The sequence below is a fragment of the Dermacentor andersoni genome, chromosome 5 (genome assembly GCF_023375885.2).
Source record: "Dermacentor andersoni chromosome 5, qqDerAnde1_hic_scaffold, whole genome shotgun sequence".
NCBI lineage: Eukaryota > Metazoa > Arthropoda > Arachnida > Ixodida > Ixodidae > Dermacentor > Dermacentor andersoni.
The window spans coordinates 190,015,893-190,158,599 of record NC_092818.1 but is presented as its reverse complement, the minus strand read 5'-3'; the positions used below and the strand labels follow the sequence as shown (position 1 = coordinate 190,158,599).

General features: G+C 44.8%; 4 protein-coding genes and 1 long non-coding RNA gene across 6 annotated transcripts; 2 read left to right on the top strand and 3 right to left on the bottom strand.

The window, feature by feature from the left end:
* Positions 1 to 27,733: 27,733 nt before the first annotated feature.
* Positions 27,734 to 38,018, bottom strand: LOC129384843 (uncharacterized). Its single transcript, XR_008612468.2, has 2 exons — positions 37,580 to 38,018; positions 27,734 to 28,235 (listed from the first exon to the last, which is right to left on the bottom strand). It is a non-coding gene; the product is annotated as an uncharacterized lncRNA (long non-coding RNA).
* Positions 29,296 to 31,403, bottom strand: LOC140218427 (piggyBac transposable element-derived protein 4-like). The gene has a single exon (XM_072288132.1). The coding sequence runs from the start codon at positions 31,366 to 31,368 to the stop codon at positions 30,004 to 30,006; it is 1,365 nt and encodes a 454-aa protein (XP_072144233.1). The 5' UTR covers positions 31,369 to 31,403; the 3' UTR covers positions 29,296 to 30,003.
* Positions 38,019 to 40,385: 2,367 nt separating the features above from the next.
* On the top strand, positions 40,386 to 42,619 carry LOC129385180 (uncharacterized). The gene has a single exon (XM_055071430.2). It carries the CDS (start codon positions 40,788 to 40,790, stop codon positions 42,135 to 42,137), a length of 1,350 nt encoding a protein of 449 aa, XP_054927405.1. The 5' UTR covers positions 40,386 to 40,787; the 3' UTR covers positions 42,138 to 42,619.
* A 13,266-nt stretch (positions 42,620 to 55,885) lies between these two features.
* LOC129385179 (rhomboid-related protein 4-like) lies at positions 55,886 to 63,182 on the top strand. 2 transcript variants are annotated; one of them, XM_055071429.2, is made up of 2 exons: positions 55,886 to 57,163; positions 62,359 to 63,182. In XM_055071429.2, the coding sequence occupies exons 1-2, from the start codon at positions 56,074 to 56,076 to the stop codon at positions 62,568 to 62,570; spliced, it is 1,302 nt and encodes a 433-aa protein (XP_054927404.1). In that variant the 5' UTR covers positions 55,886 to 56,073; the 3' UTR covers positions 62,571 to 63,182. The 2 variants fall into 2 exon arrangements, 1 of the variants encoding a protein (XP_054927404.1); XR_008612770.2 differs by having other exon boundaries at positions 55,900 to 59,702.
* A 5,680-nt stretch (positions 63,183 to 68,862) lies between these two features.
* Positions 68,863 to 140,120, bottom strand: LOC126532321 (uncharacterized). Its single transcript, XM_050180014.2, has 13 exons — positions 139,671 to 140,120; positions 138,726 to 138,864; positions 133,530 to 133,681; positions 132,339 to 132,545; positions 126,627 to 126,848; positions 120,868 to 121,401; positions 115,719 to 116,074; positions 105,108 to 105,276; positions 97,584 to 97,708; positions 96,145 to 96,792; positions 86,268 to 86,580; positions 75,183 to 75,298; positions 68,863 to 69,640 (listed from the first exon to the last, which is right to left on the bottom strand). Exons 2-13 carry the CDS (start codon positions 138,841 to 138,843, stop codon positions 69,514 to 69,516), a joined length of 3,087 nt encoding a protein of 1,028 aa, XP_050035971.1. The 5' UTR covers positions 138,844 to 138,864; positions 139,671 to 140,120; the 3' UTR covers positions 68,863 to 69,513.
* Between the last annotated feature and the right edge of the window lie 2,587 nt (positions 140,121 to 142,707).

The window sequence follows — 142,707 nt, the reverse complement described above, 5'->3', positions numbered from 1 at the left end:
ATATATATATATATATATATATATATATATATATATATATATATATATATATATATATATATATATATATATATATATACATATACATATACATATACGTGTGTGTAAAAGATAGTGACCGGTGAGTGAGTGAATAAACTTTATTGTAGGTCCGGCGAGGACGCGAACTCGTCGCGCACCCGGCTAGTCCCACGTCGGGACCGGCAGGTCTAGCCCACCGGCCCGGTCGCGGGCACGCCGGACGGCCAGGATTTGCTTTTCTAGAGCGGGGCTACGCAAAAGCGAGTCCCACTCCTCCTTGATGAACTTGGGGTATGTCGACCCGCACTCCCAGAGCATGTGAGGTAGAGTGGAGGTCTGGCCGCAGGACGGGCAGGCGTCGTCGCGATACACGTCGGGGTAAGCCTCGTGGAGAGCGGACAGACACGGATATGTGCTGGTCTGTAGGAGCCTAAGTGAAACGGCTTGCGCCCTATTCAACTTGGGGTGAGGGGGTGGAAAGACCCTTCTGGACATGTAGAAATATTTAATAATCTCATTGTGAGTAGCGGGAGCGTCCCTGTGACCGTAGAGAGGAGGGGAGTCAGTGCTCCTTATAGAGGAAGCGCGGTCGGTCAGGTCACGCGCAGCCTCGTGGGCAGACTCATTGAGGTTCGGGGGAGCACCCTCGACCGATCCTACGTGAGCGGGAAACCAGTGAATTGAATGGTTTGTGAGAGCATGTGGACTCGAGCCGCTAAGAAGACGAACAGCTTCCTTGGCGATGCAACCCTTTTGAAAAGCCCTAACTGCCGTTTTGGAATCACTATAAATTTCGTACCCACGACCGTCTAGCAGGGCGAGGGCGATGGCGACTTGCTCGGCGACTCCGGGGTCTGAAGTGCGAATTGAGGCGCTATTGGAAATGTTGCCGCCCGAGTCGACCACAACGACGGCAAAGGTCTTCCCGTCACTGTACTCCGCAGCGTCGACGAAGCTTGCGCTAATGTCGTGTCGCTTGATCTGTTTGAGGATGGCGGCTGCTCTGGCCTTGCGTCTGCCCTCGTTGTGGACGGGATGGACGTTTCGGGGCACAGGGGCGACTTCGAACTTGTCTCGAATGCACCTAGGGATCGGGGTACTGACCATCGGGAATCCCACAGGGTGGTAACCCAGCTCTTCGAGGATGCGTTTACCTGCTGCTGTGGTGCCCAGGCGAGTGAGTTGCGCGCGTTCTTGGGCTTCAGCAATCTCCTCGGCGGTGTTATGTACCCCCAGCTTCAAGAGATCCTCGGTATGGGTCCTGATGGGTAGCCCGAGAGCCCTCTTGACTATTTTGCGGATAAGAACATTGAGCTTGTCTCGCTCCGCTCTGAGCCAGTTGTGCATAGAAATCGTGTACGTGAGGTGGCAGAGTACGAAGGCATTGATCAGCCTGAGAAGATTGCTTTCCTTCATGCCTCGATGCCGGTTTGCGATTCTGCGAACGAGGCGGAAAGCGTTGTCCGTCTTCGCGATAATCTTGCGGAGAGCAGTTCCGTTTCCGCCGTTGTATTCGACAAACATGCCCAGGACCCGAATAACGTCGACCCTGGGTATCACCCCCCCGTCACAAGTGCGAAGTCTGATGCTGCTTTCAGAGACTGGCTTCCAATCTTTGGGTCTGCCTCCCTTCTCTTTTCTGTAAAGTAGCAGCTCCGACTTGGCGGGGGAGCATCGAAGTCCGGTGGGGCGGAGATACTCCTCGATCACGTCAATCGCCTCCTGCATGGCTTCTTCGACTCTGCCCTCGCAGCCGCGGGAGCACCATATGGTGATGTCATCGGCGTAAATGGTGTGCTTGACGTTCTCGACGTGCGCCAACCTCTCGGAAAGACCAATCATACAGATGTTAAACAATGTTGGGGAGATGACGGCGCCCTGAGGAGTGCCCCGCCCTCCGAGGGGCACATCTTCGGAGCGGAAGTCTCCAATGCGAAGTTTGGCCTTCCTGTCAGTCAGAAAAGAGCTGACGTAGTTGTGGAATCTGGAAAGATAGTGACCGGTTTGATATCCGTCGCTGTTATCTTTTCTTGCCCTTTCATTTTTCCTTTTCCTCATTATTTCCAACATTTATGCAGCACGTATTGAGGAACAGAAAGCTGTATTGGGAGTTTTTCATGTCGAACGAAGATTGGACCGACATTGATTGGACCAAGATTTGAAATATACCCAAGAGCTCTAGAGAAATCGCACCGGCTGCATAGTAACCGTAGTCGTTATGTACTTGCGGCCAGCATTTTTTTTTCATAACGAATTATTACCTAATCAATTACTTTTAGTTAGTTTGTGAATTTTCTAATTATTGCTTGAATCCCAAACATTAATTACAAAGTTGTAGGGCACCTTAAATAACCTCCTAATCAAGCATTTATTTCGTGCTGAAGTGGTCCTGGTCGTTCTATTCCAAGAAAAAACAAAAGCCCGCGAAATACGAAATAGATGCGCACTCGCACGCCGCTACTCAAGCCACCTACAAACAACCATTGAAAGATATACGGCTACATTCTCTTATCGCCGCATCGTACAAGGCTCCGCAACGCTTATCAATGCGTCAGCGGTGTGTTATCTTGATGCTGCGACCATCACATAGCATGAAGCCCTGTATCGAGCTGCCGCCGCTAGTAAAGCCGTGTATCTGTGGCTATTCGCTTGGGAGCGCTTGAGTAGCGGCGCGCGAGCGCCTATCTATTTCGTATTTTGGATGTTTCGCGCGCGTTTGTTTTTGTTTTTTCTCGGAGAAACCAACGATACAAAGCTGAGCACTAAACAAATGCTTGATTCGGAGGTTATTTGAGGTGCCCAACAACTTTCTAATTGATATGTTTGCGATTCAAGCAATATCTATAACGTTCACTAATTCAATGCATTTAATTAAGTAATACTTCGTGATGAAAAAAAAATACTGGCCGTAAGTACATACGACTACGGCTACTCTGCAGTCGGTACGATTTCTCTAGAGCTCTTGGGTATTTTTAAAATCTTGGTCCAAGTTAGCTGGGACCAAGATTCTTGTATATATAAATGTTTCCTTCTACCACACACTATTCTTGACTTATTTTTTGTAGTGAGTATACCTTCTGTGAATTAGGATCATCATCAAAAATACCGCCAAAGCACAGAACCATACAGACATGCAGCGCAGTAGGGGTGAAAGCCATCACTCACCAAGCCTTGCATCGAAAAAGAACTACAAGAGTCGCCGTTGTGTCATGGTGTGCCTGGCATCGACCGGGCTGGGAGCCATCGTTGCTTCCGTGCTCACCTTCAGCGTCAAAGAGGAATTCCCATCGATACGGGTCTGCAAGAGCAAGGCCTGCATCGAGTATTCCGCGCGGCTGCGGCAATCGATCAACACATCAGTGCAACCGTGCCGCAGCTTTTACCGCTACGTCTGCGACGGCTGGAGCAAGACCGTGTACTCGGTTAGAGAGTACGCGTACCTGACAGCGCTCGACAGAGTTAGCGACCTTTTCTGGAGCGTCCAAGTGCCGACGACAAAGCAGACCCTGCAAGAGCGGATAGCTGCGCTGTACAGAAGCTGCGATGCAGTAGTCAAAGGCACGCGCAACGACTTGGCGAACGCCAAGCTGGCGCTGTCCGCAGCGGGCATCGTGTGGCCTCACCGCCCTGATAAGCCGGACGTGCTCCGTCTACTGCTGGAAACGTCGATGACCCTTGGCTGGGACGCTGTACTTCATGTGGAAGGTGGCGCGGAGAAGAATAAAATTGTACTGACCAGGGGAACCTCGTTCCCAGTTATATCTTCCAAGTATGAACGTCTCCACACGCACGTTCAGAAAAGAATCTACTTCAACGCCCTGCGCGACAAGTTCAGCGTGGCAGGCCGAGATACGGTCGTCGGCTTGGACGAAATGATGTCCGTGTCAGATGACATCACCAGCGCGTTAGCAAACATCACGGTGGGGCATAAAGCGGAGACGTCCATCTCACAGTCCTGGCTCTACGAAGCGCGCCTTAACATGTCTAAAGCCCGCTTCGCGGAAGCGATGAGAGCGTACAACGTGACTGTGGACGACGACGCCACAGTCATTATCTGGGATCCCGACTTCGTTTATGCTTTCGTCGAGCTTTGGCACCGGCACGGCGAAAGCATGGTTCACCTTTACGTGTCTTGGTGCACGGTTCAAGTCGCCGCGCTTTACGCGGACGCAGACCTTGTAGCCAACTATTATTCCAGCAGGTACCGAGCTCATCTGCAGCACGGCGCATTCTGCCTCGGAAGAGTTCAGCTGTTCGGGGGACACGCCACTTTCTCCCAGTATAACGCCCTGATTCTGAACGGAGGGACACGCGCCGATATCGAGAGAATTCTTCTAACCGTGCGCAGCACGTACCGCGGTCACCTTGACAAGTGGAATTTTCTCGACCCTGAGAAGCCAGTAGTCGCCAACTGGACATCGCTCAAGACAGTGCTGCCGAGCGCAGATCAGGACGAGCATGGTATTGAGGCTTCCGAGCTCGATGAATCCGCACCCCACATGACAGACTCTTTCGTCGACAACTGGAAAAAGGTCATGGCGCACGCGCGCTTTTCCGGTCGTGTCTTCGGCTCAAACACCGTCTACAGCACGAAGGTCTACTCTCTTCTTCCATCGCAGGCAGACTTCCACTTCATGCCGTTCGCATTTTCGTTTCCTTTGTACGACTACGACCTCCCCACCATGGTCAACTATGCCGGTCTCGGAGCGCAGGCGGCCGAGGCTATGGGAGAGCTTCTCATGAAGGAACACGTCACCAGCGATGTGATCTCTGCGGTCCTGCCTTGTCTTGCCAAGGCACCGTCAGCGCAGCAAAAGCCGGCATCGGTTACCGAAATCGTGTCTCTCGCCGTTTTGCTGGCTGCGTTCGAGAGCGACGCCGCTCATACCGTCAGACTCGTCGACTTTGAAGCCTACTCTCCCGCGCAGCTGCTCTTCATATCGTGGTGCTACATGAAATGCGGCGGCAAGTACAACTCACTCCCTTCCGTATGTGACGCTGCCCTGCAGCATATTAGCAATTTTTCTTATGAATTTGGATGCAGCCCTCGAGACCATTTAAACCCAATGCAGGAATGTGCACTTACGTAGTCGGCATCGTTACACTACGCAGAACGGTCACAATCTTCGTTGCCCCTTTCAGACCACAATGAACTTGTGTTTGTTGTGTCATGCGCTTTTGTACATTACTCTGTGTAAAGTAAGAATACAATGCTTTCCTTGCAGACTTTCTGAAATTTCGTTATTTTTATTGCTCTCAGGAGTGCACATCATTGCGAATTACCAAATGTGTAATGCCTGCATGTGCGCAACGGCAATAATTATACGGCTGAGATTGGCTACACACATAATGCCAGCGATGTTTCTTTTTCCCGGTCGATAAGCTGTTAGAAGGAAATCCTTCCACTTATGGGTTTGCGTTGTCACTGGGCACATGTACAGCGCGCGCACATACGAACGCACGCCCACTGTTATTACACTGAATGCAGGCAGATGATGCAGCTACAACAATAAAATAATTTTTGATTCGTTAATTCAAATGTATTTACTGAAAGTTGGCTTGAGCGCCTGTTGGGTAGATAGCATCAGGAGACGTGGTGTGTATTCGGAGCCACTTAAGTATGCGCGTGCCCTTAACGAAAGCCAAGCGCGAGTGCTAGATAAACCTGTTAGTCATCTGCCAATCGGGTCGCTGACGTAATCCATGCTTCATATTAGGACACTCACATTGTTCTGAGGTAACGGTCTCGGTGCGGAACGAGGCACTGGCACTTCCAGAAGAAGCGATGGGTCGACCACGTGGAAAGGCCAGTCCGGGGAGCTGTGCGATTCCGATGACACATCCTGGTCCGCGGATAGCCTGGGCTCTTGCAATGTAAGGAAGTCGGGAAAGGAGGAAGGAGAAGGTCGCCCTCGGAGTGGTTGCCACCGCTCGAGAACGTCCGGTGTGAACACGGAGCCGGAGCAAAGCCTGTGCAACAGCACTCGCCCCTGCCGGGGGAGTCCCCGGCAAACGCGGCACGACGGAGGACGGTCGGGCAGATATAAGCATTGAAACAGGGCATAGTGGCTTATGCCACCAAGCTCGTAATTTTCACCTTTCCTCTGCACCTATTGCGCGTCAGGAACGCATGCACAGAGCTCCCTCTTGTGCCAGATGACTGCCCCTCTCAGAGGTCTGTCTAGGTATGCGCTCTATAGTCTGGGTTGTACGGTGGTCCAGTTGGCATGCCGCCTGTGCTGGTGTTGAGGGATAGTGATGGATCACGGGAGACTATATGGGGCTAAATAGAAGCGCTGTGCGCAGGCTTTTAAAAAAGATGCGCTCTAAGTTGCGAACGTGTGAAACACGTGCACAGCATAGGCAGAAGGTAGCTGTGATACCTCACGTTCACCCGCTATCACACAACCTGAAAAAGTTGGCCCAGCGTTACGACGTGAAAGTCGTGTTCTCTGCCTCCCACAAGCTGTCAAAGCATAGCGGGTGGGTCGACCCGGCACCAACCCAGCAACGTGACTGCGGCACAAAGCACAGGCGGCCTTGTGTTGAATGCGCAGGAAGTGTAGTGCATCAAGTTCCTTTAAGGTGCTGAAAATTGTACGTTGGGCAAACTGGGAGATGTGTTAACGATAGATCAAGAGAGCACGAAAACATAAAAAAAATCATCAGCCATTCCACTCTGTGAAGGACAAGCAGCGAAGCTGTGGTGTTTTACCTCAATAGACGCATCTATGTGTTGTTGTTGTTGTTGTTGTTGTAAGGAGGTTTATTGGACGTGTCCAACAAACAGGCGGTAGCTCGGAACAGTAGGTCAGGAGAACAAGATGGTGGTGTTCGAGCACCGATCTCGCGCCCTCCACTCTTGATGATGATCGGGATGTCATTATCTTCCTTTCATTACAATAACCCCCGTCGAGAAAGGTGGACTCATCCTGGCGATCTAACAGGTGGGGACAAGAGGGTCGAAGTACGGCTTGAGGCGGTCTACGTGAACATCACGTCCACGTTGACGACGGTCGCCGTGCAGCGTAAGAGGTTCAATGACGTAGTTTACGGGCGAAGTACGCTCGACGACGCGGTAGGGACCATGATAATTTGGGAGTAGTTTGGACGACAAGCCAGGGACGCAGGGTGGTACAAGCAGCCACACAAGTGCTCCAGGAGCGAATGTTGCGGCAGGAGAGTGGTCATCATCGCGGGCGTTTTTCTGGCGTTGTTGGTCGGCTGTAGTAAAGCGCTTGGCTAGTTGTCGGCAATCTTCAGCGTAACGGGCGGCTTCCGACACGGGCGTGCACTCTGAGGCATCTGGTGCGTATGGCAGCAACGTGTCGATAGTGTGCGTCGGCTGGCGACCGTACAGAAGGAAGAAGGGGGAATACCCGGTTGTGACTTGCGTAGCGGTGTTGTACGTGTATGTCGCAAATGGAAGAACCAGGTCCCAGTTTGACTGATCAGGTGCAACGTGTCGCAGGCATGTCGCCCAGTGTCTGGTTAAACCGCTCAGTGAGACCGTTCGTCTGAGGGTGGTAGGCAGTACACGTCCGATGTACAATGTTGCACTGGTGGAGAAGTGCTTGGATTACATCAGAGAGAAATACGCGGCCACGGTCACTGAGGAGTTCCCGAGGAGGACCGTGTCGAAGCACGAAGCGCTTGAGGATGAAAGAGGCGACGTCCGGTGCTGTCGCCGTGGGAAGAGCAGCGGTTTCGGCGTATCGTGTAAGGTGGTCGACAGCAATGATAGCCCATCGGTTTCCCGCCGTGGTCAAAGGTAAAGGTCCATAAAGGTCAATTCCAACGCGGTCGAATGGGCAGTCTGGGCACGGAAGGGGCTGTAATGAACCTGCGGCAGGATGCGGTGGTTTTTTTCGTCGTTGACACTCGTGACAGCCGCGAGTGAACTTGCGGACAAAGCGAAACATTCCGCGCCAGTAGTACCTTTTGCATAAGCGTTCATAGGTCTTGAAGACACCGCCGTGAGCACACTGCAGGTCGGAGTGAAAGGGCGCGCAGATTGTAGAGCGCAGCGTTCTGGGGATAACTAGGAGCCACTTCCTACCATCTGGCGAGTAAGTTGCGCCGGTACAAGAGGCCATCACGGATGCTGAAGTGCGAAGCTTGGCGTCGCAGTGTTCGAGTGGTCGAAAGGGTGGGTGCCTCGGATAAAACGTCAAGAAGCGAAGCGATCCAGGAATCGTGGCGCTGTGCAGAGGAGACGGTGGCGACGTCAAAAGCTGACAATGGGTGGTCTACAATGGATATGGACGCAGTTTTGGTGGATAGTGGTGACCGCGACAGTGCATCAGCATCGGCATGCTTGCGTCCGGAACGATATATAACGCGGATGTCAAACTCTTGAAGTCGAAGAGCCCAGCGGGCAAGATGACCTGACGGATCCTTCAACGAAGACAACAAACATAATGCATGATGGTCAGTAACTACATCAAACGTGCGGCCATATAAGTAAGGGCGGAACTTGGCAAGCGGCCAGACTATTGCCAAGCATTCTTTCTCGGTGACGCTATAGTTTGACTCAGCCTTGGTGAGCGTTCTGCTGGCGTATGCGACGACATACTCTGCGAACCCAGGCTTTCGTTGTGCGAGAACAGCACCGAGGCCGACACCACTGGCGTCTGTGTGCACCTCAGTTGCGGCCGTAGGATCGTAGTGGCGCAGTATAGGTGGTGACGTCAGGAGACGGCGAAGGGTGGAGAAGGCTTGGTCACACTCAGAAGACCATGACGAAAGATTGGAGGCGCTGCTTAAAAGTTGGGTCAAAGGCGCAATTATAGAGGCGAAGTTGCGCACAAACCGACGAAAGTAGGAGCATAACCCTATGAAGCTTCGTAACTGCTTTAGAGTCGTCGGTTTGGGGAAGTCGGTCACGGCACGTAGTTTAGCCGGGTCCGGAAGCACACCGTCCTTTGACACGACGTGACCGAGAATTGTAAGTTTTCGAGCAGCAAAGCGGCACTTCTTGAGATTTAGTTGCAGCTGAGTGGTCTTCAGACACGTCAGGACATGGTTGAGGCGTTCCAGATGGGTTGCGAAATCTGGCGCAAAGACAACAATGTCGTCGAGGTAGCAGAGACACATGTGCCACTTCAAACCCCGCAGAACCGAGTCCATCATGCGCTCGAAGGTGGCAGGCGCATTGCAGAGGCTGAAGGGCATGACATTGAATTCATATAGACCGTCAGGCGTGACGAAGGCGGTCTTTGAACGGCCGGCCTCTGCTAAAGGCACCTGCCAATACCCGGAACGCAAATCTAACGATAAAAAAAACTCGGCACCTTGTAGGCAATCAAGGGCATCGTCAATTCTGGGTAACGGGTACACGTCTTTTCGAGTGACCTTGTTTAGGCGCCGGTAATCCACGCAGAAGCGAATTGATCCATCCTTTTTTTTTAACGAGAACCACAGGTGATGCCCACGGACTTTGTGAAGGGCGAATAACGTCGTGTTTAAGCATATCGTCAACCTGGTTGGTAATAACTTGACGTTCCGCGGTGGAGACACGGTAAGGGCGTTGTCACACTGGCGAGTTGGAGCTGGTGTCGATGTAGTGAACAATGGTAGAAGTTCGGCCAAGGGCCCGTTGGGCAACATCGAAAGAGTCGCGGAACTGGTAGAGCAGCTGGAGAAGAGCAGAGCGTTCAAATGGTGACAGTCCGTCTGCGATCGACGAATCGAATAGGTCGGCAGCTGGTACATCAGAAGGATTAAGAGCACTGACGACGTCGAAGTCGCGTCGAGCTGAATCTTGCTGCACGGAAAAAATTTGGCCGATATCAATGGGTTGCACGCATCCAAGGGATTCACGTTTAAGCAGTTTGATGGGATACGGAAGAGGATTTGTGAGGCAGAGAGTGCTTGTTCCATTCGAAATAGAGAGGGTCTAATAAGGCAGAAGTGGCTTCCGACTTCGAAGGAGGCGTGATGGTTCAAAGAATACAGCTTCATCACATATGCTGTAGCAGAACACGGGGAGCAAAACAGCTGCTGTCGGCGGGATTTCTGTATCTTCTGTTACGACTAGTTTGTGTGCGGCTTGATGAGCGGGGTTGTAGGACTGGTCACACAACGGGAAGAGCTCAAGTTCAGATCTGGCACAATCAATAACGGCGTGATTATACGATAAAAAGTCCCAGCCAAGTATGATGTCGTGTGAGCAGGATGAAAGGACGATAAATTCAACACTGTAGTGCTCTTTAGCAATAATAAGTCGAGCAGTGCAGGCAGCTATAGGCCGAACAGGGTCTCCATTCGCTGTACGGAAGGGCATCATCTCAAGAGGCGTGGTTACCATCCGAAGCTTGCGGCAAGGTGTGGCGTCTATAACAGAAACGGCAGCACCGGTAGCACAAGAGCATATACACGGGTGCCTTCTACAAAAACTTCGACAATATTCGACGGCAAAGTTCGAGGACTTGAGCATTTCGACAGCGCAGTTCCTGCCTCACGAACTGCGGGGGCTAGTTTCCCTCATTTTCAGGGGCTGGTCGACGACGCATGGGCGACAAGGATCGGCGACGGGGTGAAGGTGAGCGACGAGACGTGGGTTGCGGATAGTCACGTGAAGACGTGCTTGTTTGGGGACCCATACGTTCATAACGAGAGCGGGGACGATCCATGTAGTTCTGCGAACGGGCGTCTGAGTATCCTGGCGCGCGACGGCGGCAGAATCGGGCGATATGACCAGTGCCACCGCATTCAAACCGATCTGCCGGTTGTCGCGCGTTCGTCAGGGATTTGCAGTGATGGGAGCAGTCCATGTCACGGACGGCTGAATCCGGGCTGCAGCTTACGACAGGCCATGGGACGGTGAGGGCTGTTGAAGCTGCTGCCGCTTTACTACCTCAGCGTAACTAAGAGGCGCGGCGACAGGTTGCTGCTGAATGGGCACCGGCATGGCCTCGGAAATCTGTTTTTGGATGACGTGTCGAAGCACGGAGCCAACGGGATTGGTCGCTGCAGTTGCTGCTGCTGTGGGAGCTCCTGACGCTGAGCAAACGGCAGGAGAGACAACTGACGGGCCACCTCCTCACGCACAAATTCTTTCATTTGTGCGAGAAGGTATGACTGGTCAGGCTCGATGTCCAGTACAGCGAGTGGTTGACTGTACGTGTGAGATGAACGTCGGGTGAGAGCCCGCTGCCTCCTCAATTCGTCGTAGCTGTGGCACAGAGTTACCACTTCAGACACTGTGCCAGGAGACTTCGCAAGAAGCATTTGAAAGACATCGTCGTCGACACCCTTCATAATATGCTGTATTTTGGCACTTTCGCTCATTGAAGCATCGGCGCGCCTGCAGAGATCGATTATGTCCTCAATATAGGCGGTAAAAGTTTCGTTTGGTTCCTGTGCCCGTGTGCGCAGCCGTCGCTCGGCGCGTAACTTCCGCACGGCAGGGCGACCGAAAACGGCAGATGTTGCCTCCTTAAAAGCGGGCCAGTTCTCAAATTCCGATTCGTGGTTCGTATACCACAGCTTCGCCACGCCAGCCAGGTAAAAGTTCGCGGTACTCAGCTTAGCAGCGTTATCCCTCTTGTTGGGTCCACTAACTTTATCATCAAGTTACCATCAAGTTACCACTACCTCCATTATCAAGAAGATTAAAACGCTTGTGACGTGGGAAACCGCAGAGTCTGAACGAGACTCGGGAAGGGATGTGTCAGCGTGGCCTCCATCACGCTCTCAGACAAAAAGCTGGCATATTTACGCAGGCGCAGATGATAAGCCCTGGCTCGGATAGCACGTATATATTGTGAATCATTCACAGAGTTGTTGGAATTTCAGCGCTCGTCCTTTTCGTCTCGTCTCCGTCCATGTCTTCCTTTCTTTCTTCCTTTCTTTCTTTCTTTCTTTCTTTTTTGCTATGCTGCCTTTTTAAACCTTTAAAAGCTCTATATAATACGCCTTGTAGGGCCTGCAATGGCATCGCACAGTCGCCACTACGATGCCCGTAAGGAACCACGCCAGTAAAATGACATCACTTTCAGGTTTGAACACTGCTATCTTTTTGCGCTTTTAATACTTAATAATCTGATAACTTTTAAGATAAAAGCTGTGGATTCTGTTTTATTGCATTTCTTTCCGGGCTGCCTTTTTCAAAAATTCTGAGGAACAATTCAGTCGCGAACGCACGACCTCATTTGAGTAGCTTTGGCAGTTCAAAAGTATAGCATCTACACCTTCCGTATACGCCATAAATGTATGCGGAACCTCACAGCAACGCCGACTTCCAGACGTCCTTTATCGTGCAGATCGTTTTTGCGCCCGTTGCCTTCTGAGGCTATCAATCAGTTCGCGCTTCTCATCGTCAAATGCTTACACCAAGTTTGCTTAGCACGCGTGGTGCAGTTTTCGCCGGGCGAATGCCGAGCTGTCATGCAGTGCTCGCAAAAATGCGGAAAGAGGTCTGGTATCACTTCGTTTAGGAGAGAAGTTTCTCGAAGTGTGGAGTCGATCTGCTGTGATTTTTAAGGAGTCAGGAGGAGAGCTTTCTATTCATCTATGATGCATGCAATTAGGCTCTCCGACTCGACCGTGTTGCGCCATGTCGAATCGCGCACTTCTGTTTGTTTTCGTGTTAATGTTTCTTGATGTGGAATCCGCAGCAAGAACTGAGCTCTGTGCATTCGACTTCGGTCGTGGTACCGCAGGAACGGGGGTGGGGGAGGGCGTTTTGTTGTTCCCACTGTCTTGTATCAAACTCCATTGTTCGGAGGCAACGCGAAGGTCTCGTGGGCTCATTGCCCTGACAACCAAAAGCTCTCTAAACGCGGCCGCTCGCCGCGCTGAGCAACGGCCCCATGGTCTGGGTAAGACCATTGTTAAAGAAATATAGCCGCTCTCCCAGAGACCTGGTTTTCTCTGAAAAAAGATAAGCCGTTACTATATCAGTGCAGCCAGGTCCACTCACATCACTGGAAAATGATGGTTCGATCGACACTTCAGCTCGCAGGCACTAGCTGACGTCGATTCCCGCGATGAATAAATGGGTATACAAAGATTGGTTTTATACGCAGATTTAAAATTTTAAAAATGCTAAGCCCATAGCCCCTTACAATTTTCGTCCCGTCCAATCACTTCTCTCAAAAGCGCTTGTTCGGCGTATACATCACTCCCATTGCACTTGCTGATGCTATTTTCAAAGATGAGTCAACGAATATACGCGAATTGGCTTGGCCCGAAATAATAAAAAAAAATGTAAGTCTATAGTCATAAATCACTGCCCACGCGCGTGCCGACCCATATTTACGCATCTTTACATAAGCTCAGATTAATTTTATCTGAAAAACGGAAAAACGCCGACGAAAGTATAGTTTCAGCCAGGTTCAAAACGTTTTCTCTAAAGCGATTGTTCTTCACATGTATCACTCCCCACGGACGCGCGGTCACCGATTTATGCGATGAATAAACGAATAAGCTCAGAAAAATTTTCCCCGAAAAATGAAAAAAACGGTAAACCCACGAAAATAATGTTTCAGCCGGGTTCAATGAGTTCTCTCTAAAGCGCGGGTTCCTCGCATATATCGCTGCCCATGCATGTTCTGACGCCGATTTGCAAGAAAAATAAACGAATAAGCTCAGAATAATTTTCTCGGAAAAACGAAAAACAGTAAGCCGATAGCCCACGAAAATAATGTTTCAGCCAGGTTCAATAAGTTCTCTCTAAAGTGCTGGTTCCTCGCATATATCACTCTCTACGCATGTTCTGGCTCCGGTTCATAGGATAAATAAACGAATAAGCTCGGAATATTTTTTCTGTGAAATTGAAAGACGGTAAGCCTATAGCCCACGAAAATGTTGTTTCAGCCAGGTTCAGTAAGTTCTCTCTAAAAGGCTGGTTCCTCGCATATATCACTCTTCACGCATGTACTGGCTCCGGTATACACGATAAATAAACGAATGAGCTCAGAATATTTCCTTTTTTTCTGTGAAATAGTCGACGTGGTCACGAGAGACGTCCGAGGCATCTTGGCGCTGGACATCGCCAAGGCCTTCGACAGGGTCGAACACAAGCACCTCCTCGACTCTGTGACGAGACTGAACCTTGGCGAACGCTTTCACGCGTACGTGAGCTATTTCCTAAGAGATCGCAAGGCCACGATCAAGTTGGGCCAGATCAAGTCGGACGGATACACGCTGGGAGGCTGCGGCACGCCGCAGGGTGCGGTGTTATCTCCACTGCTCCTCAACATCGCCACGAGAGACCTATCAGTCCGACTCGACCGAATCGGGGCCGTCAATCTCAATCACGCTCTCTACGCGGTCGACATCACCGTCTGGTGCGGCGGTGGTTCGGACGCAGCGGTGGAGCGGGCCCTGCAAGAGGCCTTAATTGCACGTCACGGAAGAATTCCTCGAGGGCACGGGACTGGTCCTCTCGCCGACCAAGTCTGAACTCTTGCTGTATCAGCCCGACAGAAAAGGCCGCAAGTTCGACACGACGCTGGAACAAGTACCGATCGAACTCAGAACGAAGACGGGTCAGCGCATCCAGAGGGTGGATTCTCTCAGGGTGCTCCGACTGGTCCTCAATGCAAAGGGCAGCAACGCGCAAACGATCGCGCGCCTGAGCGCGAATACGGAGAACATGCTCAGACTCGTTTCGCGAGTGACGAGCAGGAAGGGGGGCATCAGCGAAGCCAACCTCATAAGGATCTACCACGCCTTCCTCACGAGCCATTTCAACTACGTGGCTTCTGCGCTAAGCTGTTCGCGGTCGGAGGAGAACAAGATCGACGCACTCATGAGGAAGAGCATTAAACGAGTCCTCGGCATCCCCGTGACGACCAGCACGGAGAAGTTGATGCAACTCGGGGTCCGCAACACCCTGAGCGAAGTGGTCGAAGCACACAAAATGGCACAGATCGTTCGCCTCTCTACCACCAAGGCCGGCCGTCGAATACTCGAAATGGTGGGTCTGGCAGCCATGGCCGAGGAGTCATGCGCAGTCCCGCTCTGCGAGGGTGAAAGGGATGCCTTTCGAGTCTCCCTTTTCCCGAGGAACGTTCATCCACAACACAACGAGGCCCGGCGCGCAGCCAGAGCCCGAGCACTCATCAAGACTGCCCTGCAGAACCCAGAGCTCGCGTCCTTTGTCGACGCGGTGCGGTATCCCGGATCAAATTCCTACGTGGCCACGGTGGTTGACCCCGAGGGCAAGATCCTGAATACGGCGTCTATCCAACGCTCGACGGCGTCCGTCGCAGAGAGAGAGAAGAAACTTTATTATAAAGTGAAAGGATTTATGTGGTTGGGGCCCTCAGTCCAGGGCCCCAATGGCTGTCGCTACCGCTCGTGCTCGTCGTATCAGAGAGCAAGTCGCAGTGGCGCTGGCTCTGTGCGAACCCGGGCGCACGCAGATCTTCACGGACTCCATGTCGGCGGCGATGGCCTTTCTTGCCGGCTCGGTCTCGGCCGAGGCTGCGGCAGAGCTGAGAACCCTCAAGACAGGCACGGCCCGTCACGTCATCACTTGGTTCCCGGCTCACATGGGCCGCAACGTCTCCCCCGGCTTGATCAACCTGAATGAGCTGGCCCACGACCAGGCGCGAGGTCTCATCAACCGCGCCGGTCCAAGGGGCCCTGCTTCACAGGAGATCGACCGAACGAAGAACCCGCGGCTTACTTTCCACGAGATAACTGCTCACTACCGGCTGGGACGAAGGCAGTTTACGGCTCCTCACCCGAAGTTAGGCAGACCCCAGGCCTCGGTGCTGAGAATGCTGCAGACGGGCTCTTTTCCGTCTCGCTCAAGCCTGAGCCACTACACTCCGGGTGTGGATCCCCACAGCCCAGACTGCGGCGAGGAACAGTCCACTTTGAACCACATGCTGTGGCAATGTTCTGCGTTGCGCCACTCGCCTTTCAACAGGCAAGAAGACTGGGAGGAAGCCGTGAAGAGCGACAACCTTCAAGTCCAGCTTCGGGCTGTCCAAAGGGCCTGCGACAAGGCTGAAGATCACGGTCTTCCGCCCCCCGAGCGGGTGCGGCCCGCTACTACAACAACGTAGTCCCTTAGGAGCAATTAAAGTTTCTTGTCTGTCTGTCTGTCTGTCTGTCTGTCTGTCTGTCTGTCTGTCTGTCTGTCTGTCTGTCTGTCTGTCTGTCTGTCTGTCTGTCTGTCTGTCTGAGAAATTAAAAAAACGGTAAGCCTATAACTTTTCTCTAAAAGGCTGGTTCTTCGCCTGTATCACTCCCCACGCATGTAATGGTTCCGGTATACACGATAAATAAACGAATAAGCTCAGAATATTTTTCTGTAAAATTAAAAAGCGGTAAGCCTATAGCCCACGAAAATATTGTTTCAGCCAGGTTCAATAAGTTCTCTCTAAAGTGCTGGTTCTTCGAATATATCGCTTCCCACGCATGTTCGGAGGCCGACTTGCAAGAAAAACAAGCGAATAAGCTCAGAATAATTTTCTCGGAAAAACGAAAAAACAGTAAGCCTATAGCCCACGAAAATAATGTTTCAGCCAGGTTCGGTAAGTTCTCTCTAAAGCTCTGGTTCTTCGCATATATCGCTCCCCACACATGTTCTGAGGCCGACTTGCAAGAAAAATAAACGAATAAGCTAGAATAACTTTCTCGGAAAAACGAAAAAACAGTAAGCCTATAGCCCACGAAAATAATGTTTCAGCCAGGTTCGGTAAGTTCTCTCTAAAGCACTGGTTCTTCGCATATATCGCTCCCCACGCATGTTCTGAGGCCGACTTGCACGAAAAATAAACGAATAAGCTCAGAATAATTTTCTCGGAAAAACGAAAAAACAGTAAGCCTATAGCCCACGAAAATAATGTTTCAGCCAGGTTCAATAAGTTCTCTCTAAAGTGCTGGTTCTTCGCATATATCGCTACCCACACATGTTCTGAGGCCGACTTGCAAGAAAAATAAACGAATAAGCTCAGAATAATTTTCTCGGAAAAACGAAAAAACAGTAAGCCTATAGCCCACGAAAATATTGTTTCAACCAGGTTCAATAAGTTCTCTCTAAAGCTCTGGTTCTTCGCATATATCGCTCCCCACGCATGTTCTGAGGCCGACTTGCAAGAAAAATGAACGAATAGGCTCAGAATAATTTTCTCGGAAAAACGAAAAAACAGTAAGCCTATAGCCCACGAAAATATTGTTTCAACCAGGTTCAATAAGTTCTCTCTAAAGCTCTGGTTCTTCGCATATATCGCTCCCCACGCATGTTCTGAGGCCGACTTGCAAGAAAAATGAACGAATAAGCTCAGAATAATTTTCTCGGAAAAACGAAAAAACAGTAAGCCTATAGCCCACGAAAATATTGTTTCAGCCAGGTTCAATAAGTTCTCTCTAAAGTGCTGGTTCTTCGCGTATATCGCTCCCCACGCATGTTCTGAGGCCGACTTGCAAAAAAAATGAACGAATAAGCTCAAATAATTTTATCGGAAAAACGAAAAAACAGTAAGCCTATAGCCCACGAAAATAATGTTTCAGCCAGGTTCAATAAGTTCTCTCTAAAGCACTGGTTCTTCGCATATATCGCTCCCCACACATGTTCTGAGGCCGACTTGCACGAAAAATAAACGAATAAGCTCAGAATAATTTTCTCGGAAAAACGAAAAAACAGTAAGCCTATAGCCCACGAAAATATTGTTTCAGCCAGGTTCAATAAGTTCTCTCTAAAGTGCTGGTTCTTCGCAAATGTCACTCCCCACGCATATTCTGAGGCCGACTTGCACGAAAAATAAGCGAATAAGCTCAGAATAATTTTCTCGGAAAAACGAAAAAACAGTAAGCCTATAGCCCACGAAAATATTGTTTCAGCCAGGTTCAATAAGTTCTCTCTAAAGCACTGGTTCTTCTCGTATATTGCTCCCCACGCATGTTCTGAGGCCGACTTCCAAGAAAAATAAACGAATAAGCTCAGAATAATTTTCTCGGAAAAACGAAAAAACAGTAAGCCTATAGCCCACGAAAATAATGTTTCAGCCAGGTTCAATAAGTTCTCTCTAAAGTGCTGGTTCTTCGCATATATCGCTCCCCACGCATGTTCTGAGGCCGACTTGCAAGAAAATAAACGAATAAGCTCAGAATAATTTTCTCGGAAAAACGAAAAAACAGTAAGCCTATAGCCCACGAAAATATTGTTTCAGCCAGGTTCAATAAGTTCTCTCTAAAGCACTGGTTCTTCTCGTATATTGCTCCCCACGCATGTTCTGAGGCCGACTTGCAAGAAAATAAACGAATAAGCTCAGAATAATTTTCTCGGAAAAACGAAAAAACAGTAAGCCTATAGCCCACGAAAATAATGTTTCAGCCAGGTTCGGTAAGTTCTCTCTAAAGCACTGGTTCTTCTCGTATATTGCTCCCCACGCATGTTCTGAGGCCGACTTGCAAGAAAAATAAACAAATAAGCTGAGAATAATTTTCTCGGAAAAACGAAAATACAGTAAGCCCATAGCCCACGAAAATAATGTTTCAGCCAGGTTCAATAAGTTCTCTCTAAAGTGCTGGTTCTTCACATATATCGCTCCCCATGCATGTTCTGAGGCCGACTTCCAAGAAAAATAAACGAATAAGCTCAGAATAATTTTCTCGGAAAAACGAAAAAACAGTAAGCCTATAGCCCACGAAAATAATGTTTCAGCCAGGTTCAATAAGTTATCTCTAAAGTGCTGGTTCTTTGCATATATCGCTTCCGACGCATGTTCGGAGGCCGACTTGCAAGAAAAATAAGCGAATAAGCTCAGAATAATTTTCTCGGAAAAACGAAAAAACAGTAAGCCTATAGCCCACGAAAATAATGTTTTAGCCAGGTTCAATAAGTTCTCTCTAAAGTGCTGGTTCTTCGCATATATCGCTCCCCACGCATGTTCGGAGGCCGACTTGCAAGAAAAATAAGCGAATAAGCTCAGAATAATTTTCTCGGAAAAACGAAAAAACAGTAAGCCTATAGCCCACGAAAATATTGTTTCAGCCAGGTTCAATAAGTTCTCTCTAAACCTCTGGTTCTTCTCGTATATTGCTCCCCACGCATGTTCTGAGGCCGACTTCCAAGAAAAATAAACGAATAAGCTCAGAATAATTTTCTCGGAAAAACGAAAAAACAGTAAGCCTATAGCCCACGAAAATAATGTTTCAGCCAGGTTCAATAAGTTCTCTCTAAAGTGCTGGTTCTTCGCACATATCGCTCCCCACGCATGTTCTGAGGCCGACTTGCAAGAAAAATAAACGAATAAGCTCAGAATAATTTTCTCGGAAAAACGAAAAAACAGTAAGCCTATAGCCCACGAAAATAATGTTTCAGCCAGGTTCAATAAGTTCTCTCTAAAGTGCTGGTTCTTCGCATATATCGCTCCCCACACATGTTCTGAGGCCGACTTGCAAGAAAAATAAACGAATAAGCTCAGAATAATTTTCTCGGAAAAACGAAAAAACAGTAAGCCTATAGCCCACGAAAATATTGTTTCAGCCAGGTTCAATAAGTTCTCTCTAAAGTGCTGGTTCTTAGCATATATCGTCCCCGCGCATGTTCTGAGGCCGACTTGCAAGAAAAATAAACGAATAAGCTCAGAATAATTTTCTCGGAAAAACGAAAAAACAGTAAGCCTATAGCCCACGAAAATATTGTTTCAGCCAGGTTCAGTAAGTTCTCTCTAAAGCACTGGTTCTTCTCGTATATTGCTCCCCACGCATGTTCTGAGGCCGACTTGCAAAAAAAATGAACGAATAAGCTCAAATAATTTTATCGGAAAAACGAAAAAACAGTAAGCCTATAGCCCACGAAAATAATGTTTCAGCCAGGTTCAATAAGTTCTCTCTAAAGCACTGGTTCTTCGCATATATCGCTCCCCACACATGTTCTGAGGCCGACTTGCACGAAAAATAAACGAATAAGCTCAGAATAATTTTCTCGGAAAAACGAAAAAACAGTAAGCCTATAGCCCACGAAAATATTGTTTCAGCCAGGTTCAATAAGTTCTCTCTAAAGTGCTGGTTCTTCGCAAATGTCACTCCCCACGCATATTCTGAGGCCGACTTGCACGAAAAATAAGCGAATAAGCTCAGAATAATTTTCTCGGAAAAACGAAAAAACAGTAAGCCTATAGCCCACGAAAATATTGTTTCAGCCAGGTTCAATAAGTTCTCTCTAAAGCACTGGTTCTTCTCGTATATTGCTCCCCACGCATGTTCTGAGGCCGACTTCCAAGAAAAATAAACGAATAAGCTCAGAATAATTTTCTCGGAAAAACGAAAAAACAGTAAGCCTATAGCCCACGAAAATAATGTTTCAGCCAGGTTCAATAAGTTCTCTCTAAAGTGCTGGTTCTTCGCATATATCGCTCCCCACGCATGTTCTGAGGCCGACTTGCAAGAAAATAAACGAATAAGCTCAGAATAATTTTCTCGGAAAAACGAAAAAACAGTAAGCCTATAGCCCACGAAAATATTGTTTCAGCCAGGTTCAATAAGTTCTCTCTAAAGCACTGGTTCTTCTCGTATATTGCTCCCCACGCATGTTCTGAGGCCGACTTGCAAGAAAATAAACGAATAAGCTCAGAATAATTTTCTCGGAAAAACGAAAAAACAGTAAGCCTATAGCCCACGAAAATAATGTTTCAGCCAGGTTCGGTAAGTTCTCTCTAAAGCACTGGTTCTTCTCGTATATTGCTCCCCACGCATGTTCTGAGGCCGACTTGCAAGAAAAATAAACAAATAAGCTGAGAATAATTTTCTCGGAAAAACGAAAATACAGTAAGCCCATAGCCCACGAAAATAATGTTTCAGCCAGGTTCAATAAGTTCTCTCTAAAGTGCTGGTTCTTCACATATATCGCTCCCCATGCATGTTCTGAGGCCGACTTCCAAGAAAAATAAACGAATAAGCTCAGAATAATTTTCTCGGAAAAACGAAAAAACAGTAAGCCTATAGCCCACGAAAATAATGTTTCAGCCAGGTTCAATAAGTTATCTCTAAAGTGCTGGTTCTTTGCATATATCGCTTCCGACGCATGTTCGGAGGCCGACTTGCAAGAAAAATAAGCGAATAAGCTCAGAATAATTTTCTCGGAAAAACGAAAAAACAGTAAGCCTATAGCCCACGAAAATAATGTTTTAGCCAGGTTCAATAAGTTCTCTCTAAAGTGCTGGTTCTTCGCATATATCGCTCCCCACGCATGTTCGGAGGCCGACTTGCAAGAAAAATAAGCGAATAAGCTCAGAATAATTTTCTCGGAAAAACGAAAAAACAGTAAGCCTATAGCCCACGAAAATATTGTTTCAGCCAGGTTCAATAAGTTCTCTCTAAACCTCTGGTTCTTCTCGTATATTGCTCCCCACGCATGTTCTGAGGCCGACTTCCAAGAAAAATAAACGAATAAGCTCAGAATAATTTTCTCGGAAAAACGAAAAAACAGTAAGCCTATAGCCCACGAAAATAATGTTTCAGCCAGGTTCAATAAGTTCTCTCTAAAGTGCTGGTTCTTCGCACATATCGCTCCCCACGCATGTTCTGAGGCCGACTTGCAAGAAAAATAAACGAATAAGCTCAGAATAATTTTCTCGGAAAAACGAAAAAACAGTAAGCCTATAGCCCACGAAAATAATGTTTCAGCCAGGTTCAGTAAGTTCTCTCTAAAGTGCTGGTTCTTAGCATGTATCGTCCCCACGCATGTTCTGAGGCCGACTTGCAAGAAAAATAAACGAATAAGCTCAGAATAATTTTCTGGGAAAAACGAAAAAACAGTAAGCCTATAGCCCACGAAAATATTGTTTCAGCCAGGTTCAATAAGTTCTCTCTAAAGCACTGGTTCTTCGCATATATCGCTCCCCACACATGTTCTGAGGCCGACTTGCAAGAATAATAAACGAATAAGCTCAGAATAATTTTCTCGGAAAAACGAAAAAACAGTAAGCCCACGAAAATATTGTTTCAGCCAGGTTCAATAAGTTCTCTCTAAAGCACTGGTTCTTCTTGTATATTGCTCCCCACGCATGTTCTGAGGCCGACTTCCAAGAAAAATAAAAGAATAAGCTCAGACTAATTTTCTCGGAAAAACGAAAAAACAGTAAGCCTATAGCCCACGAAAATATTGTTTCAGCCAGGTTCAATAAGTTCTCTCTAAAGCACTGGTTCTTCTCGTATATTGCTCCCCACGCATGTTCTGCGGCCGACTTCGAAGAAAAATAAACGAATAAGCTCAGAATAATTTTCTCGGAAAAACGAAAAAACAGTAAGCCTATACCCCACGAAAATATTGTTTCAGCCAGGTTCAATAAGTTCTCTCTAAAGCACTGGTTCTTCTCGTATATTGCTCCCCACGCATGTTCTGAGGCCGACTTGCAAGAAAATAAACGAATAAGCTCAGAATAATTTTCTCGGAAAAACGAAAAAACAGTAAGCCTATAGCCCACGAAAATATTGTTTCAGCCAGGTTCAATAAGTTCTCTCTAAAGCACTGGTTCTTCTCGTATATTGCTCCCCACGCATGTTCTGAGGCCGATTTGCAAAATAAATAAACGAGTAAGCTCAGAATAATCTTCTCGGAAAAACGAAAAAACAGTAAGCCTATAGCCCACGAAAATAATGTTTCAGCCAGGTTCAGTAAGTTCTCTCTAAAGTGCTGGTTCTTAGCATGTATCGCCCCACGCATGTTCTGAGGCCGACTTGCAAGAAAAATAAACGAATAAGCTCAGAATAATTTTCTCGGAAAAACGAAAAAACAGTAAGCCTATAGCCCACGAAAATATTGTTTCAGCCAGGTTCAATAAGTTCTCTCTAAAGCACTGGTTCTTCTCGTATATTGCTCCCCACGCATGTTCTGAGGCCGACTTCCAAGAAAAATAAACGAATAAGCTCAGAATAATTTTCTCGGAAAAACGAAAAAACAGTAAGCCTATAGCCCACGAAAATAATGTTTCAGCCAGGTTCATTAAGTTCTCTCTAAAGCACTGGTTCTTCGCATATATCGCTCCCCACGCATGTTCTGAGGCCGACTTGCACGAAAAATAAACGAATAAGCTCAGAATAATTTTCTCGGAAAAACGAAAAAACAGTAAGCCTATAGCCCACGAAAATAATGTTTCAGCCAGGTTCAATAAGTTCTCTCTAAAGTGCTGGTTCTTCGCAAATGTCACTCCCCACGCATGTTCTGAGGCCGATTTGCAAAAAAAATAAACGAGTAAGCTCAGAATAATCTTCTCGGAAAAACGAAAAAACAGTAAGCCTATAGCCCACGAAAATATTGTTTCAGCCAGGTTCAATAAGTTCTCTCTAAAGCACTGGTTCTTCTCGTATATTGCTCCCCACGCATGTTCTGAGGCCGACTTGCAAAATAAATAAACGAGTAAGCTCAGAATAATCTTCTCGGAAAAACGAAAAAACAGTAAGCCTATAGCCCACGAAAATAATGTTTCAGCCAGGTTCAATAAGTTCTCTCTAAAGTGCTGGTTCTTCTCGTATATTGCTCCCCACGCATGTTCTGAGGCCGACTTCCAAGAAAAATAAACGAATAAGCTCAGAATAATTTTCTCGGAAAAACGAAAAAACAGTAAGCCTATAGCCCACGAAAATAATGTTTCAGCCAGGTTCATTAAGTTCTCTCTAAAGCACTGGTTCTTCGCATATATCGCTCCCCACGCATGTTCTGAGGCCGACTTGCACGAAAAATAAACGAATAAGCTCAGAATAATTTTCTCGGAAAAACGAAAAAACAGTAAGCCTATAGCCCACGAAAATAATGTTTCAGCCAGGTTCAATAAGTTCTCTCTAAAGTGCTGGTTCTTCGCAAATGTCACTCCCCACGCATGTTCTGAGGCCGATTTGCAAAAAAAATAAACGAGTAAGCTCAGAATAATCTTCTCGGAAAAACGAAAAAACAGTAAGCCTATAGCCCACGAAAATAATGTTTCAGCCAGGTTCATTAAGTTCTCTCTAAAGCACTGGTTCTTCGCATATATCGCTCCCCACGCATGTTCTGAGGCCGAGTTGCACGAAAAATAAACGAATAAGCTCAGAATAATTTTCTCGGAAAAACGAAAAAACAGTAAGCCTATAGCCCACGAAAATAATGTTTCAGCCAGGTTCAATAAGTTCTCTCTAAAGTGCTGGTTCTTCGCAAATGTCACTCCCCACGCATGTTCTGAGGCCGATTTGCAAAAAAAATAAACGAGTAAGCTCAGAATAATCTTCTCGGAAAAACGAAAAAACAGTAAGCCTATAGCCCACGAAAATAATGTTTCAGCCAGGTTCATTAAGTTCTCTCTAAAGCACTGGTTCTTCGCATATATCGCTCCCTACGCATGTTCTGAGGCCGACTTGCACGAAAAATAAACGAATAAGCTCAGAATAATTTTCTCGGAAAAACGAAAAAACAGTAAGCCTATAGCCCACGAAAATAATGTTTCAGCCAGGTTCAATAAGTTCTCTCTAAAGTGCTGGTTCTTCGCAAATGTCACTCCCCACGCATGTTCTGAGGCCGATTTGCAAAAAAAATAAACGAGTAAGCTCAGAATAATCTTCTCGGAAAAACGAAAAAACAGTAAGCCTATAGCCCACGAAAATATTGTTTCAGCCAGGTTCAATAAGTTCTCTCTAAAGCACTGGTTCTTCGCATATATCGCTCCCCACGCATGTTCTGAGGTCGATTTGCAAGAAAAATAAACGAATAAGCTGAGAATAATTTTCTCGGAAAAACGAAAAAACAGTAAGCCTATAGCCCACGAAAATAATGTTTCAGCCAGGTTCAATAAGTTCTCTCTAAAGTGCTGGTTCTTCGAAAATGTCACTCCCCACGCATGTTCTGAGGCCGATTTGCAAAAAAAATAAACGAGTAAGCTCAGAATAATCTTCTCGGAAAAACGAAAAAACAGTAAGCCTATAGCCCACGAAAATAATGTTTCAGCCAGGTTCATTAAGTTCTCTCTAAAGCACTGGTTCTTCGCATATATCGCTCCCCACGCATGTTCTGAGGCCGACTTGCACGAAAAATAAACGAATAAGCTCAGAATAATTTTCTCGGAAAAACGAAAAAACAGTAAGCCTATAGCCCACGAAAATAATGTTTCAGCCAGGTTCAATAAGTTCTCTCTAAAGTGCTGGTTCTTCGCAAATGTCACTCCCCACGCATGTTCTGAGGCCGACTTCCAAGAAAAATAAACGAATAAGCTCAGAATAATCTTCTCGGAAAAACGAAAAAACAGTAAGCCTATAGCCCACGAAAATAATGTTTCAGCCAGGTTCATTAAGTTCTCTCTAAAGCACTGGTTCTTCGCATATATCGCTCCCCACGCATGTTCTGAGGCCGACTTGCACGAAAAATAAACGAATAAGCTCAGAATAATTTTCTCGGAAAAACGAAAAAACAGTAAGCCTATAGCCCACGAAAATAATGTTTCAGCCAGGTTCAATAAGTTCTCTCTAAAGTGCTGGTTCTTCGCAAATGTCACTCCCCACGCATGTTCTGAGGCCGATTTGCAAAAAAAATAAACGAGTAAGCTCAGAATAATCTTCTCGGAAAAACGAAAAAACAGTAAGCCCACGAAAATAATGTTTCAGCCAGGTTCATTAAGTTCTCTCTAAAGCACTGGTTCTTCGCATATATCGCTCCCCACGCATGTTCTGAGGCCGACTTGCAAGAAAAATAAGCGAATAAGCTCAGTATAATTTTCTCGGAAAAACGAAAAAACAGTAAGCCTATAGCCCACGAAAATATTGTTTCAGCCAGGTTCAATAAGTTCTCTCTAAAGCACTGGTTCTTCGCATATATCGCTCCCCACGCATGTTCTGAGGCCGACTTGCAAGAAAAATAAGCGAATAAGCTCAGTATAATTTTCTCGGAAAAACGAAAAAACAGTAAGCCTATAGCCCACGAAAATATTGTTTCAGCCAGGTTCAATAAGTTCTCTCTAAAGCACTGGTTCTTCGCATATATCGCTCCCCACGCATGTTCTGAGGTCGATTTGCAAGAAAAATAAACGAATAAGCTGAGAATAATTTTCTCGGAAAAACGAAAAAACAGTAAGCCTATAGCCCACGAAAATAATGTTTCAGCCAGGTTCAATAAGTTCTCTCTAAAGCACTGGTACTTCGCGTATATCGCTCCCGACGCATGTTCTGAGGCCGACTTGCACGAAAAATAAACGAATAAGCTCAGAATAATTTTCTCGGAAAAACGAAAAAACAGTAAGCCTATAGCCCACGAAAATAATGTTTCAGCCAGGTTCATTAAGTTCTCTCTAAAGCACTGGTTCTTCGCATATATCGCTCCCCACGCATGTTCTGAGGCCGACTTGCAAGAAAAATAAGCGAATAAGCTCAGTATAATTTTCTCGGAAAAACGAAAAAACAGTAAGCCTATAGCCCACGAAAATATTGTTTCAGCCAGGTTCAATAAGTTCTCTCTAAAGCACTGGTTCTTCGCATATATCGCTCCCCACGCATGTTCTGAGGTCGATTTGCAAGAAAAATAAACGAATAAGCTGAGAATAATTTTCTCGGAAAAACGAAAAAACAGTAAGCCTATAGCCCACGAAAATAATGTTTCAGCCAGGTTCAATAAGTTCTCTCTAAAGCACTGGTTCTTCGCATATATCGCTCCCCACGCATGTTCTGAGGCCGACTTGCAAGAAAAATAAGCGAATAAGCTCAGTATAATTTTCTCGGAAAAACGAAAAAACAGTAAGCCTATAGCCCACGAAAATATTGTTTCAGCCAGGTTCAATAAGTTCTCTCTAAAGCACTGGTTCTTCGCATATATCGCTCCCCACGCATGTTCTGAGGTCGATTTGCAAGAAAAATAAACGAATAAGCTGAGAATAATTTTCTCGGAAAAACGAAAAAACAGTAAGCCTATAGCCCACGAAAATAATGTTTCAGCCAGGTTCAATAAGTTCTCTCTAAAGCACTGGTTCTTCGCATATATCGCTCCCCACGCATGTTCTGAGGCCGACTTGCACGAAAAATAAACGAATAAGCTCAGAATAATTTTCTCGGAAAAACGAAAAAACAGTAAGCCTATAGCCCACGAAAATAATGTTTCAGCCAGGTTCAATAAGTTCTCTCTAAAGTGCTGGTTCCTCGCATATATATCACTCCCCACGCATGCACTGGCTCCAATTTACACGATAAATAAATGAATAAGCTCAGAATAATTTTTTTTTCTGTGAGATAAGAACGGTTAGCCTGTAGCCAACGAAAATATTGTTTCAGCCAGATTCAATAAGTCCTCTCTAACGCGCTGGTTCTTCGCATACGTCGCTCCCCACGCAAGTGCTGACGCCGATTTACGCGATAAATAAATCCTCTCTTTTTCAGAGAAGTGATTGGATCGGGTTTGGCCGACATTTGAACGGCCTATAGGCTTAGCTTTTTATTTCTCAAAAATAACCAATCTGCACATACCGGTAAATTCATTCTTTCAGCACATGCAATTGCCATGGGGGTCACGTTTGCGCCGAACTAGCGTTTTTCAGAGGTGTGAATGGATCTGGCAAGGCGAACATTTTAATGGGCTATAGACTTACGTCTTTTTTTTTCGTGGTAACTTACCAATCTGTATATGTGCTGAAGCGATGAATGTTCTAGAGAAAGAGGGGCTGGCCGATTGTTTGCTACTAACCAGTTTGTGAAGCTCCTATTCAGTCTGTCGCGTGATCAGTTGCAGACAATGGGTGTGTCCTTGTGGCTGGCTGACACGACACACTCTTTGCACTACATGGAGTTAGTAAGACGGTGAACAGGAATGAGATCTTTTATTTATTTCGGCAGAGCATTTGTAAGGTGCAGTTACAATCAGCACAACACACAACTGTGAAGTAAACAAAACTGAAAGGGACTCTATGCCGCATAACTGGACTTCATCTCCGTGCTGCTGACAGCAGCATACAGTACATTCAAGAACCTACATAGAATGACCATGCACACTTAGGCATTTGTATACATATACATATCAAATACATAGCGGAACTTACATTGCACACAAATTATATGAGCTTCAATATACTTTGACGCAAGAGATGCGAAACACACAGCACGGTTTTCGTGCAACACACCTAATGGATGGATGGAAACAACTTTGTAGAAAATCCAGCAATGTTAACGATCCGGGCTCAGGTCTCCCAGGAGGGGACTTCGAGGCCTTGCCTCGTCACCGCCTCTCGGGCCCGCTGGTCTGCCCAGTCTTGCGTCTTGAGGTTGGAGATGCGCAGAGCGGTGGCCCAGTTCGATGTAAGAGCCTGTATTGTAAGAGCGATGTAAGAGTGGACGCATGAGCAAATTCAAACACTACTCAAAGCAGGCGCATTCCAATGCATTCGAAGTGCAGTATAAGGACATTGGCACAACCGCATACAGAAAAAAGTACAAGATACACTCTGATAAACTAGTGGGTTCAACACAAAAATATAACTAGAGCGCACATCTTCTTGTGAAGATTTCTATGCGCGTGCACTTCACGTGTCTATAGACGTGCTTACACGTGATTTGGAATAGGTGGAATAAATGCAACCCCTTTGAAGCAGCCGTTTTACAATGGCTTAAGCGGTGTACTGCAAGCACAAAATGAGAAACTGCGTAAAATGTAGTTGAGGTTGCGGCAGTTTATCATGCAGGCAACGACGTCAGAGCCGCGTGACGGGTTCAGTGGACGGTTCACTGTTCCTGCTGGCCTTGCGCAGAACGTGATAATTATGCACACACAAATGCAAATCAAACCACGGCGCCAATGCGGCACAGTATACGCATTAAACAAGTGGCGACAGCGGCTAGCACTGTCCGATGAACAAAAGACTGGTAATACAAAAGTTACGCCATGTAGAGGCACGCGCTGCTCTGCCTCGTCGAAGAGCGGTACGCTGCTCCGACGCCTAGGTCTACGATGGCAACAAATTTCTGTGTGGTTCCACGGTCCACAGATCTTAGAAACCGCAGCTTTACGGGCCGTCAAGTAACGGAGACGACGTGCCGCCTTAGAACCACTCAACCAGCAAAAGCATATCTGCGATTTAAATTCAGTAAAGAACAATATGATCTCTGACATTAGCCTATCTGTAATCAACTGAAAGAAAGCTTCGAGTAGCCAAGAATAAAGATACCTGCTGTCTGCAGATTTTCGCAGCGTGCGATGTACACGCCATCGGCAACATTCTTTTTCGTCGTTCATAGTAAATATATCAGGTTCTTTATTATTCTATCGTGTTCTTATACAATTGTACTATATTTTGTCTTAAGAAACTCAATCTCTGCCTTCTCCTTCGGAGGCAAGGAAATTTCATACCGGTGTGACACGTACTTAACTCTTTCCTTACCACGGGGAAATTGGCTGTTTTTTGTATGGTTTAGTAAAGAATTTTTTGTGCAACAGCTACTAAGTTTAAAGTGTCATGCAGTACATAAAAGTGAAGGCAAATGAACGTGCTTTCGAATACTATTTATTTTAACAATATATAAAAACAATTATTTACATAATAAAATCCTTGAACAAAAAAAAAAACAAGAAAATTTCAAAAAAAATTTGATTAAGGACTAATATCTCTGGCAGAAAAAAATTTTAGCGAGATTTCAAAATATACAAATTGTAGGTATATTACTAGGCAACATTTCTTCAAAAAATTACACCCATACATTAAGTACTCTTTGTGTTAGGAAAAATTGCATGACGCATAGTAAAATATTCAAGTTCTTGATAGGTCCTATTTACGATTTTTTTTTTCAAGGAAAAGATTAACTTATGGTACAATATTATACTCCAAAACGCGTGTACTAAATGGACATTGAAAAAGCACATTTCGAAAAAAAAACTGTTATAACAAAATGCGTAATAAAAATTAGCAAACACAAGCTTGAATGAAATTCGCCGCAAACATTCTTAATGATTAGCTTATATTTTCTGAGCAAAAAATTCTATAAAGCTTATGACATATACAAAATAGTTAACACTCCATAGCACAATATGACAGAAAAATTGAAAGTTGCAGATCAATAACTTTTGGAACCACAAATGTTTCATTCAGCCAGATTGGTGTGCCAGTCGCCGAAACAGTTTCTCGTTGTGAAGCACAAATGCACATTGCATGTGCGACAGAACACATTCGTCTTGTGTTGAATTTTCTTTTCCTCATAGCACTTCTTACAGTTTCGGCGGACGTCCTTTCTTTCCGGCTTGTGCTGTGCAGCTGTGCGTGGTGCAGCTGGCGAGGGAGGGACATGAACTGGTGCTGTGTCCTCTAGCTCTAGGAGCTGTCCAATCAGCTCTGTCCTGAAGGCCAGCTGGTCATACCGAGAAGGCCTAGAAAGCTCGGATGCTTGGGGATGCTGCGTGCGATATTCTTGAAAAATAATGTAGCTGTTCACAGCTGCGATGTCGATGCAGTGGAAGAATAACGTTTTCCACCAGCGGACGCATTTCCTCAAAACATTGTACGTGGCAATGAGTTGGTCGGATTTGTCGACTCCAAGCATTCCGGCGTTATATTCGTCAATGAGCTGTGGCTTTTTTATGGAGATTTGTTGCCACTTCCCATCCTTCTTTTCTCGCCGTTTGGCAAGCACGTGCGAGTTAGCTGTGTGTGCAGTGCTAACCATATGCACAACACGTCGATCTTTCCATTGAAGATACAATACTCCCTTGTCTCTCAGCCAACGGACGTCTCCTCTTTTAGCTCTCTTCTCCCAAGTGACGCCTTTCAGTTCTGTGGGGAATCCCCGGCGATCTTTTCGTGTTGTGCCGCACGCTAGTGTCTTGCGTTCCAAGAGGTGCACAAGAAGAGAGGTCGAAGTATAGAAATTGTCCATATATATAATGTACCCACGATCAAGGTACTTATCGCACAGCTTAGTGACCACATCAAAGGCCAGCCCATTGGCACTAGGTTTTTCACGCTTCCCTGTGTACACTATGAATTGGATGGTGTAGCCGGTTTTTGGGTCCGCAAGAACCCATAATTTATAGCCCCATTTCACAACTTTGTCTCTAATGTATTGCCGAATTCCAGACCGCGCTTTGGATTTTACCATTCTTTCATCGACTGAAATTTCGCGATAAGGCTGGAACAATGACGCGGAGCAGTCGTTCATGTGCTCAAGAAGCCACGACACCTTGTCTAGCTTCTGTGCGGCAGCGCCGTTGTTTGTATCTGGGTCCGAAATATGCAGCATGGCCAGGAGCGCGGTGAAACGTCGCCTTGGCATAATGTTTGGAGGGAGGAGCCCGGAAAACAATTTTGCTGTACTCCAATACATATGCAGCCGTGGCAGTTCCAGTACTCCCATGTACAACAGCAGGGCGATGAACCTCATCATTTCCGCTGGGGTTACCTCTTTCCAAGAACCATCCTTCTCACTGTACGTCGGTTTCTCGATGATGTGCATCCATGCATACTTGTTAGTATTTGCACAAATAGCGTGAATGACCTCCGCCGTAAAGAAAAGGCGAAAAACATCGAGCGCTCGCGACAGCCGCTTCGGACCGCTACGGAGCATCATACCGAGGTCGATGCCCGGAGCTCTCTGGGGTCGAAACTCCACACTTCTTTGAGCTGGTGGAAGGACATCTTGCCCAAATGAAGTGGACACTCTATAAATAAAGAAAATAATAGTTTGGACACCAACACGGCCATTGAACCGGCTCTAGCTATGCATAAACAAAGCGAACAGCGAATCCGAAACTTACCTGCGGGTAACAGCTGATGTTCCCGGCTGATCGGCAGCATCTTCCGCATCTGAGCTGAACTCCGACGACGCGACATCGATGTCGGAATCATCTGTGCTCGACAAGTCCAAAATATCACTTGCAGGATCGTCGGGATCGCGCGAAACTGCGATCTTTCGAGCGCGCGCGGTTTCGGATGTCGACGCCATCGCCCCGCTCAAGTGCTCATCAACCTTTGAGCTCGCGCGCCCTTTAAAAATCGCCGCCGCGCGGTAAAAATGTGAACCATGCAGAAACAGAAACTCTACTTTGTATACAATCACCGAGATGGCGCCACAAGTCCAGGGGCGTAGCGGTTTTTTTAAAATGCGCGCTCAAAAACTTCGTTCACCGGTGAACGATGCCTAGTGCCGTGGTAAGGAAAGAGTTAATGAGAGCAGCATTCTGGGCAAGGTGGTAATCCATTACTCAAGTGATATTGCGCAACAAAGACAACCGCAAACTTTCGAATAGGTTTGTTGTACCACTGAATCGGTTTTATACATGTGAAGCAGTGTAGACTGCGCATGCGCTTACATGAAAATGAACTGCGCATTTGTGTCAAATAGTTACGAGTCATGCGATGCCGCCTCCAAGAAACTTACTTCGTTTTCTGTGAGAGCCAGTGAAGGGAGACTAATACATTTAGCACCCAATTTTGCAATCACCTGCGCTTTAGTTATTTCACGGATGAGCTGCGTCCTGCCCCGGGAAACAATCGTGCATTCGTCCTCGATAGGTTTGCACCCATGATAGCAACAATGAATCGCCAAGAACCCACCGGTGCCATTTTTTACGCTGTTGCTGTGTTCGCGGAGCCGATCATTGAGGCAACGCCCAGTTTGTCCGATATATTGCTTCCCACATGAAAGCGGGATGTTGTAAACCACCCGGTAGACACACTCGACAAACTCTTTGCGGTGATGCTTTCTGCACTTATCGGACGGGACGGCATTTGGATTCGTCAACCTGCAAAGCTTGCCGAGCTTGTTGGGAGCAGAAAAAAAAAAAAAACTCTTACATTCGCCCTTTGGGCCATCTTTTTCAAGTTATGGGATATCCCGTACATGTAACGTATAATGCTTACTTTAGGGCGTTTGCCGGGAGGGGCATCGGCAACTGACTTCTGCATGCTGGATCGCGCTTCTCTTAAATTGCGTTCCGCGACAGACAGTTGCACCACTTTAGGATACCCAGCCAAGGACAAACGTCGAGTTTGCTTTTCAAAGCTTACATCCACTACATGGCAGCAAGACTTGCTAAAGACATTCTTGAAGCACAAACTGATAATGGCCCGCTTAACAAGCTTAGAGTGTGCGGACGTATATGGCAGAAGTGGCTTGTTGGCTCGCGGCTCATACGACCAACACGTGTGACTGTCCTGAAAGCTCAGGCGAAGGTCAAGAAAACGAAGATGACCTATCTACCGGCAATTCATGAGTAGTTTAAAGGGGAACTAAGCACTTCTGAAACGTTTCTGACGCTTCCTTAGTTACTAGAATGAAGGCGTCAAAAGAGCAGTCAATGAAAATTAAAAAGTCATCAACGAATCAAAATAACTTAAAAACTGCAGTGCCTTGCACTTGTAATGAAATGTCACTTTCCATCCGTTTCAGAAGTGCTTAGTTCCCATTCAAACTACTCATGAGTTGCCGGTAGATAGGCCTCTTCGTTTTCTTGATCTTCGCCTGATCTTTCAGGACAGCCACACGTGTTGGTCGTATGAGCCGCGAGCCAACAAGCCACTTCTGTCATATACGTTGGGTGATAAATGGGTGATAAGCGTATTAGCTTCCCTTCACTGGCTGTCACAGAAAAAGAACCAAGTTTCCTGGAGGCGGCATCACATGACTCGTAACTATGTTACACGAATGCGCAGTTCATTTTCATGTAAGTGCATGCGCAGTCTACACTGCTTCACATGTATAAAACCGATTCAGTGGTACAATAAACTTAGTTGAGAGTTTTCGCTTGGTGTTCTTCTCTTACGTCCGTGTCGTTTTTTGTTGCGCAATATCACTTCAGTCACGCGTACACTTCTGATCGCGATCGGGGCCGATCTGGATCGAGCTTGATCCAGGTTTATTTCATTTTTCAGAGGCCTAGAGCGGCAGCAAGACGTTCGGGAGCGCGGTTGCTATGGTAACCACGCTACTGAATCTGTTACTGCCGCTCTAGGCCTCTGAAAAGCGAAATAAGCTTTTCGGGCGGTGTCTTTCTCGCTGCACATTTTGTTCGCGATACAAGCTGACCTTCAAGCGTTGTGTGTAAGCTTGACAGTTGTGTTTTGGGTCTGTGTGTGCGAGTGTCAACCGGCAACAGAAACACTCAAGCAATTACGGCGTGTGTCTTCGTCGTCTTGTTCAACGTCCCACTGAAAAACAGAGGAGCGCTGGCTGCTTCGCTAAGATTCGTAGGCTTTGTTAATTCTGAGGCGCGTCGGCAGAACACACTTCCGGCGGGTCGTAGCAATGTAAGTTCAAAGCTCGCGCCCACGCTTCTCGCGCCTATCTGCTCCGTGACGAAGTCCAGCATGCGCTAAGAGAACCACCCTCCAACACAGAAGCTCGACCGCTAAGAACTGACAGCCCACTTATGCCATATTTTAAAGCGAAAGCTTTACTGGCCGCGATCTTCCGATTTCGCCGCGGCGGTGCTCCGAGGAGGCACATGACGTCACAACGCGCGCCTCGCCGCGGATATTTCTCTCTCTCTCTCTCTCTCGCTCCCGTGTCACTACTGCGCATGCGCTACTAGTAGCCCCGAGCCACAGGTGTACCGCCGCTGCGCAGCGCCGCGCCTTTCCTCTTCCGCCGTTTGGTATGACGTCATACCGCGTTCCTCGTCGTTGCGCTCGCCTCCGCTCGCTTCGCCAGCTGCGTCGCATGCCTGATAACATGTCAGAGGATTGAAAAGGAGAGCTCGCGGGCGCCGCAACCACAGTTGAGGCGGCAGTATGGACGGCGACAATTCTGATAAGCAGGAGGAGGCCTGGAATCGACATCGGAACGAGATGAAGTGGAAACGAATCGCCCAGGAAAGAGACGAACAGCGCACGAACGACTGGCTGAACGCCGCAACATAGCTAGACAACCGGACTAACCTGGACTTGCAACCAAGATTAACCAGCTATGCCTTAGCTTTCGCTACGTATATCCTGGCGTAGCCGAGCTACACTGTAAAATAATTTACACCCTTAAAATTGAAAAAGGGTGTAAATGTGTCTATCCCACACCCTTAGGATGCAATTTATATAACTGACACCCTAAGGGTGGGAGTTAAGGACATTTTACACCCTTTTTCACTTTTAGGGTGTAAATTATTTTACAGTGTAAGCCACTGCCAATTTTTTTCGTCGCGACGATAGATTGGATTTTTTACACGCACTGCTCCGGCAAGGCACATGTAACCGGTAAACGGAGGCCTCAGGAGAGCACTTGAGGTTATAATAAAGCAGGCGGTGCAGAATCTCCAGGGCACCCAGGGGGTAGCGGGGGGATCAACGCTGGAAACAGGGCGGCCCGTGGGTTGGGGCCACGGAGGCCGAAGCGTGCCAGGGGGTGTTCGCATAAAAAAATTTGGTTGTCCGCGATAGCCGATTTTATACGCCCCTGGCACGCGCAGGCCTCGACGAGCTCCAACCCACGGACCAGTTCAGGTTCTAGCTTTGGTGTTCCTGCTGCGCTTATGTGTCCTGGAGGCGCCGCCACTAATACGAAATAATGGCACGTTGTTACAATTAGTAAAAAAAATTCGATTGAATAAATATAATTACGTCCAGCCGCCAATTTGTGACGCTGAGTTCAGCAGTACCGCGCCCCGCGACTTTCTGCAATATATGCGGCCCGGGCTATACTACGGTCGCTACTGCTCCCACAGAAACATCTGTGATGTTATTTACAAGGTACATGGCTGTAAGGCGCGAGAAAGCTATGATCCGCCTCGACTGACTTAGCACGAGCGCCGCAGGTGCGAGACAGTCTGTCCGACACAGCGGTCGCCAAATCGGCCGCCACTGCCCGCTGCTTCACCTATATTAAAGCGCCGGCAGCCAGCGTCCGAGCGTAAACAAATTCGACCCCACTACGCAGTGCCGGCACGCCTAGGGACAAACGCCTACAACACGAGCTAGAAAACCACAGAAGAAACTTCCACCCTAGTGCCTAGGCAGTCATGAGCAAAAGGCCCAAGATTTTCTCTCGCGCCCGCTCTTACTCGCGCCTGCGCATAAACGGCTGGAGATCCCTCAAATCATAGTTTCTAAATAAATGCCCTAGAGGGAAATGTGGCGCTAGTGTCTACGGGGGCTCTCATGAGCGTTGCCTCAACCTACATGGGAATGATGCACGGAGGAAGGAAGTTTCCTTCCTCCATGTTGAGAGCGCCTGGCTAGCACTAAAACCCCTCCATCCACGCGCCACCGCCGCTTTCTCAAGTAGCGACAACCTTTGTTGTGCGCCGCCACGTTTCCTTCCTCCGTGTGCGCCGCCATGGAGGTGCGCCGCCTTTTCCCGTCACACCAAATCCGGTTCCGGTATTTCCGGTTCTGGCACTTCCGGTTTAAAAATTTCCGGTTCCGGCGTTTTCGCTTCCTGGAGTTGCGCTAGTTGCGCTGCGGGAATTTCCGCTTTGACTATTGGCCTCGAGCTCCACCACTGGAAAAGCTGGCGCCACCGTCGGCGTGACGTGCTAGGAGGGATCACGTGGACATATCGGCCGCGTCGGCTGCTTCGGGAGCGCCGAAGCGAGCTGAAAACGAGTTTAAATTCCCTCGTACGCTGCGATCCTCATTTAGTGGCGAAATTATCCCGCTTCGAGTGTCTCCTTTACAACGCTTGAAAGCACTACAATAGGTAACGGCTGCCTTTGAAGGCGCGCAACATGGTAGGCTACTGCTCGGTGCCACAGGGCCGGACGCACGTAACGGAGGTCGGTGTCATCCTTATTCACACGTAGCTGCAGGACAAGAAGCTGCGTGAAGCTCGGCTCGCGAAACATAAAACCGGCAAACAGTCATCGGCTACAACTCGGGTGTGCAGCAAGCACAGACGCGAGGAAGATTTCTGCTACGGCGCCCCGTCTGCGATGTTCTGAAAACGCGCACTGAGACGGTCGCGCCAGTCCGCTGCACGACTAATGTCATGACGGTTTTGTCTATGAACTTGTCGATGCTATAGATACTGGCAAGTTCAGTGGAGTGGAAAGGCAGCGGTAAGAAGCACATTTAAAAAAAGCATGGCATTTGGTCATGTTTGTGTTAGGAATTAATGTACTGGATTACAAAAAAGGAGCAGCGGGAAATTGCACGCTGAGAACACTAATAAACGTACACTGCGACGCAACTCGAGAAATAATATTGAAAGGTCACAGAATTTAGAAGAAAAAAAAGATTGAATCGTCGCGACGGCACATCACAGTCCCCGTAGGGGTCGAAGTCTCTACAATGAAATTATTTTTGAACAGCTCTGATGGCGCCCACGCAACAATGGTTGCTTTTATACTGTCAAATGCTCATATTCTGCAGCCTAAAGCTCATGGCGCGGTGCGAAAACGCGCGCGCGGAGAAAGCGAAACAGTGCGCGGACAAGCATGCAGACGCGCAGTCGGTTGCTGCGAATCTGCGCGATCGCTGCATTGAGGCTTCGTTCTGTTACGCTCCATTTAGTTATACAAACATTATAAGAACATATTTCACATAGTTTGCTCTCAGCGTTTACCTACCTTCCACGCAAGAAGCCGGTTCGGGAGACTCCATCACGGCGACCGCGCGCAGTGGCGTTCACTGTACGCATTCGGTAAAGAGATAGCGTCTGTAAACGATTGTGTGCTTTCAGTTTGCCCAAGATTATTATTTAGACAGTAAAAAACTTCTCTCGTTTCGAAAGTACTTACAGAAATGTCCGGGAGAGCTCGCGCGTGGTGTTTTCAGTGAGCGCTGACAGCAAAACCTATGAAGGGCACGCCACGTGATCCCTCATAGTACGCCAGCGAGGCGCTTCCGATAGATGGCGACTCCGTAACTCCTCGCCGCCAATGGTTGAGACGCCCGCGCGTGCTTAGCAGAGCTGTGGCAGTCACCATAAGAAGAATGCAAAGCGGACAAGCTGTTGTATTCCGCTGAAGTAGTAGTTCGCGGTCGCTGTTTTTCAAATGCACGAAAAAGGGCAGTGGTCTCCAAGCGCCCAGGCACTACATTCCACTGTACGTTGTCGCTCGTGCCACAAGCCGTCGCAGGTTGACGCGAAGCAGCGAACACGAGCAGATCGCTGGTTAACGTAGGCTGTGGTTCTTGGATGGAATCGCATTCACAGTTTCAACCGCAGCTCGTGCAATTAAAGCCTCTCCAGCGACGCGAAAGTAAACAACGCTAAAGAACAAAGCGTCACTTGCACTCGGAACAGGAAGCTGCAGTCACGTAAGTTCCGCTTGACGCCGGAAGCTAAGGAGGTGAGTGGGAGAGGAGCGTGGAGAAGGAGGGCAGGTTGGCGGCATAGTTTCCTACAAAAATTACTAGAGGGAACTCTGGCGCTGCAGTAGTTGTACTACCATGGGAATGATGGGAAGTACATGGATTTGTCTGATCTTCGTGCTTGTGGATTCAGATGTTCTTGTGGCTTTGTATATTACGCTATATAAATCTTATTGTCGTATATTTCAGCGCAATCTATATTCTTCGAAGTGCAGAAGATGCCGGGAACGCATACAATTGCTATTAATTGCAACGATTGAGCTTGTCCAAGTGTCCAAATCGAAACGCGCCAAGCGTCCCAAGGCACTGGCATGCCCCCGATAAATTCATAAGGGCGTTTCATTCGCTCGTCGATACATGCGTCCGTGGCTTAATGGTTTCAATGTCAGGCTTCTGTGCTAGAATCTTTGTGTTCGAATGCTGTCGTCGGGCAATTTTAATGATGTTTATTTAATTATTTATTACGCAATATGCTGTTAAAAATGACGAGTTTACGAAGTCATAAAGCCGTTTGAAGCCAAAAAAAAAACGAAGTTTAGGCAAATCCATGTACTTCCCATAATTGCCATGCTGGGACAAACGCTCCCATTGCAGCTCCCGTAGACACTAGCGCCAGAGTTCCCTCTAGTAATTTTTGTAGGAAACTCTATAGTTGGCGGTACTTAAAGGGACACTAAAGGTTAATATTAAGTCAACGTGGACTGTTGAAATACCATCCCAGAAACCTCGAAGCGCTTGTTTCGTGCGAAGAAGAGACTTATTTTAAGAGAAAATGCGTTCTGAATCGTCCGCGTACTTCTAGCACAGTTCAAATCACCCGCCCTCCGATCGAGGAGTATTGGCGTCATGGTCTCATAGTGACGTTGCGCCGTCGGTGAGTAAAACGGCTCCCGCAGACCGCGCTACGGCTTTTCTCCACAAAACGCAAACGCGCGGCCAGAAACAGAGCCAAGACACAGCCGACAGCAGCGCGAAAGCGGAACTATGGTGGCTAGCGGAAGGGAAAGCGCACGACGATAAGCTGGTCCTTTATTTTATGACGCCAACTTTGACGCTCGTTGCAATGGATGACCCTGACAACGACACATTAGCTCGCGATGCTGGGCTCGAGTTCAGCGATTTAAGCACTGATGAACGTGACCTGCTGTTGAGGGCTTGCGCTGCCGGCGTCGTTGCGTACTACTACGACGACGGCCTGCTTTGAAAGGCACTTCACGCGACTTCAGTAAGTCGGCGTTGAACTCGTAACTCTCTGGACGAAAGTGCAGCGAGCACACTACGTGATTTTTCGGCTCTTTGCCAGCGCGCTGTGGCAGAGGTACGGCACTTAACCACTTCGAACGGAGAGGTTCACTCGTTGGCACACAGTGATAAGTAACGTTGGATTCGCCGCTGCAACTGCCCTTGGCCAAGTTCCGCGGACCGTTCACGCATCCCACGACATCACATGGACGTGGCATTTTCGCTGCTTGTTCAAAATGCAAGTTTCGCGAGCCAGCAGGACCACCGCAGCACGACGCGATAAAGAAACAAGTGAAACTCCAAAGCGCACGCGGCGCAAAGTCGAGCGCGCAGAGTCGAGCGAAAACGAAACCTTTCGATCACCCATACTACTCAAGGGTAACGTCAAAATGTTATTTTTTTCTTAGTATCGAATAGAAGTAGACAAGTAACATTTTCTTCCGTCTTATAATCTAATGAAGTTATCTTTTTAATACGCGTAGTTGAGTATTATTGGCATAAATTATGATGAGGAGTGCTTTCGTCATCGGGCTAGTACCGGACTGTCACTGGGGGGTCTCAAATTGTGTCGTGCATTTACCTCAATTTCTCGGTTACTAAAGCTCTGTTCACGATTATATTGACGCCTTGGACATTCTAAAGCATTGCTTTATCACTTCAACTTGACTTTCTGGTAACCTTTAGTGTCCCTTTAACCTGTCGGCGGAAACGTGTATGAAGGAGTTATAGCTAGCACTACTAGCACCGTTCCGTCTGTCACAATGATTAATTTCCTACTGAAACAGCACGTAAAAAGCTTCTTTAGCTTTGTTATAGCTCAAAACATGTATCGTTTAATTATGAGGGCTTGTTATTGGATGTAAAATTGCATGATACGTAAAATGTATCAGAGGGCTGCTAAAGTTGGAGCACAGACGACAAGATTCGCGATCGCTTTGGAAAACTTCGTCGTTTGTTCAAACTTTTCTTAGTTTGGTTATGCACTGTAGGTGAGCAAACATTATTGAAATATGTAATATGGGCGAATGAAAACATTGTATGAGAATATTACTTTAAGGGCGCGTTACTTGTGTCCCCGTTTATAAACGGTGACTTGTGTAGCCACATTCACGTTTTAGACGAAGCCTCTTGCAATCGCAGCCAACACAAGCCTCACAGTCATTCCTATCATGATGATTCCCATGGTCGTGGTCGTGGCAATGTCATTGGTCGTGATCAAAACAAACCACACGTGCACACGTGTCATTTTCGCGTTCGGTTCAGTTTCATCACCACGCGTTTCGTGTGAAAGCCTCGAGCAAACTGCTGCGTGTCGCTTTAGTAGGCAAGAAGCCTTGCGTCGAACTTGCGTTTAATGCGATCTAATCGACGACACAAACGCCGGCTGCAATGCAACGCAGGCAACAGCGTGACAGGATGGGCGTGATGCTGCTCCTAAACCATGTATTGTTTGAAGTGGGGGTAGAAACCATTCCACCGGTCACGCTTTTGACTGTACTCGCTCAAGCGTGCGTTTTCCTCCAACTTTTCGAACTGCCCTGGCGCGACCTCTCCGGCGCTTGCATTAGTGTTGACACCGTTCTTTTCAAGAAACAGTGGATGCGCATCTTCTACGGGGCGGTCGAACATGGCGACAGTCTGCACCTGTATTACAACATGGTTTCCTTCATTTGGAAGGGAAAGCTTCTCGAACCTGCCTTCGGGAGCGCGCAGTTCGCTTACATCATCATCCTCTTTACTGCACTCTGTAGCAGTGTGCTCGTAGGTTTAAACTATCTCTTGGGCACGTTCATCGACGTCTCGTTCTACTACCACTGTGCTGTCGGCTTCTCAGGCGTCATCTTCGCCCTCAAGGTACTTAGCAATTACTACTTCCCCGAACAACGTCGGCGCGTTCTGGGCATCATCGTTGACTTGCCCTCCGGACAAATCGTCTGGGTAGAACTGGTGCTCATCCAGCTTGTCACGCCGAATGCCTCTTTCGTCGGTCATCTCGCCGGTATCCTAGTCGGCGTCGCCTACGTCTGCGGAGTCATCACGCCCATCTCCGACCTCGTCTGGAACCTGCTCGGGCAACAACCCGTGCGCCTCACGCGACCGCACCATGACCGTCGGCGCGAACCTAGCCGGCTGGCTTCGTTGCCCTACGGGGCGATCCTTGTGTCGGCGGTGCTCGTCACGTTGCAATTGGACCTTGTGCCGCACCACTGGAAGAAGCTGGTGAACGGTCCGTGCGTCACTTCTTCACTCGTGATAGATCATCGCCAGTGGAAGCTGTTGTTCCTCCCGGCATTGCACTCCACGGAATATCTGCACATGGTCTACACGGTGTTATCGTTGATCGGCCTCGGCTTCTATCTTGAACGCAGGATGGGTGTCAACCGCTTCCTAAGCGCACTCTTGGGCCTCACGGTCACCACTAACTTCGCTTTCTGTCTGATGACATATTACATCCTGCCGAACTACAAGGAGATTGCCGGTGTGCATGCCTTTGAAATGCACTATAAGTGCTTCCATGGCTTGACGGCTACGCTGATTGCCATGAAGGGCCTCTACGCCGCTTATTACCCTAGGGACAGATACTTGTTTTTGTTCTTCTTGGTTCCAGTGCCCAAGATATTAGGCGCCGTTTTTGAAGTTGCACTACTTCATTTTATATTGCCCCATGTGTGGATAGTGGGCAACATAATAGGTTTTTGCATTGGACCCTTGTTGGCAATATTATCAGGAATTTCTTAGTAACTGCTGTGTGCTTTTTTTTTATTTTTGCCTAGCATCATTGTACATATTTGTCACGTTGCAGTTTCCCTTCACACACTATTAATGGACTAATGAAGCAATGCCACTTTTTGTGATACTGGCATGATTTAGCGTGTACACTCAGTTCAAGACCTATGCCATTTTTAATGGAGGACATATAGCACTACCAACATGCTCGAGTTCGTCATCCTTAATATACTTGATGGAAACTACTTTGTGCTTCACTGAATGAAACGAGCCAACATTTTCCACTTTTGAGTGACATGAAAATTTTTTTGAACTTGTAGGTTACAGAATGAACAAAGTATTAGATTCAATGCATGTTTAATCAATGATGCAATTCACATACATTGACAAGCAGGTCATGCCTGAGCACAACTGTACATCATACTTTTTATGTCCAACTATTAGCTATGATTTGCTGGTCAAATAAAGACTTTGCATTTGCTTTGCTTTCATAATTTGTGGCCTCAATGAACCCAATAAATTTTCAACGACCTGATAGCAAAAATGAAGCCAAGCTGTGCAGCTAACAAGCTCTACCGTAATTTATTCTCTGCGTAAAGGTGACCGTGTAGCTCAGAATAGCATGCGAAGGCACTGTCACTTTCATGCATTGTGGAATTAATAATGCTAATAGCCTTGCTGCATGTGTACCTTTACTGTTGTTAATGGGCCAGTGCTAACGTCAATGTAAAAGCATGATGCCTATCTGTGGAGTGGCAGCTTTGCAACATCACAAAGTCATTAGAGGGTTTTGGTCTGTTCCCTTACATATTGGATTTTGCAGAACTCTGGAGACTAAAGCCCCTCTGAACACGTTTCTGCCAACCTGGTGCCCCCATGGATGGAGGGATGGATGGAGAAATCGACAGCATGGGGACGATTTCATTGGCATTCCCTTCGAAAGATGGCACTGAAAAATAGTCACTCAGCCTCCTTGAGCTAATGAGGCATTATATATGCATGCATAGCAATGTAGCATATTGCCTATCTCCATTATGTGTCTCTCCATTACAACCTCTATTTCTATATTGTAGTTACCTATGCTAGTAACATCCAATTATATGAATTCCTTGCCTGCTTTATTTCCAATAATATTCTAAAGATGTCTTGCTTATCTCAACTGCTGACCAATGAACTCCTATTTATTTTTATTTTTTAATTTTTTTCCACTCTCCTATGGAATCTTAATCCAATTCCCCATCCCAATACAGAGTAGCATGCCAGCAGTTGTATGTGTGCCGGCAAAATTTTTTTATAATAATCTCTCTCTTCCTTACTGCTAGAAATGTGCTCATTTTCAGTGCTTGTAGGCTTTTGTAAGTCTTAACATTTTATTTCACGACATATCAGTCACAACATATACTGTGATACATAAAATTGTATCCTTATTAATGTGGTTTCAATTAAAACGATATTAGCTCAGAGAGTTATTGAGAATTCTTATGTGAAACTTCAAGGAAGCACCAGAAGAAACGTGATATAAAGTAATTATTTGCTACTTTTTGTATAAGTACTGCAATTTATTTAAATCTGAAATATTACAGAATATGCACCTTGTTCCTAGTTCCCAACTTCTGTAAGTTCGACCATGCCAGAAGATTATTGTGCAGATTTGGTGGTGCAAATTTTAGCCATAGCGATGCCCATGCTATCCAGGAAAGCCATGGAAAGCCTTTTGTAAGTTGAAAACAAATAAGCGCCCATAATGCAGGACACATTTGATTTCATTCATGGCAACAACTACCTGGTTACCTTACTCCATTCTTTAGGCTAGGCTATCAAAATAATGGCTGTTAGGTTGGGGAGCATGCACAAGCCTCCTCATACCTGATTACTTTGTTCATTAAGCTTTTCTGTGCAAGCAAGCTGGTCTAGTCGTGCACTGTGAACTATCACTGGAGCCTTCACATGCTTTGTACAGTACTGTGAGTACAGTACAGTACAGTACGGTACTGTACATGCTGCACAGTACTGTGCAGTAATGAATGAGGGCCTTTGCACAAGTGGTGTTCAAAAAGTAAGAAATTGGACTGCTAGTCAAGTATCTGCTGAAGTTCGTTTGGAAATCAACTATGTGCCCTTTTGCAAGTGAAAACTCTAAACGACGGAAAACACCCATGGCAGGCAACACCCATCACATGTGTTTGGTGGCCAAAGCTTCAAGGCACGTCAAAAAAGAATTCTTGTGTGGTGGGGTGTCCAAATACAAACAAAAACTCGCCGTCAGCATGGTTCTACTTATTCCCTGCGAGGCCTCACGTGCGGGCGTGACAGCAGCGATGGATCGCCAGTGCGGGTGAAAAACTTGTTCCCATGCTTTCTTTCTGACCTCTCGGTCTTTGTTGCACTCAATGTTTACACGAGTACACAACAAAGTTGATCACGATGTCTTCATGTTTTGGTTCCGTTTTTCCGTCGTGTAGCGTTGGGTTTAAGGCATTTCGCTTAGGTTGCGAATGTTACTTGCTGCTTCTTTGCCATGTTATGTGTTGCTGCTGAGGCTTGCAAGCAGATTTTGTTGGCTTTATGCAACTTGTTAAACTGTCACACCAGCAGTCACGCAGTTCACGTTCTTGGATGTATATTATGCATTGATTCGCGCATGTTGAACTGCTGCTAGTTGCTTCATGCAGAAATGTTGATTTTTTTATGTACAAGGTTTTTTTTCCTCGCCTTGCTTTTAGCGAGGCTAAATTGTGCTGTTTTTTAACAGCTTGATTCTTCTTTCCCGAGTACAGCCTCGATATTGTGGTTACATTTAAAGAGGTAGCTCAGGATGAGAATTGGTGGTAGCTGCTGTATATGGTGTTACTGTTTGATTCTCGCTGATAACTTGGCATATGCTTGTGAAGTCAAAGCTTGCTACTGTCTGAGCAGACTTACCACATAGAGTGCTTTAATTCACTGCTGAGTGCCTTTTGTAATAATTTTAATTTTTTTTTAAATACCTTTCATGGCATAAGAGTGCAATGTTTATGCCAGAGAGGACTAAACCCGGCCTTGCTGCCAATCTACCTTTGCCAGCATTGCTCTGCCTTTAAATATATTTTAGAAGAGCTTGTTGGGCGAGTCGCTGCATATTAAAAATTCAAACTGCATGAAGTAACGACCATAGAGAGAGCATAAAACAAGGACAGGTGCAGACTTGCAACTCACATTTATTCCACAAGGACCACATATAAGTCCCACCCAGAAATACACCACTGTGCAAGTGCGGCAAAACCAATAAAAAAAAATTTCTTCATGCAACATGCAATCCAACTACACTCTTTGATAAACCTCATCTCATTGTTGTGCAGATAAACTGAGGTATCTCTAATACAATGAAGTCCCTTCTTTCTTGCATGGTATGCCTCTCATATCTCCCTTGTTTTGCTATCATGGCACTGACACAAAATCTTTACTTCTTTTAGAAGCGGCTTACACTTGCAAGCCGAGAAGTGGATGAGAAGGTGCGCACTCGTGTTATTCTTAATTGACAATTCATGCTCATGCAAGTGCAAATTCAGGCACATTTCACTTTGGCCTACGTAGACCTTGCCACACAAAAAAGATATTCGATAGACTACCTCAACACAGTAATCTGTGTAGAAATTGGTGTGTTTTTTTCTGCACCCCTTCAACCTATTTCTACTTCCTATGTGCAAACATAATCCAGCAATCTTGCCGGGAGCCACGAACGCCACCTCAACTCCAAGTATTGTTTCACAAACTTCATTAAGTTATGCGACGTCTTGTGAACATGAAGCACAACTTCACATTTCTTATCCTTGTGTTCCCTTGCACTTTCAATAATAGTGTTTTTGCTTTTTATCTTCTTTAGCACTGCCTCTGCTATTGTTGAAATGACTGATTGCGGGAAACCTGCTTCCTGTAACCTTACAATCTGCATATCAAAGCCTTCGTGTACTTTGTGCATGCATGACTTCTTTAAGGCTGGTGCGATACAGTGGGTGGCTATTGTCCACTTCACCGTTTCCGAATGAGCTGAATGGTAGGGCGACAATTTCTTTTGGGACCTTGGGTTATATTTCCAGCACACATGGTTATCACAGAAGGTTACAGCGTTGTCTAAAAACTGAATTTCGTTATCCTTTATTAGTTCATGGGCAACGTTAACCCTTTGCCAAGGTGCTGAAAGACATGTAGTACATCTGCAATGGCACCATCGTATGTGCAACTGGCTTGCTTTCTTAAAAGCACAAGAAAATCTGCTTAATGAAAAGCAGTAACAACCTGTTTACAGTTGATTCCTTCACTCGTTGCTGCTCTGTCAAATTCCAACAAGAAAACATTGCACAAGATAGAAGCAATGCAAGAGCCTATGCATATGCCGTTTCTGTACGTAAAAGCCTTCTCCAAACGGGATAAAGGTAGAGCTGAAGTAAAACTCGAGCAACCTGCACATGAAAACAGCCTTTGCCTTTATCTTTGAGGCCTTCACTGACACAGTTTTGAAGTTCTTTTTGAGAGCAGCCTTTGCCTTCTAGTAAAAAAGGCCCCTACGGCATTGCGACAAACGCTTATTCTTTATCCTGCTTTAGTAGTATGAGGTGGTTGTGTCTAAAAAACATGACGATACCTGATGTAGGGTCCTTTCATTTTGGTAGTTCTTCAGACTTCCCGACCGTCTTGGTTGGGCTGTCCACGCCATGCAATCAACACCTTTTCTGATCCTCTGTCTCCGCTTACTTGGCCATACTCCGGCTGAGGGTCAGCCATTCATGCACTTCTTTGAATATATTGGGTGGCTTATTTTTTTAGCAACATTCTCAAAACATTACTCAAAAGTTGGTCAAACTTTCACTGTGTACGTTTGCAAGCGGGTCACTAAGAGAATTTCAAATTGAGAAAACACTAGTGGGAAGAGTAATCGCATCGCCAGTGCAGCACCAAATTGCGTTAGTATTCACCCATGCTTTTCTTTGTTGACAACGATATGCATTCCCGTTAGGAATTTCACAATTGCTTTTTATGTGGCGATTTTCATGGTGGTTATTTGGACAGGTGATGCGTATTCAGTGGTTGCAAGATCAGTACAATGTGTGCCAGCATCGCGCCATGCAGAGTCTGATGTACAAGCCAGAGGTGTGAAGTTGAACAGTGATCAAGCTGAAGACTGAATGATAGATTATTAACAACACATTCTATAATTTACTGTTGCAGTATCTCTATGAAATGGGCTTGAATGCTTTTAGTTATAAATTTCATACTGCCGTTATGCCACATGGCAACCCAAGCGAACAAAAAAATAAAAAGCCTTAACCAACAATGTGTGCTTATTATTGATGTACAGAAACAATAATGCAACAAGGGTAGAATGTAAAAAAAAAAAAAAATTAAACATGATAAGGACACAGTCAACAAAATTAAACAGCTACATAACAGAAGTTCCACTTAGTAACTAGACTTCATTACACTTGTCTGCAGGACGCACCTGGCACGTGTGCAGACAGGGTTGTCGCAAAAATCCGGTAACATCAGATACAAATCGGCTCTCATGGAGACCCACGCCTTTCCTGCAGCTGTTACTGCAGAACAGTCTGGCACGCAAAGAGAGGAGCAATCACAGCCACGAACTTCAGTCATCCTTGCTGCGAAAAGGGTCACCTTCTGCTGTCACTGTCTGCTACTGCTCCTGAGCATTGACAATACTCACACAGTCTGCAAAATGTCACAGAGCCCGAGCAGCCATTAAACACCCCATATTGATGATGATGTTATCAGGTGCTGCCAACTCGGACAAGCCTTCCTGCTAACTTTAAGACCACATTGAAATGTGTTCTAGGCAACATTCACCATTAATACTCCTTGAGGTGTACCTATGTATGCAGGTGCACACTGGGGCACCCTGATGTGCTGCTTCATCCAATTACCGTCACTCCGGGGCTGCTCGGTGCGATTTGCCAGATTTGCCATAACTGAAAGCAGCATCTCCAGCAGTCCGGACAATCTGGAATGACAAATCGAAGTGGTCTACTTTTTGCACGTGCAGTCAGCAAAAGCATACCTTTCGATATTGTTTCCGTTGTGGGGGCATAGATTTGGACACTCTTCAGTCAAGTAAGAAGGTGGAGAGAAGCAAAGCATGAACAAAATGGGACATGTAGTCCAACCGAAATTCATGTGATCTGTGACAAAAGATCAGATTTTGAAATTTTCATCTTTTGTGCCAGATATGATTCCTGAGTGGTTGGTGGATGGCTGTATTGTACTTCTAACGTTTCGTGTGCGATTCGGCTTAATTGACCTACATAAGGCAGGCTTGTTGCGGAAATAAACTTAGTTGCGAGTGGCGCCAGTCCTGTCGCTTGTGTCCTTCAGTCCTGGTCTTTTACGCCTTGCCTTTACTCATTCAAGCATGAACCAACTAGCCCAAGCAAAAGATTTACTATCCTGTCATACACTGCACCAATGTAACATTTCAAGATTGACATCAAGAACCTTGTTTTATTCTTCTCCTTTCTCTCTTGTCTACAGGAAAAGCAGCTTTGTCTTTTTTGGGTCACTACACATAACACAGTTGACATCATCATTAGGAATAAAATTTCCCAATTGCCTTATAATTCGAGAAATACTGCACCCCTTCATATAAAAAAATTTATTGGCAACTGTACTTATTTGGATAAAGGATTGAATTTCGATACAATGAAGCAAATTGCAAGTTTACTGACTTCGTTACATTGAGGTTTAACTGTATATACCCAAATGTACCACTAGCACAACTGAAAGCGATTCCCAAGAGTAACTTCAGGAACATTATCCTTAATTATTTTGTGCAACTAATAGCTGTAGTAACATCGCTGTTGAAAAGACTGTTTGGCAGTGTGTGAAATTGTCTACAGCTGCAACAAAAATGTATTTTCAAAACATAATCAAAAACCATGCTTTTCATTTGTAAAAGAAAGTAAGTTGACTAAGAACATTTCTACCATGGACAAGCATTAGCAATGAGATGCAGCAAAAGAAGAAGAGCTTATCATAGCAACTGACACTACAAGACATGCATTAACAAGAAATCAATTACAAGCTACATAAGAACATTCTACAGTTGGAACTGAAAAGAAAAACAGGCACAAATTGAACAAGAAAAATTTGGCGGACACTTAAGCTTTGCCTTTAAGAGTGGAACATGACAGCATTTAAAGATCCCCGACTGCTTCTTAAGCTTGCCGGCAACTACAGCTTATGTAACTGTAATGTTTAGTAGGAAACGCTCTCGGTGAACGTTACGAAGGCGAGTGGGTGAGCTTTCTGGTAGAAACGTGGCCTCTTGGGTGGGCCGCGGATGCAAGTGCCATCTGGATGTTGCTGCAAGGAGCCGAGCGCGGTGCACTGCTCTATGGATGGTAGAAACTGTAGAAAAGGGGTTTCGTATGTTTGAGTGTCTAGGTAACAGAATCATGTGTTCTTTTATGTTCAAATTACAATTAAACACCATCATGCCTGTAGGTTGTGTTTAGGTTGTACAGTACAAGTTTTCTGACGCATTTTACTTTGAGGAATTCAATTACGTAGTTCAGCAACGCTTCTGCACCACACTGAGGGGCCCTGCATAGTTGTGGTTCGTAATGACTTTTTGCAAAATGAGGTCCGACGCAAGATACCGACATCAGATTTTACGACACACAGGGGCCTTAATGTTATTGCGTTAAATTCTAGGATACGAGCTGCAGCTAGCTTTTCCTGGAACTAACTTTGTTACAATATGTATTCCAAAAAGTGAACATACAAGTCATTTTTCAAGCAAGTTTTTTTTTCTTTACTAAGAGAGGACAAGTGCAAAATGAAAAGTTTTACTGTTCACTTGTTTGGTTGTTAGTATTAGGTATTCAGAAATACGGTGTCAGATGCAATGCCGCCCTAACGGCTTTGTGGCGAGTATTGCGAGATGTTGTCCCCACTTCAATTTAAGTAACAGCTGAATGCTGTAGTTGTGGCATTCATATTTGGTTGATCAATGGTTGCAGCACAAAGAATACGGGAACACGAAGCAGCGAAGCACATGATCACTCCTGTGTACCGCATTTTGTTTATTTTGCACTCACCATAAATGCAGAACAACTTGCATAACTAAACATATATTGCAACAATTCATGCTTTGCCTTAACTTTGGAACCTTTACTCATATGCACAAAGCCAGATTTAGTAGAGCATCTTCTGCAACACATGTTTGGCATTGTTGCTTACATTTAATAAGCTGCTTGAAGCTGATGTACAGTTGTATTCCTGCCAAAACTAGGCCATCTTGGAAGCGAGAAAGCAAACTGACTGGCACTGCTCTGCGGCTCCTACGACCAAATCCAAACATTTCAAAGATGTGCACTACAACAGTACAGAACCATGTACAGCTAGCTGTTTATTATTTAATTAGTTTCGTTCATTAGAGCAACAACATGTGGCTTTCTTGTTCTGACCACTTCTCAGGCAGTGCCACATGCATGGAGAGGGTTTGCACTCTTAATTGAGCACGTTGTTTTCAAAACATCGTCTACATCTTAATGCTCCAGTCAGATCATGTGACTTATGGTTAAGCCACGTTTTGTTGCTTTTTGCCTTTGTTTTTCTCTCTTTACCTCTTATGCATAGTGCTCAGTGAAACACTGCCCAACTTAACAGTGCCGATGAAGTGTAACATCATTGCAAGTGGTCTACCTGCACTTGCCAGCCTTTTAACAGCCAGGAACTGCCTCTGGTACAAGAGTCACTTCTGAAACTTTAGAGTCAATTTTAAATGGCACACATTTAATGCCACTCTATGGCTACCACAGACGTGGCCTTGTTGAGTGCTCGATTTGGGAAACTGTGAGTTTGAACCCCCGCTGCCGCTGGTTAGCCACTGGTTATCCAAATAGGTACAGGTGTAACCCTGCCCGACACTCAGTTTTCTTTAGGGATGAAATGTCCTGGAAAAGGAGCCCGTGCCATGTAAATCTCACCGAACAATGTGGGCTCAACAAAACCCTGAAAAAGGGCATCTGGACCACTTCCACGGTGGCACTTTTTCATGTGGTGTCCAAAGGCACTTATTAAAACACCTCTTTCCAAGCACTGAGGCACCGCAATGGTGAATACCAGAACAGAAGTACATTTATACAGCTAAACCTCGATATGACGAACTTCAGTATATTGATTTAAGATTTTATAGCTTCTTGTGCATATAACACCATGTATATTGATTATCGATATAACAACGTTTGATTACTCACTATTTCAATACAATGAAATTTCACTGCTGCCACGAAGGATTACGGAGACAATATATGGAAACTTGCACGAACACAGATGGTCAATTGGTTGAATTACATCTGGCAGTTGCGAAAGCACCTCTTAAATTGCGTGGTGCACGACCATGAGTGACCATAGATGCAGGGCAGTGTCATGTTTCATACAAAGTCGAAGCTATCTTTAAATTCTTGGGTTTTAAGTGCCAAAGCCACATTCCCATTACGAGGCAAACCGTAGTGGGGGACTGCAGATTAATTTTGACCACATGGGGTTCTCTAGCGTGCACCCAATGCACAGTAAATGGTCTTTTTTTTTTTCCATTTTGCCTCCATCAAAATGTGGCTGCCACGGCTGAAATTTGATCCTGCAACACGCATAGCAGCACAACGCCAAAGCCACTGAGCAACCATGGCGGGTAAAAGTCCAAGTGTGATAACATCCTAACATGCCCCGTGCATTGTATGCTTTAGGTGAGAGCAAAAGCGCGAGAGTGCGTGCTGGTAAGGATGGTAGCTTGATGAGCGCAGTCTTGCCACGCAAGCTAGTGAAAAGGAAGGGCAGGAATGAGCTCACAGTAACGCTATCAAGAGCACGCAAGGGGGGTGGGGGGGGGAGTAGGTTGGCGCGCGTCTGCATCACAAACAAGAAACAGCTCAAATGCCTTCTTACAGTCACGTTTCCCTCTGATCGATGTTTATCCTCTACTGAGCGAGTCGTTGCTGGAAGTTTGTGATGTAAACAACATCATACCATTGCTTCACACTGCTATTAGAACAATGCTCGCAAGTGCACTTATGTGTGACTTCAGGCAGATTTGCCGCACATTATTGCGATACTTGGGAGCTTTCAGAATGCTTAGACCATCCAGGTTTAATTTAATTAGAGATATTATAGCCAGTCTGATGCTTGGTAGCTATTGTGCCAGAATGGGGCACCGCTTCAAACCTAAAGCATTTAATAGCTCAAATGGCAATTTGAATGGATACCTTGATATCTAACCTCACACGCAACGTCATGCAGTTTAGGGGGAGCATCACACCGATATAGTGCCTCGCTGTTCCCTACATTACAGTGTAGCTGGCATTTGTGTCTGCTTGATCACATTAGTGGTTTGGATGGCAATATTAATCCAGGCCTTGAGCTCTAACCAGTTTAGGGTGGCTTCCCTAACATAGCAGCACTGCCAAATCCAATACCTAGACTAGAATGAATTTTAGTCAACAGCAAATTTCCTTTTCAAGGTGTCTTTTCAGCTTTCTGCAACCACCCGAGTGGACCCCAGCTTTTCCTTTCATATTGTAGGTACACCCGAATTGCAGCAAAAGGTGCACATGCTTTAATCGAACTTGTTTTTTTGCATGTGAAATCTTAGTTCGGAACATTATGTTATGGAAAAAAAATTCTTGAACTCTTCAAAAGTTGGGAACTCTCCGCCCCAGGACCCGAGCGCGGATCCACTCTGGGTGAGCTGAACTCTTATCAGCCTCTTTTGTGGTTCCAACATTGTGCGGTTTATTTCGCCTCAGAAGTGCTGTGGTTTTGTTTTATATTTGTATGTGTGATTTGCTGTTGTTGTCCAGTTGGTACTTGTACTCTAAGGTGAATAAACACCTTAGGTCGAGACTCACCCTGTCCCCCTTGGCCTGAACCCACCGTGGTCGCAACTCACTGCGAACTGCGGGTTAGGGGTCACAGCTCTGACTGTTAGGGCTGCTGCGAAAGTGGTAGCGAGCGACTGCCACTCCGCCGGCGCTGTGCGATCCAGAGAAGGGTCAGGTGCGCACACGCGAACTTGAGTAATACCCCTATAAACTTGAGTTTCCGGGGCCAACAAAAAGGTGTTCTGTGTACACGCATGATGTCGCTGTTGTGGATGTCAAGGGTCAACCATCACAGTGTCACGGAGTTTTTCTTACGACGGGTTGTGCAAAAAGGGATTACCGCAGTCGAATGTGAAAATGTATATACTATATTGGCTATATTGGCTACAAATTTGTTTTGCTCTTTTTTATACTTGGCTACATTTGGGCTACAGTTTCTCTAGCTTTGAGCTATGCCGCTTTGTCCAACCTGGCAACAGTGGTGGCAATGCCATTGGTCCCACCAGAAGAGGTGGGGACAAAATTGGAGAATTACCTTGCAATGAAAAGAGAAGCATCGGCATTAATTCAAGCCAAGATAGCAAAAGTTGGGGTAGAGTGGTTGTTAGAGATACGAAAGAAAGACAGAAATGCCTCTAAGAAGTTTTGGGAACACATAAGGCAACAGAGTAAGAAGACAGAGGTGGTTCAGCACTCACTGACCACACCAGAAGGAACAAAGGTAGAGGCAGAGGAAGCTCAGGAATATATTAGGTTAACAATAGAGGCAGCAGTTGCAGAGCCAGAGGGTAGCGAAATGGAAACAATGACAACAGCAGGACACAATTAGAGGAGGAGAACAGATGGATGACAAGTAAGGAATGGGACAGAATTGAACACAAGGTCCCCGTGGGAACAGCGACAGGACATGATGACATACCTATGAAATTGATAAGCATATTACACCAGAAAAGTAAATTAAAATTACAACAACTTATTGAACAAATAGTTGTAGGGGGAGATGTTCCACAGGACTGGAAATCAAGCAGAATGATATTAGTTTACGAAGGTAAGGCAAGCAAGGACAACATTAAATTCTACAGGCCAATAACTGTCACATCAGTCATATACAGAGTAGCAATGCAAATGGTGAAAATGAGAATGGAGGAATGGGCAGAACGTGAAGAGATCTTGGGGGAGCTGCAGAATGGATTTCGAAGGAACAGAAGACTAGATGATAATTTATTTGTTATAGCAGTGCATGGAGATAGTGGCAGCCAGGCAGAAACTGCTATGGATAGCTTTTTTAAACATTAGAGGAGCCTATAATAATGTAGACCAAGAAAAGTTATGGAGCCAGTTGAAGGAATATGGTCTAGACAGAAAGGTGGTTGGATTCCTACAAGTTTATACAGATAATGAGGAAGAGATAACATGGGAGGGGGAAACTACAAAGCCAGCTAAAATAAGAAGTCTCAGGCAGGGTTGTCCATTGTCGCCCCTGCTTTTTATGATTTACATGAGCCAAATGGAAAAGAGGCTAGAACAGAGCACAATAGGAACCGACATAAGCTATATGCTGGAAGGGCAGAAGGTAGCTCAAGTACTACCCGGGCTGATGTATGCAGATGATATTGTACTGCTTGCTGACACCCGAGTAGGGCTACAGGAACTAATGAGGATATGTGGAGAGGAGGGAGAAAAATTGGGACTGCAATTCAGTAGAGAGAAGTCTGGGATAATAGTATACAATGAAGAAAAGGGGGAACCATTGGAAATACAAGGCACTAAGATTGATCATATTGAAAAATACAAGTATTTTGGCATATGGCTAAACGAGGGCAAAAAGTACTTGGAAGAACATGAAAAAATTATGATTGAAAAAGTGAAAATCAACTCAGCTGTAATGAAGTACAAGGCACTATGGAATATAATAGGTACGAGGTGGTTAGAGGGGTATGGAAAGGGGTTATGGTACCTGGCCTCACATTCGGAAATGCAGTACTGTGCATGAAATCGGAAGTTCAGACATGCATGGAAACAAGACAGAGAAGTGTAGGCAGGTTGGCCTTAGGAGCGTACGGGAACACCCCTAATGAGGGAGTGCAGGGGGACATGGGGTGGACGTCATTCGAAGGCAGAGAGGCAATAAGTAAGCTAAAATATGAACAGAGACTCCCAGCACTGGGGGGAAAAAGGTGGGCGGGAAAAGTGTACAAATATCTATACATGAAAAGTTTGAACACAAAGTGGACACTTAGAACTAGGAAGCTGAGGATTAGATACCTACAGCCGAGGGAGAGGGTCCACCGTGGTTCTAGTGTGGGAAAGGAGGTGAAGGAGGCGGAAAAAAAATGTGGGAAGAAAGAATGCTCGGAAAGCCAGCGCTGTCTATGTACAGGAAACAAAAACACGAGATAAAGAGAGAGCTCTTATTTGATAACTCGCGGGGCAGCTCACTATTATTGGAAGCTAGGACGGGGGTTTTGAGAACGAAAACATACAGGGCTAAATTTGAAGACGTGGACCTTTTGTGCACAGCTTGCAGAGCCGAAATTGAGACCACAGAGCATGTAGTGCTGAGGTGCACAGACCTTCGCCCGACTCTTGCTGAGGGAACAGTGACAGATATGGAAGGGGCATTAGGTTTTCCCGGGGAACGAGGGCAAATAGACAAGAAAAGAGTGGCAGTAACGAAGGGGAGGGTAGAGGATTGGTGGAGGAAGTCAAGGGAGAGATAATACCATAAATCGGGGAACTAATGTTTTCTGTACTATTTTAGATATTTATTTTGGGGGTAAGAGGGGAGTGAAAACTAGTTTAAGGAGAAGGGGATATAAAGAAAAAAAATAGGAGGGGGAGCAAAAGGCTAGGTAGCGCCAGCCGCCGCCCGTTACAAAGGGTGTAGCCGCCATCCATCCACACGTGCGCACGTGCCACACGTGCGCACGTGTAATTTCGACGTTCGGTTCAGTTTCACTCGCCATGCGTTTCGTTTCAAAGCATCGAGCAAACTGCTGCGTGTCGCTTTAGTAGGCAAGAAGCCTTGCATCGAACTTGCGTTTAATGCGATCTAATCGACGACACAAACGCCGGCTGCAATGCAACGCAGGCGACAGCGTGACAGGATGGGCCTTGTGCTGCTCCTAAACCATGTATTGTTTGAAGTGGGGGTAGAAACCATTCCACCGGCCACGCTTTTGACTGTCCTCGCTCAAGCGTGCGTTTTCCTCCAACTTTTCGAACTGCCCTGGCACGACCTCTACGGCGCTTGCATTAGTGTAGACACCGTTCTTTTCAAGAAACAGTGGATGCGCATCTTCTACGGGGCGGTCGAACACGGCGACAGTCTGCACCTGTATTACAACATGGTTTCCTTCATTTGGAAGGGAAAGCTTCTCGAACCTGCCTTCGGGAGCGCGCAATTCGCTTACATCATCATCCTCTTTACTGCACTCTGTAGCGTTGTGTTCGTAGGTTTAAACTATCTGTTGGCCACGTTCATCGACGTTTCGTTCGACTACCACTGTGGTGTCGGCTTCTCCTGCGTTATCTTCGCCCTCAAGGTACTTAGCAATTACTACTTCCCCGAACAACGTCGGCGCGTTCTGGGCATCATCGTTGACTTGCCCTCCGGACAAATCGTCTGGGTAGAGCTGGTGCTCCTTCAGCTTGTCACGCCGAATGCCTCTTTCGTCGGTCATCTCGCCGGTATCCTAGTCGGCGTCGCCTACGTCTACGGAGTCATCACGCCCATCTCCGACCTCGTCTGGAACCTCCTCGGGCAACAACCCGTGCGCCTCACGCGACCGCACCATGACCGTCGGCGTGAACCTGGCCGGCTGGCTTCGTTGCCCTACGGGGCTATCCTTGTGTCGGCGGTGCTCGTCATGTTGCAATTGGACCTTGTGCCGCACCACTGGAAGAAGCTGGTGAACGGTCCGTGCGTCACTTCTTCACTCGTGATAGATCATCGCCAGTGGAAGCTGTTGTTCCTCCCGGCATTGCACTCCACGGAATATCTGCACATGGTCTACACGGTGCTATCGTTGATCGGCCTCGGCTTCTATCTTGAACGCAGGATGGGTGTCAACCGCTTCCTAGGCGCACTCTTGGGCCTCACGGCCACCACCAACTTCGCTTTCTGTCTGATGACATACTACATCCTGCCGAACTACAAGGAGATTGCCGGTGTGCATGCCTTTGAAATGCACTATAAGTGCTTCCTTGGCTTGACGGCTACGTTGATTGCCATGAAGGGCCTCTATGCCGCATATTACCCTAGGGGCAGATACTTGTTTTTGTTCTTTTTGGTTCCAGTGCCCAAGATATTAGGCGCCGCTTTTGAAGTTGCACTACTTCATTTTATATTGCCCCATGTGTGGATAGTGGGCAACATAATAGGTTTCTGCATTGGACCCTTGTTGGTAATATTATCAGGAATTTCTTAGTAACTGCTGTGTGCTTTTTTCTTTTTTCTTTTTTTTTTTGCCTAGCATCATTGTACATATTTGTCACGTTGCAGTTTCCCGTCACACACTATTAATGGACTAATGAAGCAATGCCACTTTTTGTGATACTGGCATGATTTAGCGTGTACACTCAGTTCAAGACCTATGCCATTTTTAATGGAGGATATATAGCACTACCAACATGCTCGAGTTCGTGATCCGTTAAAATACTTGATGGAAACTACTTGTGCTTCACTGAATGAAACGAGCAACTTTTTCCACTTTTGAGTGACATGAAAATATTTTTGGACTTGTAGGTAACAGAATGAACAAAGTATTAGATTCAATGCATGTTTAATCAATGACGCATGTCACATATATTGACAACCAGGTCATGCCTCAGCACAACTGTACATCATACTTCTTATGTCCAACTATTAGCTATGATTTGCTGGTCAAATAAAGACTGCATTTGCATTGCTGTCATAATTTGTGGCCTTAATGAACCCAACAAATTAAAAAAAAAAACCCTATAGCAAAAATGAAGCCAAGCTGTGCAGCTAACAAGCTCTACCGTAATTTATTCTCTGCTTAAAGGTGACCTCGTAGCTCAGAATAGCATGTGAAGGCACTGTCACTTTCATGCATTGTGGAATTGATAATGCTAATAGCCTTGCTGCATGTGTACCTTTACTGTTCTTAATGGGCCAGTGCTCATGTCAATGTAAAAGCATGATGCCTATATGTGGAGTGGCAGCTTTGCAACATCAGAAACTCACTAGAGGGTTTTGGTCTGTTCCCTTACATAGTGGATTTTGCAGAACTCTGGAGACTAAAGCCCCTCTGAACACGTTTCTGCCAACATGGTGCCTCCATGGATAGAGGGATGGATGGAGAAATTGACAGCATGGGGACGATTTCATTGGCATTCCCTTCGAAAGATGGCACTGAAAAATAGTCACTTAGCCTCCTTGTGCAAATCGGGCATTATATATACATGCATAGCAATGTAGCATATTGCCTATCTCTCCATTACAACCTACATTTCTATATTGTAGTTAACTATGCCAGTAACATCTGATTATACGAATTTCTTGCCTGCTTTATTTCCAATAATATGCTCAAGATGTCTTGCTTGTCTCAACTGCTGACCAATGAACTCCTATTTATTTTTATTTTTTGATTTTTTTCCACTGTCCTATGGAATCTTTTAATCCAATTCCCCATCCCTATACAGAGTAGCATGCCAGCAGTTGTATGTGTGCCGGCAAAATTTTTTTATAATAATCTCTCTCTTCCTTACTACTAGAAATGTGCTCATTTTCAGTGCTTGTAGGCTTTTGTAAGTCTTAACATTTTATTTCACGACATATCAGTCACAACATATACTGTGATACATAAAATTGTATCCTTATTAATGTGGTTTCAATTAAAACGATATTAGCTCAGAGAGTTATTGAGAATTCTTATGTGAAACTTCAAGGAAGCACCAGAAGAAACGTGATATAAAGTAATTATTTGCTACTTTTTGTATAAGTACTGCAATTTATTTAAATCTGAAATATTACAGAATATGCACCTTGTTCCTAGTTCCCAACTTCTGTAAGTTCGACCATGCCAGAAGATTATTGTGCAGATTTGGTGGTGCAAATTTTAGCCATAGCGATGCCCATGCTATCCAGGAAAGCCATGGAAAGCCTTTTGTAAGTTGAAAACAAATAAGCGCCCATAATGCAGGACACATTCGATTTCATTGATGGCAACAACCACCTGGTTACCTTACTCCATTCTTTAGGCTAGGCTATCAAAATAATGGCTTAGGTTGGGGAGCATGCACAAGCTTCCTCATACCTGATTACTGTGTTCATTAAGCTTTTCTGTGCAAGCAAGCTGGTCTAGTCGTGCACTATGAACTACCACTGGAGCCTTCACATGCTTTGTAGAGTACCTGTACAGTACTGTGCAGTAATGAATGAGGGCCTTTCCACAAGTGGTGTTCAAAAAGTAAGAAATTGGACTGCTAATCAAGTATCTGCTGAAGTTCGTTTGGAAATCAACTATGTGCCCTTTTGCGAGTGAAAACTCTACACGACGGAAAACACCCATGGCAGGCAACACCCATCACATGCGTTTGGTGGCCAAAGCTTCAAGGCACGTCGAAAATCAATTCTTGTGTGGTGGGGTGCCCAAATACCAACAAAAACTCGCCGTCAGCATGGTTCTACTCATTCCCTGTGAGGCCTCACGTGCGGGCGTGACAGCAGCCATGGATCGCCAGTGTGGGTGAAAAACTTGTTCCCATGCTTTCTTTCCGACCTCTCGGTCTTTGTTGCACTCAATGTTTATATGAGTACACAACAAAGTTGATCACGATGTATTCATGTTTTGGTTCTGTTTTTCCGTCATGCAGCATTGGGTTAAAGGCATTTCGCTTCGGTTGCAAATGTTACTTGTTGCTTCTTTGCCATGTTATGTGTTGCTGCTAAGGCTTGCAAGCAGATTTCGTTGGCTTTATGGAACTCGTTAAATCGTCACACCAGCAGTCATGTGGTTCATGTTCTTGGATGTATTTTATACATTGATTCGCACATGTTCAACTGCTGCTAGTTGCTTCATGCAGAAATTTTTTTATGAACAAGGTTTTTTCCTCGCCTTGTTTTTAGCGAGGCTGAATTGTGCTGTTTTATCACAATGATTATATGCAAGTGCTTTCTTAACAGCTTGATTCTTGCCCTAGTACAGCCTCGATATTGTGGTTACTTTTAAAGAGGTAGCTCAGGATGAGAATTGCTGGTAGCTTCTGTATATGGTGTTACTGTTTGATTCTCGCTGGAGACTTGGCGTCGTGTTTATGAAGGCAACGCTTGCTACTGTCTTAGCAGACTTACCACATTGAGTGCTTTAATTCACAGCTGAGTGCCTTTTGTAATCACTTTAATTTTTTGTTAATATCTTTTGTGGCGTAAGAGTGCAATGTTTATGCCAGAGAGGACTAAACTCGGCCTTGCCACCAATCTACCTTGGCCAGCATTGCTCCGCCTTTATATATATTTTAGAACGTGTTGGGCGAGTTGCTGCACATTAAATATTCAAACTGCACGAACTAATGACTGCAAAGAGAGCATGAAACAAGGACAGGTGCAGACTTGCAACTAACATTTATTCCACAAAGACCACATATAAGTACCACCCAGAAATACACCTCTGTGCAAGTGCAGCAATACCAATAATAAAAAAAAAAAACTCTTCATGCAACATGTGACCCAACTACACTCTTTGATAAACCTAATCTCACTTGTGCAGATAAACTGAGGTATCACTAATACAATCAGGTCCCTTATTTCTTACATGATGTGCCTCACATATCTCCCTCATTCTGCTATCACGGCACTGACACAAAATCTTTACTTCTTTTAGGAGTGGCTTACACCTGCAAGCCGAAAAGTGGATGAGAAGGTGCGCACTTGTGTTATTCTTAATTAACAATTCATGCTCACGCAAGTGCAAATTCACGCACATTCCAGTTTGGCCTACGTAGACTTTGCCACACGAAAGAGGTATCCGATAGACTACCCCAACACAGCAATCTATGTAGAAATTCATATTTTTTTTCCACACCCAGGCAACCTATTTCTACTTCCTGTGCACAAACATAATCCAGCAAGCTCGCTGGGAGCCAAGAACACCGCCTTAAGTTCATGTATTGTTCCACAAACTCCTTTAAGTTATGCGACGTCTTGCGAACATGAGGCACAACTTCACATTTCTTATGTTTGTGTTCCCTTACAGTTTCACTAATAGCGTTTTTGCTTTTTATCTTCTTTAGCACTGCCTCCGCTACTGCTGAAATGACTGATTGCGGGAAACCAGCTTCCTGTAACCTTCCAATCTGCATATCAAAGCCTTCCTGTACTTTGTGCATGCATGACTTCTTTAAGGCTGGCGCGATACAGTGGGTGGCTATTGTCCACTTCACCGTTTCCGAATGAGCTGAATGGTAGGGTGACAATTTCTTTTGGGACCTTGGGTTATATTTCCAGCTCACATGGTTGTAGTATGAGGTGGTTGTGTCTAAAAAACATGACGATACCTGATGTAGGGTCCTTTCGTTTTGGTAGTTCTTCAGACTTCCCGACCGTCTTGGTTGGGCTGTCCACGCCATGCAATCAACACCTTTTCTGATCCTCTGTCTCCGCTTACTTGGCCATACTCTGGCTGAGGGTCAGCCATTCATGCACTTCTTTGAATATATTGGGTGGCTTATTTTTTTAGCAACATTCTCAAAACATTACTCAAAAGTTGGTCAAACTTTCACTGTGTACGTTTGCAAGCGGGTCACTAATAGAATTTCAAATTGAGAAAACACTAGTGGGAAGAGTAATCGCATCGCCAGTGCAGCACCAAATTGCGTTAGTATTCACCCATGCTTTTCTTTGTTGACAACGATATGCATTCCCGTTAGGAATTTCACAATTGCTTTTTATGTGGCGATTTTCATGGTGGTTATTTGGACAGGTCATGCATATTCAGTGGTTGCAAGATCAGTACAATGTGTGCCAGCATTGCGCCATGCAGAGTCTGATGTACAAGCCAGAGGTGTGAAGTTGAACAGTGATCAAGCTGAAGACTGAATGATAGATTATTAACAACACATTCTATAATTTACTGTTGCAGTATCTCTATGAAATGGGCTTGAATGCGTTTAGTTATAAATTTCATACTGCCGTTATGCCGCGTGGCAACCCAAGCGCACAAAAATATAAAAAGCCTTAACCAACAATGTGTGCTTATTATTGACGTACAGAAACAGTAATGCAACAAGGGTAGAATGTAATAAAAAAAAATTAAACATGATAAGGACACAGTCAACAAAATGAAACAGCTATATAACAGAAGTTCCACTTAGTAACTAGACTTCATTACACTTGTCTGCAGGACGCACCTGGCACGTGTGCAGACAGGGTTGTCGCAAAAATCCGGTAACATCAGATACAAGTCGGCTCTCATGGAGACCCACGCCTTTCCTGCAGCTGTTACTGCAGAACAGTCTGGCACGCAAAGAGAGGAGCAATCACAGCCGCGAACTTCAGCCATCCTTGCTGCAAAAAGGGTCAACTTCTGCTGTCACTGTCTGCTACTGCTCCTGAGCAGTGACAATACTCACAGAGTCTGCAAAATGTCACAGAGCCCGAGCAGCCATTAAATACCCCATATTGATGATGATGTTATCAGGTGCTGCCAACTTGGACAAGCCTCACCATTAATACTCCTTAAGATGTACCTATGTATGCAGGTGCACACTGGGGCACCCTGATGTGCTGCTTCATCCAATTACAGTCACCCCGGGGCTGCTCGGTGTGATTTGCCAGATTTGCCATAACTGAAAGCAGCGTCTCCAGCAGTCCGGACAATCTGGAATGACAAATAGAAGTGGTCTACTTTTTGCACGTGCAGTCAGCAAAAGCATACCTTTCGATATTGTTTCCATCGTGGGGGCATAGATTTGGACACTCTTTGGTCAAGTAGGAAGGTGAAGAGAAGCAAAGCATGAACAAAACGAGATATGTAGTCCAACTGAAATTCGCGAGATCAGTGACAAAAGATCAGATTTTGACATTTTCATCTTTTGTGCCAGATATGATTCCCGAGTGGTTGGTGGATGGCTGTATTGTACTTCTAACATTTCGTGTGCGATTCGGCTTAAATGACCTACATAAGGCAGGCTTGTTGCGGAAATAAACTTAGTTGTGAGTGGCGCCCGTCCTGTCGTTTGTGTCCTTCAGTCCTGGTCTTTTACGCCTTGCCTTTACTCATTCAAGCATGAAGCAACTAGCCCAAGCAAGAGATTTACTATCCTGTCATACACTGCACCAATGTAACATATCAAGATTGACATCAAGAACCTTATTTTATTCTTCTCCTTTTTCTCTTGTCTACAGGAAAAGCAGCTTTGTCTTTTTTGGGTCACTACACATCACACAGTTGACATCATCATTAGGAATAAAATTTTTCAATTGCCTGATAATTCCAGAAATACTGCACCCCTTAGTGTAAAAAAATCTATTGGCAACTGTACTTATTTGGATAAAGGATTGAATTTCCATACAATGAAGCAAATTGCAAGTTTACTGACTTCGTTACATTGAGCTTTAACTGTATATACCCAAAGGTACCACTGGTACAACTGAAAGTGATTCCCAAGAGGAATTTCAGGAACAATATACTTAATTATTTTGTGCAACTAATAGCTGTAGTAACATTGCTGTTGAAAAGACTGTTTGGCAGTGTATGAAATGGTCTAAAGCTGCAACAAAAATGTATTTTCAAAACATAATCAAAAACCATGCTTTTCATTTACAGTAAGTTGACTAAGAACATTTCTACCATGGACAAGCATTAGCAATGAGATGCAGCAAAAAAAGAAGAGCTTAGCATAGCAACTGACACTACAAGACATGCATTAACAAGAAATCAATTACAAGCTACATAAGAACATTCCACAGCTGGAACTGAAAAGAAAAACAGGCACAAATTGAACAAGAAAAATTTGGTGGACACTTAAGCTTTGCCTTTAAGAGCGGAACATGACAGCATTTAAAGATACCCAACTGCTTCTCACGCTTGCCGGCAACTACAGCTTATGTAACCGTAATGTTTACTAGGAAACGCTCGCGGTGAGAGTTACGAAGACGAGTGGATGAGCTTTCTGGTAGAAACGTGGCCTCTTGTGTGGGCCGTGGATGCAAGTGCCATCTGGATGTTGCTGCAAGAAACCGAGCGCAGTGCACTGCTCTATGAATGGTAGGAACTCTAGAAAAGGGGTTTGGCATGTTTGAGTGCCCACGTAACAGAATCACGTGTTCTTTTATGTTCAAATTACAATCAAACACCATCATGCCTGTAGGTTGTGTTTAGGTTGTACAGTACAAGTTTTCCGACGCATTTTACTCTGAGGAATTCAATTGCGTAGTTCAGCAACGCTTCTGCACCACACCGAGGGGCCCTGCATAGTTGTGGTTCGTAATGACTTATTGCAAAATGAGGTCCGACGCAAAGTGCCGACATCGGATTTTACGAGACACAGGGGCCTTAATGTTATTGCGTTAAAATTGTAGGATACGAGCTGCAGCTAGCTTTTACTGGAACTAACTTTGTTACGATATGTATTCCAAAAAGTGAACATACAACTCATTTTTCAAGCAAGTTTTTTTTCTTTACTAAGACAGGACAAGTGCAAAATGAATTACTGTTGACCTGTTTGGTTGTTAGCATTAGGTATCGAGAAATACGGTGTCAGATGCAATGCCGCTCTAACAGCTTTGTGGCGAGCATTGCGAGATGTTCTCCCCACTTCAATTTAAGTAACAGCTGAATGCTGTAGTTGTGGCATTCATATTTGGTTGATCAATGGTTGCAGCACAAAGAATACGGGAACACGAAGCACATGATCACTCCTCTGTACCGCGTTTTGTTTATTTTGCACTCACCATAAATGCAGAACAACTTGCATAACTAAACATATATTGCAACAATTCATGCTTTGCCCTAACTTTGGAACCTTTACTCACATGCACAAAGCCAGATTTAGTAGAGCATCTTCTGCAACACATGTTTGGCATTGTTGCTTACATTTAATAAGCTGCTTGAAGCTGATGTACAGTTATATTCCTGCCAAAACTAGGCCATCTTGGAAGCCAGAAAGCAAACTGACTGGCACTGCTCTGCGGCCCCTACGACCAAATCCAAACATTTCAAAGATGTGCACTACAACAGTGCAGAACCATGTACAGCTAGCTGTTTATTATTTAATTAGTTTCGTTCATTAGAGCAACAACATGTGGCTTTCTTGTTCTGACCACTTCTCAGGCAGTGCCACATGTATGGAGAGGGTTTGCACTCTTGAGCACGTTGTTTTCAAAACATCGTCTACATCATAGTGCTCTAGTCAGATCATGTGACTTATGGTGAAGCCACATTTTGTTGCTTTTTGCCTTGGCTTTTCTCTCTTTACCTCTTATGCATAGTGCTCAGTGAAACACTGCCCAACTTAACAGTGCTGACGAAGTGTAACGTCATTGCAAGTGGTCTACCTGCACTTGCCAGCCTTTTAACAGCCAGGAACTGCCTCTGGTACTAGCGGCACTTCTGAAACTTTAGGGTCAATTTTAAATGACACACATTTATTGCCACTCTATGGCTACTACAGACGTGGCCTTGTTGAGTGCTCCCTTTGGGAAGTTGAGAGTTCGAACCCCCGCTGCTGCTGGTTAGCCACCGGTTATCCAAATAGGTACAGGTGTAACCATGCCCGACACTCAGTTTTCTTTAGGGATGAAATGTCCTGGAAAAGCAGCCAGTGCCATGTAAATCTCGCCGAACAATGTGGGCTCGACAAAACCCTGAAAAAGGGCATCTGGACCACTTCCATGGTGGCACTTTTTCATGTGGTGTCCAAAGGCACTTATTAAAACAACTCTTTCCAAGCACTGAGGCACCGCAATGGCAAATACCAGAACAGAAGTACATTTATACAGCTAAACCTCGATATAACGAACTTCAGTATAATGAAATTCTCAATATAATGATTTAAGATTTTATAGCTTCTTGCGCATATAACACCATGTATATTGATTATCAATATAACAAAGTTTGTTTGCTCACTATTTCAACACAATGAAATTTCACTGCTGCCAGGAAGGATTACGGAGACAACATATGGAAACTTGCACGAACACAGATGGTCAGTTGGTTGAATTATATCTGGCAGTTGCGAAAGCACCTCTTAAATTGCGTGGTGCACGACCATGAGTGACCATAGATGCAGGGCAGTGTCATGTTTCATACAAAGTCGAAGCTACTTTTAAATTCTTGGGTTTGAAGTGCCAAAGCCACATTCCGATTATGAGGCAAACCGTAGTGGGGGACTGCAGATTAATTTTGACCACATGGGGTTCTCTAGCGTGCACCCAATGCACAGTAAATGGGCTTTTTTTTTTCCATTTCCTCCATCAAAATGCGGCTGCCACGGCTGAAATTTGATGCTGCAACATGCTTAGCAGCACAACGCCAACGCCACTGAGCAACAATGGCTGGTAAAAGTCCAAGTGCGATAACATCCTAACATGCCCCGTGCATTGTGTGCTTTAGGCGAGGGCAAAAGCGTAAGAGTGCGCCGGTAAGGATGGCGGCTTGATGAGCACAGTCTTGCCACGCAAGCTAGTGAAAAGGAAGAGAAGGAACGAGCTCACAGTAACGCGATCAAGAGCACGCAAAGGGGGGAGGGGAGGTTGGCATTCGTCTGCATTGCAAATAAGAAACAGCTCAAACGCCCTCTTACAGTCATATTTCCCTCTGATCGATGTTTAGCCTCTTCTGAGCGAGCCGTCGCCGAGTTTGTGATGTAAATAAAGTCATACCATTGCTTCACACCGCTATTAGAAGAGTGCTCACAAGTGCGCTTATGTATGACTTCAGGCAGATTTGCCACATTACTGAGATACTTCGGAGCTTTCAGAATGCTTAGACCATCCAGGTTTAATTGCTTGGCAGCTCTTGTGCCAGAATGGGGCACCGCTTCAAACCTAAAGCATTGAATAGCTCAAATGGCAATTTGAACGGATACCTCGATATCTAACCTCACACACGTCGCGCAGTTTAGGGGGAGTATCTCATCGATATAGTGCCTCACTGTTGCCTGCATTGCAGTGTAGCTGCATTTGTGTGTGCTTGATCACATTAGTGGCTTGGATGGCAATTTTAATCCAGGCCTTAAGCTCCAACCAGTTTAGAGTGGGTTCCCCAACATAGCAGCACTGCCAAATCCAATACCTGGACTAGAATGAATTTTTAGTCAACAGCAAATTTTCTTTTCAAGGTGTCTTTTCAGCTTTCTGCAACTACCCGAGTGGACCCCAGCTTTTCCTTTCATATTGTAGGTACACCCGAATTGCAGCAAAAGGTTCACACGCTTTAATTGAACTTGCAAAAAACATGTGAAATCTTGGTTCAGAACATTGTTACGTAACAAAAATTCTTGAACTCTCCAAAAGTTTCAAAGGTAGTGGCTGACTGGCACTCAGTATTGCCCAGTCACAGTTTGGGAAAGAAGTTGCAAGACTTATCCTAATGTGAGGGCTGTGCAAATTGAAAGTGTCAGTAAAACACGTTGTGGCGCTAGTTGGTGCATAGCTTTCAAAGGATGAAGCGCCAACAGTGACGGCACACTAGGAAGGAACAAAGACAGGACAAGGCGCCACCCGCAACTTATTGAAGTCAAAGGTGGCTGATTATATAGCCATGGGGAGAGGGGGACGAAAGAAAGAGGAACACTGATTATGTGAATGCACACATGCGAGAACGCTGGAGATATACATGTATGAAGGGAATCACGATTAATCAAAATTTAAAACTTTTCTAAAAACATGCTTTCATTCAGAGACAGGGTGCTGACTCAGGCGTTTTCTTAATCTGGTTGACCTCCAACAATTCACGCACCACTTAATTTTTACTTTTAAACATGATTGTTGTATCATGAAGCCTTGCTTCACATACTTGTTTATTCTCATTCCTGCAGGACTTGCAATAAAGTGGCAAGTTTGAACCACAACCATTTTTTCAATGAAAGCTTATGCTCCTGCAGGCGTTCATTAATACGTCGGCCAGTTTGGCCAATGTACTCTTTCCCACACTTCAGCGGTATGTGGTACACGACACCTTCTTCACACTTAACAAAGGGTTCATATGTTTAATAGAACGCCCTACTTTCTTAGTCATCAGAACCAATCAGGCGGAACAAAGTTTTCGGGGCGCAGAAAAAACCAGAGATATTTTATATTTCACGGCGACCTGTTTAATATTATGCGCCACTTTATGAGAATACGATATTACCACTGGCTTAGCTTTCCTTTCAAATGCTTGACCTTCTCCACTGCTTATTTTTCTTTTTTCACCTTTTGTAATAACGCTTCCGAAACTGCGCTTAAAACCAAACAAGGAAAGCCAGCCTTCCTCAACTTCAAAATCTGTTCGTCAAAGCTTGCTTGTGCCTTATGACAGCACGATTTTTCAAGGGCAGATTCGAAGCACATAGTGGTAATCTCACATTTTACAGTCTTGGTGTGTAGACTCGCACGACAACAATTCCTTGTGGGCATGGGGTTGGTACATCCAGGAGGAACCTTTGTCAGTAAGGGCTATGTCAAGATCTTAAAACTGCAAGCTGTTATCCTTGGCTAGTTCAAAAGTAAAATCTAAGCCTTTGCCTTGCTGTTTAAAATCCGACAAAATGGCTTGCACAGTATGCGAGTAAGTCATGGGAGATCGTTCCGTCAATAAAAAAAAATCAACATACCTAAACACCTTGAGCACCTTGCCTCCGTCGAACACCTTGGATAGCACTGTATGTCCACAAGGAAAATATTGCAAAGTACGGGAGCCACGCACGAGCCAATACAAATTCCTTTATTTCGCACACAAAACTGGCCTCAGGTTTAGTGTCGGTTTAAATGTGTCCGATTTTAAAAAATAAGCGATTCTTACAAAAGTTGCCCTCTATGTTGTTGTTCATAAAAGCATGTGTTTCTCAGAACAACAATCCACAGGCATGCATTTTCTTGCAATTACAGTCACTGAGGAGGTCGACAGATATCTGTGGCTACTAACTGCATGTAACGAGCAATGAAGGAACACATGGCTAAAAAACTGCATTGAAATGTTAAATAATAATATGGCATGTTAAAGCAATTATATGGACTATATACAATGAACACAATGCAAGAACATAATATGGCAAACAGCGAAAAAATTAGAAGATTTAAGGGGCAGCACCCACGTCATCTGTCCCCTTAATAGTGTCCACTTTTCACGCTGTTAGCTGCATGTTAAACCAACAAGCCCGGCTAACATTTTATAATGCAAGGGCTGACCCAGCTGGTTGGTGCCCCCAGGTTCAGCTCAGACTCTGCCCTGCTGGTGTGGGATGACTCCGCCCTGCTCGTGTATGCATTATACTGTGTGAACTATATTAACATGCATGTCAATCACTAAAATTTGTTTAAAATGCTTTTAGAAGCAGCTGTTTCTTCTTTTGAGTCATTGCTTGGCCTGCCTCCGTGCATTTGTCCTCCGTGTAGCGGATGGCTGCTGTTCATCACACAGCTCCACGAAGCCGGCATCCGTGGAGAGTAGCTGGCGTCGATTACGCGTGCTTGTGGTCACACTGCACATACCAAGCAGTTTCTTGTTGCTTATTCACAAAAAGAGTAACAATGAAGAGTCGTAACGCTATCCAAAGCATTAGGGTCTCCAAATACACAATTTTGCTTCATACCACAAATGGCGAGTTGTTAAATAAATTGTCTGCATAATGCTCAGTGAAGCACTGCCCAAATTAACAGTGCAGACCGAGTGCACATAGCTATTAAAAGCTGGCAAGTGGTCTAGCTGATGTGCACTCACCAAACGCACTATGCAAAATATAGTGGCAAAAATAGAAAGAACTGACAAGGATAACCAGTGACTTACATATGGCTACTCCACAATTCAGTACACATCTGGCATAACAAAAGTACAAGTTCTTGGATTTTCACTTTCAGCCCACACATGCTTTAGTGTAGATGGCTCATTTCTGTTTTGGTTTCGCTCAGTCACAGAGATCATCACAGGTAGCCCACCAATAAATTTATTGCCATTTACTTCTATTCCTTTTTTACCATGTTCACTCTGGCAGCAAATTTTTGGAGTCGCAATTCCCTTGCGTGATGACTCACCAAAGGGTCACTTGTTGTATCTGGTGCGTTGTGACCCACTGGCGAGAAACCAGGAAAATATCCTTTTAATAAAATTTCCGCATTTGAAACAAGGGTGGACAAGCAACAGTGGCAATGCTCAATGAAGTGCCCACTCCATGCCAACATTTGCACTGAAGAAGTAGCAATAAATATACATCTAAGCAGTCAGTGTCGATTTGCATGAATGGTGCAACTACCATAATTACCCCATTTTTTTCCCAACTAGATTCTCTAACCTATCATGCCGTCATGAGTCACAGGCAAAGCACACGCGAACATGTGAAGAAGACAACGATGCACGTAAAGGCAGATGAGCAGGCATTGCTGACATCGACGAGAAGCAGGGCAGAAGCATCCCCAGTTGTGCTCTGGAGACGGCTTCGAGGACCACAGACCAGAGAGGAGATGTTCGAGTTGGCTGGCGATAGCTCCAGCTCCTGAGCCCCGACTACATCGCCATGGCTGTGCTCCATGGCCCCAGTCCAGCCTCATGCTGCCGTAACTGGCCCCTACCCAGTGCCACAGAGGCAATCACGTGGCCATATCAGCAGCCCAACGCCTGACTGGCCCGGACTACGTCCTGTGCCACGCTGGTCTTGGCGGAGGACAACAACCCCGTCACCCGTAACGGAGGTCGACACCTACACCGCGTCGGAACCACGCAGGCCGACGAATTACGCAATGCCACACCAAACCCTGCCACTACTGATGACGTTCAAAACATGCAGTCCTTATGGACGACGTGTGACTTCGCCAGTCAAAATAGAAACAATATACAGCTATCATTTTTTTATGTACGTATATACAGTCAAATCTTGATATAATGACCCACGCGGGACTGCCGAAAATCATTCGTTATTTTGAAATATCATTGTAATGAAAAACTTGCAGTTATAAGGCAGTGGACAAACCTAGCAATAAAAATGATGTACCTTGGCAGTAGATGCGAGACAAGCATACTCTCAAAATAAAAATGTCCCGGACCCGGACGAATTCTCCCTCAACTGTGAAGCTTTTCTTTCGAGGAACCTGCATAGGTTTCTTTTGTAGCACTTAGCTACGCTTGGGTGGATGTCTCACTTTCCCTTTATTAATTACTTCTCTCTACCTTGGGGGTTTCCACAGAACTAATACGTACAAAATGTTTCACTCCCTTCAAAGCTGCTTTATTTGAAGAAATCAGTGATTCTCTTCTGGTGTGTGGAGCATGCACGACCGATTAGGAATGCGTTTACATCTTCCACTTTGCACAATACCTCATCGGGTACATCATTGCACTTTGTGATTAAAGTGCAGACTTTGTTCATGTGCACTAAAACATCAATGTTCGATGCGATCTCACCTTCTGTATTTAGTGACCCACAGTAGTCTTCCTTCGGGTCGTCATCATCACTGGAGACGTGAACGCAGTTAACAATCCCTTGGGTTGTCAGGTTTGCCGCTGTTAGCGCTGCACTGTCCCTCTCCACGTAGTCATCGAAGGAAGAGAAGGCGGGTAGCAGTTCTACAACCTCGGACCACAGGTCTCCTGTGTTGTTGTCGGTCACCTCCAGGTCACCTTCAAGCTGCACAGGCACTTTGACAACCCCTGCTTTTCGCCAGCAGTTGCTAATGATGGATGCCTTCAAGTTCCACCAAGCTACTGTGAGCATTTCGGCTGCCTGACGAATACTGATTGCAGTTGGCTGCTTTAGGTGGAGGTTGATAATCAACCGCTGCACAAGGCGCTTACGAAATTCTGCTTTCACACTCTTTATAATGCCCTGGTCTAGGGGTTGCAGCAAGGACTTGTTGTTAGGTAGCAGAAACTCCAAGCGAACGTGTGTCTAGCGAACATTCACAATGTGAGCAGAGCAGTTGTCGACCAGTAGAATTCTTCGGTCATCCCTCCTCATTTGGTCGTCGCATTTGATGAGCCAATCGGAAAAGAATTATCTGGTCATCCAGGCTCGTTTATTGGCATGGTAGTCATACGGTAAGAACACGTTTTTCATGCAGCGAGGCTTTGCATACTTGCCGATCACGAGCGGTTTAATTTTCTTCATGCCGGTTGCATTACAGCAGAGCAGGACTGGCACGCAAAGATATGAATTTTTTCCCTCCTTTGCACTGCTGCCCTTTGAAGTGCATCGTCCCTTCTGGCAGGAGCTGATAAAAACATGTGGTCTCATCCGTGTTGAAAACATTGTCTTCAGAGTACGATCCAGCTACCTCTAGGAAACGATCATTGCGCCAGGAATCTGCACCTTCTTTGTCAGCAGCCTTTTCCTCCCCTGAGACTAGCTGCCAAGTTAATCCGTTCCTCTGGCGGAAACGAAAAAGCCAACCAGCACTGGCGTCGAACCCACTTATTTCAAGTTCATCGGCAAATTCGCAGGCTTTTTTTTTTTTGCCGCATTGGGCCAGATACGGGAACGTTTTGCAGTCTGGCATCTTTGAACCATGTGAGAACAGCTTGGTCCACATTTTGAAAGTTTCCCAGTTGCAGCCATTTCCTTGTAGAAGCGAGTTGCGATTCCCGGTGAAGCTTGACAATCTTGTCTCGGTCTTTCAAAATGGTCCAAAAGTCGATGGGGCAATGCCATGCTTTCTGCACACATCGCTTTGCTTTTTCCCTGCGTCGATTTCCTGCAATATGTCCAATTTGTCCTGCAGCGAAAACTGCATTTGCTTGTTCTTGGCACCGTCGCTAGCTGCATTCATCGTTGGATCTCGCCATACATCGCCAAACCTTTGTCGTGAAGTTCTCAGTGAAGTTTGTGGTGAAGCAGTTGGCACTCGACATGGTGATGATAGCTACTGCACTCTCGGTTTCTGTTTCATGCAAGAGTTGCGGCGCTGTTACTTTTAGCAGAATTCGTAATACTGATGTTCCTCTGTTAAAAGGGGAAAATAAACTATATGCTTTATTCTGAAATATGCGCTGTATTGAAATTCGTAGTTCTGAAATATTTATACATTGAAAATACAGGCAATCTGGTAGAGATTTTTAAAATAATTGTAAATTTGAGAAATTCGTTAATGTGGGGTTCGTAGTAACGAGATTTGACCGTAGATAGTTTTCTGAATGCCTCAGATTCGCATTTATTGATTAAAAAAAAAAGTGGTTAAAGTTTTTGGGGTTTATGTTGCGCGCGCTTAATTTGCTGGTCATCTGTTTTGGGTTGAAATTGTTCCTTGAGATAAATGTTCTTTAGTGTATTTGCACTGTGTCTCTGTCAATTTCTAGAATGCTGAAATTCGTGACACATGCAAGTGCTGCTAAAGAGAAGTTGGGCAAAGTGTTTTAAGTTAGTTGACCACCGCAGTGGCTATGGAATTTTGCTGCTGAGCACAACGTAGTAGGTGCTATTTTCAGCTGTGAACACGCAAGCTAAATATTACTGCACTGCATGCCGCAGGGAATTTGCAATCTCATGTCAAACACAGCGAAAAATCACATGCTTTAGCTTCCAAAATATCGGTATGCAGTGTCATTGCAAGCAGCTGGATACACCAACCCTATTCGCCGATTTCATAATTGTGAGGCCATTCTCAGTAATATATAACTGTTAATCTTTAGTTAAATAAATTGAACATATATACGTACCTGCCAGCCTTGGGACTTCAAAATTTTGGGGGGGGGGGAGTAAACTGACTTGACTAAAGCCATCATTATGCAATGCATATTAGACCTCTCTGGCTCTTCCACACTCCTCAATGCATGTCTCAATCTGCAGCGAACTGAGTTAGGCCAACACTGGCTACTCACAAATGGCTGGGATTTTAATCTGACTTCAGGTAGCTACCTGGTTCAATGGCAATTATGATGAGCATGAAAAGAAATTGGTCAAGCAAAGACTGGCCTGCATTGTGGCTTAATTAGCAACAAGTGAAATAAGCCACTGCACACTGTCAATTTATTAGGAGTCGTGTTGCATGATGCCTTCTTTTCCTTGATTGCGGCGGGGCTAGAGTTTATCGGAAGATTTATGGCCTTGGCAGTGCCCAAACAACTGCGAGTCTCCCAGGCTAACTGGGAGAGTTGGCAGGTATGTATATATGTATGCAATCTCAAAATGACAAAAAAAAATCATTTGATCTTAGTACTTCCGGTCCACACATGGCAACTGCACCTGCTGCGTGTAGCCTACGATATATCAGCCGCATGCTGCATAGCGTTGTCTAGTGCGGCTGCCATGGGGTGCCGCGACAAGCGCTTTTGTTGTTAAGACAATTTTACGGCGGGGCTTTATCGCTTCTGCTTCTCCCCTGTGTAGCTTCCAGAGCGCTAGTGGAGACAAAAATGTCTGCGAAAAAATTTTCCGAAAGCCAGGGGAGCTCATACTTCAATGTGTTGTTATCACTGGCTGTACTCAGTAATAAAATATAACAAAAACATAGACGTTTCTCCAGCTATGCAGGTGGCATCGTCAGTACGCAAATGGCTACAAATGAGAAAATACATCCCATTTATGTATGATACTGCCGTAAACATCCGGCAAGGGGCCACAGTTAGAATTGCATGCAGATTGAACAGTGGCCCCCTGCTGGATGTTTACGGCAGTATCATACATAAATAGGATGTATTTTCTCATTTGTTGCCATTTGTGTACTGACGATGCCACCCGCATAGGTGGTGGAACATCTATGCTTTTGTTCTATTTTATTGTTGAGTAAAGCCAGTGATAACATGTTGAAGAAAAAATGCTTGCGGCACGAGATTTGTGAGACGATGTCCTTGAATAGTGAGGCCATTCTATGATTAGAAAAGTGTCTCGGGGCCTCTTTAATGGACAGGACAGCCTCTTACAAGGCTAAGATGATAATGGATGTGAACACCTCAGGATGCTTTGTATGTAATGTATTCAGACCAGGTTTACAATTTATGGTAAAGAAAAAAAATATATGTGAAACACCCTTAAAAATAAAGGGGGGGGGGGGGGGGTCTTTAGCAAAATAAAAAGTCAAGTGAAGTGCACGATGCCTCACCTGCTAGTCGGGCCCCGGGAAAGCATGCCAGCTACAAAGTTGCCAAGACGTTTCAGCGGCGATGATTCTGCATTGTCATCAGCCAGGACAGCACGATCCTTTGAGTCCTCCTCCTCCTGAGTCAGCAAGAAGCGAATGCACATGCGCATAGTCACTAAACATGTGGTCACCAAAAAGTTCGAAGATGGGCATCCCAGTGTTTGCTATGAACACCAGTATGTAGTAGTGACGTAATGGTTTTTGTTTTTGAGGGCAATGACTTAAATGAAGCCAATTTCTAAAGTGGCTCTGTGCTTTCCATGTATTCTGCATGTGAAATGCAACCAACTCGGCAGCGACAAAGCAATGCAACCGTCTAAAAGTTGTTCTCGCCGTTCGGCAGGAATTGCTCGCGGCTTATATTGGTGTAAGGAACGAGTCGTTGCTATCACAAATTCCCAAAGGCCGACTGCCTGCTGAAATCAACTTGACGGCCATGTTATACTATGTTATCTTGTGTTTGAAGTGTGGAAGCTACGTATGTATTCTGCCTTGTATCGTCCTCCAAGCGGCAGCAGCATTACAGCATTTTTTCAATTTGTTTATGCCTTCTCATTTTACATAATTTTACATAACAGAAAACAAGCTTTCGTTAGTCTTGGGTGGCAATATAAACATTGATTTTTTTTTTTTTCATCATCATCTGAACAATGTGAAATGCAGAGCGTACTGAAATGCAATAGTTTTCATAACTTCATATGAGAGCCTACACGACCACTTACATAGATGTCACACTTCATGTTTTTATTACCAACGTATGTTAACAAAAATTTTTATCATATGCATGGCAATATCATGTTGAGATCAATGGCACAGAGAAAAGCTTGTGATTATTTCATTGCCACTATTAAACCAATATACGAGGAATCCTTCCGATACACATATTTTAAAAGCTCAAAAAGGCATGCAAACTATCGATAAACAAAGTGTTTGCAACTCATACAGAGAAAGGACTTCATAAGTGTTTCCTTCAAAGCAAAAATTTACACGATCTTGCTTTATTTAAGGGATATTTCAGTAAGCTTATGTTGCATCTGAGATGAGTAAAGAACAATTACATGCACGGGTTGTTTAACAGCGATATCTTAAAAAGAAGCAATTTAACATGGAAGTGTACATAATGATGAAAGGCTTTCTGGTATAAGACTTGCAAATTGTTTCAATTATTATTTTGCATCCTTGGTACACAGTACACACGGTCCTGCTTGTCTGAACCAACTAAGTCCTCAAAACCCTCAAATTGCATTTTCTGTTCCCTACAAATTCCAATGAAATTCAAATAATTTTTCTTGCCATATGAAACAGCAGGTCACGAGAAGTAAGTAATTTTCAGATTCTCCCTTTTAAGCGTGCTATTGATATTCTCGGCCATATATTAGATTGTATATTTAGCTCTTGTTTCAAGGATGGTATTTTCCCCAAGCGCATCCAAAATGCTAGAGTGACAGTAATTCACAAAAGCGGAGATAGAAAGGATTTATTGAATCATTGCTCATATCGATACTTCCAATGTTCTCAATGTGCTTGGAAAAGGTAATACTACATCTGTGAATGTCCATCTTTTGTGAGAAGCATAACTTAACACAGCCAGCATGGTTTTTGAAAATCACACTTCACCAAAACAGTGCTTATTCTAAATTTAATAGAACAAAAAGAATTTGCATTGGGTGTTTATGTGGACTTTTCTAAAGCATTCAACAGGATTAACCACTATATATTACTTGCCAAGCTTGGTGTACATGGTTTCCAGGGTGCATTTATTAGCCTCATAAGGTCCTATTTAAGATATCGTCATCGACAGGTAGTAGTCGAACAACTATTGGATACTAAAGCTATTCCTGCAGGTGTTCCTCAGGGTAGCAAATTAGGACCACTACTTTTTCATTTATACATTAACAAGAATGTCAACATTAGTGGTAAACCCACCTTTGTTATATAAGCAGATGACACTAGCCTATTTTTAGAGGAACATGCGTGTTGGAGATTTGAACCCAAATTGATCCTTGCCTACAGTTATTACACCATTGGTCCCTCTAATTCCCTCCAAATTAACACTGACAAAACGAAAGCTTTGTTTTTTTTTTTTTAGATCCAGAATCTCGTGCTACTGTTCTTAAAGTAGGATCTGCCTTTATAGAAACTACCTCGTGTTAAGCACTAGGATGTTCTCTTTGAGGGACGCCTACAGTGGAATGATCATGTTGGTTCTGTTGCAGTAAAAATTTCAAGAATAGGGATTCTTTTCAAAGTGCAGAAATTTATTTCCTTAGTGTATCAAAAAACAATTATTCGTTCTTTAAGTCTTATGAACTATTGTTTCTAGGGTGGGGCACAACTTTTTTTCCAACCCCAGAAAACTATGTACTATCCAAGAACATGCTGTACCCAATATTGTCCTCTGAACCTATTTTTGAGGCGTTTAACATAATACCCATAACAGAATAGTATGATAATGTGTTACTTAAAAGATATAAATTTAGCATTAAAAAAAATTCCTTTCTTGTTGTGCTAGCCAAGATAAAACATAAAACTATACAAAAAATATGTACAAATTATGGTCGACAAATGCTTTTTATCGATTACCCTTTCTACTAAATTCATACAATTATTCTGTCTGTTAGGAGAGTGATTTCTGTTTGCTTTTGTCTGTATTCAACCTTAGATAGCAAGTTGTTGAATGCTTTAATTTTAAAAGCCTGTAGATTGCTTTTTGTCTACATCCCCTTCATTATCTGAATGATGTAAGTAAATATTCCCGTCTGTGGTTTTTCTTCCTGCACCTGAAATACCAGTATTGTCAAGCATCCCGGGTAAAGGGTCTATATTAAATAGCAAAATTCAAAGAATAATTAGCAATTTGTAGTATGCTCTGCTGGTATATGCTTTTATGATGCCTGAACGCCAAACTACAAAAAAATTTTGGATGGCATAAGACGTTGCATTTCAGATATGTAAATATAAAGCAGGTTTCATGCAAAATTTCATTTTGAATAGAAGTGGATGCACTACACAAAGTTAAAAAAATAGATGTTTTGGTTCTGAAACTAGGAAAAAAAGAAAAGCACATGCTACCACTAGTACTTGCCCGAAAAAACTTTGAACCCAGAATGTTGAGAACAAGTGCTACTCCTTCCCATGACCTAAAAGCTTTGGCGACACCTGCAGTGTGCTGAAAATCTCGGAAGCCATGGTCCGAGATTTGCACTATATCCGCTAGTCACAACGTGTACACTTTGTCTGCTTAGGTTTCACTGAAGGAAGGCATTCCAGGGCAGTATTCTCACTAATTTTGGGGGATGTGATCGCTTATGCATGACTCGGCACCAAACATGCTGGCATCTGTAAACGACAGTGTTCTTGGCACAGTGCCAAGATAGCATGATTGCCACTGTGCAAGAAACATATTGCCTAGAGATGCCAACGCTTCCAATACCGAGTCACACAATGTCTCACGAAAGTGGTAGTATTGCTGACCGACGTGCACTGCATCTATAGCACGTGTTGCATGAAGTGGTGCTTAAAGTGGCAGTGTTGCCATCGCATACTTCTTCAAAAGGAATAGAAAGGATTATTTGCACTCATCTCAAAAAGTTTTACAGACAAGCACAATTTGTCTAATGCCCAATTCGGCTTTTGCACAGGAAAGTCAACAGAAACAGCTCTGGTAATGCTAAAGGAACGCATACATATAAAAAAAATGCTAAAAAAAAAAAAACGTTAGGCCTTTTGTAAACTTGAGCAAAGCGTTTGACTGCCCTAGTCACAATATCCTTGCAAAGAAACTTCATGTATAGCATTCGCGGAAAATCTCGAGCTGATAATGTCCCATGTTCAAGCTCACTGCCAATGTTTAGGTGGCTATAAAGTTCTGTCACAAGAGGTGTGCCCCAAGGTAGCAGTCTTGGTCCTCTCTTAGTCAATGCTTATGTTAACAACCTTGAATGCGTTGACAAGGCAGTAAGGTTTATTATGTATGCTGGCAGAAGTACTATTCTTTTTGGTCATGACATAAAAGCAGTAACACAATTTAATGATGTTCTATCACACCTTTCCCCTAGGTCCCAATTTAACGAAAAAGATTAGCTCAACAAAAACAAAAAAACAATTTTTCATGCAAATAATAAGCCATGTAATATGAAAACCACCTATTATAGCTTTAGCAAAGTCACTGGCCTTGTTGGTGGTTTGCATCGCTGACAGTCTCGGCAAGTCTTGTAGCGAGCGATGTCAATGGTTAGGTGCAACAAGTAATACTTCTGTATTTCTATGTGCACTAGTTGAGGTGTTTGTAATCGTGACTGAAGTTCGTCAGCAGCACCTTCGCTTTCCCTCCATGCAATCGAGTTATTGTGATGCAAGTTTTACGGTCGAGCAGCAGATGTTCCTTGCCCTTGACAATGCCTATGTCTGGAAGCTATGTAGGGCAGAAGCCCCACTGAAAAGTTCACCATCTCGGCGGCCACAGTAGACTATGCTATGCAGTGCACCACTGTTATCTTGGAGGCCACACACAGAAGATGCAGCTACATGCAATTGTCGCCGAGAAGCCTATTCAGTGTTATTGCTTGGTCCATGAACAGCATTATCAACTTTGATTTTTAAAGGGGCCCTGAACCATCCCTCCGGTGGTGAAGTAACATAGTCCACGGGTAGCATACATTGTTGTGAACATCACAGCCAAAGTTCTGCTGTCGTACGCGGTCCGTGGAGCTCGCAAGCGGAGCGCGAAGTCACCTTTCTCTCAAACGCTTTCGTTTCAAAAACCCCATGATCCTCGCTCCCTTCTGTGTGCTTTATTTAGTCATAAAGCACACTCCAATACGCGGCTGCTATTTGTTGCTGCGCTCGGCTACACCGCGCCCGCCGCTAGGTGCGCCCACGAGTCCAGTGGCTAAGGGCACTGCGGCTCTCTGAGGACAGCCACGTTTGGCTTACGTTTAGCACGGCATAGGCACCAAATCGGAAATCTGAATTGCGCGCCACAGTGACGTCTCCGTCGTAGCCTTCGCAGTGCAAGGCATTGGAGAAGGAAGGGGAGCACAGCTGAGGCAGTGTTTGATTGCCGATAACTCCGCTTCTGCTGAACACATTGAAATACTTTTTGCGGCAAAGTGGTTCTGAAATAGCCTATCTTTACTTCAGATGTATTTCTCCACTTCGATAAAAAGTGGTTCAGGGCCCCTTTAAGTTTATGACTGCGCCATATTGGCCCAAGAAGTCCATGCCGAGGATTACATTCTGTGAGCAACGCTGCAGGATTACGAAGCTCGGACGGTAAGTATGGTTATCAACAGCGACTCTTGCTGTACAGATTCCATCCAGTCAGCATCAAATTTCAGGGACTTCCCAAGCAGTCTTTACTTTCCTCAACTTGGTAGCGAATGGTCCACTGATGACAGTAGCATGTTCCTATGTCGATTAGAGTGGTGTCGTGGCCATCGATAAGCTTGTCGAGGTTGGTGGTTTTCTGTTTAACTTGCAGTCAGGCTGTGGCATTGGATTACAGCTGCATTGCATTCTTCAATTACCATCGAATTGTACCAACAGGTCTTTAGGCAGCGTATTCTTGAATTCAAGGCCTAGTCTTGGAGTTGGCATGTTGTTGCTACATCGTTGGGATGTTTCTTGCATAGTCTTAGACTTTTCAATGAAACAACAGCACCTCCATTGGTTACTGCTTTCAGTTTTCCGGTTAAGGGTTGATAGATGGGCATGGGTTGGGCCAGTTTATGGTCAGCGCTGCGTCGAGAGATAGCGACCTGGTGATGGCAAATCTAAAGGTCACCAAGGTTTCCACTGAGTCACTGTCACGTAGAGCTGTAATGTGGTCTTGTGGCCTGCAGTGGATGCGGCACACCGACGGCAAAGCCTTGTAGTCCCATCTTGCGGTATGGGCATTGGTGCATGGTTTATACAGAACATTTGACTCAGTATTCAAGGACAATTCAAGGATGCCAAAGGTCAGAATTCAAGCAGGGGGAACAAACCTTATTTGTACACATACACTGAAAAGTAGTGAAATCGTCTTGGCTGCAATTTCTTGCAGCTGCTAAGTTGGACACACACTTCAAGCTCTACAGGCCACTTTTCCAAGTAAACTTTCTTACTGTAATGATTGCAATTGCCTTCTGGCATGATTTTAGTAGCGTCCGATTCCAGCCAAAGATACTATGCCAAATGGCTGAACCTTACTTTCCGCTAGGCATTTATAGAGCCCATGGCTCTAAAATAGAGCCATGATGTCTGCAGTGTGATCCAACTAGCTAAACAACAAAATGGTGGCACAGCTTGGTCACTTTAGGTGCCTTTGTTTAGCTCCACGATGGCAACAGTGATTTAAACAAGCCCATCGTTGGTGACTGTGGACACATCAGATGGCACTCGTTTAGCCACACACTATAAAAAATATAAACCGTATCTACTTGATTTTAATGAGCACTAATTTTCCATGACCAAAAATATTTAAAGATGAAAACCTCGATTGTAATGCGCACCTGTTTTCCATGACCAAAAAAAAACAAAACAAAGTACAATAGTGCGCACCTCGTGTTTTTATACAGAAATACTATTTTCTCTCATTTGGAAAAAACAGATTTAGTCCCAATACACTAATGTTGCGATGAATAAAGCCGCAAATGGAAGCGGCGTACCTTGCCGCCAAGATCAGATGTCGCTATCAGGCAACTCCTTATTGCTATCAACAAACCAAAACATTTCATTCTCGGTGCCATCCATGGCATTTGAAATCCCGCACTTTATAAAGGCCTTGATGACCATGGGAGACAGGATCATATTTCACCCATCCAGCAAAGTCCTGCAGTGAGGCACGCTTCATTTTATTGGCGGGCGTGAATTTATGGCAGCCACTGACAAGCCATTCGGTGTAGAGCGCCCGAATTCTATCTTTCACTGGCTTGTTCAAACAAACATCGAGCAGCTGGAGCTGCGATGTCATGCTGCCGAGTATCAAGACAAGGTCGGTGTTGCATGCAGCCAGCTTTTCCTTGATGCGCTGGTCAAGGTGGCACCTGAACACTCGAGCACAAGCATCCCACACAGACCCAAACTGCCGCCGGGTCTCTTCCACCAAACGTTATGAATCCAGTCAGCGACCAAGTCTGCAGTCATCCAACCTTTTTCATTTGCGCACAATCATGCCACTCAGAAACATGATTCCTTTTGGGAGTGTCTTCCGTCTGAAGATAAGATACAGGGGCAGCTTGTGCCCATCCTCAGTGCAACAAAGCATTGCGGTGACTAGTTTTTTCGTGGCTGGAAAACAAAACGTGCACTTGCTTCACCCCCTTCTTTTCAACGGTTGTGATGGCAGGCATGTCAAAGTGGAGCGACATCTGATCGGCATTTCCAATCTGTCCGAAGTGGTAGCTGTTTCTATGGCGCAACTTCAAAACGTACCGCTGAGAACTGCAATTTCTCTTCATATTCTTCGGGCAATTTTTGGCATACCCCTGTCTGCCTTCTAAGAGAAAAGCCTTTTCTTTTCATAAAATTTGATAGCCAGCACCTGCTCTCTCTGAAGTCACTCCGCATTAGCCCTTTCCCTAGGGCTAAACAACATTGCCCGTACTTTGAGCAGATTGGTCGTCACAGGCCACTGTGCCGCTTGCTGCTCTTGCACGTATTCTGCGAGCAGCTCTTCCATTTCAGTGAAGCGGCCCTGCTTTGGTCTACTGAAACTCTTCCTTGTTGCTTTGCTGGCAAATATATCCTACTTCTCTTTGCACCAGTCCCACACGCAAGTTTCGGGAACTCCGAATGCCCGTGATGTGGCCCGATTTCCGTCCGTCTCCGCGCACACGATAACTTTTCTTTGAACCCTTTGAGGGTCCATGACGTAAATGTACGGCACTGCAAACAAGTCCGAAGTGGTCGATGCCGTATAGTTACAGCGCTGTCTGTATGTTTAAGAAGTACTCCAATTTCCTAACTTATTCTTTTCTGTCATGTGCTGCCACTATGTGGGAATACAAGGAATTTTTTTCGGCCGCCTCCCTCTCTCAGTTTTCATTGCATGGTTTATTTTAGCACTAGTTTGCTCCCGCGCATCTTGATTGAGGGCGAGGACCTATGGAGTCACCATTTGTCGGAAGTGCCTCCCTTGCGTAGGATGAGGGATCATGCGGTGCACTCCTTGTAGATTTCGCTTACGGTGCTCAATAAAAACATCACGTGGCAGCCCTCCTGGACATTTATGTAAGTACTCTCAAAACAACGGAAGTTGTTGACTGTCGATATAATAATCTTGGGCAAACTGAAAGCAGAGTCATTTACAGACGCTATCGCTTTGCCGAACACGTACAGTGAACGCCATTGTGCGCGGTCGCCACGATGGAGTCTCCAGAATCGGCTTCTTGCGTGAAAGGTAGGCAAATGCTAAGAGTAAACTATGTGAAATATGTTCTTATAGTGGGCTGTCTGTATAACCAACTGGAGCACAACAGAACGAAGCCTCAATGCAGCGATCGCACGGGTTCGCAGTGATCGAATGCACGTCTGCATGCATGTCTGCGCACAATGTTTTGCTTTCGCTGTGAGCGCGTTTTCGTACTGTGCCGTGAGCTTTAGGCCACAGCATATGAGCATTTGACAGTACACTAGCGAACCATTGTTGTGTAGACGCTATCAGAACTGTCAAAAAATAATTTCATTATAGAGACTTCAATGCCTACGGCAACTGATGTGCCGTCGCGACGATTTAATCTTTTTTTTTTCTTCTAAATCCTTGGACATTTCAATATTATTCCTGAAGTTACGTCGCACTGTATGTTTATTGGTCTTCTCAGCTTGCGATTTCCCTCTGCTTCTTTTTCATAATCGAGTGCATTAATTCATAACACAAACATGACCATATGCCATGCCTTTCTTTTAATGTGCGTCTTACCATTCCCGTTCCGTTCCAGTGAACTTGTCAGTGTAATGTCAACAAGTTCATAGACCAAACCGTCATGACAGCCGGGCAGCGGGCGGGCGTCTCAGTGCACATTTTCTGCTACTCACCGAACATTGCAGTCCTGGCACCGTGGCAGAAATTTTCCTCGAGTTTGTGCTTGCTGCACACCCGAGTTGTAGCCGATAGTTGCCTGCCGGTTCTAAGTTTCACACGCCAAGCTTCACGCAGCTCCTTGCCCTGCGGCTACGTGTGAATAAGGCTGACAGCAGGCTCCGTTGCGTACGTCCGGCACTGCAGCACTGAGCAGTAGCCTACCATGCTGCACGCCTCCAAAGGCAGCCACTACCTATTATAGTACTTTCAAATGTTGTCAAGGAGACACCGACGGCGGTAAAGCCTCACTACTTAATCAGAACCGCAGTGCAAATGGGACTTTAAAGTTTCGTTTTCAGCTCGCTTCGGCACTTCCGAAGCAGCCAAAGCAGCCAACGCGTCCACTGTGTCCATGTGATCCCTCATGCCACGTCACGCCGACAGTGGTGCCAGCTTTTCCAGTGGTGGAGCTCGCCCCAAATACTACCACTCGTGCATTGGCGCGCGGGCGGCCGGGTGGTTTCGGCTTCTTGCGCTTGCAAAAGTGATGGCTATCTGGTTACTAATCGCTTAAAGGGTGACCGCTTGTTTCTTGCTCGTTTAGTGCTCACTGGGGCGCACATAGGAAGGATGCCACCAAGCGTGCGTTTCCTGTGCTTTTCTTTTTTTTTTAGACTCATGAAAACTAATTGCCTCTGGTTGGCGATAAGATGAAGATTAGCGGAAGTTTGTCACAAGTTTTGCTTTTTTGACGGACACACAACCGCACAGTTTTCTTGAGTGCGTGCACCTACGCAGTTCTATTACGCTATGGATTAAGATTACGCTATTAGTGTAAGAGCAGGAACATTTGAGCCTTGCAAAAGATCCTAGTGTGTGCATTTTCAAAGCCTTAAACTATAACAATGCATCAAATTTTTAATTCTTATCAATTTATTTCCTTTTTTATTGTTGTTATTCATGAATGAAGAGTACATATATACCAACGCAAAATATTTTTGTCGCACTTTACGGTCACCCTAGAAAAATGACGGTAAATTTTTTTCAAAATAAGTCCCTAAGAAGAATTGGAATCCAATAAAAAAATAAACCCAGGGTGGTCGCATATGGTGAACAAGATCAACCCTCAAAGGGGTAAATGCGGCATCATGATGGATTCCCAGTCGGCGCTTCCATGCCGATTGAATAAACGCAGAAAACAGGAAGACAGGTGGTACACTAGGTTACACCAGCGCCTGGTTACACGTACAACATGGAGGTATGCACATGGAGGAAGCTACAGCAGCTAGGCTACAAGAGCGTATGAGGTTACCATTTTTCGAATGCCGATGGCGATATGGTAACGCGGATTTAGAGTCGTACTCGATTCTAACGCGCATGAAATTTTTGGACCTGTTTATCGAAAAAAATTGCACATTCGATTCGAGTAAATACGGTATATACTATAACTAAGATTGTTTCCTGATAGGCAGTGTCCATGCTATAGCCTCTATACAGAGTTTGTTATTTATCCAGGTGGTGCGATGAACAGGTTGCCTATATAAAGGCTTTCTGTTGTTTCAAAAAATAAAGTTGGTCGTCTGTGTTGTCCTGTCCTTTCTTTTCTTGTGCATCTTGTGCAGCGCAGTTATAGTTCAAGTGTGAACCAACCAGTCTAAGAAAGTATTAGTGCCAAATAATCTGAACTCCTAAAATCTGGATCACCAGAAATGTGCCGTTGCTGCCACCATATCAAAACAGTAGCTGAATCTGTCAGCCTCACATCTGGCATGGGCCCTTTGTTTCAGATATAAGGCCGGAGAAGGTGACTTCAAAGCCAAGGATTCTGTAAGGAAACCTCGCCTCATAGTATTTGAATAAATATGTGAACAGATTTGGCCAAAGCAAAATGTCATTATAAATGGCCTTTAAAGGTACACAGCACATGTTGAAATTAAACACAGATTTCCCTAGCACATATGAGCAGGAGTCATGCAAGCCTGTTTCCCTTGCCCTGAAGCGATGGAAAGCCAGTAATGAATAGAAAGAGAACAGCTGCTCACCAGTAGGTCCTCCGGAGGCACCGCAGACTTCTTTGTGCGACGTGCACGCGGGGTGCGGACTGGAGTCTTGAAGTCCGCTTCACTGTCCGATGGCTCTGATGGTGCCACTGACCGAGCCTTTGCCTGAGTGGCTCGAGTTGTACGCCGGGTGTTTCGCGTTGTGCGACGAGTGCGACGTGGGCAGTTTTCATTGGCCGCCTCTTCCTCTACATTCTTCTCAGTGGCAGTGGCCGACTTGAGAGCCTGGCGCAAGCTAGAGAGCTCTTCCTCCTTTGCTTCCATGGATGCCATGGCAGCTTGGTGAGACTGCTTACTGTGAAGGAATCATGCAGAGCAAGCAGAGTCATGAAAGAGTGTCACAGTTTACAGAAATAATTGGGGTGTTTCTCTACCATTGACAGATATAGCCATGACGAAGCAGTGTGAACTGACGACAACTGTATCGGTCAGCTTGCTTCTAGTAGTTGCAGAAGCAAGCAGTACATATGAAGCGTAGCTGTTAAAAGAACGTTCTCCAAACTCCGTTGCAATAATTTAGATAGACACTGAAAGTAGTTTAGGCTGCTGTCCAGGAAGCTATCTACCCCAATAAATTTTTTTTTTTAAAGAAAGATTTAGCAATTAGTAGAGACAGGAGCCAATGAAATGCTGAAAGATGACAGTGCAAGAAGGTGGGTTACTCGCAGGAACACAAACTAACATTTTTTTTTAAAACATTCTGCAAGCGACATTCCTCCCTTGCCTCCTTTCATACCCTAGCTAAGGGCCACAATGATTTTTTTTTTCTTTTTTCAGAGGAGATAGCTGTTAAGGTTCACATCCCTAGTTGCTTTGATCTCTGCCAGTGTCTTTTGCTGGAATCCCTGAAGGCATTGGTAAAATATTAAAGAAACAAGAAAAATTCATAATGCACAGCTGGGATCACCCACAGATTGCAAGTAAAATATTCTACCTCCAGGCCACTCCGCCTATGCTATAGAAAAGAATTCTGTGCTTGGACAATACTGTCCCTGACCTCTCAAGTGCTCGATGAAACCATTGGCTGATACCATGCTCTGCTGCTTATCCAAGAATGAGCGCCGAGGCTCAAATGATGCCAGTGGCAAGGACCAATAGGCTGGATGTGAAAAACAAAGCCACCCACACAAACGAATAAAGCAACACTGAAAAATTATTTTTCTTCCCAAAAGGAGACTGCTCACGCACATCTGCAAATGCACTCAGTTTATTCTGCCCGATTTTTTTTTATGCTTTCGGAGTCCACCTAGGGGGTCCGACAATATACACTACTTCAGTCAACCATCAGATTTTACGAAGGATACATGTATAAATAACTGACAATCTTGGCCCGGAGATCAGATTCAACAATCGATCATCATGCTTGCCACTTCGTTGTGCTTCGAGTGCTGTTTTCCTAGGCATAGGCATGCCAAATAAAGGATTGAGTTTAAGTCATGGCTTTGGCAGTGTCCCATTCCTCACTGTTATGACAATGTGACACTATGTTGGAGACCCAATCATCCCCACAGGATCTGCACACCATGCTTGCTTGTTTTCAATGCCCAAACCTGGTGAAGGGTGCTTTATATTGGCTTTTCCATGTGGGCAGGACACTACAGCACCTGCCACGGATTAACGAAAACAATTTTCTCCTCCCACTATGGTCTTTGTTGTTTGCTAATTCCTGTGTATACAGTGTTGCATTTGCACATAATGCAACCACGAATACAGTCAAACCTCAATATAACAAACACAGATACAACAAATTATTGGATATAACAAAGTAAACAAATTTTGTAGCCAATATCAGCATGTCGCAAATATATATGCTTATAACGAATATAGAATATAACGAAGGTATTTTCGTGTCAGATCCGACTATTAAAACAAGGTTCAACTGTACTAATGTGAAGGGAAACTTTCAGTCTCTCGAAAAACTTAATAACGTAACATGAGGTGATGCTCCAAAGAAATAGAAAATGTTGCATAAAAACGGATGCCCGTAGGACATTATTCATTGTTGCTGTGAACTGCCATCACAAAATGAAGTGAAGGGACAAGTACGGATGTCGTCTTGTCGCCGAGAACGGCGTTGTCTCCATGACACCCACCAATGTTATGGGCAAACAGCATTTCTGAAACGCCCGCGACATAAACGAACACGGCAAAGCCTTTCATGGATTGCGCAATGATGCACTGTGAGACTTCGAAGATTACTCGCGTGACGCACCTGCACAACAGTGCTGATCATCTTGCTCAAGGTGGCAATTTATGTTCCATAACTACGGGGACATGGGTCTTAACCCTTTAACCACCAATTTAACTTCCAAAAAAAGTACCAAAATCACCAATTTTTTTAAAGTACATGTAGTCGTAATTTTTTTCATGCAATTCTGATTCTGAAAATATATTGCATCATTGATTTCTGTTTAGAATTATCACAGAAATTAAAAAAGAAATAAAACTGGTGTTTAGGGCTGCTTTCCCTCAATGCATGCCGTGGTAATGGGTCGGAACGTACTGAAAGTCTAAGTATTCATTTGAAGCAATACACGGTAACACATTGAAAATTGCACAGATGTTGCTTCATTGTAACAAAAGCTTTCATAATTAATAGTCGCTCTTTGTGTGGTAGATTTGGTTCGAATGGATTGTGTGGATTTGGTAGAATGGTTCCCCAGTCAATACATGAAACCAGCCAAGAATGTCATTCTCGTCAGTAGGCTGCCGCAAGATTCGGGGCACTGAAGAGAAGGAAAACCGCGGAGGCGCATGTGGCGGGTTATCGGTATTCACGCGCTGCTTCACATGTGCACTGCTCAGTGCGTCACTGTCGTCATCGCCATCGCTCTCGTCATCGCCAACGTCCGAGTCGCTGTCGGACACAAATTCCATGTCGTCACTAACGCTGTTTTCTGTACTGCTCCAAGAAGCACTTCTTTTTCTTGGAGCATCGCCGCTACCGGCATTCCTGGGAAGCGCCATTATGAAATGACTGTTGCCAGGTTTAAAACACGTGCGAAAGGACACGAAATGCGGTTTTTCTTAGACAACTAACACAAGAGTCCAATACAAGAGTGGCGAGTTGATGTTAAACATTACCTCGCGTGCACCACTGCTGTTTGTCTGCGTAGTAGACAAAACACAAAGGGAGAGGTGTTTGCTTGGTGTGTTGTGCGTCATATTTCATAACCACTGGGAGGGTTGAGCATTGTCATTGCCTCACACATCGCATTGTGGAAGAAAAATTAAACTTTTATCGGATTATGAGGCAGGCCATAGTGGCGCACTCCAGGTTAATTTTGGCACCATGGTGTTCTTTAATGTGTCTCTAAACCAAGGTGTACGGGCATTTTTTATTTCGCCCCTGTCGAAATGCGGCTGTCTCGGTCAAATCAGTGACCTCGAGCAATGCCGTAGCCGCGAAGCTATCGCCACGGGCACAGAAGTGTTGATTTGATGTGCGATCGTGGCATGTTGCCTAGACCTTGCGGGTGCGCTTTAAGTAATGCGGCCCTGCTTCTGCACGCCCTGCACAAGTTGTCAGCTAAACATATTTGCATGGTCTTATTTTTCAGAAATAGCAGAAATGCACCGTACCATACATTGAACCTAAATTTATCCAGCGTTTCGTTGCCTTCTCGCATCACAATCAGGGGCCGGTCTGACGAAGCTCGCAATGAATGAGGCCCTCCTATTGGCTCAGCGCGCCAATGCGCTCAGAGGTGCCTTCTCATTGACTGTTGCTATGGCAACTAGGTCTAGCAGACGAGCTGGTCTGCTAGGCCTGGCAGTGGGTCGCTTCGAAAACCGCTGATACGTCGTTTTTTTGTTCATTGTATTGCGAACGTAAGCAGCAAATCGAACCTCCCTAAAAAAAAAGTTTGAGACTGAACACGCGTTTACGAAAAGTAAAGAAAGAGGAGGCGGTTCAAATGAGCCGACAAGATTGCGCTGGAGATAAGTCAATGCATCGCGCAATCTCATACCACATTGGCAATAACGCAGCAGCAAAGCTAACCATTGCCCTCTATCCCCGCGTGTAGGTTCACTTTGGAGACCGCAGACGATGTGCCGATGCCTACAGTATTCCCATGCCTCTCGCGCATGCGCGGGTTCGTGCTGGTGCATTACAGATTCTGTTCCTATTCGCGTAGTGCGCACCGATGCACGCGCCGCTGGTGGCGGCCTTGCGCAGAACACTCGGGAAAGGAGCCAGCCGCGCGCCGTAATTTGCTGCGTCGTTGATCGTGCTTCTGTGTCTTATTCATGTTTTCAAAGGAAAATATGCAACACCCTTGTCATGTGTGGGGTGACGAAAGCTTCAAGAAATGTCGAAAAATTGTTGCATGGTGGGGGGCTCAAATACCGGCGAAAATGTGCCAGCAATACAGTTCTAATCATTCCCCGCAAATCCTCATCAGCGGGAGCAATGGTAGCAATGGATCGCCGTCGTTGGTTGGGAAATTTCTTGTTCTCATCCTTTCCTTTGTTGGGTCTGTGCTTTTTCCACTCGATCATATATAGATGAGTAAGCGACGAAGTTCGTCTGCAGTGCAGCATGCGGTTTAAAGGCATTTCACTAAAGTTCTGAATGCCATTTGCCGCTTATACTGCTTTCCGCTTCTTTACCACCTTGCGCTAGCTAAGTAGCACGACTGCACGAGTGCATTGTGTTGTATGTTAAAGCTACAGAAGCTTGCAAGAACTGAAATTGTTGGTTTTATGCGGCCCGGTAAATCCTCGCACCAGCTGTCGCGCACTTCATGTTTTCGCATCTATTTTATGTGTGGCTTCGTGCATGTTGAACTGCTGCTAGTTTCATGCATAACTCTTGTTGATTTTGTTGAGGTGCGAGGTTTTCACCCTGTCTCATTTGTAAAGGGTCTAAATCACGCTGTGTCTTATCACAATGATACTAAGCAAGTGCTTCTTTAACAGCTTTATTCTTTTCGCCTGAGGGCATCTTAGATATTGTGTTTTTTGGGGAAATGTGTTTAGAAATTAGGTGGATCAGGGTGAGAATTGCTAATAGTTGCTGCATATGGTATTTTTGTTCGATTTTTGCTGAAAAGATCACGTCACACTTGGGAAGTCATCACACCTCGATGCTGTCTTGTTTGAGCAGACTTAGCCCGCCGAGCGATTTGTTTCACAACGTAGTCCCACCCACGTGAATTTTGTACTCAACGGAATTCTTTCTTATTATGCTTACGCCACAGAGGACTGAACCCGGTCTTGATGCCACGCTCATCTACTTTGACTGGCGCTGCTCTGCCTTTAAATATATCATGTGGCATCTCTCTCTAGTAATATTTAAAAAAAAAAAAAAACTGACAAGCTGGCCAGACTTTAGCTTTGTACGTTCCCTTGCGGAACTTAAAAGTGAAAAAACTGCAGCAGGAACGGCAGTTCATTAGTGTATTCAGCAGAATTACATCGGCAGTACAGTGCCAACACGTGCTTTTATTAACCCGTGCATTTGGAGACTTTGTTGACTAGCATATGTGTTTCAATCAATGAATTTGCAATTGCTCTTCTTGAGGCGACTCTGACTGCACTTATTCGGCGATGTCATATGTATTCAACGGCAGAAAGATCACAACTGCATGTGCAAACATCGCACAGTGCGGATTTGTTTGATATAATTCTGCACTGACGATGGGTGCTTGTTATTGAGGTACAGAAACAGCGTTACGGCAATGGTATAATTAAAAAATACGATCGTGACATCGCCTTACTCAACAAAATTTAGCAGCTAGTTAACGTTTCTTCTACTTCATGTAAATGGGGTTCATGGCATTTGTCTGCGGGATGCACCTGGCACGTATGTGGACCAGGTTGTCCCAAACACCGGTAACAGTGTGCTCATACCTGCTCTCACAGAGGCCAGCGTCTTCAGCCAGCGTCACAGAGGCCATCACAGAGGCCACGGCAGAAAAAGCAGTCTGTCATCCGAACAAAGGAGAAATCGCTGCCGCGAACTTCAGCCATGCTTACTGCAAAGGGTTGTCTGCTACTGCTCCCGCACATACTGTTGGAAGCACCCACTAGGTGGCTACCAGTGGCACCTCTATAGACTGTGCACTAATGTCTACATCAGCGGAAGTATTTTGCATTTTTAATTATATTGTAATTATGTCACGGTCTTAAAGCTTGAAATTTATATTTTCCCTGTTTCTTTGTTTTCTCAAGTACAGCTTCTTTAAGGTCTCAAATTTTGGGATCAGCACTGTGTCCCTTCTGCTCATTCAATTATTGTCATTCTTTTGTTCCCTGAATGGAGGAGAGTCAGAGAGTGCACAAAAACTATGATATAGTGTCTTAGCGCACTGAAATATTTTGAAATCTTGAAGAAATCACAAACAAGAATTCACATTTGAAAATCTGCATGCAACATGCGAATTTAAAACTTTGCCTAAAGTACAGATACAAACATCCAAGTGCTAACTTGCAGTATTTGAACATCCAGGTGCATACCTGCTTACTTCTAGCTATCCTGTTCCAGTACATTTTTTGCAAGTCACATCCCAAATTTTTAACACAAGAATTGTAACTACTTTTTTTATTGACTTCAGCAAAAAACTGCATATTTGTAAGCAGTACACAAGATTAGATGAGTCCTGAAAGTTTCATGTGTCCAGAGCAAATATCAAAAATGGTTGTTCTGGATGCCATATCCCCTCATATTTAATGTTGCTTGTTTTTGCACTTTTTTCTAAACAAATTTTGGGCTCCATGTAATATTCAAGCCTCAATATCTCAATGAATTTTTTTTTCTTTGCAGAACGGAGCTTCTTGTATACTCTGAAATATAGCCAGGAAATGTTTTTGTTTTCACTTAGGAAATTAATTACTTTGCTGCATTTTCTGACCCCTGGTTGCCACATTTTGTGGGTTTGTATTCAATGGGCTATAAAATATCTATTAATTGTCAGATAAAAAAAAGTGCTTGCTATCCTTCATTCCTTACTCTTTATGCTATCTAACTATGCCTTACAACTAAATTTTATTGTGCCATTTATTTTTTTATTGTTGCCTTAAACAATGGCAGTGACACGTTCATTGTAGAAATGAAATTATCTACAATAAAACTAATTACATATTTGAAAATCAGCACAAGAATCTTAAGACTGGAAAGTCATTGTTCATGAAAAAGATGAACATTATTTCAATAGCAGTGTCCCCCTTTAAACGGAACCTCAAGGAATCAGGGAAACTGGTTCCGTTTATCAGTAGTGCCATTTACTGAGAGACATTGCAGAGAGCATTGCATGAATACAAAACCAACCAATCATGAGGCTAGTGTTCTGTTTAAACAGCAGTTCTATTTAAGGGGCGACACTTGAAAGTGAAAACTTGAAAGTGACTTTCTGGATGTGTTTTTTCGTCCAGTGCCTTTGCCTTATGAAAGCCATATCATAAGAAGCCAACAAACACTGACACCAACAAGCACTGACCTGGTGTCAGTGTTGTTGTCAGTGTTGTTGGCTTCTTATGATATGACTAATAAAAATCGTGCCCCTCGGTTAACCCCCTTTCTTCTCTGCCTTATGAAAGGTATGATAAAGTTTCCATGGATCGATTTCAGTAAATTTAGTGTTCTCGTGCTCAGAAACACCTGGGTAACATGCTAGAGCCTAAAGGTATTAAAGTGGTAGTAAAATGTTGAATGCAATTTTCTCAACTTTCTTTTTTTCGTGAAGTGCTTTTACCTCACAGAAGTTTTGATAATGTTTGCATCAACTGATTTCGGTGAACTAGGCATAATTTCTTTAGTAATGTTGCAGCTACATCCTAAAGCTTTCCGTTTTTTCTTAAATGTGATAGATTTATTAATTAGAAAAAAGGTAGGCTAATTATGCCACATTGTTTTTTATTCCCAACATTGGCATTTATTTGTGGAAATCACAATTACTGTATTGGTATTTGCTTAGCTTTAGGATGTGCAGTGGGCCATTGGAAATGTCTGCATATTCTTAAAAACACTTTATTTTAATGAGAAATTATTACAAAGGCCCGTAAGAAATGACCTAATTAGGACTATTGTGTTCTGACATATCTTTCCTTCCAAGTCAGATATTTGAAATCTAGACATATTTGAAATCAGCATTCTACAACATATCGGCACATAAAATTTAAGCAACATAATTTGAAAAATAAAAAAAATAGTTTTCATGACCCTCATCCCTCAACATAACAGCATTCTGGAGATGGAAGACTGCACAAAATGCACAATGGCAGCTCCCAGTTTGCCACTCTTGTGCGAGGTGAAATGGCAGCACGCACAAAAAGCACGATGAGAAGGAAAAAAAAAAGAGAGATAAAGAATGAACATATTCATTAGGGTCACAGACCCTAATATAATGAGAGGTGCATTGTGAAGCCAGAAATTTAGAAAAAAAACTATTCGTGCAAATGTGGTAGTTCCCCACACCATACTGCATCTGTTGGCATTTGCAAAGTCAGAGGAGGACTTGGAACAACTTTTGGAGCGAGAAATCTTACTTGGAGCAGGTTACGGGAGAAAGGAACTCCATTTTGGAGCACAAAATTCCAAATTTGGAGCAGCTTAACAGTGAAGCATACAGAAAACATTGACGATGATTGCCAACATAAGTGAATAGCTTGAACAAAATGGGCAAACGAGCGAGTGACCTCGCCTTCTCTCTCCCAAGTTCGACCACCGTCGCACCACTGACCTATCACGAAAAAGCATTCTGAAGAAATATTAACCTTATGCTGGGCGCCCAATACCAAGCACACCCCTTTACTATGGTGGTCAGAAGCGCCTTTTCGTTGCTGCATCTGCACAACTGGATATGGTTGGCAACATCTGGGACACGAATGATGGCAACGCTGCAGGTTGCCAATGCAGCTCTTATTTTCAACTAAATCTAGCATGACAGAACTTTTGTGGCTAGTTGAGGCATTTTGGCATAGCATGTGCACAATGTCAATAAATTTCACACTTTTCGTGTAGCTACTCCACCCCTGCTGCACATTATACAATGAACATACGAGTTCATGATGTAAATTTCACCTAAAAGCCAATCAGGCTCATAGCTCCTTGCAAAGTAAGCTTTGGTAGCAAAACTTGCTAATAGTGAATGATGTGCTATATTGTTATGCCCATTACTTCCTTATACAGTTTTACATCAGTATAATGAAGTCGCATCAGACACAAAAATACATTAACTGTATCCAATATTTATTACAGTTAAGACTCAGCCTAACGAAACCCGATTTTAAGAAGTTCCCGCTCGAACGAAGAAATTTCCATTCCTCGGCAAGCACCCATAAAGTTCAATGTTGTCATCAACCCGAATTAATGTAACTAGCTTGCATTACACCCGATTTAACAAAGACGTTCTAGAAATAAACCAGTTAAATAAAGCTGCGATTTCTTTCTACTTTTGACACAGACAGGTTTTTCTTTGAGCGCGCGCTATAACGGTAATGCTTTAAAACATCTAGGCACCCTGCTCACGGCCCTAGTTTTATTTTGACAAGGCTGCACGCCACGCCCATGCACGGGACAACGGACTCTGCAGTTGCTAGATTTCTTACGTACCAAATGACGCTAGGGGTGGCAGTAGTTAGGCAGCCTTTGCAGACCTTTTACACGCGCAAGCATGGGTTAGCGGAAAATACAATGCTCTGGTACGCATTGGGTGTTGCTACGTTACAATTTTAGATTTCGAAAGACCGAAAAATCCTTACTCGATTTTCCAAACTTCCCGATTTAACTAAATGATTCGAGGGTGGTAATCACTTCAACTGTATATCAATGTTTAACTGTATCCTAGGTTGAACTGTACACACTATTGTGTAAAAAAAATAAAGGTGTTGGTATGAATGGTTAGTGCCCACTCACCTGGCCAGCAGCTCCTTGCGACAGCTTTGGAGGTCATCTTGCACTGCCTTTAAGCGCAACTCAGCCTCTTGCCGAGATTCTGCCATGCTCTGAGCCAACCTGCGGGCCTTCTCAAGTTCCTTGGCAATGGCACTGCTTTGCTTTTCTGCAGATGCTCTGAGCGCAGCCTCCTTTTTGGCTTCATCTTCGCTGGCACGTGCTCTCTGCTCAGCCACACTCAAGGCCTCGGTCCTGTCGTCAAGCTGCTCTCTCAGCACATCCAAGGCAAGTTCACGCTCTTGCATGTCGCGGAGCATCTGCTCAATCTTGCAGTTAGACTCTGCAGCCATCTGCTGCATGTGGTCATTGGCATGTTGTAGCTCTTCCAGATGCCGTGCTAAGCCCTCCTGCTCAGCCTCCTGCGTTGCGAGTCTTTGCTGGACGTCGTTCAGCTGTTCGAGAGCTCGTTCGGCCGAAACCTCAGCATCCTTGCGGGCGTGCATCTCATCAACCAAGCGAGACTGCGACTCTTCGAGGTGGCTGCGAAGGTCACGCAGCTCGCTTTCTACTTCAGAGAGTCTAGCCTGTGCTTTCAGTGTGGCAGCTGCTGGAGGTCCATCGCCAAATTCCTCGGTCTGTGTTTCCACCTCAACTGTTGTGGGTGCAGGGCTGTAAGCAAGAAAGGCACAGCACATGTTAGAATATCCAAGAAATCGTGTGTTGCTGGTTACAGCCCGAGCCACATCCTGTGATTTGCATCAACACTAGGAGCGTAAACTCCACTGGCTGCTCTGCGAACAAGGTGGCAGCTAACGCCATAATTGTGAAGAGACCTGTATGATCAAGGGTTTCGGAAGTCCGAAGAGCTTTATAAAGTCATTTTTATCAGTAACTTTAGCAACAGTCAAGCACTGTACTTTGTTCAGTCATGCCCATTCTGCCAATGTCAAACGCTCCATGTCATTTGCCCAAATGGCAATCAATGGCAGCTGCACGGATTAGAAGGAACACCTGTACTTTGTAAACACAAAGTGCTCAGAAGTTCTTGAGATATTTTTTACTGAATAGTTCTGCCAAGTTACTAAAACTTTATTTGAACAATGCCATCATGGTGCTATCTTCCCTCAACATACTTGGCAAGGCAGCCGAATTCCACTGCAATATCAGTTGTCACCTGCAGGCGATGTCAGAAGTGCCATCGATTTCGGAACACTACAGCATGCTGTCTAGAACCATGCTAGAGTAACATAACCACAGATGCCATGAACAGGTTAGAACAGGTGGTCATTCAGTGGCAGAAAAAAAATGGTAACTGACGCTGAATGCTCATGCTTTGTCATCAGTTAGGGAAAAAACAACTTTTGCTATGAAGGTCAGCTTAATGAACTAGCAGTGAGTCCTTTCCACTGAACAATCAGCAAAGGGTCACAGGCATAAATTGGCAAGAAGTGCACACTCACTGGCGCTCTTCAGCCACTGAGACATCGTGCACAGCCTGTGCGTCCAGCTCCTTCTCAAGTTTAGCAATTCGGCACTGCGCTTCTTCGAGCTTCCCCAGTAGGTCCATGGTTGAGCCTCGCTCAGCCTAGGAAAGGATGAAAGGAGCACGGGAGAATGAGACTCAGTAAACATGTTAGTGGTTCAGTTAAAAAAACCTGTGCAGAATACAACTGAATTATGCCTTTTAGGGCAGTGAGGGGCTGAAAGGTCGCATATCGAATCGACATGCCAAGTTCAGTAAAATTTGGCAGGATGCTTTGTATTGTTACCAGCACACGTAAATTTTATTACCTTATTACAAAAGAGAAAAAAATTACGCATGTCCCATTGAGTGAATGAATGCGCCACCTTAGGAAAACCATCTTTCTAAAACCTTTTCCGAATAAGTATCTTCTGGATGCCCTATATTACAGGATAGTAACAGCCAGTTGTAATTTTATTCCTTTCTCTGCAGAAACTACATCACTTGAAAACTAAGTTTTGTTTTTGTTACAGTGATCCAGAAATGTAATTTCAAAGTAGCTCCATCAAGAAAATGTTAGACATCTACGGTCTTGTCCCTCACAAATCTTCAGCCGAAAAACAATTTTGAAAACAGTTTTCATAACTTTCGTTCCAAAACGATAGTTTGAAAGTGAAAATTGGACAAAAAGTGCAAGATGAGAAAAATTGATTAAAACATGTCAAAACATGCCATTTTATTCAGGAAATGGTGCTATTTCACCTGCTGCATAGGTTTCACCTGCTGCATTTAACATCAAGCTTCAGGATGGCCAACCATACATGGCAACTGGGTCGTTCGTTGTGCCAATTACGAGGGACACTCAAAGTTTGTTGAAAATTTATGGTACTAATACAGACAAACCTGGCAGGTATTAAATGAGTGCATGTTTCTAGTTTCAAACTGAATATAAAGATTGTGATCTACTACATAGTGCAGCGAAACAACCCTAGGACATCATACTAACACAAATGGCTGCATGCACCGGTAAAGTTGGTTGAAGCATTAGCACTGGGTTATGCAAACAAACGAAATCACCTAATCGAATTGAATAATGAGCATTCAAATAATTTCATTCATAAGAGACCTGCGCAATGCCACATGTCGTGTATGCTGTCAAGCCCATTGTGATCGACACTGCCCAAGCAAGCATTTCACTTCATTTTCGGCGCAAAATAAGTGCCAAGCACGCTGCGGATAGGTCGCTCCGACTGATGCCACAGCAGATTTCATCACTGCGAGTGCTTCCCTACTTCAACCCGATGCAGGGATAGCCCACACGGCACCCAAACGCCACTATTTGCAGAATGGCACTGTGTCAGCCGGGCCCGCCTCTGTCGGTACAAGGTTCGTCCGGGTCGACAGAACTGACAGAAATGATAATGCAACGCTGACAGAGGTCACAATAATAATAATAATAATAATAATAATAATAATAATAATAATAATAATAATAATAATAATAATAATAATAATCAGCCTGGTTACGCCCACTGCAGGGCAAAGGCCTCTCCCATACTTCTCCAACTACCCCGGTCATGTACTAATTGTGGCCATGTCGTCCCTGCAAACTTCTTAATCTCATCCGCCCACCTAACTTTCTGCCGCCCCCTGCTACGCTTTCCTTCCCTTGGAATCCAGTTCGTAACCCTTAAAGACGATCGGTTATCTTCCCTCCTCATTACATGTCCAGCCCATGCCCATTTCTTTTTCTTGATTTCAACTAAGATGTCCTTAACTCACGTTTGTTCCCTCACCCCAATCTGCTCTTTTCTTATCCCTTAACGTTACACCTATCATTCTTTCCATAGATCGTTGCGTCGTCCTCAATTTAAGTAGAACCCTTTTCGTAAGCCTCCAGGTTTCTGCCCTGTACGTGAGTACTGGTAAGACAGAGCTGTTATAAACTTTTCTCTTGAGGGATAATGGCAACCTGCTGTTCATGATCTGAGAATGCCTGCCAAACACACCTCAGCCCATTCTTATTCTTCTGATTATTTCAGTCTCGTGATCCGGATCTGCGGTCACTACCTGCCCTAAGTAGATGTATTCCCTTACCACTTCTAGTGCTTCGCTACTTATCGTAAACCACTGTTCTCTTCCGAGACTGTTAAACATTACTTTAGTTTTCTGCCGATTAATTTTTAGACCCACCCTTCTGCTTTGCCTCTCCAGGTCAGTGAGCATACCTTGCAATTCGTCCCCCGAGTTACTTAGCGACGCAATATCATCAGCGAATCTCAAGTTACTAAGGTATTCTCCATTAACTCTTATTCCCAATTCTTCCCAATCCAGGTCTCTGAATACCTCCTGTAAACACGCTGTGAATAGCATTGGAGAGATTGTATCTCCCTGCCTGACGCCCTTTGTTGGAATTTTGTTGCTTTCTTTATGGAGGACTATGGTGGCTGCAGAGCCGCTATAGATATCTTTCAGTATTTTTATGCACGGCTCGTCTACACCCTGATTGCGTAATGCGTCCATGACTGCTGAGGTTTCGACTGAATCAAACGCTTTCTCGTAATCAATAAAAGCTATATATAACGGTTGGTTAAATTCCGCACATTTCTCTATCACCTGATTGATAGTTTGGATATGGTCTATTGTTGAGTAGCCCTTATGAAATCCTGCCTGGTCCTTTGGTTGACAGAAGTCTAAGGTGTTCCCGATTCTATTTGCAATTACCTTAGTAAATACTTAGTACGCAATGTTCAGTAAGCTGATCAGTCTATAATTTTTCAAGTCTTTGGCGTCCCCTTTCTTATGGATTAGGATTATGTTAGCGTTCTTCCAAGATTCCGGTACGCTCGAGGTCATGAGGCATTGCGTATACAGGGCGGCCAGTTTTTCTAGAACAATCTGCCCGCCATACTTCAACAAATCTGCTGCTACCTGATCCTCCCCAGCTGCCTTCCCCATTTGCATAGCTCCCAAGGCTTTCTTTACTTCTTCAGGCATTACTTGTGGGATTTCCAATTCGTCTAGACTATTCTCACTTCCATTGTCGTGGGTGCCACTGGTAATGTATAAATCTCTATAGAACTCCTCTGCCACTTGAACGATCTCGTCCATATTAGTAATGATATTGCCGGCTTTGTCTCTTAACGCATACATCTGATTCTTGCCAATTCCTAGTTTCTTAATCACTGCTTTTAGGCTTCCTCCGTTCCTTAGAGCATGTTCAATTCTATCCATATTATACTTCCTTATGTCAGCTGTCTTACGCTTGTTGATTAACTTGGAAAGTTCTGCCAGTTTTATCCTAGCTGTAGGGTTAGAGGCTTTCATACATTGGCGTTTCTTGATGAGATCTTTCGTCTCCTGCGATAGCTGACTGGTATCCTGTCTAACGGAGTTACCACCGACTTCTATTGCACACTCCTTAATGATGCCCGTAAGATTGGCATTCATTGTTTCAACACTAAGGTTCTCTTCCTGAGTTAAAGCTGAATACCTGTTCTGTAGCTTGATCCAAAATTCCTCTATTTTCCCCTCTTACCGCTAACTCATTGATCGACTTCTTATGTACCAGTTTCTTCCGTTCCCTCCTCAAGTCTAGGCTAATTCGAGTTCTTACCATCCTATGGTCACCGCAGCGCACGACAATAATAGCAGTGCATATTTCGTAAAGTCTGAAAGCAAGTGCGAAGATCAGGCCAATGAGCCACTGATAGGTACGTGGATTGCGTTGAATACCCGGAGACGAACTTCAAACCTCTTCAATAGCCGTCTAACTGCACACATGGTCTCGAGACTGAGTACTGACGAGCCACCTGTCCGAACATATTAGCAGCAAGCATTCCATGGCTGCTTGCAGCCCGTTACCACATTGACCAGTGGCGTCGCACGAACGTGCTGACCCTTTAGATATCAGAATCTTGCGCTGACGGCACCTGCTCTTTACCGTCAGCATTGGCTAGACGTAGAGCGGTGATCAAGTTACGTAACGTGCAGTCACTTTGCCTCTTGCACGGACTGGCCTTATAACTCACGGTGTAAAGTTGGACAGCCCTTCTGCATTGTGCAGAAGGGCTTGAGAGCAAAACTTTTTATGGAGCAAGTAGACTGCTGAAAAACAGGTCCACTATTAAGCTGTGAACCTTAGTGGTATTCAGTTGAACAGAACAATACTAATTCATTAGGTTGCGAGAAAAAAAGAACTTGATTCTGTTCAACAGAAGTTCCAACCATAAAATAAAATTTAGAGACCTCCATATAAGCAGAGCCTCGTTGATATGTTCCCACTACATACGTTTTCCCGCTGCCAATGTTCGCAAGTGAGAACACAAAAAAATGACCCAATAGAGTTACGGTTATTTTTACCAGTTCATATGTTCCCAGAAAAGACGATTTTTCGGCACCAACGTTCACTACGTCGCCAAACTGCGATCGTGTGATACATTTGCCGGCCGCTATATTCCACATAAAGAAGAAAATGCACAAGGCCCGGGCGACTAAGAACGGTATGTAGCTACTTGCCGTGGCAGCATCACCGCAATACTTGCCTTTGGTACCAGCAAATCTCCGCTCGGGTCGTCGCACACCGCATTCGCAGCTATCACCGCCAATTCAACTGTAATAAGCATCTTCATTTCTGTTTTACAGTGCATGGCGCATAGTGCCATTGGTAGTATACTGCAGGCTTTTAGTACGCGATAATCCAAACGCGCTGCCGTTCCCTTCTGCAGGCGGTGCAATGTGGGCATCACGTTTCTCTTCAGTAGCATCTAGTGTCGCCCACCAGGTCGATTTAATTTCGGTGCCCCGTCGCCCTCCTAAAACACACAATAGGAAAACAACAAAGCGCATCTCGGGCCACTAGAGCACCACCAGGTCGATGCACGTCGGCGTCTCGTGATGCAATGATCCGTGCGACGCTTCGCATTACGTAGGTGTAAACAATAGTTGACTGTAAAATTTTTTAGTTACTTCGGATCCTACATTTTCTTAGTACCTTTCTCTCGCAGGTTTTTTTTCACAACGTATGAACAAGGTTCTACTGTATTAGAACTGAGCTGTAACCAGTGCTGGCACACTAATTTGGTGTTCCCTTTAATAAGAGTAGACTGTACTGAATATATTGATTGCAATGTCCCTAAGTTGCTGATAGCTTGCTACATTCTTGTTATGCAATGCTAGGAAACTACCAAGCATGTGCAGCAGTGTTTTCTTGCCCAAAATTTGTAAGCTTTAAATTTTGTAAAAAAATTATATTCAATACGAAATCTACTATTGGGCGTTTGCATACCCCTAATTAGCAGTGATCCACTTCCACGTTTGAAGAGACAATGCCAAGATTATGCTGAGATGGTGGCGGTCTATGGTGACAATGCCCCGAATCGCAATACTGTTGGGCGATGGCACAGATGATTTCATTGCAGTTGAACAAGCCTCGACGACAAAGAATGGAGTAGCCGAACATCGCTCGATCACGAACCTAAAATTGAGGCACAAGTGGAGGCTCCAGCGCTTGCTGATGAGCGGACAATGATAAGTACAGGCTCAGGTTTACTGTATTTACTCGCATAATGATCACAGATTTTTTCCCGAACCCTATAAAGGTCCCTGAAATGATTTGGACAAATTTTGTAGATGCATAGGGTACAGCTACAGTAAAACCTCCGCGAAAAATATAAGTAAGGCGTCTAATATTAAGAAATCTACGAACGATTACAAGTTACTCTCTTCTACAGCCATGCTTTTTCTCAAGTCAATCGCCGAGCGATTGGGGCTAAGCTCCACCTTCAGCGTCATGATAAGACGTGTCGCCTACTTCCAGTTTCCTCGGAGCCAGTGCGCAAAGCCTCTCCAACCTCTTCGCTAGCCGCCTGGCCGCAGGTCCCCATCGAGAGCTATCCAAGCAGCACCGAGAGTGTTCGTATTCCACTAACTACAGACGAGCAGGGCATTTTGATGGATGGGCGGAGGCTTAAAGTAGAGCCCCTCCATATTACTACTGTGACAGAAGAGCCTTAATGTAGACGTACGGGAGCGGCCTGATCAGCCTGCATGGTCCAGCCACGTGGCGGCACAGAGCTTCACCAGCCAAACAGAGCTAATATTGCCTTAAATAAGTGTACAACATTTTAAACAATTAACATATTCATGATAATGCTACTACCCGAAATTTACACCAGCAGCAAAGTAGAATCCACTTGGTTATTCCTATATCAGCTCTGTATTTGGTCGAGCTCTGTGCTGCCAAGTGGCTACACCATGCAGGCTTTTCACGTCTGCACCACCGCTCATTCCATAAAATGCCCTGTCCACTTGCACTTGCATTTACCCAAATACCAGACACGCGATATTATTGTAGTAGCAATCGTACAGCATGAAGTGACCACCGCAAATGCGTAGATGCTGGTGCCGATCGGAAACCAACAGCCCGATGCACTGCAGGCACTTCACTCGCATGTTGCGCTGCAGAGGGATACGACGTCTCAGCTTGACATGTCACTGATCGCTAGATTTGCAGCCCACAATGTAACTTGCGAAAAGAAAGCTCGAGTCTAACAATGTTTGCGCAGCTCGCATCAACACTGAGCACGTTGTAACACAAGCACACAACACTCGCTGTGTGCGGGAAGTGCTTGAGTGTAGTGATAAATTGTGTATTCTCTCTCTGCTACTTTTTGTTTTATAGAAACAAATTAACCAACATTCCAATTATTATGAACAACATTTATCCACCATAAAGTTGGAAAAATTATTGATGGCACGACCTCAGTAGCCAACTGGACAGGTCGTCCAACTCAAAGACCCTCCATGCACGCGTTCCCAGACCAGTATAAGTACCGCCAACCTACCCTCCGCCTTCGCACATCACCCTTGCTCACCCCTTCGGTTTCCGGCGTCAAGCAGAACTTGCGTAGTTCCAGTTTCTGACTTTAGGCAGAAGCAACGTGACTGCTGCATAGAGGTTCGAGCATGCAACAAACGAAAATTCAGGAACTGGAAATCACAGAAGCGGAAATTGCGAAAGCGGAACTTGTATGACCGATGGATCGGGGCACAGTGGTGTACATCAAAGGTTGGTACTACTTAGCAAAAGAAGCGCTGGCATGTGGATGGAAGGCTTTAGTCCGACTGACGTCAGATGGGCAACATGTATCAAATGGGGTGGGGCAGCGCCATTGCACTCTGTAGCAACGTAAATTTTTGAAACCTTATAATAAATTACATGCTTTATACAGAGTGCTTAAATGCACCACTTAATGATCAGGAGGCCATACCCTAACGACTCAGTACATTTGTACAAAATTGTCATAATCGTTTCAGAGTCCTTTTAACTGTAATGGAGAAGAGAAAAATAATTGATTAGAGCACACAACCATGAGGAGAAATGAAAAACAGTATTTGTAGGAGGCGAAAGAAAAACATCAAAGTGCCAACACTTGAATGACAGCAAATTTGTCAGTGCGCTAGAGCTGCCTTGGACATTTGGACAATGCAAAGAGCTGTGCAGTGTACAACGTATGATTACCCGGCGGTAGAGCTCAAGCCGTGTGATCTCGCAGGCATTGCGGACGCGAATTGCCATCTCCCGGTCAGCACTATCGCGCTGCTTGCGCAGCTCCTGCTCCAAGTGTTTCACCAGGTCCTTGTAGTCATTGACTTGGGCTTCGTTTGCAGCAGCCATCTTCTGTGCCCACCTGCAAGGCATTGGTATACTGCTCACACGAGATGTTGCATATTGATGTGCTAAAGCTACAGGTCATGTGAATGCAAAATGTCTTCTGACATGGTGTCTCATTCTTGCTTAAGGGGCTCACAAGTGAATCGGCAGGGTTAAAATGCCACCACATGAACTTGCAATATGCAGACACTGGGCTTGGGTTAAAGTCTCGCTGCAAACGGTATCCAAGGTATACTTTTACATGTATAGGAGCTCCAAATACGTAAAAATCTCGTGCAATTGAAATGCACATGCACAGGACGTAAAGAATACTTGCATCTCAGCTACACATGCTAAAACTAAGCTTGCATTGCATGCTACCTACCGAGAAGGACTCAGACTAATTTTGTCGCAAGAGCTGCACTTACTCTTCAGTCAAGATAGCATCAAACTTATCCCATAAGAGCACCAATAGAAAACCATGAAAACACATGGTGCAAGGGAATTTATAGATTGAAATAATGCCTCAACCACACCATAAGGTAGTACAAATCTTATGTCCATGCACTTGGCAAAAGCAGAGCTTTGATTCTGGATCATGAACAAACTTGGTTGAGGTAGTGCCATATACTGCTAACAGAGGGTGTGAATGGGCATGGATTACGGTGATTGCTTCCGTATGCTGTGTGGAGGCACCTCCCCATGTTGACAAGTTGTTAATGCATAAAATTTTGCACACATGGAAGCATTGTGCACACAAACACGAACTTTTAAGCACATAGAACTAACTACCTTACTCTGTTGATCACTGAACAGATAACCACCATGGCCTTCACACAACTTCCTATGACTATTGTATGACGGGGTGCTGATAAGTTCCAGGCTTTGCAGTCTTCCAGATGAAATAGTAAAATGTGTGGGGCATGTAACAGCCTAATATTTGATGTTTGCACAGTTACTTATGTTTATGATTCTTGAAACAAGTTTCCAGTGAGAACATGTGATGGTAGAGGCACAAGCTAGTTTCATGTAATTGGAGTTACATACCTTTATGAATTTGTTTTGCCAAGGAAAATCGGCAAAGGACATTTCCACTGAGATGTCATGAACACTGGAGTGAAGCGTCCTTCCTACCAGCACTGTCAAAACCTGGTTATCTCATTTCAAGATTGGGCATTTCACCATTGAAGACGAGCCCTGCATTGGCTGCCCCCCCAACTTCAACTGACCTGGCAATCTGCAATACTGTCCGCAAGCTGATTAATAAAAACTGGCAAATATCTGCAAAAAGGATAGCCCAGATACTGAAGATCTCATGGGATCGTGTTGGATTTGTTATCTCCAGCATTAAAAACCATTTTCACCCATTTTCAAGCCACACAACATTTTAGCTAGTTTGGTGACCGAGGGTGAATCGTGCCTCCACACCTACCTACGATTCTGAAGCCAAGGAACACGCGAAGGAATAGCGCCAGAGTTGGTCCTCGCACCCAAAGACTTTCCACACCCAGAAATTGGCCCCAAAAGTCATGGCATTCATTTTCTGGGGCAAAAAATATAGTCTGCTGGTTGACCTCAGGGCACTACTATTACTGGATAGTATCATGCTAACCTCCTGGAGCAGCTGAAGGAGGCAATACAGATGAAATGTCGTAGAGTTGTTGATCAAAGGAACTCTTCCCCCTTTTTTTTTTGCATGAAAATGCACTTGTGCAAACTTCCAACAATGTCGCTTTCAGATTGAACACCCTTGTTTTCCAATCGGTCTGCCATCACCCTTACTCACCTGATCTGGCCCCTTCAGACTATTATCTGTTCTCGAACTTGAAGAAACACCTAAAGGGGCAACGTGTTGAGGACATTTCCAATGTCAAACATGCCGCGGAGAAGTGGTTTGAAGCCCGACAAAAGGACTTTATTTGGAAGGTTTAAAAAAGCTGCTTCTGCACTTTACCAAGTGCATCGGTCTCACAGGAGATTATGCCAAATAAATATGTTGTTTCATAACTCTGGCTCTCTCCATTCTGGTCAGTCAGGAACTTTTCAGCACCCCCTCCTATATGTGTATGTGCCACTAAAACTACAAGGGTAAAGAGGCATGTCATTCTCTTAACCCTTGAGGGTCAAACTTTTCTAATAAAAAAACATGCACCTGTGGTCAATTTTTTAAATTGCTGTTCCAGTAGTAAAAGACTACTGAAAACTCACGAATACAGTAAAAAAATTTTTGCAAACAATTTGGCAACGTTTACCTGGCAACGTTTAACGCTAGAACATTATCTAGTGAGGCGAGTCTAGCAGTGCTATTGGAGGAATTAGAGGGCAGTAAATGGGATATAATAGGGCTCAGTGAACTTACGAGGCCAAAAGAACCATATACAGTGCTAAAAAGTGGGCACGTCCTGTGCTACCGGGGCTTAGTGGAGAGACGAGAACAAAGAGTCTGATTCCTGATTAATAAGAATATAGCTGGTAACATACAGGAATTTTATAGCATTAACGAGAGGGTGGCAGGTCTTGTTGTGAAACTTAATAAGAGGTACAAAATGAAGGTTGTACAGGTCTACGCCCCTACATCCAGTCATGATGACCAGGAAGTCGAAAGCTTCTATGAAGACGTGGAATCGGAGATGGGTAAAGTCAAAACAAAATACACTATACTGATGGGTGACTTCAATGCCAAGGTAGGCAAGAAGCAGGCTGGAGACAAGGCAGTGGGGGAATATGGCATAGGCACTAGGAATAGTAGGGGAGAGTTATTAGTAGAGTTTGCTGAACAGAATAATATGCGAATAATGAATACCTTTTTCCGCAAGCGGGATAGCCGAAAGTGGACGTGGAGGAGCCCGAACGGCGAGACTAGAAATGGACTTCATACTCTGCGCTAACCCTGGCATCATACAAGATGTGGACATGCTCAGCAAGGAGCGCTGCAGTGACCATAGGATGGTAAGAACTTGAATTAGCCTAGACCTGAGGAGTGAACGGAAGAAACTGGTACATAAGAAGCCGATAAAAGAGTTCTGGGACACCTCGGAGTGGTGAAGGTCTTTTCAAAGCTGGATGCGATGCCTAGTTTTCACCAGGTCAAGCTGGTGGAATGCAGCCAGGAACTTACCATATCATAATACCTTTTGGAAGGTAGTGCTTTTGCCGCCTATCTTTCGGCGTCACATCTGCACCAGAGTACTTTCAGCGCCGGATTTCCCGCATTTTGGAGGACCAGCAAGGCGTGGTTAACATGATCAATGATATTTTTGTGTTTGGTCGCAATCGAGAAGAGTACGACAGAAGACTTGGCAAGGTGTTGGACCGGTTACACCAGGCAGGCTTTACCCTAAATAAGGAAAAGTGCAAGTTCGGTGTGTCAAGCGTCAAATTCCTGGGTGTTGTGGTCTCTGCAAATGGCATCCCACCAGACAGCTAAAATTGAAGCTGTTCAGAAGATAGAGCCACCCGTGGATGTCGGAGGCGTTCTAAGATTCATGGAAATGGTAAATCATTTCGCAAGATTCCTGCCACATCTGTCGGACATGTTGGCCCCGATTCGAGAACCCAGCAAGAGGACAGCCTGAATGTGGGGACCACCTCAGCAAGCAGCCTTCGAAAAAGTAAAAGGTATGCTTTCTTCGAAAACCTGCATGGCCTACTATCACCCAACTCACCCAACAGTGGTCTCTGCCGATGCAAGTTCTTTTGGGCTTGGAGTGGTCCTGATGCATGATCAACCAAGGAGCGAAAGACGAGCTGTGGCCTTTACTTCATGCTAGCTCACTAAGACTGAGCAGAGATACAGCCGGACTGAAAAGGAGGCCTTAGCTGTCACATGGGCCGTACAGCATTTTGACAAATTTCTTCGGGGCCTCCTATTCGTTGTTGAAACCGACCATCAGACGCTAACTACTTCTGGGTGAGATGGAGGTAGATTTGCTACCACCCAGGATACAACACCTGCAGATTCAAGTTGAAGCGCTATCAGTTCAAGGTACTGTACGTTCCGGGCAAGCTGCTAGCTACTGCCAACACATTGTCAAGGGCTCGGCTCCCCTCTTCAGACGCTGCAATTGATGAAATTGCTTCTCTTGAAAGCTACATGCAAGTGGTCGTGGAAACCGTTGGCGAGAGCGTGCCCGTTAACTTCGAAACCATGTGAAGGCATCAAGTATCTGATGGCGCCTGCTCTGCCTTGGTCAAGTTCTGCAACTACTGTTTGCCATCTAAGACAAGACCAACAGTAAGCTTGTCAGTGTACTAGAAATACCGCAGTGAACTGTCGGTTGCCGACTCACTTTTGTTGAAAGGAGGTAGACTGGTTGTTCCTGAAGCCCTTAAGGCGGAGGTCTTAAGAATGGTACACGAAAGTCATCTCGGAATGGCTCGGTCTAAGGAGAGAGCCTGCAAGTCGGTATGGTGGCCTGGAATAAGCCACAGGATTAAGGAAGTGGTCGAAAAGTGTGAGCAATGCGCAACTGTGGGACAGAAGAGGGCAGAACCCATGATACGGACGGATACCCCAGAGCTCCCATGGCAACAAGTGGGGGCAGACATCTTCCATATTGAAGGTCAGTACTTCCTGTTAGTAGTCGACTACTATTCAAAGGTTTCCAGAAGTACTATTGACTCTGTGCGGAATGTGAAGCAGATCAGTGATTATGGCCCGATTTGGCGTGCCTGAAAGTCTTCGATGCGACAACGGAGCACAGTTTTCGTCGTGCGTTGACATACAGCTTTACTCATTGCACGAGTAGCCCCGCTTTTCCACAGTCAAATGGGGAAGTGGAACGTGCAGTGCAAATGGTGAAGGAACTGTGGAGGAAGAATGTCGACGATCACATGGCTCTGCTGGTGTACGGAACACTCCCGGTTCAACAGGCTTCAGTCTTGCTCAGGTTTTGATGGGTCGGCACCTGCGCACCCGTTTGCCAAACTTTGTGATCATCTAACTCCGAAACAACCCGACCATAGAACCTTCACAGAGCACGGCAAAGCTGCTAGGCACAGGCAGACCACAGACTGCAACCTTCACCATGGTGCTCAACCACTACCAGGTCTACAACCTGGCCACAGCGTCTGGGTGACAGATGCCAGGTGCGCTGCTCGAGTGCTTAGTCATGGTCAGCATCCGTGATGCTACGTGGTGGAAAATCGAATGGTGTGATTCAGCAGAACCGCTCTCTGCTTGCTCCCTTTGCTGGTCATAGCGAGTCACCTGGTTTGAGGGTACTGTCATCAGTGCCGGAGACAGCGGAGACAACTGACAGTGCAAGAAAACTGTCACCAGTGCCGGAGACAGCGGAGACAACTGACAGTGCGAGAAAACTGTCGCCAATGCCAGACACAGTGGAGACAACTGACAATGTGGGGGAACTGCTGCTGAGCCTGGCGGTGTGGTTTCTCCGGAGGCTCAGCTGGAAAATGTGCCTTCCTTACCAGATGCAGACTGCCCGGGGACGGTGCACACCCGGACTCCGAGTCGCTGTTTGCGGTACACTCGATCGGGTCAACATGCTTTTACACCAAAAAGATTGAACCTGTAATTAGCCTGTAATTAGTCCACCTTTGTAACAAGGCAGGATGTAGTGTAGAGGGCACTTCCAAACCCAACGCCACTAACGACTGATGTTACTGATCATCTGGCCATTCTGTTCTGTTGGCCAGTATAAAATATGCAGAAAAATTGCCTGTGGTTTAGCTCTGGTTAACCCTAGTTGAATTGCGAAAGCAAGAGCTGCAAAAGCAGTCTCTTCCACAGTTGAAGAGTCACTCTGGGACGTGGCACGACTTCTAGCCGCATCTTCGTTACGACGCTTCTTGAGTCGTGCGGTCTGTTCTTCTAGCGTCTCTTGAGCGCGTTGTCTCTTCCTCGCTTCGTTCTGTAGTTTTGAGTCTCTTTCGTGCGCTCCATAATGACTAAATACACTGAGGCGAAGCGCATATATACCCCCCGCAAGGCGGCACCTCCTTTCCCTCTACCGCAGCGGCACATCTGGTGGAGCGAGTGGCGACGGCGTCGCCATCTGTTGGAGCGCAGCTGCGGCGTTGCTAGGCAACGGCAGCTCAAGGTCGTTCGTCGGCCACAGCATATGGCATACAACTGCCTGCATACGGCATACGGCGCGACGAGCCGAAATGGTTCGCTGGCTGGCGTAGTATAGCTTTCGCTTTAATATAGCGAGCAGACATTCCTGTCTGCAAGCATGTGACATGTGGTGCTGCTTCGTTTACTACAGGTGTGAAAGTGTCATGACCCTGTTACGTGCATTTGCGCGGACAGTGGATGAACGAGGGAAGAGGTGGGGGGAGTGAGAGCCAAGAACTTGCGATGACCATCCTGATTTTAGAACTTTATGGGTGACAAATCGCGCCAAATCTGGCAAGGAAACGGCGTGGACGGCGCCTGCTCTTTGCTGTCGGCGCCGACTACACACCGAGCAGTGATCGTGTCACGTGGTGCACGGTCTTTTCTGTCGTGCAGATTGGCCCTACAATACTCCACCTACCGTAAAGTTGGGTAACCCTCATGCATTTCGGAGAAAAATTAAAAACAAGACATTCCTTGCAATAAATGAGATTGCCGCAAAACATAGGTCCACCACTGAGTGGCGCCAGTCCTGTCGATTGTGTCCTTCAGTGCTGGTCTTTTGCGCCTTGCCTTTACTCATTCAAGCATGCACCAACTAGCCCAAGCAAGAGTTTTACTTTACTACCATTAAAACGAGAACCTCATTGGTATTCAGTACAACAGAATATCACTAATTCATTAGTTTCAGAGAAAAAGAAAAGCACTTGATTCTGTTCCACAAATCTTCCAACTGATAAAAAAGATATTTTCCAGACTTTCATATTGTAGAAGTGATCCATAATCACAGCTGGCATACTAATTTGGTGTTACCTTTAAATAGCAACTGTTACGTTTCGCCTACGACGCGCGGTATAGCCGGCGCAGATGCAACGGACGCCGGGGCTTCGTTCAAAGCGGCGGACATTTTGGCCCGTTCGGAGCTCCCGCAAAGCCTCCCCGCCAAGCGGGTCCAGGCGTGTTTCAGTGCCACGTGTCTTCGTGTGTGCGTGTGTGTGTGTGTGCCCACGCTTGTGGAGAGGAGTGTGTGTGCCCAGCCGGGGAGAGGAGCTCCCCAAGTGTGAAGCGAGGAGGTCTGACAGGCGCCAGCTTGGCGGATGCGTCACTACACTCGTCTCAACGTGTCTCTCAGTCTGTCCGTGCCCGCCGTCACGTGGTCTCGTCACGAGGCCTTCCTCTTGCCCTCAACTCCGAGAGTATAAGAGCAGCTGTCCCCGGACGCCAAGAGAGAGGCTCCGATTTCTTCCGTTGAGTTACGTGCTCTCCCGTCTCTCCACTTCGGTCGACCTGACCGCCCGCTCTTTTGCGATGTTAGAATAAACAAGTTGTTCTGTTAGCAGTCGACTCATGCTTTGCCAGGACCTTCGGATGCTTCCAGTTGTGCCCCAGGCCGCCAGGCCAACGCTACCCTTGGGGCTTGCGGCCCATTTGCAACAACGGGTGTCAGCACTGAGGTTCCAACAACTCGTGCCAGCGGTGCGATTCTTACACAACTGAACCATCCTTCGGGCTTGGTGAAAAAAAGTCCACGGATAGCATGCACTGCTGTGAACATCTCAGCCAAATTTTGCAGTCGTGCGTGGCATGTGGAGTGCGAAGTCTTTTTTTCTCAAACTCTCCCTTTTCAACAGAACTCTGTTCCTCACTCTTTTCTGGATGCTTTATTTTGCAATATAACAGATTCCCATATGCGGCTACTATTGGCCAATAGCTGTCATCAATCAAGAGGATGTTATTTTCATTGCGCTTCTTACTGTTACTGCGTATATTTATTGAGTTTAGTAAAGTTTAATAAGCAGGCTGAAGTAAGTGAAAATCTGTTTTTTAATTTCAATAATAATTACGTACTTCTGGAAGAAGCCAATCATCGTCTGTTCACACTCGGCCGCCTATGTAGGAAATTAACTTTGGCCACCCTGCTTATTGGTGTTGTAGCCGATTCAGATTCCGAGTATGTACTTTCGAAAACTCAATTAGCCTCAAACCATGTTAAACTTGAGGTCAGAGCACACACATGCATGCCAGTGTACGCTCACTCCTGGCCGCTCCTGGTTAGATGCCTTGGCAGACTTCACTTCATATTGAGCTATTGATAGTGCTTCAAAATGTGCAAAGTGAATGTGGCTAATATCTGTCGGTCAAGCTGGTGCAGGACAAAGCCAGTCTGCAGCATGCAGCATGGTCGGACTGGAGCATATGAGCGCAAGTAGGCATTCAAGCTCCGTCGTGCACAAAGCAAATGCTGTGCATACGCACCACACTTGCACGTGGATGTGGTCTGCTAAATAGCATAGACACCACGACCCCTGCTAAGTGCTGCGATGAGAACATTGCTGCTTGCCGAGGACAAGCGTGTGTCTCGTCATAGGTACCAAAATCAGAAATGATGGCACCTATGTCAACATCCAAAACGTGCAGTTCAAATGTATTGAGCTACGCGCCACGGTCAGCAGGCGGAGAATAGTGGGCACCCCTGCTCTGCCTTAGCCTACACAGTGCAAGTCATTGAAGGAGCGGAAGCACCGTGTAAGGGACATTGACTAGGCTTCAGCTGAACGCATTGAAGTAATTTTCGTGGCAAAGTATTTCTGAAATAGTCTAATTTAACTTCAAACATATTTCTCGACTTCAATAAAATGTCGTACAGGGATCCTTTAATAAGAGTAGACTGTACTGTATATTGACACGTGTACTTATCTTTCTCAAGTGATCGTTTTTCATCAGCTAACAAATGTTAAACATTATCGCTCAGCACAGGAACGCCTGCATGTATTGGAAGTTTCTTGAATGTCATCGATGGTTCTATGCGTTGTATGTTATCACCGAAGCTTTTGTAATCTGGTTATATGCACAACTCGAATTGTGTAGTGCTTACTGGAAGACAAGCGGGCACCAGCGATTACTCTGGAACCTTCGATGGCTCATGTATAAAAGCCAAAATGCTTGACCCATTGATCAGAATTTGATGATGGCCGACTGTGCTCACCACTATCATGCTTCGAGTGTCACTTCCTTTGTCGGCATCGCGATTCACAGTTTTACTACCGCGTTCTTCCCCATCACCATAACGTAACAATATCACACTCTTGATTTCTATATATCCAAGTTACTGATAGCTTGCTACATCCTTGTTGTGCAATGCTACGAGACTCCCAAGCTTGTTCAGTACCGTATTTTCTTGCCCAAAATGTTAAGCATTAAATTTTGTTAGATATTTCCTGACATTCAGCTTTCTTGACTGGATTCAGTATTCAATTCAAGCTATACTATTTGGTATTTGCACACCCCTAATTAAAAGTATACAGGCGTTACATGCATTAACAGTACTTTTAGGTCCAAATGCAACTGCATCTGGAGAAATGCACAGGACTTATAACAGGTGCTGTCTCCTAGAAAGATCTCAGATACAAGATTGGAGCTCTGGAAACTATAATTACAAGGGCTGTTTGTCATGAGTGACTGATGAAACACATGCAAAAGCAGGGTGAATGTGTGAAGATGACGATGCCAGTCGGTGAAACGAAGCTGGGAGCACCTTTTGGATACTTGATGTGTGAAGCACGTGAAACGCTTGAAGCACGAGAGAAGAGGAAAGAATAAAAAAAGGCAAAGATAGATGAGCGGGCATTGCTGATAGGGACATGGACTGGTGCAACGCATTGCCAACTGTGCTCTGGCGATGTGATTGGGATTCATTGGGGACCTGGAATGGACAGGGGACCTCAGAGTTTGCCAGCGACAGTTCCAGCTTCTGAGCCCTGGCTACGGTGCCATGGCAGTGCTCCAAGGCCTCAGTCCAGCCTTGTGAAGCCATCACCTGCCACCATTCAGTGCCACAGAGGCAATCGCCTAGCCCCGTCATCGACCAGGCGCACTACAGAGTACGGCCATGTCCTGCACCACATAAGCCACAGGTGCCCTGCCACCATTGTGGAAACCAGCCCCGTCAAGCAACATCGATGAAGGCTGAGGTCTGTGCCTCGTAAGCCTCTGGTGCCCTGCCACCAATGCAGAAACCAGCCCCGTCAAGGGAAATCGAAGGCTAACGTCTGCACCACGTCTGAGCTACAACGACAGCGTCTTGTGCGCGTCGTAATTGTCAGACTGTTTGTTCTTTACCTTATCAGGAACTGAGAGACTGTAGCTTAAGTGTTGGAGTGTTGTGTATTACTAATAGCTAGGATATAGATTTAGCACATGTTTACAAAGTTATTGTTTGTAGTATTTGTCGTTTTTTTTCTTACTCGTATTTCTTTTATAAATTTTTTTTTCTATCATGTACACGCTGTCTCCTGTCAGTTTCTAGAGTGCCCAAATTCGTAACACTGCTTGACAACAGCAAGCGACAACACTGGCTGAAGCACCAAGACCACAGCAGGATGAATCAAATGAACACGCACTTGAGCTGGCCTCGGGTGTCCTCCAGGTCCCGCTCGAGTGCCTCGATGGTCTCGAAGAGCTCCTCAGCCTCATCTACATCCAAGGCCGCAGGTGCTGCTACGTCCTCGGCCAGATTTGGTGCAAGGGAACCATCACGGAGCCCTTCACCTCCACTTGCACGGTGCCACCGCTCAGTCAAACGACGAACAGCCTCTTTGCAGCGAACATGGCGCGATTCCAGCTGCAATGGCACCACTTCAATGGCAACAGCCGAGAACTTAAGCGCATTCAGCGACTCCTCAAGCATGGACATGGCTGGGCAGATGTTGACTACCAGAGAGACTTGCCCACGTGTAGTGAAGTAGGCCTGCATCACCTACAAAAATCCAGAGAAAAATATGCATATCCAAGGCACACCTTGGAATCACATCTGAAGCAACACCTATGTGGAACAGTTAATTAAATGCTACACAACTAAATAATGCATCCAATTGTACATTTTCATCCTATGCAACATGTAATGTCAAGCAATGTTTAAAATTAAATTACGGGGTTTAACGTGCCAAAACCACTTTGATTATGAGGAACGCCGTAGTGGAGGACTCCGGAAATTTCGACCACCTGGGGTTCTTTAACGTGCACCTAAATCTAAGTACGCGGGTGTTTTCGCATTTCGCCCCCATCGAAATGCGGCCGCCGCGGCTGGGATTTGATCCCGCGACCTCGTGCTTAGCAGCCCAACACCATAGCCACTAGCAACCATGGCGGGTATCAAGCAATGTTTGAAGCTGTGAGCTGTGTGGTGCACAATCATAATCTCAAGGACTGGTTATGCACTACCATCATGCATAACTAATGCTGAAATGCAAATACGAATTCAGGTGGACGCGCAGTGCCAGATGTCAGTGCAGCAATGTTGCAAGGACAAAAGCAATGTTGGATGCTTGTAAAAGGAAGAAATGGCGAAACAGTGAGACCTCATTAAACCGTAGTTGGCCGGAAAAAGTATGCACTAAACGGTAGTACTGCTCAACCGAAATAGCGCAAGATCGCCCACTTACTTGTCAAAAATGGGACTATGAGAGATTGTGATGAAAAGGCAGAAATTATGCAGTATTTATGCACTTCGCGTGACAAAAGCATGTTATTTTCATCTGATGCTGCGGCGGGCTAGCAGCGACGACGACGGCCTCAAACTCACTCAAGCCATGAGCCAGCTTTTTTGCCAGCCCCCTCTTTTCAGCAAACACCCTGGCTGATGGTAACGCGCAACATGTGCCACTGCCAAGCCTGAATCATCTGTGCTGTCGCTTTCCATGTCGTCCTCACCCCTGTCGTTAGGCGACACTTTGGCAATAACAGAGGCAACAATGGCGAAAAGTCGAACCTCGTAGACGACATATTTTCAGTTGCAGCAGCATTGCCTACCAACTTCTTCGCGTTTCCAAATCTACACACCACAGTCAACGGTAGATCCCTCTCGCGTGCCAGCATCGACTTCTTCATGCCATGTTCGATAGTACGAACAATGTCAAATTTTTCTTCCATGCTGAGCATCCCGTTTCTGTCCTAGCTTGCCCAACATGGGCCACAACGCTCTGACTCTGGCAAGGCACCGAAGTGATGATGTGGCTTCACCCTTCCAAGTGCCCTCTGCGTTTACGCTTGGAGGCCATTCTGATCTCTGAAGCTCATTGTTCTGCCGGACCGACATACCGCCATGATTTTGTGATGAAAAGTGGAAACACTACGTGCTAGCCAATACATATGCAATAAGCTGGTACGGTTTACGCAGATACAAAATGCATTATGTTCAATAGTCGCTGAGTCGATAAGTGCCCCTTAACACTTTTAAAACGAAACTACTGTTTAAGCAGGTACAGTTTAACGAGGTTTTACTGTAATAGGTGTGCGCACAAAAGCATGACATATATTTGGCTGCATTAAACAACTTATATACCTCTTGCATTACAATAGCATGTACCCATTCTGGACGATTGGCCAAGAATGGGCACATAGCCAGTGGCACATATTCAATGGCTAGATGAAATAAAATCAAGTAAATCAAATAAGCCATTGAATATTACGCGCTACTCAAAGAGGCAACCACATGCATGCAATAATCAAGCGAGGGCAAAAGGTGACTTGACAGGTGGACCGTAATATTTTCTCGAATTCACTTTGTTAATGGAAACTCGTCAGGAAGTGATACTGGAAATCTTTGGTAACAAAGGAAACAGTTTACTATATTCAAAGCATCAATACAAAAACGTGTTTTCTCTGTCCCTTGGTCCTATCTGGCCATCAGTCTGGGCCACTGTCCCTCCGTTCAAGTTGGGGAGACTGTTTCCTCCTCGCTTGCGATTTTTTTTTTCTTTGGACCCCTCTTCGTTCCCAGGGTTGCTTTTCAGTTTTTTTCCCGAAGACAGCCCCCATTTCAATTCTTTTCTGCATTTTTCTGCAGACCCTGTCACATCGAGGTGTGGGACAACTTCGTGGATGCAACATCGCAAAAAGTAGCAATTCATTCTTCTCTGAATAAGTACAATCATACTACCCTTGTTAAAAAGAACCGCAAATGTTCACAAGGTCAACATTTTAGACGGAAAGTACTAGATCTAATTTTAACCCTTAAAGGGTTCAATTTTTCCACAAAAGCTGTGCTCCTGTGGTGATTGTCTTAATGCAGATTCCAGTATTAGGAAGCTATTGAAAACTCATGAATACAGCAAAAATTTATTGCAAGCAACATTTTGTCTGTTTACTCGCACCAACAGTATGCACACGAATACACTACACCAAGAGATCGAGAAAAATGTCTACCAATATTCATGGCTATCAATTTGTTGTCCCAAAAGCACGTCTCATCAGAAGAAGAAACGCTTGAGCAGTTGCTGACAGAAGAGGTAGTGCATGCGGCCATATCGAAATCACTACTGCACCCCAGTGTATGGGACAACACATACAGCAACCGAAGACAAATTGGTACTTCAGAACTGATGCTACTGATGAACTGATGCTAAACATTAGCATCTCCTCATACTGCATGCCTTGAAGGTAGCAGATGCTCACGCAAGCATGCGATCGAGTGCTCAAGAGGTAAACACGTTGAGTCGTATGCACTGGTAAGCAGAAACAATTTCAAATAACTTTGGGAGACTCCAGAGAGATGGCAGCCCCTTTTAACAACCAGTAGTGTAGAATATGAGTGCGAAATATCAAACATAATATTGGCGCCACACATGTAGGTCAAGAACCATGTGGGATGGATCAGCGGCACGTACAGGCCCAGCAAAAACACCCAAAGGGTTAAGATACCTTCATCGCCAGCGAAAAAGCATTCCACATAGCCTACGTTACATGCTGCAGTGTCATCTGGCATACAGAAATCAAAACACTTTCGCAGCTCTCAGGTGTCTAATGATGAAACATCAGCTATTTTGTCCTCAGCATGAAATGAGACAAGTCAAAGCCTGAAGCTCATATGCGCAAGTTTCTAATGAAGTGGTGATCAATTGATCTATTGCCTGAGACAAAGCTGGTAGACCCCAGGAGTGGTGCCAGTCGGCTACAATAGTTCATGTTGCAACGAGCTTGGCTCCTGCGAATGTGACTTTCCCTCAAAAGACTTGTTTGCTTTGCACGCAAGTTCAATCACCTTTGCGCAACTCTGCTCTCATAGAGCATACAATATCTCGTCTCACATTAGGTCTGTATCCTTTAGAGAAGCCTCAAGCTAACAACTAAGTGGACAGACTTTATGGCACAATTATTTCATTAGTATGCATAACACAGGTGTGCTTATTGGCGCTACTTTAACAGTCAAAATTTCTTGGAGAGATGCGAACCCAGCAGACATGCAACAGGCCAAAAAGTGCAGGTGGTGGGGAGGTGAAAAAGGCCTTGGTTTAAAAGCACAGCAAAACCCCGTTAATTCAGAAGATTAGATCCGTCCCCTGGACCCTGCAGGTGTAAGCATTATTTAATGCAATCAAACTCATTCATTTGGACTTAATTGGACAACTCTCAGAACTCGGCAAGTGCCGCAAATGGGCAGCACAAAAGACAAGAAACTGCACTAGCGCCCAACTGAAACGAAGCAGTGGAGTCTGCATCGCCTCAGTCATTAGTGGAATTCATATGTGAATGACAGCAACACTACAATGCTTTGTCCCTATTTGTGCCTTTAAAGCTTTTTCTTGCTTTCACCACCGCGCATAACACAACGTCGGCCGCATGCCTTCATAGCTGTGTAGTCGCCGTCTATGATTGCATCGATAGCGGCTGCTTCGTCCGCAGTGGTTGCAGGAAACGGTAGTTTCGTTTTGAATAAATGCGAAGTTGTCAAGGATAAAGAGCACTGGCTCTATCGCAATGGACAGAGGGTCTTTTGGCGACCAGCTCAATGGCGAAAAAATAATCAAGATGTGCACGCGGTAGTGAAAAGAGCATCTCAGATGAACACGTGCGCCGCAACCGTGCTGCGCAGGAAGACACAAGGCCTTTACCGCTGCGAGCACCTATCAGTTACTAGATGAGAATTGCAGCTTCCGCACTGCTGTTGAGCAAAATAACAGAATTTGCCGAGTCATTCAGTAAATAAAAGCGTGTCGATGTAAACACTTGTTCATTTTCTTGATACCCTCGATAATTAGACATTTGCTTAATTCGGACACTTTTTCAGTCCCGTGAAATCCAAATTAACAAGGTTTCACTATACTATGTACGTTTGCGTGAACGTAACTTGCAGAAGCCTGTCAAACTGCAGCCATCTTCAAAAGATACACTCAGTTGAACTGGCAACTAAACCTGCCACTTAAATATCTCTTTCATGGCATGTTGTCCAAATACCTTGGCTGTTGACGACACACTTGAAATTGGAATGCAAGCAAAAAAACTTTTCAACATATTTACTTGCAATGTGCCTGCTGCAGGTATACATACTTTGCATAATGTTTCGATTGTGCAAGAAATAAATAAAGCAACAACCCCTCCTCCCCACTTGAAGACTAATCCATTGTTAGTCTTTTTCATGACCATAAAATGCCAGTGTAAAAGCATGTTACAAGTGGCTCAAAGACAGCAAAACGGACAAAATTGCTTGATGTCAAGCAGCGCATTACTGAAATGGTGCGAACAAAATCTAGACACGTTACAATGCAATCATACCTGGGTGAGCTTGCTCTCTCGGAAGGGCACTGGAGCTTTCCTGGATGCATCCTTGTTGTTACGCAAGCCCTCCAGGCAGCGGCTGAGCACCATCAGAGAGGTGTTGATGCGGCCAGCTTCGCGAAGCCGTGACCCATCAGTGCCAGCTTTAGATGGCCTCTCCGAACCCGCCAGGTCGCAGAGCATCAACGTGCTGACATGCCAGTTCCGGCTACCATCCCGGCTGTCCACCCTAGAGGCTACGAGTCGCACAGTGAAGACGCAGTGGCTACGGCTCGAGCTGCGGTTTAGCTGCGTCTCGGCAAAGGTCTGGTTGTCACGTGCCAGGCAGAGCAGCCGATGCGCTTCATCGGCCGAGTGCACAGGCACTTCGACAAGCCCACGCACAAATGCGCGTTTGGCCCTGTCTTCACCCAACTTGAGAATGGTGCGTCGCTGGCCCCCTTTTTTCTTTGAGGCTGCCTCAGCTGATGGCAGCAGCAGGTCATAGATGCCCTCATTGTAAATTTCATAGAAGGAAAGCCACAGCAGTGCCTGTTGACAGATGTGGTAATGACAACTATAGAGAGCAACCCTGTGAAGAGTAATAACTAACATACCTCAAACACTTCCCAGAATGTTTCTGCCATGAAAGCATTTGAACCTGTTATCCATGTAGCAATTATACTTCTTTTTGAATTTCAGCACCTACCCACAAGCTTGATGTACACATGAAGTCTAGGATTTTATAGCAATTCCACTTATTTGGGCCACCTTAATGCAAGATAAGCAGCAAAAATGTTACTAATGTTTATCCCTTGCTCGCTTTCGAAAGGAACACATGTTGGTTAACTGATGAAGTTTCTTAGCCTGGTGCACATGCTGTCAAAAATTGTGAGAATTGCATGAGAAACACAAACTAGGTGCTGTCTTTATGCCGCCTTTAGCTTCCTCCGCTCATGGCAGGTCATTTGGCACACAAGAAGCATAGCGCTTTCACCACTCTAGATTAATTCGCACAGACGCTTACAAAAATTAGGTACAAGAAAATGGCGAGAATACTGCGCGTCGTTGTCTCCGTTTACTCCAGTTCCCAGAATATGGTCCGTTGTCCGATCTTTTAGTGGTCCAGTTACCCAGAGCCATCCCTTTCGAGCCCTTGCCGTAGCTCGAAGCACTCCGGAAACATCTGTTGCTGACGAATTTTGTCAACTTATATCCAGACCAGGAATTCCGTTTACTTGCCTACAATTTGCGAGTTCGACAACACTAGCAGAACAGAAGCTTCGTGCGTGCTTTATGTCACAACATCCACAACTTGATTGTGAGTTTAGTTTAAATGAATTGAAAAGTGCTCTTTCGTCATGCCATACAAAGACAACCGCAGGCCCAGATGGTGTTACGTATGTGATGTTAAAGAACCTAGGTCCAGTAGGAAGAATGACTCTTTTGGAGATATTTAATGATATCTGGATAAGAGAGACTCTACCGGTTTCATGGAAATTAGCTCGGGTAATTCCAGTGCTAAAACCAGGAAAGACTCCACTTTGTCTTGACTCCTACCGACCCGTCAGTCTCACAAGCTGTTTTTCCAAGCTAATGGAGAAGATGATAGACAGTCGACTGCAATGGTGGTGTGAACACACACATGTGTTTTCCGACCACATGACCGGTTTTCGACAAAATCGTTGTACAATGGATGCAGTATTAGATATTGCCACATACGTCGAACATGAACGAAGCTGCGGAAATGTGACAATAGCAGTATTCTTAGACATTCAAAGAGCATTCGACACTGTAAGTCACATACACGTCCTTGCTGGTATGTTAGAGCTTGGCCTACACGGTCGAACGCTGCGATGGGTGTCAAACTTCTTGAAAGATAGAAAAATATTTATGGAAACAATAGAAGGAGAAAGTAATTATCACAGCATCACGCAGGGCGTTCCGCAGGGCAGTGTTCTTAGTCCGTTTTTATTCAATTGTGTCATGGCAGCCTTGCCACAAAAGCTCCCGTCTGGTCTAGGGTATTCTCTGTACGCAGATGACATCTGCATATGGGCCTCTGGTTCTAATATACAAGACATTCAAACAACGCTGCAAGAGGGCCTTGATAGCATCGACACCTTTTTGAGTCTTTCATACGCATGAGTCTTTCATACGCAAAGACAGCCGTACTTCCTTTCACTAGACGACAGTTGATTAATTTCCAACTTAGGCTTAACGGGCAAGCTTTGATGTTTGTGAAAGAGCATAAATTTCTTGGAGTTATTCTTGACCGCCAACTTACATGGGCTTCACACATCCGCGCAATTGAAAAACAGACCAATGCAGTAATAAACGTACTTCGGCGACTCGCAGGCACAACGTGGGGGGGATCAGTCTCTTCGCTACTACAAGTTCATAACGCACTCATAAAACAAAAAATTGCTTACTCGGCACCTGTTCTCCATGGTCTATCGCAAACTTCTGAGGAACGTCTTCAACGTTTACTAGCAAGGGGGCTGCGAGCGTGTCTTGGGGTTCCGCAGGCTACCTCGAGTTCTTTAGTATTTGCTGAAGCTCGTCACCCCCCATTTCCAGTCATACGAACGGTTGAAACATGCCGACATATTTATCGCATCTTAACCCAACATGAGAAGCATCCATTAAACCTCGCGCTCACCGAAAGAAACAAAAGCAAAATTCACGATGTTGTTCGAGAACATAAAACATTATTACCAAGATTTGAATTATGCAAAGTGGATGTTAGTTACCCTCCCTGGATGTTAACGTACCCTAAAATAGAGTTATCGGTTGACGGGATTATATGTAAGAGAGACATGTTCATAGTAGCCGCACAGCAACTGGCACTCTACCAAATTTACTCATTATATCCCCAGTACATCCACGTTTATACAGATGGTTCGTGTCATAAAAATTCCTCGACTTCAGCATTCGTCATTCCACACTTAGCGCTAGAGCAAACATTTAAATTATCCCGGGAGACATCTTCCACCATGGCAGAACTATTTGCAATCCTGTGTGCTTTGCGTTTCATAACTTTAGAAAAACATTCGCAAAAATGGGTTATCTTTAGCGATTCGCAAACCGCTCTCACATTACTACAGAGCAATAAGAAAAATTCTTTGAACACTTCGATATTGTATGAGACGCTCAAAGAACTTACAAAAGCAAGCGCAATGAACCACGTAATTGCATTTCAGTGGATTCCTGGGCACTGCAATATTCCTGGTAATACTGCAGCGGACGCAGCTGCGAATCGAGCGCACAATAACGCAGAGACAACCAATCTTCCCCTATTGCGTAGTGAAGTCCGTCTGATCCTGAGACAGATTTCTTGTCGTCTCAGCAAAACTACCTGGTTTGACCAGCAAACTAAGAACTCGGAGTTGTACTCTATAGACCCATATATAAACTTATCAATGCCGGAAACTCTAAGAGACAACAGAAAATTTGAAACTTTAGTACACCGGCTGCGTCTTGGTACTGCATTTACGAGACACTTCTTGTACAGAATAAAACGTGTCTCTAGTCCGCAGTGTTCTTGTGGCCATCCAGACGAAGATGTGCATCATCTTCTTCTCGAGTGCTCGAAATACGATACACAAAGAGCGGTACTGCAAGCTAATTTGTTTATATTAGACAGAAGACCATTCACTCTGAAAAAGATACTTGGCCCATGGCCAACTGCGGGCCTTCAAAAAAGAGCGCTTCTTGCTCTGAAAAATTTTTAGAGGAGACCAACATTTTGGGAAAATATTAAGCATTAGATGATCCGAATACGCTAAATGAGTTACATAAACGTTGTTCGTGGTGCATAGTTGGTTTATGTGGTGATCGCAACTTTTACGCAATACGTATAATTCTGTCCTGTACTTGGAGTGTATTACAAGTGTTGTTGTGTGTTTTGGCTGTTCAAAACATCGGACTTCATATATGCGTACGTGGACTGAACTCATGCACAGAACTTTGCAACTCATGTACTGTTGGACTGTATATTTTTTACTGATCCGGTGTTCTACTGAGTGTTATATTTAGTGTCACTATCTCCCTTATTGCGCAAATTTGTTTCGTCTGCCAAGTGACAAGGAGTAGCCGGTGCCACCACATAAAGGCGCCAACCTCTCCTAACATTCACTTCAATTAAAAAAAAAAAAAAAAAAAAGTTTTCATTAGACACAAAAAGAAAAATAATTTGACTATCGAAATTACCCTTCTACAATACCAGAAAAGCAACTTTTACCATGAGAAGAGGCATGGATAGCCAGAAAAGACAGGTGGTGACACTAATAGTCTTTTCCGGCACACCATAATGTCATGGACTGACACTGTCTGCTCAGGCGTGGCTAGTCCCGCCCACCCCCCTCTTTTTAATGAATGAAGTTTGCCTATACTGTATGAACCACTTCTTCAAAGCGATACTAAAAAGAAACATAATTTAAGCTGTATCAATAGAAAACTATTCTACAATACCAAAAAAAACAACTCTTACCATAGATAGACAACAAGGGCCAACGACTGAATCTAGCAAGCGTCAAGAACTTTTATCGAGCCACAATGGGCCAAATAGGGGAACATAACCTAAATATTTACGATTTTACACTGATGTACCGGCGCAGGGGTATTGGCCCGAAATTCAAACGATAGAACACTGGCCTTCATTTTCTCTTCTAACAATTGACCTCTTACTGTGAAATTAGTGAAAATGTTTTGAAAAAAATACCATAAAATACCAATCAAACACCCCACCCATGCAAGTGCTCCTTCCCATGATCCAATTTCTAGTTTTTGTTCACTGCCCCAACATTCCCTGTATTATCCTTATGTCCAGGGGGGTGGGAGGGCATTTGATTGGTATGTTACAGTAGTTATCAGCCTAAACTGATTTATTATCCCTTTAAGAAAGACATCTAAAAACGTGAGATCATCCAAAGTTGTTCATCTTATTTATGCCAGTACAACTGCTCCAATTTCGGAATTTATGGCACCTCATCACCTCCCAACTTTGGAAAAAGAAAAGCACTTACTGATTAAAATTCTTATATGCTTACTTCCCTCACAAAAACTTAAATTACCTACATGCTGTATCTGCAATCTCACTTAAGTCAAATGAGCCACCGCTATGATAGTAATCTTGTTCCCTTCTTCTGCGCACTAACCTTTCGAAATGCTTGTTTTGTGCACAAAATTATGTAATTACGCACTGCCAGCCAATGCCACACATTTTCAAATTTTGAAGAAAGTGTTTTATTGTGTATTTGACAGATAGTATAACCAATTTTCACAATTTATTCATTGCGTTTGGATACCTCTTATAAACCACTACTATACCTAAGATACACTGCACTGAATGTGCCTTTCCCATTGTAATTTTTGTAGACACTGTCAAATAATAGCAACTGCAACTTTTACTTTGAGTTCTGATCAGTTCTATAAAAGATTGCCCCGCTGCTTAGTCTTTAGACTGTTTTATGTTCTAAATACATAAAATAAGTATTCTAGAAGAGCCAAAGACTTTACTTGACAAGATTAAAAAGCATACGTTGAGCCACAAGAGCTCAAATTTGGGAAAATACTTTGAAATCCATGACTTCAAAATGACGAAGTGCAAAATTGATCAATGTGCAAAATTTTTTAAAGAGAAGCTGGCCTTCATTTCCATTTCTGGTGATTAACTTCTTACTGTAAAATTAATGAAAGTATTCAGAGGATAATTTACCAGTCCAAATTGATTTATTGCCCACTGAATGTTGACACCACTGCAATAGCAAACTCACCTGTGTGTTCTCACCATAGCCACCGTCACTGCTACGTGACAGGAACAGAGACCCATCGCTGTCATTAGCAGGCAGATGGAAGGTGCTGAAGTCTGCAGCACTGCGGGCTCCCTTCTCACCCAACAATTTAGCTTTCTGCAAGAGCACCGAGGCCTCCTCTTCTGCACTGAGCGAGACAATGTCGTCAAAGCAGTCGGGGCGGACTGGTGCACCCTTGCACACCTGAGTGGAGTGAAGGAGAATTCGGGAGACATTCAGAAGATTACAAGCGGATTGTTGGACTGTTGGGAGCTGGTGCCAAACAAGCAAGAGGTCTGTGAGACACAGTAGTGGAGGGCTTCAGATCGATTTTGACCACTTAGGGTTCTTTGCAACCAATGCTCGGCACAGAAGCATTTTTTGCATTCCACCCCAATTAGAATCTGGCTGGGTATGAAACCCAGAAGCCTGTGCTCAGCAGCACAAAATGTGATAGCCACTGCAGTAGGTGGGAACACTGGCTCTATCTTATGCACAAGGGGTCCACCAGCCTTAACAGAAAACTTACAGACCCTTGTAGAGTAACAGCTTAGAGAATTAGCAAGACAAGGAAATGTTGAGGACAGTAGCCTTAAACAATGTAATGTTGTGCCACTACAAGAAATTGCTACAATCTTGGCTAGAGGCCCTGAAAGAAAATTAGCTTTTCCATTTTTTTTTTGTGTTTAATGTGAAGACTAGGCTAAGCATGCACCAATTTTATGCGTCAGTGATAATAAGCGAGTGTATAGCCTGGTGTCTACAAAATAAATGCACAGACACCAGCTCTCTCCAAATCTGCCTCATGCGAGCTACAAACTGAATCGCAGATGCTGTGCGATAGTTCAGTGGTTAGCATTCCCGCCACAAAAGTGCGCATTGCCACGAGATCAATCCACAATGGCAACAATTGGTTATAAAGTCTTGCCAAATGGTGTTGTGGCCTGCAATGAACAGGCGAAGCTCCAACATGCAATAAGTGGCTGATAGATGTCCGAGTGCTCCAACTTAAGTCCCCATCACAGACTTCACAAGTAAAGCAAACATTAAAATAAGACTGGCTGCAATTGAAACCAGGGGTGGAATTGCTGGAAGAGCTGTCAAAATAATTTTTGGCACATGAAAAGCTTGGATTTTATTTAATATTTTCATTTTGAAGCAGAACATTCCAAATCTGAAGCACCATAATGGATTAAGTCAAGGTCATTTTTACACTAGTCATAAATGCTTACAGGTAAAGCACATCGAGGGGGGTATTTTAGCAGAACCCAGCATCAAAGGGCACGAAGCGTGGCTACTACAGATGAAGTTTCTCTCGTGCACTCCTTGGCACGAAGGCAACAAGGAGAAAAAGAGGCCAGTAGCTGCTTTAACTGGTAATTCACATGACATGAATGATAACCTTATGTGCAGGCTGCTCTGCTGACTGCGAACTGAAGGCCAGTGTAGGGCAGAAATGATTAACAGTGGTTTAACAAGGGATGTCATGGGAGCAAATGTTTTGACCAGGCGACTTCAACAAGGTTCCGGCGATTCCCCTTGAGTAATTTTACAAGCGATCAAACATGCATGTCTGCTTGATATTTTTTTGTCTGGCGTATTTATCTGATCTGCAGACAAATTCAAAGTGCATGGAACTGAAAAGTTCATTCCCAAAAAGTGTTCTTTGCAAGCAAAAAAAAAGAAAAGAAAAAGAAAACAACAAAAAAAAAACCCTGAAGGTGGGCCGTGGACGTCTGGCGAGCTACTCTGAAATAGGTGTGGGCGTTTTCTCGCTTCATGGTTGAATCCGACGCAGTTGTGTCGAAAACCTCTGTTATTCGTTTTGATATGCTTGAATGCAAATAACTTCCATGTGGTTTTTATGCTGTTCACAAAAGAAAAAAATATTTAAATATTCCGAACATAACCCAAATGTGAAAAGTTTTGTAACATTGATGTGCTTTCACACATTTTTTTCGTACAGGAACTTGAAGAGTGTCAAATATAAAGTGTTGCCTTACAACATTTCTGCAAAAGATTGTGTCCCAACAAAAAATACAAGGTAAAAAAAGGAAGCTAAATAAACAAGTTTTGCCCAAAAAGATAATTTCAGAGAAAAACCTCCAGTCCCAATTTAAAAATTATTTTGGATGGAAGTCCGCTTATGTCTGGCAAAACATGGGTGAGATTGTTTCCTCATTCGCTTTGTTCACAAAATATAATGGACCAAAGTGGCTCATGTTGAGCATGCTACCTTCAATGCCTTTGCTGGTTGTCTATCAGTTTGAACTGTACATACATCTACAGTGCTGATTTCTTTGCTGCAAAAGAATGTCGCTCTGGTAACTCGTTTTCAAGGAAAATGTATTCTCCAATTTTACTTGTGTTGTGTGCATGCTGCCACCTTCAGAAGTGCTAATGTGTACTCGGTTTGCAGCTTACAAGCAACATACCGTATTTGCGTGAATATAATGCAATTTGTTTTCCTCGCTCCATGCCTCGCATTACATCCGGGTTCATGGCAACTATATAATGTGTCTGTCCGAAAAAGTACAGTGCGGCTTAACTGAGCCAAATGCTGCCTTACTGAGGCGAAGCTCTTGAGCGTTACTTCCCCCACTATTGTGTCTGCATGCAGAAAAATGTCTCAAAGATAGTGCAATGCCAGGCCAACCCATGGCGGAGGTGACACAAACGTTAAGCACTCCCAATACGTGGGCCAGTGCTGAAGATAGTACAATACCGGGCCAACCCGCGGCGGAAGCACGACCGATCCTCAACATAGTGAAATGCTGGGCCGACCCGCAGCGGTGGTGCAGTTCGCCATTAAGGAGCCCACATACACATCCTCGCTGGTCATCCTTCTTCACAAAGCGGAAGAGCATCGAGTTTTTATGATGCTTTGCCAGCACCTTGGTAATGTGCCTTCACGCGCCAAGAACAGCAGAGGTCACTGGTGGTGCCAGACAAACTGCCCTGTGACAACGAGCATGGCCCGCACATTTTGAGAGTGCAAAGATTTAGATGGCCCTGTTCATAAAACACGAAACTGCAAAACAGTCTTGAGCCTCAGTAACGACAGTGGCACAGAAAAAGCGACACAATGAGTGACCAAATCGATTTCTCGTGACTACATAGGCTGCACTCAAGCTGCAGCTGTTCTAAAGGCAAAGAGCGAGCAGCGCTGAAGCACTGTTCTGCCATTCTGAGTTTGCGGAAAACTAGACTGTCATTCTGTGAATTGAAACAATCGTACCACTGGCACAAGAAAGAAATTTCCATCTTCACCTATGTTGCCAAAAAAAAAAAAAAAAAAAAGCAACGCACGTCTTTGGTGCCATAAGCTACGACATGCATCACAATGCAGCATGTGCCTGCTACGTCCTACGCAGAGTGCCCAAAATGTTAGATGAAAGAGCACCTATCTGCTGTCACGTCACCTATGTCAGTGATGGTGCAGCGAGCCCTTTTAAAGGGCCCCTCACCAGGCCCCATAGCAAATTTTGGTTATACGCTGGAAGTTGTTACGTGTCCCCTAGGGAGCGCTCTGCCGAAAAAAATTTTTCAGGTCAGCTCATTAATAGCCGAGATAGAAATATTTCAGTGCCGCCAACCCATGATTTCAGCAGGCGAGCTCCACTGCATAGCAAGACTCCCTCCACTCGTCCCGTATAGCCTCCTCAAGCGAAATTCCTTCCCAGCGTTCTCCTATGCCGGACCTTGAGGATCGCGTGACGCAGATGTCACGGGCCCCACCTTCACTTTGTTTTTCTTTTCGCTTTCTTTTTTTTCGGCGATGGGCACTTCCGCTGGCGACGTTGTGCGTGAGCTATTATTGTTTTGCGCAGGGCACGATTTTGCGCGCTATGCACAAGGACACATGACTAGCAGTATAATTCACTGCTACACGAATACCGAGGCAGAACAAGCGGATCGCAGAGCACGATCACTCGCTGGAACACTGTAGAAAATGGCATAGTTTCGGTACCTGCGCACGTGACCCCACGACCATGGGAACAAGCAGATGAAGTGGAAGTACATCTCTTGCTTTGGTGCGAAGTAAAACAAAAACATGCAGACATTCCGTTGGTGTGCTTTATTATTTCTCTAAACTTCAATTCATCAATTCAAGCAACAGATCACACAGATAACAAATGTTGTCTTGAATAACTCTCAAGTCGCGTGTCATCACGAGCAGCGTCACACTGCGGACACCAGTACGTAGGTACACGAACATGAGTACGTCATCCAGCTTGGAGCGCGGCAGCCATGAGGAGAAGGAAAAATGGCGTTCGGTTTGAAATTTCAGATCTTTCCGCGGCGCGCAGTGATGCAATACTTTGCAGACACGATCATTATCACGCAATGTATGCTTTGCGCTTGTCAGCTCAAAATGGCCAGACCTGGTAAGGGGCCCTTTAAAAATAAGTAGCAACTGTATGAGGTGTGCCAAGCCAAGTACACAGTTGCAAGGTGGTTATTTTCTGCTACTGGGCACGGAAGAAGCACCCGAGACGGTTTGGGCGGATTTGTTAAGCACCAAGCTTCCCTGCACAACCCGAGGTCTGGAAGTGCCGCCTCTATTCGAGCAGTACATGAGATGGTCTAACTTGCTTGATGCACCTGCTGCAGCCATCAAGGAGTATCGTCAGCAGAAGTGAGTAGAGTAGAATTCAGTCATGGCATGAGTGGATGTTTGCTAAAGATCAGTCAAGTGGACATGTGCTGTCCATTGTGAGAACTGCCGCTAGCCAGCTGACGACGATTACTTTTTGACGTAATAACTGCTCACTCAATAAATTTTTCCAAGCACAAGTAGTGTCAAGTTTGTTCTCTCTTGCATTGCGTCCCACAAAACAAAAGTAGAAAACATGCTCACTGTTCGCTGCACAATAAAAAAAGAAACCAAATAAACCTTCCTTTATTAGTGGTAACCGTAGATTTTTCTTTATTTTATTCTTTTTTTAGAGAGTGAATGTTAAGAAACCGGAACGAGTCCTCAGGGCATTAAAACCAGCACGTGCAACGTCTGCCAATTTGGCTTATTGTATTTTGTGAAAGAATCAAATGAGGAAATATTGTACCCATGTTGTGCATGGCATAAGCAGACTTCCATCAAATTTTTTTTTTAATTGCGACCAGAGCTTTTTTTTTTTTTTTTTAAATGACTTTTTTGGAAAAAACTTGTTTATTCAACTATTTTTCTTATCTTGTATTTTTTGTAGGAACACTCTTTTGCAGGAATGTTGCAATGGAAATGGTCTATACTGTATTTGACACTGCGTTCAAGTTTCAGTGTGAAATAAGTGTACTAAAATGAGCAGGAAAGCTTTCAACTGAGCTTATTTTAGTATGCACTGAATTCGACCATGAAGTAGTAAAATATTGCAGTAAGCAGTAGCAGGATACTCACTACCACCTTCAAATTTTGTGTGTGTGTGTGTGTGCTTGCTAGGAATGCTTTGTGGGAATACAATTATTGGTTCCATGCTGCTTGAATATGCCTACATAACACAAATAAACCAGACAATATAAGAATATAAAGTGGACATGCATGTCCAATCTTTTGTGGAATCCCCCGCTTGTCAGAACATTAGCTCCAGCAATATGCATTGTTTGAACACCGATCACTTCAAGCCTTCATATTTTTCCGACCCTCTGTATAGTGTGGGACAGTGCAAGCAAAAAGATAGAAAGCGAACAGTCCCTGACCTGAGGTCCAAGCAGCTTGAATAGTCTGTCAAGAGTGCGAGGCACCACTCCTGGGTCAGTGGGTGGACCCTGCATAGTGTACGTTTTGCCCCCAGCAGTGGGACCATATGCAAAGAGCAGCACATTGGCTCCATTCACGAAGGCATCCACTGGATTTTGCACAGCCTCCATAAACAGCTGCTCCTGGCTGCTGCCCTCTGGAAACACCTGAGCACATGAATGGGGAGAACATAAAGCCAGAGCATGAGGAAACAAGGCCAAGAGTGGAGGCTTGTTTTTGAGGAATAACTGAATGAAAGCTTTAAAACGCTGCACATAATGTTTCCCAAATGAAAAAGCTGACAATGGAGAGGAAAGACAAGCAAGAAGAATGCTGCTCTCTGTGCCACGTCTAACTCGTCAGTTTTCACATTGGTAAATCCTCACCAAACAATCCACACTGCTGGGATAAAGGGTGCATGCTTGCACATTAACTGTACAAACAGACATGACAGCAAAGAATACAAGACAAGGTGAAACCTGTCTGCTTTGCTGTCATGTTTTCTTTTGGACTTTGACAACAAAGTGGTACCTCACCAATTCAGCTTGGCCAGAGAAAGCCTGGCCAAGCTTAACATTCAACTGCTCCTAGAGCAATCAAAAGAGTCACGCGGCTTGAATTCTGCCAGGTCTAAGTTACATTCCCAGGTCAAGCACAAGAGTACTGTCGAGCGCTCGATATTGACTAGCCAAATGTATAATATGCTGCCAGAGAATTCAAAAGCCATCACTCAGGCTTACCAACAGGAAAGCCCAGTTAGCACAGTGCAGCTCATCACAAAGCATTGCCCAAGTTACTCTCGAAAGATAAAAATAGCTTATGCTTGCAAATTCACAGTGGCAGCAACAGAAGCACTTCAAGCCCATTGAGCCCCCAACTCATGACAAACAAATGTGCTAAAACATCGACAAAACTCAATACAGAAAATTTTGTGCAAGGTGCTAACAGCGGGAGACAGCAAAATCCTTGTGCTGGTTCGAATCAACCGATAGGCAAGACGTTCTACTGATATCAGTAAAACCTCAATTATTGAATTTTTTCCAAAATTAGAATAAATGAACCAGACTGATTATTTTTAAGCAACTTCATGCCTACATTCTGCCATTTGCAAACTTATTGTTCACTCGGCAGACACTGGTTGTGAAACCCACCTTTGTAAAAGTAAAGCGTTTTTGATGCTGATGTTCCAGAGTCGCAGTTGTGGACTCAACAATTGTATCATCACATGGCTGGAATGCAGGATTTGTGAATGACCTGCCTCCAATTCTAGGTCGAATGCGTAGATAGACCTTCAACGCTGAGCCTGCAAATAAAATCAGTGTTCCCATTGCATGCACCAACTCACAGTGGACAACTTAGTTCAACACTTCATTTGCTTTGAAAACAATGCCCTTTCCCAACTTGATTATTTATTTATTTATTTATTTATTTATTGAACATACCTTACAGGCCCCTTGACAGGGCATTGAGTAAGCGGGGTAATAAAAAGTACAAAGTAACTTGTCAGTGTACAACGTACGGCTCAAATTTGCAATTTAACACAAAGGAGAGGAATCGATAATGTGGTATGACGGCAAATACGTTGGGTGGGAAATAGGATAACACGAAGAGAAAAAAATATTGGCTGGCATTATACATATGGCAAAACTGCACACAAGAACTATAAAGTATACCGATTACAATGACAGCAGTAACAAGAAAAGAAACTACAACCAAAGATAGACTGACAAATATGCAGAATCTAGGCGCATGAACAGTTGGCAGGGTTTAAAGGACGCACAATGGTAGGGCATGATAAAAACGCAGGAAATAATGGCGTGCACAGTAAAAACATTTATCAATATAAGAAATGCAGTCGGGCACAAAGTGGGATTCTGAAAAAAAAACAAAAAAAAAAACACGTGCAGTGGTACAAGAAATGACGTAATCTTTGGTCTTAAAGCTGTCAAAATTAATAAATAAATACATGGGTGGTATACAGAACATGGCACTGGACGTAAAACAAAATTAGAAAAGCTAGTGGCAAGTTTTTATTGCGAAAAGAAAGAGTGCAGGAGTTGACGGAAATTATCGTAAATTATTATTTACGGCCCTGGATTAGAAGCAAGCCTCTTGAATTTAGCTGCCCTTTCTGAACCAGCTCTTAAGAGTACTATGCGCACTGCTGCACAATTTCATGACGAGCAAGTCCAGAGCAACTCCCACATGCCTCGTAACCCTGTTGCAAACTGAGGAGAAAAGTTCAGCCACAAATGAGCACCGTCAACTTCTGTGGCGAAGTAATTAAATAATCGTGGCAGTTCTACAAATGGCAACGAAATAATGGCTGTGGGTGGCGTCTTTTCATCACAACATGCATCTCAAGAGAAAGCTGTTGAATTGAAAGCTAGTTAGTGCATTAGAAGCCTTCTCAAATGAAACCCAGGCATATAAATACTGGCATCTAACTTGTACCTTGCCTAATTATGCAAACAAGAGTAATTGTTGAATCTAAAACGGGTAATATACAAATCTGCATGCCACGAATCAAGTAGTGCTGCACCATGTATGCTACCAAGAGCTTGCATGTCACCTGCACTGGCCTCACATCAAGTTGAAGAGCACAATGCAAGGCACACTCGCTGCACTGTCAAAATGAGGGCAAAAGTGTTGCACTGTCTGAACTAGCGTAGAGAACACAGCCAAATTGAAGAGACTACGTGTGATACTGGGCTCAATACAAAATGGGCAACTGCACAACATAAAGATTAAAGGAGCCCTGAAAAACCTAACCTAAGAAAATTTTGATGATTTGCAGACTAGGCTCGTGTGAACGTGAGCTAAATATGATTGCACTGCATGCAGCGGCACAGGGATATCACAATCTCGTGTCAAAAACAGTGCAAAATTGCTTACTCTCTCGTGAGGGAACGCGGGTAAATGACATCTTAGTTGAAATCAAGAAAAAGAAATGGGCATGGGCCGGACATGTAATGAGGAGGGAAGATAACCGATGGTCATTAAGGGTTACGGACTGGATTCCAAGGGAAGGGAAGCGTAGTAGGGGGCGGCAGAAAGTTAAATGGGCGGATGACATTAAGACGTTTGCAGGGACAACATGGCCACAATTAGTACATGACCGGGGTAGTTGGAGAAGTATGGGAGAGGCCTTTGCCCTGCAGTGGGCGTAACTAGGCTGATGATGATGATGATGAACAGCTACATTACGATCAGTCAAGCAGGCACAACAGGTATTGGCGGATTTTGCGATTGGGAGTAAATTCTCAGCAGTACTATAATAGTTCATATTGAGCTAAATGAAGAATACATGTTTGCGATCTCAAAGAGACTAGAAAAATATCTTTGCAGTTCTGGTCCATATACATCCGTTATATGTAGGTGCCTCTGTAAAGCATGCCCTCCATGATTGCATTGGCGTGCTGTGTTGCATGGATACCGTGGCCAATATGCTGCAACAAGCCCTCTCATCGGCGAGATGATCAGACAACTGCATGCGCTGACTGGTCTCCAAGCGACATAGCTTCAGGAAACCAAGCACCCATCTCATCTCGCTAGAGTGTCTTACACATCTGAACCTCATGTAGCATCAAAAATAATAAAATGTAAGTGTTCAACTTTTGCTCGGGGCCTTGCCCCCCTGTGAGCTTCCAGTGCGCCAGTGGAGAAAGAAAGAGAGAAAGCCATGCATCGGTGTGATAACTATTTTCACTTATACTTGAAGGATTCAAAAACATTTTTTCAGCAGGCGATTTGTGAGGTGATGTTCTTTAATAGTAAGGCCATTCTTCGAGCACCTAGAAAAGCTTTTCAGGGCCCCTTTAAGGCCTGCAGAACGAAAAAGTCAAAAGTGCAGAGAAAACAAAAACAAAGAACTGAACACTCCCATTCAGTAAGCATAACACTCTTAGACAAAAGCACTCTTAAAGGGACACTAAAGAGAAATAATTTGAGCTGTGTTAGTAAATTATCCTCCCACAATACCAAAACAGCCACTCTTAGAGGGACAAAATGCATGGCAAGCCTGAAAAGACAAGAATGAAATGGGTGACATCGCCACCTTCAATATTCCCAGCCCTGCTAGCCGCAACATCTCCCCTCAGGCATAGTTAAAATTTTATCAGTAATCTGTTGCTTTGTTTTCTAAATGAGCCAATACTGAACTCAAGTTTCAAGAACTATTACTGAAGCACAATGGCCGAACAGGCAAAAAAATAATTTGTAATCCATGATGTCACACTGATTTACCGGCCCTGGCGTTTCGGCACGAAACTCGGAAATCAAAGTTTGACCATCATTTTTTCTTCTAATAATCAGCCTCTTACCGTGAAATCAGCAAAACTAGAGCAAGAATACTTGATCAATTTAAACTGATTCAGTGTTTCTCTTTAGTATCCCTTCAATAGCTGATGCTGTAAGATGAACAGTATAAAGCAATCAACTATTTACTTTGGTGCAGTTGCGCAGAGTTGATAATCTAATAAGGCTGATTTTGTCCTCTTTTGACCAGGAATCTCATTAACCCTTTCTGTACTGCAGAGAGTGACACAAGTGCTACATTTCTGAGCAATATACAATAATGTGGCTTCACGATGACTGCATTAAGGGTTAAAGGCAAGTATGAAGTAGAAATGCAACTGTGGGTTGCTATTTGCAAATGTTTTCCACTGCTAGTGCTGCTACATGAGAAAGTTCAAATTTTAGCCAGCAGAAAGGACCCACACATAGGGCATAATTAAAAGCTCACACCAGTTTGGCGAAGTGCACTTGGAATGCTTGAAAGTATGCAAACGTTTCCTGCACTAATTAGCATTTAGTTTGGCTACTGCAGTCAACACAGGGAATATGACATGCGTATCTTTTCTAACCTTAAGGGCCCATAACTGAAGGAGAAAGTGTGGGCATACAAAATACAAAAAGAACAGAATAATGCCAGGTGCTTCATAACTGCTCTCCTAGTGCAAGATGGAATATCACACTTTTCTCCGGGTCTTTCAAGCTGCATCAATTTTGAATAAAAAGTAATGTTTTAGATACATCGACCATATCAGCCAAGGGTGCACAGTGTATCTTGGGTTGCATTTACATGTGTGCAACTACATGTATATGCTGCATGCATTTTGCTGCAACATGGCACGCACAGGGCAACTCAAGAAATGGCAGGGCTTTCCTGGGAAACTATAAGGCCGTGAAAGGGATTGCACTAAAACTAAACCTTTAACACGATAGCATTAAGGGTCCAATGGAGGAAATCCAGTGTTGGCGTTGTCCGTCAGAAAAAATCATCCCAAGCCATAACCACGCAGGCCCTCCACGTGGTGAATGGGCGTTACTAAACTAATAGAATTGCTCTGAGTAAAATGCATTAGAAAATTTGTAAAGTCCGACTTACACACAACCTCCAAACATGATAGCACGATATTATTATTTTAATATAGGAGAAGATAATTTGAATATACGAGAAAACAGTTTTGTTATGCGGAAACTCAAACACAAACCCCCTTTTCCTTGCTTATCGGGGTACGAGCCATTGCTCTGCCCCGCATTGCTGCCAGGATCAGCTCGCCATTGTTTTCTATCGCCGTGTCACAGAATATCCAGTGTCAGTGTCAACAGGGCCTGGTAACGCTATCGCCTTCCACTCTTAAAGGCGAAGCTTAAGCGCCCTCCAAGTTTTTTTGCTGTTGTACTGGAGAAACATACTACTAGTGGTGCTGAAATAACACGTCTAAACATGTGGCCTGTAGAACCACTGAGAGGTTTCAAGCTTGTGCCAAGAACTAACAAAATGATAGGATGTGGATGAGATAAAATTAAATCAAAGCGGTGCTCCAATTTATCTCCAATTAACATCTCAACAACCTGCTTTCTCACAACTCAGTTTTTCTAACCTGAGTACATATACTGCTCCATCTGCTAGAAAGCACGTATATGTGCTGCATGGCTGCCACGAACACTGTACATGACCAGCCTGCCACAAGTTGTCAAATAGCAAGCATTAAATCTTCCACACACATTTATGACAAAAGGTCACACTGCTTAGTGCTGGAATATTGTACTGATATGCCAGCCTTACCATTGTGGAACAGTGTGCAGAACGAGCTCACAAAGTGTCATTTTTCACTCGACAATATTCAGCGCTGAATGTGTGGTCTTTTTTCCACCTTATGTTGTACCACTAAGTACCTACCTACAGACTGATAGGAGCACCGTTTCCGCCCAAGCTGCCATTTACACTTGCCGTTATGCTCTGAATAAGGTATCAGTGCGAGATGCACATTTGTGAAGCTGAATCAAGCGCCACATTAAACAGCCAAAATGAAATTTCAGGAGCAAAAGTGAAGACTCACTTGCAGCAAGGTTGGCATCAAGTTGTTTACACACTGTCTCAACTGGTGGCAGAAGTTCCGCGCTTGCCGACTGAGCAGACTCCACCGAACCCGTGTAGGGTCTTTCCGGCCTTTCCATGGCTGTGCAAGTCCACAGAAGCTGCAAGAAAACATCTCAATTATGTCAGCATTACGTTGTCGCTGCGCCTGCCAGTATTGCAGTCCTTGTGTATGGGAGGAAAACAAAGAAGCATATTTTGCAAGCAAGCGGCGTGTGCAAGCAATGTGCATTGGAGGGCTTATTTGAAGCGAAGACTTTTTCCCTGCACTGGTTGGCAGGCTTGCAGGTGCAAGGGTCCTGCCTAGCACACCACTGAACGCAGACTCGCTCTTGTGCAAAATTACAAGTCTTTGCCTCATCCCCGAACTTTGCGGGTGCACGCTGTTTTGCACAGTGGGCTAGTCTCGGAGAATGCAGAGACCGAGGCGGAGCAGCCAAGTGTGGTTTAGAACGAAAGCGAATGCTGGTTTGTAAACGCGAAGTGTACCGGCGTCGATAAGTAGCGAAGAATAGCTTGGAACACGGTCAATTGAACCTGACCGTGTCATATACAGGTTATAGAAATACTGTGAGAAAAATTTCGTGCAGGACGAGTTCGGTTCGGCGAGTAGTGCGTGCGACATACTCTGCTTCCTGCCGGTCGTGTCTGCGATGTCGGTCCGCCCAAAGTTTACGTTGAGCGAGGCGTATCTCGGTGAAAACGCGTCCGACTTCGTCGCGAGCTAAAGATGTTCAGGAATGGTGGCTGAACTAGAACAGCGTTTCTCGCCATCACCACAGAAAGCTTCGCTTAAACGGCCTCCCACAGCGCATGGGCTCTGCATAATTTTTCAGTACAAAGAAAAGTGGAAGTTGGGAACCGACAAGCACCACAACGGTTGCGCCGAGGGTTCGAGACCACTTACTTTTATTAGGGCGACGGCAGTTTCAGTATCACAGGCAACTTGTGAAAGGAACAACGACAGTCAGTGACAATAGCAATGTATGCAGTGTCGGTTAAACAGCTTAAATCTCGTGCTTACCGTTTACAAAATGCCACGTGACCTGCAGAGCCAAGTTTGATTGGTCCCATTGGTCCCATTTTTTTTTTTTTTCTCCATGGTTGGCCCCAGAGCTGTGTAAGATAACTCTGGCAAATATTTAAAAAATACATGCTACAGGAACTGCAAGTGAACAGTTATCTAAAAGCCTCTGAATTAAAAGAAGTGGTGTCCAAATCCACCACCTAGCGACGAATCTCTCCGAGCAACAAAATTGAATCTCGAAGGCCATACTTTTTGTGACTGGGTTGACTGCATGCGGTGAAAGCGGTTGAGACTTCCTCGCTAAAGAAAGGAATAGGATAGGGGGAGCATGGAGGAAAGAAATAAAATAGTAGAGGCTTTGACTATGCCTTGACGTAACATTTTTGAAGCCGGAAATGCAGGCGCGTTGGTGTGCCGTTTTCCTTTGCGCCTCCAATCAGCACGCCGGAGAAGTTAGGCGCGAGCTTTGAACTTACAGTGCTACGAGCTGCCAGAACCGGCCTGAACTGTGTGCTGCTTACGCGCGTCAGAACAAAGCCTACGAAATTTCCGTAGGAGTTTTAGTGCAGCAGACGCACTCCTCGGCATGTTGAAGATGACGAAGACCCGCGCCGTGATTACTTGAATGTGTCTGTTGCTGACTGACACTCGCTCTCACAGACCCAAAACATCTTTCAAGCTAGTACACAACGCTCCGAAGTCAGCTCTTCTCGCGAACAACATGTTCTCCGAGAAAGACACGGGCCCAAAAAACTACAAAGGTGTGTTCCAGGAAGAGTGGCCGACTTCGTGCCCTCAACGCACACCCACATTGCCACGGACACAACGGACAAGCTCCGCCGGTCTTGCACTGACGCTGTTGGCAACCGCCTGCTTTGCAGTGTTGCTGCCTTCCACTGTTCAAGCACAACATCTGCAGGCTTGGAGTGACGCCTGTCACCAGCAAAAGATGCCGAGAGCTAGCGGGGCTATACGAATCCAGGTACAACCAAATTAGGAAGGCCCACAAAGCTTCAACAAGACACTCCCTCACCGGATCAGGAATTGGCCACCCTGGTGCAGTATTCGGCCACCCCCTCCCACATGGCTCACTCAATTACCCAATAGCCCTCAGTCCCCAGCAGCTGCGGAGCACCTGACCAAGGCGGCGGTCAGACGTGTAACGCAGCAGAGGGTGCTAAGAATCTCTGGGTCCGGACAGGCCGCCACTGGAAACTGACCCTTAATTGCAACTTTTAACACCCGAACTCTCTCGAGTGAGGCCAGCTTAGCAGGACTCTTTGAGGAATTATCAGACATTGTTTGGGATATCATCGGCCTTAGCGAGATTAGAACATACATTGCTGAATAACGGACATGTCCTGTGCTATAGAGGTCGCCTAGATAAGAAGCAATACGGGGTAGGATTCCTAATCCATAAGGACAAAGCGGGCAACATTGACGAATTCTACAGCATTAATGAGAGGGTAGCTGTAGTCGTAATCAAACTTAAGAAGAGGTATAGATTAAAGGTAGTACGAGCCTACGCTTAAACATGCAGTCACGATGATGAGGAAGTAGATCAGTTTTATAAAGATGTTGAATTAGCGATGAGAAAAGTGCAAACTCAGTATACTGTAGTAATGGGCGACTTCAATGCAAAAGTGGGGGAAAAGCAGGCTGGTGAACAAGCCCTAATGGTGAAACAAGAAATGAAATTGACTTCGTACTTTCTGCCTGTCCCAGCAGAGTGCAGGATGTAGGAGTGATAGGTAGGGTAAAGTGCAGTGATCATAGGTTAGTGAGGGCTAGGATTCACCTAAATTTGAAGAGAGAAAGAGCAAAATTGGTCAAGAAGAAACAGGTCAACCTAGAGGCAGTAAGCGTAAAAGCAGACAAAGTCAGGCTGGTACTTGCAAACAAATATGCAGCCTTAGAACAGAGAGATGATGAAGACATAGAGCTAATGAATGAAACAGTAACTAGGTTGGCTTCAGAGGCAGCAATTGAAATGGGAGGCAAGACACCAAGGCAACCAGTACGCAAGCTCACCCAAGTAACAAAGGACCTAATAAAGAAACGACAAAAAATTAAAGTGTCCAACTCAAGAGATAGGATAGAATTCGCATAACTGTCAAAACTGATCGATAAGGCGAAAATAAGGGATATTCGAAACTATAACGTGAGAAAGACTGAAGAAGCCGTAAAAAATGGAGCAGCCTGAAATCAGTGAGAAAGAAACTTGGCATAGGACAAACCAAGATGTATGCACTGAAAGCTAAGCAGGGTAATACCATCAGCAATCTCGAATATATAGTAAAAGCAGCGGAAGAATTCTATACTGACCTGTACACTACCCAGAGGAGTCAGGATACCTCAATTAGAAACAGTAATGAACAGGATACAGGAACTCCTTCAATAACTAGCGATGAGGTCAGAAGGGCCTTGCAAGAGATGAAACGAGGAAGAGCGGCAGGAAAAGATGGAATAACAGTCGATTTAATCAAAGACGGAGGAGACATAATGCTTGAAAAACTGGCGGCTCCTTACACGAAGTGTCTATCGAGGGCAAAGGTCCCAGAAAACTGGAAGAATACAAACATTATACTAATCCACAAAAAGGGAGACGTTAAAGAATTGAAAAATTATAGGCCCAATAGCTTACTCCCAGCATTATATAAAATATTTACCAAGATATTCTCCAATAGAATAAGTGCAACGCTAAACTTTAGTCAACCAAGGGACCAGGCGGGCTTCAGGAAGGGATACTCTGCAATCCCATCAATCTCATTAATCAGGTTACCGAGAAATCCGCAGAGTATAAGCATTTCTATATGGCTTTCATAGATTACGAAAAGGCATTTGATTCAGTAGATATACCAACAGTCATAGCGGCATTACGTAATCAAGGAGTACAGAACGCTTACGTAAATACCTT

What these genes read in the sequence shown, in the direction of transcription:
- LOC140218427 (XM_072288132.1), bottom strand. Translation starts at nt 31,368, where the DNA reads ATGCACATCATCGAGAAACCGACGTACAGTGAGAAGGATGGTTCTTGG.
- LOC129385179 (XM_055071429.2), top strand. Translation starts at nt 56,074, where the DNA reads ATGCAACGCAGGCGACAGCGTGACAGGATGGGCCTTGTGCTGCTCCTA. An exon ending in GAACTACAAGGAGATTGCCG is followed by an intron (nt 57,164 to 62,358) that starts GTGTGCATGCCT and finishes ACTTGTCTGCAG; the next exon opens with GACGCACCTGGCACGTGTGC.
- LOC126532321 (XM_050180014.2), bottom strand. Translation starts at nt 138,843, where the DNA reads ATGGAAAGGCCGGAAAGACCCTACACGGGTTCGGTGGAGTCTGCTCAG. An exon ending in TGATGCCAACCTTGCTGCAA is followed by an intron (nt 133,682 to 138,725) that starts GTGAGTCTTCAC and finishes TTTTATTTGCAG; the next exon opens with GCTCAGCGTTGAAGGTCTAT. An exon ending in TGCCTCCGGAGGACCTACTG is followed by an intron (nt 75,299 to 86,267) that starts GTGAGCAGCTGT and finishes TTGCTGACTCAG; the next exon opens with GAGGAGGAGGACTCAAAGGA.
- LOC129385180 (XM_055071430.2), top strand. Translation starts at nt 40,788, where the DNA reads ATGCAACGCAGGCAACAGCGTGACAGGATGGGCGTGATGCTGCTCCTA.